The following is a 140,253-nucleotide window of genomic DNA, read 5'->3' on the forward strand; positions in this document are numbered from 1 at the left end:
TTTGGGTTTTCTTGAGCTTAAGCTACTTTAAAATCTTTGTACATAATTGATATTTTGAAGCTACAAATGGTGGGAGAACAAAAAGAAAGGGTGCCATATTGTGTAGCGTAGTCTCCTAGTGATGTTTTTTTTTTTTCTGATTTGCTTTTTTTCTGAGCATGTTGGTGATTATCTTTTGTGACTATTAACTCCAAGCCCACAAGTCTGTGGATGACCTTGGATAACAGATCTGAAATTTCACAGTTTGATTATATGCTTAACATATAAAAAAACAATGATTTTATCAAAGCCTTAACTTCTCCCTGATACTAAATACAGAAAACAGTTAATTGATGGCTGTGATTTAGGACAGATTGATTTGCTCTATTTTCCAGTAGCTAGACGTTACAGATAATTACAATCATTAAAGTCTTTATGTGGGTGCAAGCAGCTGGCTGAGGGGCAGACATCTGCAGTCCATAACAAGGGAACCTACTCTCAGGGGACCAAAAAAAAAAAAAAAAAAAATCCAAGACCACGCTCAGTGTCTCATTTAGTTCCTGCTCACACTATAAATTCTGCCACTTCATTGTATGTTGGATGAATGGTTTTTTTTGTATAACATTGGTCTTTTGAATGAGATGGTCGTGATTTCCCAAAAGTGAACAGCCAGCAGTCATGTGAACAGAAAATCACAGGATACATGATTTTTTTAAAAATGTTTTTATTTATACAGGTTAAAATGAAATAAATTACATACAGATGAAACTGTACATTTGTGTGACGGGAGAGAAAACTGCAGCTAACTGCTTATTGAATACCGCTGCCTAAATAATAGTACGTTTTTATTGCTTTTCTGCCCTGAGCCCTCTGCAGTAGGGTCCTAATTACAGTGTTACATATTCTCTAACATGTAGTAACGGCACAAGTGCTTCTAAAAAATATGAATAATAGGTAAACTTGCTGTCAGTAGTTTATGTCAGAAATGAGTCAGGATTGTTCTGTAGAAGTGCATGTCCCTTCTACTCCCTCATCTCCCTCCCCTCCTGACAGTGTGTGATGGGAGGAGCTCCAGTGTGTTGAGTGGTTAGAGGCAGGCTGTAGTACGACACGGTGTCAGGGAGAGGGAGAGTGTGGACCTGCGGACTCAGCTGTCAACCGCTAGAGCTTTAAACTCTGTTCTTTCTGTGGATTTTCTTCTGACACTTCCTGGACGGGGAATCAATCTGTCTGTGTCACCTAAAGGAAAAACCTTTTTCAGATCTGAAAGAAGTTTTTGTTTCACAGCTGAGTGGGGACAGAGCGTAAGTACTGCTGTTACAGAGACTAACCCTGTGTTCATTAACTGTGCGGCGCCGTGCCTTCATGAATCATTGATGTGAGTACGCCGCAGTTCTGGTTACCTATTGAAAAGATGTCAGGGTAACCTGTCATTTTCCTGTTGGAGAATTATAAACTTTTTATGGCTAAGTCTGTGTGGGGTTTGTTGTTAGTTTCTCTCTTTAAAGGGATAAGTGGGTGTGAGCTGACACGCAACAGCCCCCCGCCCTCTCCAGTAGGTCTTTAACGCAAGGTGATAGCAGGGCAAGGGGGTCATTAAAGACCCAGTGCAAGCTTATGTGTGTGTTTTGTGCTTGTATTTGTGGGTGGTTGTGTATGTGTAGAAGCTACCCTTGCATTAAGAGATGTTGGTCTTTGACTCATTTTCTTTGGAAACACAGCTATTTACCTGGGTGTGTTTGTTTTTTAAGGCTCACTGGCTTGTGTGTGAGCGTCTCTTGTAATGCAGAAAAAAAACGGAGGATGGCTCTGACTCTTTCAGCTGAGGCACAACTCATCAGGAGAGAGCCTGTGACTGGGAGTGGGGCCTCTTTCCACAGATGGGAGTTAGTGAATACAGCAGCCAGTGCACACACATCCTCTCCCAGCCTGGAAAGTTTGTGTGAACCCAGAGGAGTGTGGAAAAGCTGATTAATATCAACACAAAGTCATAATTGTCTTCATGTGTCTGGTTGTGATAGCTGAGAGTGAACAGAGTTTTGTGCTGTGATACTGGTTAGGGGTTTATCTTGCGATGCTGACAGCCTCAAGACAGAAGCATCAGGTGTTATTGTGTGAAATTCAAATGTCTCACCCACACGCTGCTGGCAGCACAATTGAGACGAATGCCAAATTGTTAGGCGCGTGGGTGGAAGTTAATGGATAGAAACCAGAAATGGAAAAGTTTGTCAAAAGTCAATGAGGAGGTCAACCTAAGATTTTTATTTCCTCTTTATGCTTATTTTGAGTGTGCACTGCCAAGTGCCTTTTTACTTGAAAAGCTCTTAAGTTCCTTCTCCTGTGTCATAAGAGTTTGATAAAGCAAAATATTTCATTAAGTAACAAGAGAATATGTGTAATTTTCCACCGTTGGAATGGGCTTTGGTTTTATTTGCTTATTTTCCATATAAAGATCCCAGATACATTTTAACTCGCACAATATGCATTTGTGTCTGATACGGTTTTTACACAGTCTTAGGTTACATTTGGTCCTTCTCCCTTCTCCCTTCTCCCTTCGGAAGGAAAACAAGAATCTATGAATATGTGAATGCTGTTCATTTTAAAAGATTAACTACTAGACATGAGATGTCTCCAGCTTCACAGAGAAGTCCATTCTCTGTGTGTGTGCTGGAGGTTTCATGTTTCCACATCACTGCAAGCTGAATATTGGACCATGATTGTTGAACACATCTTAAAATCAGATTTAAGGTTGGCAAAGAGATGCTTTCCCACTTCAGCAGATGAGTTCGAAAACAGCCTTTTTGTGTTAAACACATACATAACTTACACATGCGCATACATAACCCTCCACATTAAAGTTCATAAGCACAATGCTATGTTTTTACTTTTCAAGGACTAGAGGGGGGTCCTCTCAGTTTCCCAAGAGGAAAATCAGCATCACTGTCACGTTAGAGTATATGACCACAGGAAAGCCAGTCCATCTTAGTCTGCGTTTCCATCCGCTACCGATATGCAAATATTAAGGATTTTTTGGTTGAGATCAGCTGGTGGAGCTAATTTTCCAGTCAGGGGCTATTAATCCATTGCAGAAGACGCATGCAACAAGATGACATTAAATGAGAGCCAGGCAACGTTTCCACCTCAGGCAAACTTTTTTGCAATATTTCAAGATTTTTACAAAATTTTGGCTTTTTATGTCACAGGCTGCTCAATGGCTGTATATTTACTGTATTATTTATATCATTGAGCAAAAATAAAAAGATTTTATTCAAAAAAAATTGTCTTTTCCACTCAAATTAAAAATGTGCATAAAAACGGGTGGATGGAAACCCACCTACAGACAGAGATCCCCAAACAATGAACAAAACGAACACCCAACAGAGCTGGAAAAAGTAGGAGCTTTCGTGAATTTTTGAGAATGGTTGGTTGACAATTCCACAAGAGGGTGGAATATAATCAACAGTGCCATCTCATTTGTGACAGAGGGAGCTTTTGTTTTACAGCCTCGTATATGGAGATTCATCTGTCTGCTGTAGGAGAAAAGCCTGTCTGTGCTGACCTTGGCCTGCTGTTTTCTTTTGGGTTGATCCGCAAAGAAAACAGCTGGCAGTTGCATTCTGGATAGCGGCGGCCTTCACAATGAGCTGCCTGTATGATGCTGTCAGAAAAGCTTTGGCTTGTTGGTAAAGCATGGTGCCCGTAATATCAATACCTCAAATCCAGACTTCTTCACAAAAATATAGTTCATTGTGACACGGTGATAGTTACTTGCATAGAGAGCCTGAATATAAGTGTTTCGGAGTTTAACTGGAACACTGGAATATCCTTTGCAGAGTGAACATTTATTTGATGCATTGCCGTTCTACATGAAGTCTGCTGAAGGGAAAATAAGCAAAAGGATAAAATTATGCTTCTGTGTTATGACGCTGCTCAAAGCAGTGAGCAACCTGTTGCAGATTACTAAATCTGTTCAGAGGAGAAAAGACAAAGAAGAAATAAATCATACTGCATCACACTGTTTTATCACAGCTTAATCCCCCATGCTGGCCCCATATGCACATGTTTCCGTTTTGTCAGCATATCCCAAGGGCCTTTTCTCAGCATTAGGCTACTCTGATCCTTCTCCTTCATCTGTTTATATAGTCAGGTTGACTCTCTCCCTGTCATTGTGTGCGTGTGTGTGAGTGACAGAGAGAGAGAGAGAGAGAGAGAGAGAGAGAGAAAAACAAATTTTGATTATCTTTTTTGTGCCGTTTTCCTCTCCATATGGTTTGGTGTCGCAAATGTTACTTTAGGTTTCACGCCAGTAATACAAGTTTAAACAAAGAATGTGTGCATTCACAGGCTAAAGTTGATGTGACAAATGCACAGCTCAGAATTGGATCGCAGTTTCGATTGTACTGGAAATTCAAGGTAATGTTTTTAAACTTCACTCAAAATATTACATACTACCTTCCAAGAGGAGAGCTACGCTTGATGCAGTATTACAGCAGTAAAACAGCTAGTCCTAAAACACAGTATAATATGCTAATGACTCTGCAGAACAGAGAAATGACATATAGGTTTTGTGTGTGTGAGACTTGCGCACCGTATTCAGTTCTATCAAATTAGTTCATTTGTAGACTGTCGAAAAGAGAATATTTCTGTTTTAACTACTATGATCCATTAATACACATCCTGTTTATTGGTTGGACTGAGTTGATCTGGTCCTGGAGCTTTTCATCGTACCACATGATCACAGCAGTTTTCATGTTTCATGTTCTGAGCACTGTAAGGGCGTCTCTTCCATGTTGGCCTGAAAGTTTATTTTTGACCTTCGAAACAGGAGTTGACCAAATAATCTCAACGCTAAGTCGATTTAGTAGCTTTTCTGGACCTTTCAATCATATCACGTGATCTTTAGAGTTTGCGATTTTCTTTCTTGTGACTTTATTTCTGTTTCTGTGCTGGCTAAAACGAATGAGAATATAGGGTTAATACCAAGGAAGAGGAGGAGTGGGCTGTGGAGTGGCCAGCCACTTGTAACCTAAAGGTTAAATACAGGCCTTCAGGGAGTCCTATTACTGTGTACTCACTGATGGGAACTCTGCAAACATGCATTCTGGGAGCACAGCGGGCTCCTCTGTTTATTCCCAGTCCAGCACTGTGCCACGATGTGGGAAATGACTGTGGACATGGAACGTGGCCAAATCTCTGTGTTTGCTGAAGTGTCTCAGAGACCCTCAGATCAGCCTTCTCACCCGTATGAGACATGCACCAAAACACGTCACACATGTATGAAGGGCTTAGCAGGCCTTGCCTTCTTCTCGCGGTGTCTTATTTTAACTGTACACAAACCTGTGAAACAGCCATGTGGTGCATGTTTACTTGTATGTCAGCATTTCTTCTGTGCTGGTAGAATCGCAAAATTGTCTCTTCAGGGTGTGTTTCCATCACCCTTCACCTCACACCTGTTCCCCTTGCGTGTTATGTGATTAATAATAAAGTTCTATTTTAACCCTCGTAGCTATGTGAACGTCTACGCTGCTGACACTGGACCTGAGGGGCGAATATAAGGTGTCGCATACATACAGCAAACGTGCATTAAGTTGTTGTTAGCGATCGGATACGTCCGTGTGCCTCTTGACATGAGTACTAGTGTAGGCCTGATTAATGGAATCAGCCTCTAAACGAGCCTTGTTTAGCAGCATGTCCCTCCCCCACCGCTGTGATTTGATATCTTTGAGCATTCCAGGTTGTGCCCTTTACTCTGCTAATGGTGCTACTGACCCCCTCATACATTCCTGCCGCAGCTCTCTAATCACATGCCTCAGTGTAAACAAGCTGTACTTTATTTTAACATTAATGCACAATACTAAGTTTTACTTAGAAGTAGGTTACAGACATATGCTTGATGAACAAACACTTTTAACTCTTCTGACTGATGGACAAAGTTGTTCTTCTGTAGCCTTGGACAAAAATAGCACTGGCTGGGTCACATATTTTTCAGTCAGATATCCTTGCTGAAACTTATGAATGAGAAATGTGCAAAAGAAGATGACAGGGAGGAGGAGGAGGGATGCTGGTATTTAGTCATTTCATGCTCTGCTAAGATCCATAAACAGTGCAGAGGAAGGTGAGTGTGCACCTTTTATCCCCCAAGAACACTCCTCACTTTAATGGTCTGGAAGTGTGTTACACAGCCTGCTCTGCTCTGTGTTTTCCTCCTGTTGTCCCCCCTTGTTGTATCCATGAGTGGGAATGTTACACACCACCTCACTACAACGTCAGATATACTCTGACTTTGTCAAGTAGCCGAAAAGCATCTGAAGCTCCATCTACCCAACAGCTTTCTATTGTTGGAATAAGGGAAGTGTGTTTTTGTTCCTTTCTCAATCAAACCAACTTCATGCAGAGACTGGCCAGTTGTGGTGAGGTGATAAAGTAAGCAGAAGTTGAACCCCTTTCACCTAGGCTCTTATTTATTATTCACCTAGCTGTCAATTTTAACGTGTACAAACCAGTGTAACATCATGAATGGCGATGAGGAACGACTGCTGTAAAGTGCGTGGCTTCTAGAGCAGCTATAAACACTTTTGTCTTCAGATATGGTCGAACAACACATCAGACTTTGTTTTGGGCACGCTCAAGCCATGACAATCCAGATATTTGCAGGGTAGCAGCAAAAAAGATGCTGTTTTCTTTCAAAATATTGTACAGACGCATTCTTGACACAGTAACATAATCTCTTTCCCTCAATGCTTTATGCCTCCAGTCCAAGAGATGGGAATAGAGATAGAGGAAGGGGGTTAATCGTAACAGAGACCACAGGACAGCAGCACACTAAAAGCTTCCTGTGGCAGGACAGAGTGTGAGCCAGACCTGGCAGACAGGCTGGCAGGGCAGATGTTTTAGGTGAGAGGCACAGTAGATAGCACCGTCTGAATAATTCATCAGATTGGATTGAAGATGTGATATATTAAGACACAGCACACAAGCCATCTTATGGCCTCTTTCAGCACTTTTTGTGCAGCATGAGTGGCTGCAGGGCTCAGATCCCCCTGCATCTCTGCTTTCTTTCTGGCAGTTATCCACCAGAGTCTGGGCAGACGAGGAGACAGTTATAGATGTGCTGGCTCTGGGTCTAGTGAGGCCTCCAGACATCTGGAGGGGATGAAGCTGTTCAGCATGCAGGTGCAGTTTAAGCTCACAGGAACTAACACTGTTGATGCTTTATTTCCCCAATATGACTTCTGCTGTGGTCAGTGGGTCTTAGTGATTTTGGGAACTGAGAAGGGATACATGCTTTTCAATTACAAAGAATGGATCTCCTCATCAGTAGTCTGCCTCCACTTTGACAGGAAATGTGTTTCCTATATGACATAACTTTTTTGGAGGGTCATTTTATGGCATTTCTGTAGAAATACCCAGAAAATTCCTTTCCCTGTTAAAATGGTCCTGTTCAGAAAAAAATACTTTGAGCAATCTTAACATCTTGTGTTAACTAAACAAAACTGCAATAAACTTACTTTGTGAAATAGCAATGGAGTAAAATTAGCTGTAGCTATGTAGAAATATGTTCCCAGTGTGAGATCTGGCCTCTGTATTTTTCCACTATTCCTTATGTTTAGTTCCTGATATAAGCAAAACAAGCCTATCTACACTGTCCCTGCTCATGTGCATCTTATAGTTTATAAATAATGTGATGAATCACTTGCTTTTGCCCCGTGGTAACGTCAGAGCACAGCGTGAGCCAGAGAACAACCTTTTGGGTTTGCAGGAATTGAGTGATTTTGGGATCCTTATGCAAGTAGATGTTTGCTAACATGACTTGAATGTTTTCTTTAACCAGTTTTTTTATACAGATGTCAGTAAACCTAAATGGGAGTTTTTCCTTTCTGGTTTACAAGGAATGTGTGTGATCCCTTTGGATGTTTTTCCTAATGTTAATCTGAAAGTAAAAAATATGGTCAATTGTTAAATGTAAACTTTTATAAATGTAGTACTTTCTGTCTGTGTGGTTGCAGCATGATTGACCTGTTCTTACCTCTAAGTTGTGAAAGTAGGTGAAGACGTCTGAGGACATATTATGTGCTCTGATATCACAGTGAAGAGGCTCAGCTTTCTAGTAACAGATCATTTCACCTCCATCTCTCCATGACATCAGCTCCCACCTACACACATCCAGCTGTGGGGGCCTGGATGCTGTGCGGACGTGTCAGGACTGCGATTGCAATTCAAAGGCGCACTAGTGTGGGCCTTTCACTGCAAACAAAGAGGTACACGAACTTCAAGGGTCCTTTTGAAGTCCTGAACACCATTCTACCATAACTAACATCTTAGAGCAATTTGGCAGAAAAAATGTCACGAGCTGAAGTGCGTCTTCTCTTGATTATTAGTGTTAGTTATTATTTTTTTCCAAACATTTTACTTCCCTAGAATGAACTCTTTCATACCATCTGCACAGTGATTAACAAATCATGTGATATAGGATATCTGCCTGTATACCTGCAGCCAAGCACACTGAACTCTGTCATCTGATAGGTTGCTAATCCCCTTATTATGCTTGTCTGGTTAAATAGAACAGTCAGTCAGCCATTAAATCATGTAGCCTAGGGATCAATGTGGGCCCCATAATTTTTCTGTGTACTAGGCCGTGTACAGTGTGATTGAAAGGGAAAAGTGGAAAAGGGCACAGGCAAAAATGTGAAATATAAACACGTACAATTAGATCTAAACTGAGCAATGCTGGCTTGACAAATTTGCCCTTGAGTGACTGCATTAGCATGGTCTATAGGGTGATGTCTTGAGTGACAGGAGTTCATCTCCTCTGTATGGTTTGCCACATACGCTGCCCTCGGAGGTCAAATCTGGTTGTCTTGGATGTTGGATGTCAATGACTGGAATTTACCCGAAATATCGTCTTGCGAAAGAATTCACAAGATGGCTTGGATGACTGAGATACCAAGGCCTAAGTGACTCCTGAGGACTTGGAGTGAGGAATGTGCAGCTCACTATTGATCTTTACTAAGTGAGGTCACTGCATGTGGGGGGCAGCTGCCCTACTCTTAGACCCCACATAAAGGGGCCAGACTACCCCCACAAAGATATTTTAATGTGGTCTATCTGCCAAGCGAAGAGGTCAAATCAAGAGGATTCGAATTGTGCTTCATATCAACTTTTAAGACTTGTTGAGGATTGTTGCCAGATATTAGAAACAGATGAACCAGAACAACCACAGGCATGAGAAAGCTAACTCTCTGAACTATATATATATGTTTGCCTGAGGATCAGATTCTTCATGGTTTGTATCTATCTCATGAACTAGATTTAGAGAGCATCAGACAGTCAGTCTTTATATTGTTGTCAGACTTTCTAGTTCCCTGAATGTGTTCAAAGAGCACTACATACCATCTGCATCCCTCAAAAGATGTATTTTATCTTACTGTTATGTGAGCATAAAGAAAAAGAAGTCTACATGTAACGGCATGTTAGATGTGAAGATGAAATTTCTGCAGTATGCAAATAATCAAACCAAGTTATAGGCATATCCAAACATTTGTTAATACTTTTAAGAAACACAAATAAGGAGCACATGGTTCACTTGTTGTCTGGCAAGGCTTGCTAGGTATTTGCTTAAGCTTGGGGCATTGTCAATCAAAATTACTTTACTCATAACTGGATTAGACTTTCAGCAGTTCTCACATGTGTCATTTTAAATAGGCTGCACTGTACTGTACGGTAGAAGATGGAGGACTGAGCATGAACCTGATTACACCTGCTTGGACACACCGCTCTCTAGGCTATTCCTGATATTCGCTTGTGAGTTTCAAAAGGGTAATAAACTTGACAGCTGCTTTGGAAATGTTGTAATCTCTTTTTGAATATGTTATCCAAAGTAACTGCGGTTTAAACCAACAGCAATTCACACGGTTTGTGGTGTCAAGAAAACAGCATCATCATCTAAACCACTCACTATAGTTCTCAGCTGCCCAGCTTAATGGGACTTTTCAAGATTTTAGGCTGAATTTATTACTTTGTTAATATATCACTCGTTGGACGTGATTTTATGTTTCATTCACCAGCTCAGAATGGCATTATTCCTCTTTATATTATATGTTATGTGGAGACTTTAACCTCTAGAAGCTCAATGGAGCCGTTTTTCTGAGTGGGTCCCTGTTTTGTTTTTGGGGGCACATGTGGGATGATCCTGCTAATAGTGTCACACTATTTCACCGATCTCTACATGAAGGAAATGCATCTAAATACACAGCAATGCACCAACAAAAGCAGGGAAGCGTGCAAGTAAACATGGGTGTAAACAATGCAAATACAAATCATTGAAAAAAAGTTTCAAATGCATTCATCTCATTTGTTAGATCTCAAGGATATATACAATATACTTTTAGTATTTGCTTATAAGAAAACTTCTCAGTGCACATTTAAGCACTGAAGGAGCTGTGAGACTTGTGAAACCTCTGCAGCAAGTCGCCAACTGGTTCGATCTTGAGGGTTACGGCGTGCTTCATAGACTTGGAAAAACTCTTCAGTCGTCTTTAAGGCGGGTCTGTGGTTCGTATCGTTGATGGGCATGTGGAGAAGTGGACACTCTGAGCCTTTTATCGGTCTCACACAGTGATGGATGTGTGCAGCTCTTTGCCCAATGGCCTATAGCCTGAGCTGCTGTCTAAGCCTCTAAGCTACTGGAATGCGTGCAGCGTCTTGCTGCGGACATCAAGGGAGAGCAGCCACATCGCTTTGTTTACAGCCTTTCATGGATGCCACACCAGCCTAATCAATTACAAAGAGGATAAATATTTCAATGCATTGCTGGTGATTGAATAGTCCATGAATTTACATGGACGGCAAATATTAATGCCGCACATTATTTCTTTTATCAGTTGAATTGCCACAAGATAAAGTTACATTGGATTTGTGATTAAAGACCCCACATATTTATAGCAAAAGCACATTTTGAAGTATTTCTAACAAAGTGTTTTTTAAATCTGTGCATATGTCCACTTTACACTGATTTTATATTCTTATTTTTCCTAGTTTAAAGCCTCTGTTCATATGCTGAATGCTGTTAGTAGATGTTGGTTTGCTACACTAAAATGTCAGGTATTATTCGTTTAAGCACGTTCTAATTATATATTAATGTAGTGTTGGAGTAATTACACATCATTCTCTTAATATTTGTATTTAAATTCCTACCTCAGCATATTGTTGTGTATCATGGACGTATCTATTGTAACAAATCAGGTAACTGAAGGTAAACAAGAACAAGCAAGATAAGCACCTCAGGCCACGCTATCAGCCTTCGCTCTATCAGGGTCAATATTTCACTCCAGTAAATGCAGAAAGAATTATGTAGCAAACAAGTGGAGACATTTAGAATGGGAGTGAGTGTTTCAACAGGCCTGACCTATTTACAGCCGCCAGGACTGAAACAGCTCCTCACCTGTGTCTGGCAGACGCCAGGATCCCTCATAAAAATGCAGGCCCTGAATATCTTAAACAGTACACTGAACCACATTATTCTGTATTTTTATTTCTCTCATAAAATAGTCCTTGATTCGTGTTGCTTTTGCTGGACTGGCCTGCATACGGTCACACTTTGCTTGGCTGATCCAAACTGTTACACAACTTACTATTAAGTGACTACTGTACTTGTGATACTAAAACCTTTGCTGACAGTAGTAGTCTATGACGCACAGTATGTTTACAACGTGCAACAGTTGACCTGAACCTAGTTAAAGTGTTGTTAGTGCCAGGACTGAGGTTATGCTGGGTTCAGTGTGCATTACCAGAGTTTATGAAATATTATTTGTTAAAAAACAACTTGCTGACACCTGATAATTGAGTGACATCATTAGAGGGTCCACACAAAATGTGACCTTGTGTACATGATAAATGTTATTTCTCCTCACAGAAGAGTGTGAAGTTGGCAACCTTACCATTACCCATTCTGGAAGCGTTTGCTCCATGAGCGTAATGGAAAAGAGAAATGGAAAATTGGCTACATACTGTAATTTCATTGCAAGAGATTCATATGTATATCTCATCATTGCCCATTGAAAATGTAGTATTAGTTTTCAGCAGAAGACTTTGACATGTGACAGCCCACAAAAATACCACCCTGATCTTAATACTGAAGCATAAACACATGCAAGATGATTATTTTTCTTATACGTGTACTTGGAAGGGGATTAGCAAAATAAAATGCCCAAACTATGCCACCACTAGAAGACGGAGTAACAACTTTAGAGCACTTGTGTTCATGTTTTTATAAGCAATAGTTATTACAGTACAAATATTTATTGAAATATAAACAACAGTATAAACAATTGTGGCAACAGTGTCCTGTTGTTGCAGGATATATTTCGAAGCCCAGTAAAGAGAAAAGTATTTATATTGGGGATACAGATCAGTTTTAGATACAGTTATTAAATGTTATTTCAACTTCTTGACCACTTAATTTGTAGAATATCTGGATATAGATGAAGAAGAGGAGACAGATTGAAGAGGGATATTTGATAATACCAGTAATTTACTAATGGTTTGAGGACGTGTTGTGACTGCAGTATTAGTGTCTAGGAGGTGTATCAAGTGATAAACCTTGGTTACTCTTAAAGATGTAGGTGTTCTTTTCTTCAGCAAAGGGTGTGACAGCAGTAAAACAGACTGTAGAAAAGAAATAGGCCGTTTCAGCAAGATCAGCAGGGCAGGCTGCTTCCTAAAAGTGGATCAGCTTACACTGGATTGTTGAAAAACTGAAAAGAGTGCAGAGAGGGAGAGAGAGAAAAGTACAATTTTCTGCCAATTTCCCCTCAATCCCTTAGATTTACAATGTTTAAGAGTTTATTAATGACAACACATGAATAGTTTTAATCCAGGTTTATGCCCTGTCTGATGTGTTTTGACAGTGGATTTGGCCTGAGTGCCAGGAATAAAAGGGCGCAAAGCCAAGAGAGGCAAATGACTCTCACGCAGGAGTAAAGATCTCATTGAATCTAGTGTTCGTCTGGTGAGATTAGTTACTCTCAGGTGATTTCTATCTCCATACGCGTTTGATAAGGTTACTAGAAATACTATCACCTTCAGAAAGGAAAAAGGTGCCTTTTCCCTATCATTTGTTCGTTTTTTTGTCCTTTCCTCTGAGTATTAATGCACTCTTCTGTCTGTCACAGAGCCCCTGCTGCTCTTTTTTCACCCACTTTGGCCTTGATAGTGATAGCAGGCCCGGTGACAGACCCTGCTCTGCTACTTTACATTTCATCAGCAAGCTGCTTCTGCTGGCTCCACATCTGTTATGGAAATTTGCACAGAGGGGGAAATGGAATGAAATGGAATATCATTTCGAATATTTTCACTTCTGAAACCGGGTTGATTTAGGCACTTGTATGGGTTTCAAAGACAGAGGTGATGAAATATGCTCATCCACTTTCACAGTCATATATTACCGTAATCTATCAATACATTCTTAGTGCCTGATAGCTTAAAATTTGGCATGTTTTAAAAAGTCAGTACTTGTGATAAAATTCCTAACTTCTGACCGCATGTCACAAACCCCACAGGAGAAGCAAGCTTGATGAATTTAACTCCCTTGAACCTTAAGTTCAAAATGTTGCCTATCTCTGTTCAATAGTTTAATAAGATTTTAATTAGGCAATTAAAAGTCTTCGGAATAGCATATGGTCATAATTACTGCTGTATGGTTCACTCAGGGATGAATGAGCCATTAATTACTCTTAGCTGGGTCTGGGGATTGGACTTAAACTGGGGCGAGCAGGAAAGAGAGGGTATTTCTTCAGACTCCACAGTCGCATAATCAGAACTACCGACTTCTGAATTTCTATTAAGGAGGGAACCAGATTGGGTTGCACCAGCTAATCGCGAATCCATTACCAAGTTTCTGCTTAAAGTCCTTCCTAAGTTGTTAGTAGCTACAAGCTAGTGTTAAACTACTAATTTACTGGTCCACAGTTAAGATGGAGTAAAGACTTTAGTGATGTGTATATCGGTAGCTACGAAAGATTTGTTGCACATCCAATTGCGACTAGTTGTTTTATTATTCATTTGCAAAAAATGAGAAAATCTGAATAATTAATATTCATGGAGTTTAGAATGTGAAAGAAATGTCTGATTTTTCTCATTTTATTGGTTTCACCTTTTGACAACTTAAGTTTATAATGTTTTGTTTTGGTGAAATGCAGTTTAAAATCCTCTGTTTTATAACATTACTAAAGTGAATTTGTCATACTGTATGTGTTTACAATAGACGACCTCTTTTAACAGATCATATATCAGCATGGTAACGTTAGTTTTGTCAGTAACCCAGTTTAGCCATGTAACAGTTACACCTTAAAGTAACTGGTTGTAAATATTTATCTCTGGGGAAGAACTGTGTGTTTTTGATTTAGTGATGAGTAAATCTCCACTGAGTAAAGACTTAATATTTTAAATCCCAAGAGCTGATGCAACGGCCTCTTTGAGATTCACTCTTAACAGGAATGACTAAATTAGTTATTGTAATTGGAGTACGTAAGAGCATGTTGAAATTTCTGTGATGGTGATTTGTCACAAAGTCCATTTTACACGATACTTGAACTCTGTGACATAAGTGCTGTAATGTCTGACTCATAAATGCGTGTCATTAGATATTTATGCAACCTTTATTCATACTCAAGAGATCTAATGACATCAAGTCAATTACAAAAGTACAAAGAAAAGGAAAACAACAGCAAAGAGATACAGACCATACCACAGTTAACTATTTAATAATAAAGATAATTTGACTGACAGGTTGAGATAAGTAAAATGTAAAATAAAAAATACAGTTATGTAAAACAGTCGCAACAGTATATGGATGAGGAGTTGTGAAATAACCTGAAAGGCAGTAAAACCACTGCAGAGCTGTGTCAACACTGTACTCCCACACCACACGCCCGGTGAATCAGCCACTCTGTCCATATGTGCAGGCGTGTACTTCCATTAAAGCCTCTCCTGACAGATGATGTCCTCCACATCTCACATCTGCTCCTTCACACATCTGAAAGTCCTTCGGCAGCGTGGAGGTGTCAAGGGGCCAAGATGGGAAGCTCTGAACAGGTTGAAGGCCACATCTGGGAGCATATGACCTGGGTTGTCCGAGGACTTTGACGTAGGTGGCCAGTGTATGTGTGTGTGTGTGTGTGCGTACAGGTGGCTTCCTGAGATGACAGGCATGCCAAGAGGTCGTATTTATCAGTCAACACTTTTCCAGTCAACAGGCCGCGTGTGGAATCCAGGGAGCCTTGACCCCCTCCTACTCCACTCGGATGGCAAATGCTAATGTTGGTGCCACCTGTTTCTGCAGTATACACAGAGCTGCTATTTATAATAGTGGTCTTATAAGTAGTGTTGTCATTTGACAGCCTTTGCCATTCAGTGATATATCGTGATGCTTTTACTGCATAAGAGGTACTGTATTACAGGAAATGACTGGTAGAGAGTGCTGGGAATTTCCCTGTTTGGTTAAATATGAAACTTACTTCCTCTTTTTTGGCATACACTCTAATGTGAAGAGTTTTCACAGTGTTGAAAATATAAAGGCAGTTTATTCTAGTATATAAAATGCTCATAACTTTAGAGCAGATTGAACTTTTTGTGTAAGCTTTCAGTTTCAGGTTGACAGAGAAGTTTTCTTTTTATTACAGCCACATGTGTTAATGAATCAGTTTCATTTTGTTGTGTGGCTGTCTCTCCTTACTCCCAGCAGAGCTTCTTACTTCTTCATTTAATGGTCCCTTTCCCTCCACAGATAATTACTTTGACTTCATGGACCGTCAAAACTGTTGCTATTCTTATATGGATGATGGGCTAGTGAGCAAGTGCCTATGTACCATCAGTCAAATGGTGACAAGTCTGTGCACCACTTATTTCCCATCCAGAAGTATATAAGATATTTCAATTTCCTCTACGGATGTCCCCCCATTTCTCAGAATCCGAATTTGTTTCCCGCACTTACAGTTACTGGTGAGTGAAGCTCTTGAGTTGATAAAAATACTGATGCATTCTTCTTGGTCGCCTGCGATTATTACCCTGCACTGGCAGCAATAAATAGCTTTGTGAGAAGTGGTGAGTACCTGTCGGACTTTTTTGGCCCGGATTCTTCCTGTTAGGCCACATGAAGGCTAATCCTCTGACTGATCAAGACTGTTGGGTTTAGTCACAGCCAGACAAGAAACTACTCACCTTAGACTGCATGATTTGGTAACAAATCCACAAAATATACTGTATCCATCTTGATTTAAGGGTGACATCATTTAAAGTTATTTATCCCACTATTGAACATCTACTGTAGCTAAGGCAACAATGAACTGTACCTGAGAGAAAATATATTTTAAGAGCATTTAACTGTATTTCAGTCTTAAAGTATCAGGCTTTTAATTAATGAATATGTATTTTCATTATCACGTTACATGGATCAATAATAAAGAATTTCAGGCTGCATCTCTATGCCTTTTATTGGACTCATGGAATGCACACATCAATTTTATTCTATATTGTTCGCAAGGTTAATGTAAATGTATGTCGATAAATTGCATAAATTGTCACTAGTCTTGTTGAAGAAACTCACTTGATACCGCACTTGATGGTGTCCTCCCACTAATAAACCCCAAACTATGCCCTTGATGAGACCCTCAGTGTTTTATAATCTGTGGTAAAAGTTTGACATGTGCAATGCTTGTGTCAAACTGAGCTGATAAGGCTGGTTCGATGCTGGAGGGGATGTAGAAAGAAGCTCTAGACAGATTTAAGAGGAGATCATAGACAGAGAGATGGGAGAGTATCATCCACAGCCAGAGCACACTATCACGTCTGTGTAGGGAGTGAAAGGGATGATTCAGTTTATGCATCATGCAGGAGAGAGCAGTGAAGTGCAGAGTTGCATATAGATTTCTGTGCCGTCAGAGGGGCCCTTGTTCTCTGTCAAGCTCTCTCTGCGCACCTCAGTCGTATTCAGCTTGATGCATGCGGGTCTGTTTTTCTGACTGTCACACGAATCCAGAATTAATGTTAGCTTCACTGTTTCTTGGTCAAGTGGTGTCTCACTTTGAATAGCTCCACACAAAGGACACTAATGATGCTCATGGCTGCCCTCCTTGTCCATTACACGTTACAGTCCACTGACATCCCGTTGGCTGCCGGCGCAGGGCATTGTCCAAAAAAATTCAGGCAGTGACCTAGCCCGGAGTTTAAAAAGCAGAAGCCTCTCACCGTCTCGTCTGCTTTTGTCATCATGATCATTAAGTCCCGCTGCTGTAGGCTGAAATTTCTCTATATCCAGACATCGATTATATTTCCTTTGATAGCTTTTACAAATCTGGACAGTGCACCAGTGGTGAAGGAAGTGACAGACTTTGATCTATTAGCTCTCCTGCTGACATACTTTTTCAATTTTAAAAGACTTGAAACAGACAAATGAAACAGCCTCATTTCAGACAACTTAACAAAAATGCCTCACTAAGTGTTATTCCTCCTTTTGGAGACTAAATTGACAGAATAGTGTATATCCATGTGTGTTTCTCCTATTCAAATCCCAAGTGTGTCTCCTGCTGTAGAAATAACCCTCTTTGTGTCTTGTTCTCTGGCCGTTATCATGGCCTTCCTGCTCCTCTAAATGTCATCTTCCCAGCTCAGATTTGGAGATGTCTGTGTTTGCAGAAAGTGTCAGACTGCTTATTGACTAAGAGTCAGGAGCCCCTTGACAGAAAACAGGAATAGCTTCACTTGCTACCTTTTGCTATTGATTGCCATACCTCACATGAAACTGAATCTCCCGCTGGTTGCATTTAATGAAGAGCTCCCTGTGGCAACTGTAATGGAGCGTTTGCAGTTGTAACTGGGATGTCTGTATTGAATTTCTCTTCACGTCTCACTACGTTCAGTTAATCAGCATCACTGAATTGCTCCATAAATCCATGACTGGTATAATAGTTATCTTGTGGCTTTGCTCTGGTGTTTTCTTAAGAATTGTTGTAGCTGTGGATAAAGGAGTTAGCCAGTGTCAACTCTTAAATAGTAAAAAAACTTCAAGTTAAATTGCATGTTGTGATGTATATTGATTTGAGGAGAACTGAACAGCAGGCCTATGTAAATATTTAACCAATTTCCTTTGGCTTTGGACACTTTTATCTCCATAAATTCCTCATCGCAACTGAGAGCATGCAGAACTAAAGCCCTCTGTGACCTGAGGGACTGAAAACATTTTACATTTTTACAGTATCAGTGGTTGTAGTGTATACACAGCATTTCTCACCACTTACTGATTTAACTAAAGTTCAACCAAGGAAAACTGTGAGCAGAAACTCCTGTAATTCCTGTAATGTGAGGCATTATCTGGGTGCCTCAGCTTTTCATTGTCTTCAAGCTTAAACAAAGATTTCCAAGAAATGTCTGCTTTCTTTTTCTTTTCAGTGCACAATAGAGCAGGTACGTGCAGTTCAGATATGGAGATTACGGCTTTGGGAGCGTGAGGTTGTTTGTCAGCAGCTGACACTATCAAATTAACCCGACCTGAGCGTCGTGCTCCAAGGTGCAGCCGAGCTCATTTATGTAGTATTCTGTTAATGATCACTACGGTGATATCACTTGCTCGCCTGTCCGAACAGAAACTGAAAGCAGTACCATACAACCACAGATCTGTAGTGTAGAGTGAAATGGTCAACTCGAGAGAAAGTCGACTTTGGTTTTGTTCTGTGGCACTTTACACTTAACATTTTAGATGTAATATTGGGTGTTTGTTGACTTTTGTTTTGTTAAGACGAAGCACACTGTCAGTGACATGGAACGACATTGTTTTAACTAACAATAATTTTCATTGTTGACTCGCCATTATTTTTTTCAAAAATGTTGAAAAAAAGTTTTCCAAGGTGACATTCTCAAAATGTTTGTTTTGTCTGTTTGTTTTGACAGGTTCAAAGATAATTTATCTACTTTATTGCATATGACAAAGAAAAGCAGCAAATCCACAAACATTTTGCATCCTTAGACAATTAATCATGATTCTGATTCATTTTCTCATCGCCAATTAATCAATTCTTACACTTAGTCTTGAGATCAAAGAAGAACCCCACACACTTGCTTGTCCAAGCCATTAATTTGAATGTTCCCTTTGTCTTTGTAGACCTCAGCTGAGACCCCGGGGTGCTGTGTATGCATGGAGGCTGACTGGTGGAGCCTTTCTGCCTTGTTCTGAAGTCACCATACCAGCAGCATCTTCTGCAGGCCCAAAGGAGCGCATAGGCCTTTCTTTCACAGAGCCTGGAGCTGCAGGAAGAGCGAAAGAGAGAGAGAGAAAATAAACACTGCTTAAAAAGAGACGCTCTTCATGAATTCCCCAAAAACCTGAAAGGCAAATACTGCAAGTTGGCTGGCGGTCCTGGGGAGGCATGCGGACAATGAGCATGGCTTGGCTCTGTCTCCCAGCCTACACTCTCCTCCTTGTTGGTTGCTTTCATACGGCAGTCACGGAAAACGATGTCACTCCACGCCTCACCTTCTCATACAGTAAGTTTTATCAACTTCTTGACTATAGAATTACCAGGACATTGTAGTAACGTACTACTACTGTATGGGTTGTTTCTTTCAGATAAGGTTACAGGGAGCTTTTAGTCTCGAGCTTTTATGGCATCAAATGCATACACTACTGAATCACTAGAGCGCAAGGTAGCAGACTCATCGGGCTGTTGTCAGTGAAGAAAGGATGTGGTGAGCTTTGGGGATGCCTGGGGCTCCAGTTGGGGCTTTGTGAGATCTTTTTGCATGAACAGCAGCACTTGGCAAACTGTTAATAAACAGTCAAACAGAGCTGGATTGTTGCTTTCTCTTTCTTTTTTTTCCCTTTTTTTTTGTAAAGTTGCTATAAACTCACAGCTGGTTGGAGGTAAAAAATACAACTTCACAAAACAGCTGTTTTCTATTGACTGTATTCTCTCTATTTACAATTTAGTAGTTCTGATTACAAGAAAGTATATTTTATACTCTCATTCTGTCTAGAGGACTGGTTATGTAATTCCCAGTAGTGTCCCTGTTCATTAACTCTTCCTTGAAAAAAAAAATCAATACACTTCATGTGTCCTTTGTAAGACCTAAAAGGATTTAGGTGGGTGAAATGGTGTTTGTCTACACCATAACACCACATAATGCTTTAAAATCCATGTAAATCCACACTGTGAATGGCAGCTCCATCAGGGTGGCTCTGTCGAGTACCTACAGGTCAGACATAATTACAAAATGAACAGGCCTATTGTGCTGCAACTTACTGAGGGCAGTCTGACATAGTCTCACAAGCATTGAGTTATTGCTCTTATATAAGCTGTATTTTTTGTTCACTTGCAGAATGCCATCGTCCAGCCAGCTTAGAGACACAACATATACTGTTGTCATATGTCACCCTTAAAATATGTCGGGATGTTGTTAAATTAGCCTTTTTGTGCTTTGTTTCCTGGCAGAATGATTTGCAATGCTCCATTTGTAGATGGTGCCATGGCCACCAGTGCCAAGTAGTGAGTTTATCATCACTTCTGGAATTATTCAAATGCACTTCAGATGACAAGTTTGATTTAAACAGTTATTGTGCCCTAGTATCTCCTTGGAAAATTAAACAAAATAATGGATTCTGAGATCAATGCAGGCTTTTAATGATTGATTTGTGGTTAGTGACTCATGTTCAGGCTTCATTAGAGTCTTAATGTCAGGGAAGATTGCGGTGATAGATCTCTCTTAGTAATCTATTACAGACACGAATAAATGTCTATAATCATGAGCCAAGCAAGCTTCCAAATAGGTCATCTTGCCTGTCTGAGCCTGCACAGCCCCTCATGTAGGACCTCTATACCAACAGGTAATCTCTCTCACCTGCCAGCCTCAACAAAGCCCACAGCTCGGCCCTGGCGGAGCGTTTCACAACAACACACACCATCAATCACTCACTGAAAAGACACTTCACGTTCACACTTCTCCCTGTTTTGATGGAAAGATTTGCTTTTAGGGCGTGCAGCCAATGTTAAACACCACCATAAAACATGCAAAATCCACATGGCGATGAAGCCTAGAAGGACAGACTGCATATATGTGCAATGGATTCAGTATGGCTGAGATTAAGCAAGGAAGGTTGTCTTTTCTATTTTAGCAATATTATTTCAACTGACCAGACTTATCCCGAGTCATCAGCTTGTTTTGTAATAGCATTTATGTTGCTGTAACTTTAATCACATTGATAATCTTTGACCTTCCTTGAGGGGTCGTGCAGGAAATAACACAGCGTTAACAACAGAGGTCCATGAAACTCAACAAGGAGCTATTTTATCAGATCATTTTGACCTATTTTGACAAGGGCTCGCAGTGACTTTAACCTACTTTATTTCTTTATTTACTAGCTGGATCACGTAGTGAGTCTGACAAAGGATGTCTGAAAAGGTTGACAGACCTTAGCATGATGTTGGTGTTCAAAAGGCCAGTTTTTAGGTTTTAGATTGTGATGTAAGGCAAAAAAAACAAGCTCCATCCAGCTGATGAAGTTTAGCAGGGCCTGGTGATAGAATTTGTCTTGCTGTGGTAACGTCGGTTCTGCTACACTGACATTTACCAGCCTCCTGCAGAAGGGCTTTGTCACATTGTGTTTACAGTATCAAAGCAGAATGCAGAGCTGCAGACCTCGGGGATCTAAACTTTACACAGCAGAAACTGTCTGGTCTCGTCATGGTTTCTGGTCCTCTCTGTCCTATCTGGATGCCAGTTAGCTTGACAGTTTGCATGCCTTTAACCTCGGTAGTGTAGGCAGGATAGAGCTGCTTGGCTGCTTCTCATCCGGTATCGTTTTCATACACCGACTTCCCCTCCTCTTCTCTCTTGCCCTCTCTGTCCCCTGGTCCCCGCCTCTGCCTTAATGAAGAGGGTAATCTGCCATGAATAATGAATGGGGATTTGTATGTGTTATGGTGTGAACACTTGTCTGGTTCTCATTATGCATCTATCAGGACGGATCACGGGTTCAGGGAGTAGAGCCTGCATCTGCTTTTCTCTCTGCTTTTGTTCCAGGCTTTAATGCAGACCATGCTGAATGGCTTAGAGTGTTGGAACACTATTTAAAGACACACCTATAAGCTGTTTATGTTCCCTGTCTTTGCCTGTTGATCTGTTCAGCCGTCTGTTAGACATCATGCGTGTGGACAGTCGTGCTTTAATTTTATTTAGGGGCCATGCTCACAGCCACACTGGGAGTTAAGCATATTTAATTATTCAAAAGCTGCCATGTCTTTACCAGTCGAATCAACCAGTCACAAGTAACTCAAAATGACAGCAGTGTCAAGTGAGATAACAGCTTTTCAATACTGTATTGGTGCCACATAGCTGAACAGCAGTTCTTAATGGCATGAGTGCTACACAATCTGCTTGCTAGCCAACAGCTAATAAAACCAAAGTATCCAAATTATAATGTTACGCAAAAAATGCTACAACTGCTCACTTAAGCCATAAGCAGCAATTTTTTAATATAAATTCTTACTTGATATTCTTGAATTCTTACTTAGATAAATTGTAATTGTTCTGTTGATGGACTCAATTGATCAAAGAGTCATTTCAGTGCTGGTCTGTTACATAGATGGCACTAAAATGAGCAAGACATGTACATTAGCTTTTTTAGCTATTGTCCTCTCTTATGTATTAAACCTGTATCATAATATTATTAGATGATTAATTTGGATTTAAATGTACAGCAGTAAATATATCATGCGGTGATTTTATGATGCTGTGACCATCATGAAAAGACACATCATTGATCCTGATATTACAGATGTTTATGACACCCACTGTGTCCAAGCCACCAGGAAGGGAGATATTAATCAAACCCAGCAGAGCCTGTAAAAACACTTTCACTGCTTCGCACATTCATTTTCAAGGTGTCACGAGGGCACCCTAACTGTGTCTCTGCTCCCACTGTAAATACACAGCATGGGGTCAGGCTAGTCAGGTCAGAGCGTGGCTGTATGGTTAGAAACATGTCATAACCTCATGTACAGTCTCTTTGTTCTTAATGCCCCAGCCCTGTTCAGAGGAAGGGGTCATGGTGAGTTCCTGATGAACAAGCAGCTGGTTTACATTATTGTGGTTAATCTGGGGTCAGCTTTTGTTGCCCCTCGACCACAAAATCGCCCTGTCAACCTCTTTCATGGGAACAGCATCCTTTAGAGTGGAGGTGCAGGTTCTTTTACCAACTACAGGTTTAATAGATTTGGATGAAAGTGTTTTATTTAAATGTTAACAGATTCATTAGCTTCTATCCCACAATAAATTTCATTACCAGAGCCTGTTGTTGCTTATCCCTGCTGTGTGAATACGTAATTCACATACTTTATCTCTACACTTTACAATTTCCTCAGCATTTACAGAATTTGCAGCATTTTCAAAATGACTTTCCAGTCTCTTTTTCCTGAAGCTGTGTTCAAAATTGCCACCAATCTCTAGATCAGCATGATCCAGCGGAGACAATATCATGCTAACAAGATTCAGCCCCACATGTTACCAATGCAAACAGCAGGCTCACAGCTTGCCTAATGAATCTCCTGGTGAACTGACCCTCTTGGCCTGTTGTCTTAATGCACCCCAGATGCTTCAGTCTCTGTCCTTCAGCTTCCCAGGTCTACTCTCCCACACAATTACCCATTCAGCAGCAGCTCTTAATGGCTAGTTTAAAAATACTTGGGATAATTTAGTTAGTGCTCAAGTGTGGCCTGTTTTCTGTCTTGATGTCACCAGACAATGCGACAGTAATGGGAGTTCTGGTGTTGCTCTGACACTGACCCAGTGGGACTCCTGTTGCCACTGTGGTTTCCTGTCACAGTCGTCATTGCTTCACTCTCAGAAGAGGGTTGTAATCACTTCTTCTCAAAGAAATTGGATTTACGAGGGTTCATCTGCTCTATCCAGAGCAAAGTCCATCAACAAGTACAGGGTACCAGATGAAGACAAAGAAAAGAGAGAAAAGATTTGTCCAATTGCTCTGCCTGATTCCTTACTTCTAAGAATAATTTCTCTCTTATTTCTTTATTTTCATGAGCTTATTCTAACGTTGAGGTACTCCAGCTCAACTGTCAATCCTTGCTCCTTTTTGCAAATAGGTAAAAAGTTTTCCAGCCTTTCTCTGTCATTTCAGTCTATAAGATGGGTAAAGTTATATTTTTGTATGCTGGCACCACAGAATGGAATAAGCTTGTTTCTTGATTAAGGAAGAATCAAACAAACATACTACGTTGAAGCCAAAGGCTAAACAATGACTGCTGTCAACAGGATGAGGTTTTTGTTTTGCCTTTTTTTTCTAGTTTTTAGTTCGTAATATTTCTTAATGTCTGCCTCTTGACACACTTACCAAACTCAAAACAAATAATTTTAATGTTGTACCAGATTTCTGCTTTGAGTCTGGTGTCGTGTGTGTGATTTATTTCAGAACATTAATGATGAAGATGTAGAAAGTATCTCAGATTTTTCTACATGACAAACTGATGTTTTGGTGTGACATAGTGGTTAAAGGTTTATTGGTTTAGAAAAAAGATGAAGATGCTCTTTATTCACCTGTTCATGTTCTTGTAAATATTTTGCTTGCCAGAATTCTTCTCATAATCCTTTAGAAGATGAGAATACAGGCCATGTTTATAGTCAGAAGACTGGAAATGGGGCATCTGATGTCACTTAAAGATGACCCATTGGGAGTCAATTGCTCTTAATAAAAAAGAAGCGGCCATTTTTCCGGGTCAGCTACTGGTGAACTGTGACCAGCACTATTCTTTAAGAAATTACAAACTACTGAGGCATCATCTTGGCACTAAAATCAGGAGCTGTTCCTTATTTTTAATGTTGACAATAATTGATTCTCAGTCTAACTTGCTTTTCAGTGTCAGGGCAGGAATTATACCATGGCCAAACGGTCAGGTATAATTCATGTGGCTGTAATGCCCCGTCTAAAATTAACCACCCACACAGCCAGTTTGGCATGCCCTGCTCAGAAGTGACAGATATAAATAAACATAAACAGCGTTTCCCAGTGTGACAGTAGACACTAGACAGTAGCACGACATTTCTCCCACTCCCGCAAATATATGTGTAATGTTAACATAACTATTAAAAGCTAACCCGCTAGCTAACAACAATTGATCTTATGAGATGAGCACAAGCAGCTAAGCGCTGTAGAGTGGAAGCATTCATACACGTGTTTTAAAGTTTACCAGGATATTTCTTAGGGCAGGGCGATGCATGATGTGTAGCCTCACCCCCAACATGACAAATAAACTACTCTTAAGATAAGACACACCAAGCAAAAAGCAACAGGAGAGCGCGAGAGAAGCCATCGCCAACTGCAAAGCTAAAGTAAATACCAGCAGATCCAAATAGCTTGTAAACAACCGTGGGATTAGCGAGAAAGTAGCTAACAGGAGAGAGCTGAGGTACTTGAGCAGAAGTAGTGTAGGTTTAAATGTACACCGGATAATTAACCTCTGTAATGAAGGATATAGCTAAAGTAACAGGGTTGAGAGCAGCAAAAATGCTAACAGTAACAAAGACGCTGGAAACTGGAAATGAAACAATATGCTCACTACAGTACATCAAACCACAGCGTCATTTGGGAAAACTGCTGTATTACATTATCTTTAGCCCCTGAATAACATTTATTGAATTTCATTGATGTTATTGTTTATTATATTTAAATACTTTAGTTCTTTGTATGTTTTTGTATTTCGCTGATTGAAATTGACCTTTTTTCACACTTTCTAGTCTCAAAAAATGAAAAATGTTTTCATATTCAGCTGAGTACTGTTTTGTCCTCACACAATGTAATTTCGCTCATTGTTATTGCACTATTGATTTTGGCCTTGGGGCCCCACATTTTGACTGTGATGCCCCAATAAATTTGTATTTATCAAAGGCCAAAGTGGCCTTGCCCTAAAAATGACTTAATTCCAGGACTGCAGTCTGGCTTACTAATGAATAGACTTTGATCCAGTTGTATGGAGAGTTTGTTGCAGACTAATTTGCCACTTGTACAGTACATTTGTTTGAGACAATGTTTTCTTATAATCCTTCACAAAGTAAACAAGAATGGGTGCTTTAAATGAGGTATGCAACCGTCTGATCTCCTGAACATACAGCTGTAAGAGCTGATAAAGGCAGCCCCTTCATGAGGGAGGGCACTGATTGAATCAGGCTGTTATAGTTGCCCTACAAAAGGAGGCACTTAGATCTCTGTCACCAAAGGACAAATTATTCTACAATTCCCCTTTGGAGGGGATGTTCCACGCTTTTAATTACCCTTCTACTTCTTCTGGACACAGACCCATCAGGAAATCGGCTGCAAAAATGTTGAAGGATTCCTTTAAGCCCAATATAATTAATTGCCCCTCTAAATAGATTAGCAAGACAATCTAGGCGAGTATTTCAATCCATTAAGCAGTGTCATTTGTAAAAATTACTTTTAATTACATAATAATGGTAATGATCCCATATTGCTTACAGCTGCCAGAGGTTGAACCACTGACTGTGCTGCTTGTGCACTTCTACAAGGGGTCATGAAGGTGCTCTGAACCAGACAAAGCTGCTCTCTCTGCATCAGAGGTCTGGTAAAAGCAATACTTTGAGGTGTAAAGCTCTGCCTGCTGTTCCCTTCTTTGTGTAGTGTTTTCATTTTGCGGTTGAATAGAGGATCATATATCTGACTACCTTGTGACCTGTGTTTCCATCATCAATCAAGCAGAGACAACAAAGTGGAGAGGAGTTAAGTTTTGCTTGTTGTTGGTACCTATGTCTTAAGTGAAAAATGTGAAAATGAATCATTTGTTACTTGCCTTTTAAAAGATGAGTTCATTTAAAATGCAAAAACAATAAACAGATTTTAAAAAAGCTATGTTGATGAAATACACTGAGATTTTTAGATATCAGACTCTGAAAGTTGTATCACCTTCCAAATACAACTGAAGTGAATAATTGTTTTTTCTGCTGTGTTCAAAGAATATACAAATGGAAATAATTACAATTGGAAAACCGACAATAATATGTCTTACCAGAAACAATGTCCCAGATACTCAGGACAATCCACAGATCTCCATTATAATAGGGACTCTTTTATCTGTACTCTGTGGAAAATGTTGGCAGCGAGGTCTGTGGATTGTCCAACATACAGTGAAGGGCCATTGTTCCTGGAAAGTCAGAGTCCTGCGCTGGGAGCACTGAAGAATAAAGTTCACTCCATTATGTCAGGGTGAAGGGGGATGTCTTAAAACCTCAGCAAAAAAATAAATCTATCTGCATGACTAAATACCAGTAAGGGTAGGCGAAAAAACAACAAATTAGAGAAAAAAACCAACACAAAGTGTCTCCGTAAGATTTTAGGCCACCAACAGCATCAATGTTCCTATGCATACATTCCTTAAGGCTCCACTAGAGAGATGAATATCTTTCTTCCAAAAGACATGCCCTCATTTTGTTGGGTGTTGTGGTGATGGTGATTGAGGTGCCATCTTAAAACAAAATCTACCATACTGTAGGTGTTCAGCTGGGTTGAGTTCAGGTGACTGTGAAGGCCACAACATAAGTCTGTTTAGTCCTGTATTGAAGCATCTTAATAAAACTTGATTCAGTCAGCAAAATCCTAATTTATCTTCAGTAATCATTTGAAGAACCACCTCTTCTGAGAGTACTTACTAACCCAATATGTCCTTTATCTCTACTTTTGATTATTTGTTGTAACCTTTATTCTTGAAAACTTCCTCTTGATCTACTGTGGATAGATTGTACCTTATTTGCACGTTGCCAAGGACAAAAGCATCTGTCAAATGAATGAATGTAAACATAAATCTGTTATGTTTTGTTATGTTTTTCTACTCAGTTTATCAGGGTTTTCCTTTAATGTGTCACCTGTCTGTGTTTTTTTCCCGTTTTTTTTGTAAGTTAGTTACAGTGACTCTTTCAGTATTATTATATCAAAGGGCTGCTTGTGAAAAGGGTCAATTGGCATCGTGATCACAACCTTTCCCATATATACACCTAAGAATAAATACAGTGAAGCACTTCAAATTAGTGACCATCTGTTCTTTATAACAAAACTAAGCAAAATGGACAAGATGTCTAACAAAGTGAAGATGCATTATGGTGCCATGCAATTGTACGTCACACCTCTGCATTGGTGACATGATGATGATTTGGCTGCTCTTTCTGACACCCTGTCTCAGTGGTTGCAGCACATACAAGTTTCTCTTTCACTCTTAAGTGCATCCTCTGAACCGTCTTGTCTGTCTCCTCCTCCCTGATGTACACCACAACATTTCTGGGGCTGCATTGTCATGCAATGGCCCCTCAGGATTCACCCTCAGATGGTCAAGCAACAAAAGAGGGGATTCTTTAAGACTGTGGTCAATGCGGAGGGAAAGGTAGGACAAGTTCAAGTAGGGTACACTCATTTAAAAAGAAATGTTTGGCATAATCACTTGATAAGGGACTAAATGTAAGCGGTTAGTTGATGTAAACAAAGAAATTCATGTTAGTCGTCAGGGCAAAAACACATTAAACTAAAGGTTACAGTCGTAACCATGGTTCTCTGATAACATGAGCTGTTCTTCACTCCTTTTCTTTGTTGTTTCTCTACATCTGTTATTTGTATGTTCCAAGTCCACATACGATGCTGTATGAATCTCAAATTACAATAAAATTTCTGGTAAAGTCAAATTTTGTTACAGTTGAGGAAGCCAGTTGGCATATTTGAAACTTTCCATAATGAACTGTGGTGTCCCATCAGCAAGTTTAATAACATTAAACTGAGGCTGAGGGCCATCTGTCCACAGACTTCAATCCATTTGTACCGATTTGTGATGCTGTCCCAATAAGCAGACAGACAGGCAGGAGTGAACTTTTTGGATGTTAATTATTTTTAAAGCTGCATTAAGTGACTTGCTGGCCACTCTGGGACAGAGCATTTAAATATTATCACTGTTTGAAGTGGCCATGTCCTGTGTGTTAACAAACTGTCTGCTTGATGTGTAAACAGGCATTCATTTGGAGATGTTTGTGGCCACCTAATCAATGTCCAATATTCACTCTCCTTTTAGCTCTCCACCAACTCCCAATTTAAATATCTGGCACTTTTATCTTTTCAGCGAGTGCTACAGGCTGTAAAATCGAAACACTCAGTTGAAAGATGCTAAAAAGCTTTTCACATATTAATTGTTTGTATTAAATGTGGACTACAGCAGCATTGACACCTTGCTGCTATTTGAACCTGTAACTTCAAGACCAACCCGTCAGTTCCTTTTACCTTTTAGTAACAGAAAACGTGGACAAAAACGTGATGGTAAAATACATCATTTAACAATTACCTACCCCTTTGAGGAATCAAGCATTGTAAACCAATAGGTCTGTACTGAAAGATGATTAATGTTTTCCTGAAATTGTAAATGGAAAGCTTAGTGCGGTTGCAAACCCTCCTGGATCTCTTTAATGATACTCAATTAAGGGCACTATTGTTTTTCGTAGTCAGCTCAGCTGTGGTCGGTCCGTGACAGTGGTGATCTGACTCTAGAGAATAATCGTGTAGATACTCTCCTCTGTGAAAATCCCTCAAAGCTTTTGTTTTGGTTCAGGTTTTGGCCTTTGTCTCTCCCTCTCTGTAAATCACAGTTAAACTTGCCCAAGGCGCTGTGGGGAGGAGAAAAAGGGGGGAACCGTACCGGCACAGAGCAGCACTCCATTTATCCTGTAATGATAGTGAAAGGGGAGAGAGAACGGCCCCAATGGGTCCATGTACAGTACGTAAAGGAGAGTCTCTTGTGGTTTTACGGATAGATTTAACTACAATATGGCTCTCTGTTGCCGCAGTGATGGACTGCTATTAACATGTTGTTTTCCCGAAGGAGAGGAAGTCTCTCAACCTCCTGTACCCACTGAGGTGAGGTTATACCAGGTCACGCATGCTGCAGGGTGCGTACCACATAGTGAGCTTATTATCAGTACAATTTAATGACACCTTACTCAATCTGGACTGGATTAGTTTTATGCTAGGAAGTGCCATAATTGTAATTATTACCACCAGCATCTGTGGTTTTAATCCAGCATGCATCTGCCATGCCTGTGGTTCTTTATAAGTCTGGAAAGTGAAAATACAGTGCACTGCATGAGATCAACTGACAAGACTAAGACTGACTTTGGTTCAATATAACAATGCATTATGTTTTTTTTTTTTTCTTTTTGACTCACTTGACCCTCAAATTATTGTAAACAAAGATAGAATCAGAGGGAAGAAACAGAGAGAGGGTTATGTATTCTTTCTGTTTGCTGAAGGGAAGGTGTGTTTTTTTATACAATATAAATTAATTCCTCATTTTGTTGGCAGCAATAACAAATCCTCAATAGAAAGTAAATTAATTGCAAGATTTACTATTTTGAGATGTTTTTTTATTTTTTAATTTGGCAATCACTAATCCAGTTTTTATGGCTTGATTAGTGGCTTTGTGAAATGTATTGATCTGTTAAGATGTAATGGTTGAAGCTTTTGTACACCGTTTTAAATTCTGTTAAATTTTTGTTATTAATGATGAAATTAGGTAAACCAAAGGGGTCCAAAGAAAATATTATTAAGAGGGCTTTGCTTTTTTTTTTTTAAAGTGTAAGCGCATAATGTTCAGTGCCCCTCCCTATCCACAGTCCCTTAGAACAGTCATTTATATATAAATCACAGAACAACATTCCTCTAAAAACATGAAATCACATCATTGAGAAAAACAATATTAGCCTCCCTCAATAAAATAAATGGAGTTCTTGGGTACTGTTATTTTGTGCTTGTTCGTCACATTACGGGGGCAAAGGTCCTGCATCAGAGCTTCTGTCACATCGAGTTTCCATCAGGTCCCTGCCTCTGTTTATACTGGCATTCAATTAAGGCAAGTTGTTCAAGCTGGGCCAGCAGTGAAAACCTCCAGGCTGCTGCAAGTCTGAGATACACATGGGTCTTTTAAAGCAGTGTTTAGGAGAGTTAATGATTTAACCCTTGGCTTCAGTCAGGGCGTGTTAATGTGGTTGGAGCAAGTCAATGACTTACTGTAGGAGAGATGTGAGGAATTTTCTCTTCCTGCTCATTTCTTATTTGTCTGTTCCTGATGAGGAGCTCATGGGATGTAGGAGTTGGCAGATCCTTAGTTTGGCTGTAGATTGGCTGTGGTAGGAACATTACCCTACAAAATCAAAGTCCAACAACAGCGTGAGTACTGAAACTGAACTGAACTGTACTGAGACTGAAATGACCTGTGTGCATATCCAATAAATATTATGTTCCTTGAGCATGCTGGTGGCCTTGAGGTCTAAAGGCTGACCATCTAGTTGCACCATCCTCAATTCGAGTCTAACCGGGGCTTTGTAGAAAGTACAGAAAAAATGATTTAAAATACTTCTGCATAGGCTGATGATATGTAATTTAAGACAATTCATGGGTGCATTTTTGTTTTATATTAAGAAAATGTTTGTCAGCATTGAAACGCACAGCGTTTCTCGGCTGTGTAGTTGTCATGAGAAACAAGCCAACTCAGTGAGGCTTGTCTGGTCTAATGCCTTGTGCCAGTGTGTCTAATCAAGACAGAAAGTCTACAGTGTATCTGTGGTGTGCATCAAATTTTATGACCACACATAAAAACATCATCAAAATGCTTTGATTTGCATATTCAAGTGCCTTTTTACATTTTTTGTTATCTTCAATAGCTTACATTTGCTTTCATAATGTACTGGATGACATCCTCTTCATATTCACCATGGGCAGATTAATTCATGATTTACAATTTATGTCTCCTCGTCTGTCCGTGTCTGTCTGTTTCTGTCCAGATGCGAGGGAGAGGACAACCAGAAGTTTCTCCGTCAGCGGGGTGGTCAACTACACCTCTCTCCTCCTCAGTAAAGAAGACAACATGTTGTACATCGGAGCGCGGGAGATTCTTTTTGCCCTCAACCTCACTGATATCAGTGCAGCCAAGCTACAAAGAAATGTAAGAGCCGAGTGTCTATAAACTGCAGTATCATACACAGTATAATGCATCAATATAAATGTAGTTCGAGGCACAATATGAATATAGTTGATATTGTAGGATTCCAAAAGTTCATTATTCCTACAGTATGAGTCTGACAGTGTTTCTCTCCTTCAGCTCACATGGAAAACCCCAGAGAAGAAGAGAGATGAGTGCAGTTTTAAAGGCAAAGACCTGCAGGCAAGTGAACTGCTGGTGTGAAAAATGAAGCAGCTAAACTCAGCTGGCTCAGACTGTATTTACATGACTGCAGGTTTGCCTCTTTGGTCAAGTTAACCATTGTTTGCTTGGCACTTTTGGAAACAGACCCAGGGCAGAACTCTGGAAATTTCCTGTCAAGTTGTAACTTTCCACGCTAACAATGGATTTTTCCCTTCCTTTTAAACAAACTTTTCCTCTATTACACTCTATCGTTTGTAAGCTTGCCTCACTACCACTCTTATATGTAAACATATTGACCTAGAACCTTGCAAATTTCTGATTATTTATTTGGTTGGAAGGCAGCAGGAGGAATTGTGTTTCAATAACACAGTTTGCAGTAAAAACTGTTTGTAAACTGCTTTGCTGAACTGTCTACAATTAATTTGTGTCTTCTATTCAGTTTTTATATTCACTTCATCAGTGTAAAATCAGCGTATAGTTTGGTGACAATAGTTAAAAAAAATCTGAACAAAATCAGCCTTGTTTATCTTTGTAACTGCAACCTTATTACCTATATTCTTTTACAGTATGTTAGTAGCTGTGAAGGATTTCATTCATTTTCTACCATTTTCTAATACAGACGGATTGCTTCAACTACATCAAGATTTTACTACGTATGAACAGCACTCATCTGTACGTGTGTGGAACATATGCCTTCAGCCCCACCTGTGCTTACATAGTAAGTGTTTATATGAAAGAGTCCATCTGTTACAATGTCCTGCTGTATGCAGCTCCTCTCTACCTGCGCATGTTTTGTTTTGCGAGGATCTAAAAATCTGTGTTATTGATTGTTTTATTTAGAAAAGTTGATTACCCCTGGTGCAGGACTTTATATGTGGTGTTTATTTATTAGATTCTAGAGGAAGAGCATCTAAAATCTGATGCTGCTTCCTGGCTCTCAGCTCACTTATCTGTCTGGCCAAGGCCCATGCCCAGCTAGATACAATATACTGCATGTGCATTATTTTATTATCTCCTGTGCCAAAGGGAAATGGATGAAAATATTTAATGCATGTAATCAGATTATATAAGAATCGACCCAGTTTACAATCCTTTTCTACAAATCTTTTTAAGCCTTTTAGAAGAATCCATAACAAACATACAAGGGATGACCTGTGCTTCAACTTTACCCAAAGACTGACTGACCACCTTTTCACTGTGGGACTCACAGACAGCGGTCACTGTGTTTTTCCAATAAGCATTTCAAATGTTACGTGTGTCTGTGTTCTCCAGAACACTGCAGACTTCTCCCTCGTCAAGAGTGATACTGGTGAGGTTGTTACAGAGGATGGACGAAGCCGTTGCCCATTCAACCCTGAATACAAGTCCACTGCCATCATGGCAGGTAGGTCCCAGTATGGCCATCAGCTGTCGATAAAAATCAAACTCTGTTTATTTTTTTTATTCATGAAGCCGCTGTGGGAATCGGTAAAGTAACTAGATGCAGGTGGTTGATATGGAGACAAGTGGGGTTATAACCTCTGGATTTCATTATTGCGTATGACGCAGAAGCCCATTCCGTTGTGGAAAACACCGTGATTATGCTGGTCTTCTTTGCTGTGTTGCAGATGGAGAGCTGTATGCTGGTACAGTCAGTAATTTCCAAGGAAACGAACCCATCATTTACAAGAGTTTAAGCCAAGGAACTGCTCTAAAAACGGAAAACTCACTCAACTGGCTTCAAGGTACAGTGCTTTGGCTGGAAGCCAACACTCTTTATTATATCTTAATATAATAAAAAAATTATATATATTACTTAGTATCATGTCTTAAATGAGATGAATGACATTCTAAACAGTTTGCATCAGATATTCTGTATGAGAAGTCACCATTAGATATTATGTAGATGAAAAGTGTTTATCTGCAACGAGTCTCTGCTGCAATTGAGTTTTCCATTTGGTGTGTCGATGTAAGCGGGAAAAGGGACGTCTGCCCCTGATGCCTGAATTTCACATACTGTAGGTTGACAGTATTGTTCACGTTTTTCTTTCAGACCCGGCCTTTGTTGGCTCTGCCTATATACAGGAGAGCCTGCCCAAGGGCAACCTAGTGGGCGATGATGATAAGATTTACTTCTTCTTCAGTGAAGCAGGAAAGGAGTTTGATTTCTTTGACAACACCATTGTGTCACGCATTGCTCGCGTGTGTAAGGTGAGTGATGCTTGAAGGCAGATAGTCCATCTAAAGGGGCCTTTTCCTCCTTGAGCAGCATCTCCTTACTGCCCCTCCCATCACTATAGTAATCAATCAGACCGGCAAAGGGGTTTATTTGTGTGTTTGTGCATTTCATGTGTGTCAGAATATGCTCCTATATATGTATATGCTTCTTGCAGACTAAATATGACGAGTATAGCTCAGCCTTTCTGGGCAGTGACGCAGATTCTCTTGTTACAGAAAAACATTCCTCTTGCATGTTTCCCTCTGTTTGATTCTTTTCTCCAGATCCTCTCCTCCCTCAATTCTTATCGTGTTTCACCAAATATTTGTGTTCAGACAGGACTCAGTAGCCAACTGAAAATGGCTTAGGATTACTGTAGCACAAGATCCATGCACAGAAATGGATTATCACCTGCTGAAATACTTAAACCCAGGGCTTCTCAACTAAAACGCAGACCTCACACAGTCTTTGTTAATATTTTTTAGGTTCTTCTTAGCTCTGCAAACATCACAACATCACAAACCAGTTCTCCAGATCAGATGACTGCTTGTTTCTGTGAAAACACTCAGTTTTATCACGGTCCAAGAAGAAGATAAAATACTAGCTGACAGTCTGACATTCACGTCAGAGAAATGAACTCAGGTTAGAGCTGTTGTCTGAGGACAGCCAAGATGTTTCGTCATTATTATTGATCACAACTATTTTTTAGGAATTTACGTGGAGAGCTAGTATATTTTCTTATTTTCATTCCTCTCCAGTTGTGTGTCTGACAGTCATCCTGCTGTCAAGAACTGGCAAGACGCCTCATACAGTGTGTGCTTCAGATATAAACCCCAAGGTGGTACCATAGCATGTCCGGCTGTGAATTGCAGGCCTGTTTCAGTCAGACACTGCCCACGGGGTTGAATTTTCTTCACCTCAATGCAATTATCCACTCCGTTTTTTCATACATCCAATTTAAAAAAATCATTCCAGTCGACAGGGTAATAGAAATACTGACTCGTGTAGCATGTTGATGATGGGTTTTCTCACATGATGGTTTAAATATGTGCTGAATATGAATTGTCCTGGTAAAGATTATCCATAAAGAAGTGAGTAATGATGTGTCCTTCTGGCAGTGTGCCTCCCAAACAAATATGAAACAAACAAAAAAACAGGATTTAAACATGTAGAACATAACAAAGCTTTAAAATGATCTGAATGCTCAGAAGACAGGCGGTGTCAGTTCTTTTTAAGCAGCACAGTACACTGATCCCTGTTAAAATAAATAGTTACTTTAAATGCCATCCTATCCCTATCTCTCTATGCTTATTTGACATATTACGTTGGCTGCAGTCCCACTCTTTGTTGTTTATTCAGGTGTTTAGTACACAGGTTCCACTTCATTGAGGCTAACTATGGAATGATAAACAATGTTTGCTTGAAACAAACAAAACAAAGCATGTTCTCATTTGCAGGATTGTTCCGTTTCCCAGAAAGAAGCCATTACTGCCTGCCACGCTCATGGCTTTTTGAACAGTCTTTTGAACGAGGGATGCTTTTACAAGGGATTAATGAACGGGATGCATTTGCTTCAATTATTCAGTCAGTTTACGCATAGAGTGGCATTAAATTATAAAACTAGGTTCAGCCAGCAGGCCTAGAATATACTGTATGTTGCTCATTATCTGCCAGGGTTACTACGATAAGTAATTGCTTCTGAAGCTCAGCATTGGTCATGTGTCATTTCCCTTCCCATCTTGTGCTGCCATTTCCCCCTGATTAATGTAATACTAAAGCAGAGTCAATTGAAGCTTCACGTTAAAGGGTTTTATGTAGTTTAGATCATTTAGTTTTTCTCTTTGGTCCTGTGCTCTGTACATTTTTAAAACTACTTATTTCAGCCAACTACTTATTTCATCTTTTTAGATCTTGTTAGATGCCTGTTGGGAAAATTGGAATAACTTTTGCCTTTAAATGAACGTAAACAGACAGAGTGGGCAGTCTTAAATCCCAGGTCTCAGTGTTTTTTGGGTACAACATCTGTGGTCACCGTCCTGAGGCCTTTAGCTCCCCCTGGTCTGTTTTACAGACATAAATCATATTCTGTGAATTATGCTGATGTAGATGTAGCTGCTCTCCACTTTGCAGAGATATCTTTCTGTACAATCTGTGTAGCCAAATTAGTCTGCACGTCAAGGAGGTCTCGTGCCACACATCACCAAGTGCCAAAGGCGGAGAATCACAGCGGTAGTGTCAGTGAAGAGGTACTGTCGGGGAGCAGTGCCTCTTTTTCTTTTTCATTTAAAAGCATTTGCCCTCCTCAAAGCCCCAAGTGTTTTATTTTATCTAAGCCAGTTGAGATGATGTATTATTGTTTCCATGACCTAGAAGTCTGCTGCCTCGGGGTGTATCTGTGTTACGGACACAATTGATTTAGCTCATTATGGTTTTCATATACGAGGTTAACGTTTTTCGATTACGTCAATTCAAACAGCTTCACCTTTGAACACAGCGCTTCTTTTCTGTTTCTGTTGTTAGTCATGATAAATACAGATGGCAGATTTATTTTCCTAATATAGTGTTACAAAATGCACTGTATGTTACGGTATGTAAGATATGCCATGGCAACATACCATATGGTGCACATTAGTATTTCATGCCTTTTACAAGCCTGTCAGATCCCATCAGATCAAACTGTTTTTCAAAGGCACTTGCAACAGTCACCACCTCAGACAAATGTCAGTCTTATATTCTTGCACCATCTACTGACCACATGTTAAACAGCTCCAAACCATCAATATTTGTGCTGCAGGGTGACATGGGAGGCGAGAGGGTCCTGCAGAAGAAATGGACGACCTTCCTGAAGGCTCAGCTCTTGTGCTCTCTGCCTGATGACGGTTTCCCCTTCAACATAATCCAAGACATGTTTGTGCTGACACCCAGCCCCGAGGACTGGAAGAACACTGTGTTTTATGGAGTCTTCACGTCTCAGTGGTGAGGACCAACTTTCACTGCTTTGACTCACCAGACTGCTGTAGCGACACCTTCAGATATGTTTGTCTGAATTTTCTGATTGACACCAAAGTGCAGCAGGGGCTGTAGCTACCTTTGAGGACGTTTTAATGACTGAATGTTACAGAGTACAATTACACATTCTTTTTTCAATTTTTTTTGGACTGATTCTGATATTATTTAGACTGGATATCTTTACAATTTTTGAGCAGATAAAATAAAAGAGATTTAGTATTCTCCACTACAATAACATATCTGGCAGTATTAGTAAACGCTTTGTTATGACATATAGACCACAAGGTAGGGTTGGTGATTTTTTTTTTTTTTTCAAAACTATTAATAACTAATGTTATTTTATTAGATTTATTTTAACAGGGACTATGTTCACACATTCATTTAAACAAGACAGGAGTTGTTTTTTACCGAATTTAGTTAAAAGCACAGTTAAATGTTAACACAGTATTTCTATAATCAGTTAGTGTCGATACAGATTCATGTAGACTTTAACTGTAAGACATCCTCCCTATAGCTCTCTCAGAAGTTATCTGACATCAGAATGACATAAATGATAGATCAGTATTGTTGAGATGCTTGTTTTTGTCTTATAAGGTACAAAGGTGCATCAGGGAGCTCTGCAGTGTGCTCCTTCACTATGGACCAGGTGGAAAAGGCGTTCAATGGGCGATACCGTGAGGTCAACCGAGAGACCCAACAGTGGTACACCTACAACCATCCAGTCCCAGAGCCTCGGCCTGGAGTGGTGAGTACCTGCCTGCTGCCCTCTGCTGGAGAACCTGTAGACATATCAGCAGCAAGTCATGTCAGCTAGTCTCATACATTCCTGTCTGCTCATCAGTCACATCCTTGATCTTGACTGGTGTTCAGTGGCTAAACAAATATCCATGGAGCTGACATTGCTCCCCACCTCTCCTCCTAAACACAATTACTGTAGCTTTCATTTCCTGGCAGGCTTATTGCAGGTGAATCGCTCATAAAAATCTCAGCTAAAGAAACATGGAGGTGCTGCACAGCTGCTGTCGGAGTCATAATTCAATGTGAGTGAATATATGTAAATGACTCGATATGTTGCCTCCACAGTGTATCACAAACACAGCCAGGGAACAGGGCATCTCCTCCTCGCTGCACATGCCGGACAAGGTGCTGAATTTTGTCAAAGACCACTTCCTGATGGACTCCGTAATCCGCAGCCAGCCTCTCCTGCTAAAGCGTAACGTTCGCTACACTCAGATTGCTGTCCATCGAGTCCAGGCAGCAAAGAAGGCGTATAATGTTCTCTTCATTGGCACAGGTAAAGGACTCCACACCCACAATCACACTTATCCCCCCCTTTGTAGCATCATGTGTTTTTGTCTTGTAGCATTTTTCAACATTCACAAAGAGTTTAACCTAATTTCAATTTGTACTGTATCTTTTAGATGACGGGAGACTTCACAAAGCCATTAATGTCAACAACAAGATGCACATCATTGAGGAGATGGTGCTCTTCCGTGATTCCCAACCAGTGCAACACATTGAGCTGGACACTGACAAGGTACAGTGGAGTGCTGAGAGTGAAATCCAGCCCAGCTTGTTTTACAGAGCTTTCCCATGGTGTGAACTAATAACATGCTCAGTAAATGCTTTTATTGGCAGTTTAGAGATTCCATGAGCCATGAAGAGTCACAGCCTAAAGCAGACCTCGTGTTCATTGAGCTAATTACATGCAACTTTCTCTCAGGGGATCTGCAAACAGCTGGGGTGTTAACAGCTGGAATTGTGGCACTTCCTGAATCCCAACTCTGTCTTTGATAGTCCACTTAGATGAATACATACAAGCAAAGAAATCTCTATTAAACTGGTGTTTAGAGAAGCTAAGTGTGCTGTATTATATATTTAGATCAGGGTCAGACAAGGAAGATTTTGGATTAAATTAGTAACCCAGTAACTGTATTTGGGGCACTTCCTTCCTGTCCCCTGCTTTGTCATCTCCTCCACAGGGTCAGCTTTATGTTTCCTCTTTCTCTGAACTGGTGGAGGTCCCAGTAGCTAACTGCACTAATTATCAGAGCTGCGGGGAGTGCATCCTCTCCAGAGATCCTTACTGTGCCTGGAACGGAAAGCAGTGTGTGGATGTGAGACAGGATCCGCCAAACAAGTATGTAACCCTCTGCACAATAATCTACAAAAGGTTTTTCGGCTAAAACTTTTGGACAAATACTTCTATAATATGTAAATATGAGATGCCTGCATTTCTGATTTAAATAAACATGTTTCAGTGCCTGGCAACAAGATGTAGATGAAGCAGACACATCAGCTATTTGCAATAAGACAGTGCCAAGCCCACGGTTTGCTAAACCTCCACCTACACGTAAGTGAACTCCTCTTCAGTGGACTGTCACAGATTCACTGAGCACCACTCTGCGCTGGATTTTTCCATGCTTTGCCTTCCAATTAGAGCCTTGATTACAAATGCGTTCATTGTGTGAAGCCATTATTATTCTGAATACTGCACTCGATAACGCTCTACATGTTATTTCATGCATTATCTGACTCAATCTATGTCTCCGCTTTGCCTTTTCCACAGGAATCTCTTCATGCCAGGTGATTATTATCCCAGCCAACACATTCAAAGTGCTGCCTTGCAAGCTGCGCTCTAATTTGGCTGAAAGGAGATGGGAGTTCAGTGAGAGCGCAGGTCACTTCCATTACCCAAGCCCAGAGGGGGGACTAGTAGTGGTAGCTCAGGCTGACAGGCAGGAAACCTACGAGTGCTGGTCTGTGGAAGAAGGCTTCAGACAGCTGCTGGCAAACTACTGCGTGAGGGGCGAGGCCAAGCAGGAGAGCACCACCCTGACAGGCCGTTCACGTACGCCACAGATCTCCCAGGAGGAGTTTATCATCCTGCCGGGAGAGGCCCGCTCACCGCAGATCAACACCAAGACCTACTGGAACGAGCTGATAGTGGTGTGTGCCCTCCTGGCGTTTTCCCTGGTGGTCTTCTCTCTATTTGTGGTCTACAGGAACCGCAGCCACATGAAGTCCATGCTCAAGGAGGGAGAGTGCCCCAACATGCAGCAGAAGAAGCCCAGAATAGTGGGGAAACCGGCTGAGAACTTGCCGCTAAACGGCAACACAGTGACAGCGTCAGTGTCAGATCACAAGGGCTACCAGACCCTTAACGACAACTACATCTGCAGCACTCCACCACACGAGTGCTCATCGCCCGACAACAGCAAGAGCTTCTCAGAGTCGGAGAAGAGGCCTCTGAACTTAAGAGAGAGCCACGTAGAGATTTCTCCGACATGCCCACGGCCACGAGTCAGACTGGGCTCTGAGATTAAAGACTCTATAGTGTGAGGCTGGCTCCATGTTGTGTCGGTGACTCACTTTAAGCTAAAAGGAAAGAGTGCACTTGCTGGGAGAGACAAAACCCTAAAAGAGGGAAAACTGTGGAACATCAGACTCTTCATGGAGCGACATTACATTACACAGATTTTGCACTTTGTCTTTTTTTTTTTTTTTTTTGTTCTGTCCCTGTGGTCCATGTACATTTAATTTTATTTTCCTCTCACTCCCCCTTATTCAAGTGCATTTGAAGCACACTGAAGAAGTTCCAGTTTGCCTTCGGACTTTTGACGCTTTCACAGACGGCTCACAGGAATGTAACGAGCGTAGAGGTGGTATCAGAACTATGATTCGGTGATTGAATTTCATAGCATTGCCACTCAGTCCGTCCATGAGATCTACCGGTAATGCTTTGAAAGGCAAAGTGATATTCAAACACGTTCCCACTAACTGCTGACACAGTGTTTGCCATTTTATTTTCCCTCTGTCACCCGGTAAGAGCCTACCCTTCGCTGAGGCTATGCACTATGTACTGTTCTGTAGCAAAGTAAACACTCACACCAGAATATACACTAACAAGCCAGTGGTGGGCAAGAAAGAAAAGAGAGAAAAAAAAAGCCCTGTCAGATTCTTTAGATAGCCAGTTTGCATTCACACGTGTATACTCGTTCTTTAAGCTTGAATATAACACAGCAACAAAGACAGAATTCAGAGAAGAGCTGATCAAAAAGAAATGATTATTTAGAAAGTGAAAGAAAACACAAACAAGGAGTCACCTCAGTGGATATGTTGTAGAAACTCTCACCACCTCAATGACTACACACCAAAAAAAAATTATATACCTAGAATATAAATGAAGACACATCATGCTTTTTTAAAAATTAAGTATTGGTATTAGTCGACACAGATATTCCTCTGTGGAGGCCTGACTTCAACAGGGTTTCTGTCACCAAATGTGATAAAGGGAAAAAGCTCATTCCAGGTATTATTGTTCGTGAGATAGGCAGTCTATGCAAAGCAAATAATGTGAAGTGGGGTAAACACCAAGAAAACCTCACCTCGAGACTGAGTAAGCACAAAGGTGTTGGCGCTGTTAATTACCTTAGGATCAGTGGCACTGCAAACACACACCCACACACACACACACACAACACACACATGCTCGGTCTCACTACACTAACTATAAGTATGCAAGAGATTTTAGCCATTTGGGTGTATGTAGGATGGGTCAGAGAGACATTTTTCATAGTCATGCTTTAATGTTTTAAATATCTATCACTATTCTCAAAGTGAAATAATACATATTCAAATACTACACTTTATCATAATCTTATTTAAATAAAACACAACACTGTATAGCCTCAACTTTGATATTAACTGATGAGAGTTAATGAATGGAAGAAAATGCCCTCTGTTTGCTTAAATGGTTTTAAAGGCAACCATAAAAGCAATAATTTTCATTCTTATACAGTGATAAACATTGGAACTGTGCGTTTTAATCATCTTGATCAGCCATCTCCTTATTCAGAAAATGCCAAATTCCACCAAATGTCAGTCAGATGTTGTAGTGACTTGAAGGCATCTTTAATGTCATAAATATTATTTAAGTCTTACTTGAGTTTGGCTCTAGTGTTGTAATACGGCAAAATTGAAACTTCACAAAAATGCAGGAAGGCATACTGCTTGACCCAGAATGCATAGGATTTGCACATGATGTTGAAAAGCCTTAGTACATTGCAGGTCATTGATTTGGTAACAAATCTGCCTTGGGGAAAACGGATAATGCCTTCTGAAACAATAATCAAGAGACGTGCCTCTTGGGAAAATAAACAAACCAGGTAGTAGTGCTGTAGAGTCAAACACTACACAGTAGGTGTGACGGGCCGTGCTCAGAAACAAGAGTGAAAATGTGGAATACATGTAATTTAATACTGTTGACGGTGTACAGTATGTGCTCATGAGGTGTATTTTTATTTTATCCTTTGTTACGGTGGCTTCAACCTCAGTCAGGGACAAAATTTTATTCTAAGACTGTAGCACATAAATAACCACTGGCTGATTTTAAAATATTGAATTATAGATAAGCATTACTATTAAATTACATTTCTTGTTAATGGCACTGCAGACATGACTGTGTGAATTTCAAAGACTGGTCAACTATAATCAATCATGCAGTATGAAAGATTCACGCTTTGACTGTTATTAAAAACACAAATGGCAGCTTTTGGTGAAGTGGCTGTCATCAAATAACAATATTAAATTTGCTCAGCGCAGAACAAAAACAAACGTGGCAGTGATTTAGTTAAATATGTGCAGGTACTGAACATGCTTACAAGCCCAAACTAATAATGCCACAGTGAAAGTATCGTCGTCTGCTCTCTCTTAATAAACCACTATAGTCTGGCCTTCTATTTGTGACAGTACAAGTTGCTCAGACTCTTGTCAACATGTATTGTAAGTAAAAGGAGTTTTTATGTAAAATTGTTTTGTAAATTCAGCTGCCAATGTAAAAAATATTGTGAATTGTATTTTTTTGTATCATGCATCACTCCTGTTTGTGTTTTTTTTTTTTTCTTTTTTGTATTGTATATAAAAAGCACTTTATTTTAATTTTTCAAATAAAGATCAAATGGATACTTTTTTATTTGGAATTGCTCATGATTTTCTTGAGTGAAACACTTTCTTTGATCATATTCAGATTAATGTAATTGCTCGGCTACAGCCCTAATATTTTGAGGGTTTTAAAGATATTTTGCACAGTTTTAATCTCCAAGGGTGGAGTCAGAAATACACTGTAAACCCAGTGGAACAAAGAGGAGTGTCTCTGATAAAAACTCTCACATGCACCACACACACCTTAAAGACAAACAGAGGCAAGAACTTACGTATCTGTCATATTTCTTTTGTATTACAGCTCCACTGCACACACGGATGACATGATCTAACTGAGGATGAAACAAAATAAATATGAACCTCTGTTGCTGCAGCAGCAGCAGCGACTGTTTTAATCCAGGTGGGAAGAGTCACATTGGATCTATTGATTCAAATGATACCCGCCTACACTGAGATGTGGACCAATCAGTGGCTCTTAAACACCTTCGTGATACTTTCATTCAGAATTTGGAGGCTTTTATTTTGTCTGACGCTCAGCCGAAGTCAGTGAATGAGAGACGCAGGGGTTTGAATTTTAACCTCGCATATTTTTTGTTTTAAATATTCTTCCTATGTGTTTTAAATTAATTTAACTATGGACCGACCCAGCCTTCGGAGACTGTTCTCTTCCTGTGATGTGAATAGGTCCGGTAAGATTGAGTACGAGGACTTCACGGTGGTCTGCCGGGAGCTCAGCGTCCCTGAGGCTCAGATCAAATCCCTCTTCGACAAGTTCGACCCGGACCGGGACGGATACATCGACTACAGCAACTTCTCCTCCAGGTTTCAGGAGGTCTCAGAGACTCTGGACCTGGCGTCCTTTGGCGCCGGCTCGTCCCAAAACCAGGCCTGCTCGTGGGAAGAGTTTGTGGGCAGGATAGATGCGGAGTCTGTCCTCTCTGACAGGTAATCTCACATCCGGCTCCCTGCACCCTGTTAACCAGGATTCAGCTAGCCTAGCCTAGCCTAGCCTAAGCTATTTTAGTTTAGTTTAGCCTAGCTAGCAGCCACTAGCTAACATTAACTCTGCGCTGGGAACCTTTTCCTGGTCGTTTTTCTTCACTTCTCTAACCAAAAGCTGGCTTTATTACTTAGGATAACTCATAACCCAAACAGAAAAGATTCACACCAAGGTTTATAATTTAGCTGTAAACAGGTTTGACTTACAGGTGTGAGATTTATCCGTAACTTAAAACTAATTAGCGTTTTTAGCACTTGTTTTTTGTTGGTAAATTACAACTACAGTCGCTTTGTTATTAATGTTGTTGTCTTCAACACTGCTTTCGACAACAGACTTTGTTGATGTATGTGAAACATGCTTCAAATGTAAAAAATCAATTAACTCAATGTCCACCTACTGGCTTTTTATCACGAGCTTCAGTGGAATTAGCTCTGTTGTCATGGAGATGGCGCAGCTGTTGTCAGGCGGTCCACCTGTATGTGTGCCATAGTCATGACAACCGTATTGCTTGGTGAAGATCGTGAAATGCGAATGAAATCTCCGGTAAAAAGCTCAAAGTTGACATTGAGTAAAGATTTTTATATTCTAAACCACTGTAAAGCAGTTTTAGAGACATGTTTATTTAACTACATTTTATTTATATAGATAAAGTGGATAATTATAGAAACACTTAGTAGCCATAATGTTACAGCTATAATTCAACAGCACCACAAACTGTAGCACCTAAAATGACTGTAAAGCTGAATCAACACCTCTCTTTATTAGCTACACTAGTCAGCATTAGTTTCAGCTTGGTATAGCTGGCCATAATGTGTAGGTGTCATTTATCTTATGTGTTATCTTATTATATTTTGAAAGTGATTACAAGTGGCCACTGATGGAGGAGGGAAAGCTACAGACAAAAGAGACCACCTCTATGGAAGCCATCATTCTCAAGTTTTGACCATAAACAGTTGAAATTAAAAAACGTCAAGCTGTTATAGATATGCAAGTTCAAATTTTGAGAGTGACGGACAAATTTGTGATTTTTTTTTCTTTATTACATAAAAATTAGATTTCTACAATTCTACATTTTTGCAAAATATGCCAGCAAATACTGCTTCTCTTTGTTTGGTCTAAACCAAACCTTTTAGTGCCGGTGGCTACTTTTGCAACTAGTGTAAGTAGATGTGTAAAATATGAATGTTTCACACACAGGCACTGAGCACAGAGATGGTCAGTGGATAACACAGCATGACTGGTGTGAGAGGTTTACAGTTTATTGATGTTTTGATTGTTTTTACTCACTATGAAACCTTTGAAGCCCCCAGAAGGTGGGTGAGTATTTGATACCGAAGAGATGGATATTGGGTTCACCGTGACATTGAGAAAATGGCACTGACCTGCTCATAGCTGGTAGTGAGTATTTTTTTCTCCTCCCACAGTCTCAGGGAGCAGCTGGCTGATCTTTATCGGGCCATTCACTCCTCTGCAAACATGACTCTGCTGCCGCAGTATGAGGAAATCATCCACTCTCTGATCAGTCAAATCCTGGACAACAGACTTGAGTGTGAACAGCTGGAGACCAGTTTGAAGCGGTGAGGACAAACGTCAGCGTTTTCCTCTGTTGGGTCAGTGCAGTTCAGAACATCTGACCTGTGAAATAAAAAGAAACAGAACAATTATTTAAACAATAAGTCACAGTAGTTTGGTGTCAATGATGATGGACACTTACCTTATGTGTGTATGAGCAGTGACACTCAGTATTAGCATTTAAAAGTATTTTTTGTTGTCAAATAGTCATAATTGTCCTGCCTGTAGATTTGTTTTGACTACAGAGCAGTGGTGAACTGCTGCCCTCTTGTGGCTCTAAACCACAGAAACGGTGGACAAACGCAGGCACTCACTCCACTGTATCAGCAAGGATTTACTGCTTGATTTAAAGCTTCATTCATTGATTTTAACCCACTAGACTCAAGGGCAGGAAAACACCAGAGCAAGCAGACTAACACAGGACTGACATTATCAACTCATGGTTAACACAGAGCAACAGTAGGATTCATTTGCAGCCAAGTTTCTGGCTACCAGACAAATGTGAATCCAATGTTAGCCCCCCTTTTATCTCTGTTTTGGACTCCACAAACTGTGTCTTCAGCTACCAGAGACTGAGATAACTAAAAGCCAACTGTGTCTAATTTGACACTTTGTCTGAATACATTTATAATGCTTGTTTTTAGTTGTATTCATTTTCCAGATCTAGATACTGGACAGGTTGTTTTCAGGATTCATATGAACACGTTCAGACACAGTGTAGTTTTCTCGCCTGTGAAGTCAGCAGCAGAGAAAAGATGTTCGACTATTAGGTGACTTAAAGATTTTTCACTGTGGTTACTGAAGTTCAAGCTGATCAATGATTGTAAATATTGTAGATTGTATTGTAAAGGCTTAAGGAAGGTGTTGGTCAAGTCTTTTAATGATTCCCTTTAAACCTGTGAAGTGGTCCCTCACATAGTGCCGTGACTCGACTATTGAATTTCAGTCCTACACATTGGAAGGATTGTATGTCTGAGCTGAGCTGCTTTGTGTCAGAGCTCTTTTTGTGGTTCAGTAACTTCGCGGCACGACATGAGAAAGGTGACATTCCTTATTCAAGGAAGTAGGAAGACTTTAATGTGTGTGTGTTTTTTTTTTTTTTACCCCTTTTACAAACTGGATATATCCATCTGCTGAAATAGATAGACTTTTAAAATCTTGACATAAAACTTGCACTAAACTAAAATAAATCACATGTAAGGTCTTAGTGAGAAAGCTCACTGACAAAGTTTAATACATGTGTGGAATCTGCTCTGCAAAGGCTGTCCCTCCCTTGACTCTGGTTGGTTCATGTGCTGTCTGACGAGACCAGAGCACTCACAACCGCAACACATTTGATGCATGGATAGTAGGTGAATGGATTTGTATTTCTATGCCTGCAGTGTTGATCTTTTGTACCACTGTTGGAGAATCTGCTCAGATTCAGCATCAGCGAATCTGCCGGCACAAACTTGAATGTACTTTTCTGTTCAAACAGAGCCGAGGAGATGAACAACAGTCAGCTGACAGAGCTGGAGGACGATATACAGCAGCAGCTTGCCGGAACAGAGGAGAAAGTGAGAGACGAGGTAGGTGTGATACCTGCAGCATTCATAGTGGTTAAATGTATCAAACCAGATGAATTTACTGCACAGGGAAGTGGACTTTATTTCACAGTAAAGTGAACACATTCCTCATTGGTTCCTGCGAGCTACCTGCATATTTGTGGTGCAACACATAGCAGCAGGTTCCACGTCTCCTCACAAAGAGCCTCTGTAAAGTCAGATGAAAGCCCCTCTTCAAGGCTTGAGCCGGTCTGCTCCTCCTAACTGCTTTGGTTTCATGTTTGCAGGAGCGGAAAAAAATGGAGGGAATTATGGCGACCGTGCAGAGGAAGCATGAGAATGAGGTCACAGACCTTCAAGCAACTGTGGACAGACTGTTAAAGGTAGGTTTTGACTTTCTTCTTCCGTAGTAAACAGCCAGTGTGAAGATGGCATCATGTTTTCTTACACTGTGAAAAAGAGAGAACCCGAAAGACGACACATGCAGCTTGATTTCTGGGAAACCCCCCGCTGCACCAGACAGACATACAGACATTTTTTTAGGTCACTTTTCAAAGATGACCTATTATCTTGCATCCAGTGTGTTGAGATCCAGCTGAGAGAGAAGACCGTTCACTCATAGGAACAGAACACACCTGAAATGTGTCTCCAATGGCCCCTTGTGATCAGATTTTGAAGGACTGCAGCATACTTGCATACAGGATAACAGTAGACCAGAACATTCAAAATGACAAAGAAAACAGTGGAAACAAAGGAGAGAGAGATATAACAACGTGGAGCAAGAATAAGCGAGATGAACATGAGGTTTATGTTAACTAGACATTCAGGGAAACTGCAGAGCAACTTTGATCCAATGCCCAGCCAGTATAACAGAGGGTAGCATCCCTAATTTCTCCCTGGGCCGCAATTAGTGCCATGGACACGCGTAGAAGGTAATTTTTGAGAAGACGCTGTATGTATACAACATGTAGAATGCTGTATTGCCCACAAGCCATGTCGGCTCCAATATTTTAAGCTCACAATCCAGCTATGTGCTATTTCTTGTTCTGCTTGCTTTTCCGCCACACACACTCAAAATCTGGACTGCAACATCAGTGGTGCTTTTCATCATTTTAGAGCCTGTTAAAAAGCAACAGAGGAGGAAAGTCCTGTTAGAGTAGCAGCATTTTAAGACGGTGTGTTTAGTGTGTGTGAGTGAGAGGTACCCATGGTTTTTCTTTTTCTGTGTTGTAGCAGCTCTTTTGTGTGTGAGTTTGATGTTTAAAGTCAAACATTTATATTTTTGGAATTTTTTTTCTTTTCTTTTATGATCAGCTACAAATTACTGAACATATTTTGTAGCATCTCAATATCGGACAAATAAGCCTTAATGTTAAATGTCTGTTTGTCTGCACCCGACTACCCACCAATTGAACAGAACATTGTAAGTATAAGAAATTTAGGTTCAATTTACCCTTCTCACTCTAATTTTTTTCCCCTGTAAACTCAACAAAAGCACCTCTTACCATGCAGAGTTGAAATAAAAGAAAATCTTGGAGAAAATATCTTAAATAACTGTAATCTCTCCCCGTTACAATCATAGGGCCACTAAATCAAGAGACAATTTTATGAAATCAAGAGAATATCTATCTCTTATACCAAGTTTCTGCCTTAGTTATTCCCTGAGGCCAAGTAAACCAGCATTTTGACTAAGTTTCAAACGTGCACTGTGACATGTAACCAAACTGTGGAGGGCACCGCTACAGGAAACATGGGGGAACAGACTGCGACACAACAGCTGTTGACACCGGTTCATTTAGAGTCAAGGTGGCAGCAAAGACGCCAGAAGCAAGGATTTATTTATGTTGTGTTGTGCATAACTTTAGTGGATCATAACATATTAGGTGTGGAGTTAGTCTTCAGATGTTATCAACAGGTGAAGCCTGGTGCTGTTCCATATCTAGCTGCTGTACACCACAACACACAAACACAATGTCATTTTGAGCATTTCTGACAACAGAAAAATAATGTTTATAGTCGAATATGCACCAAAGACAGGACTTTTCTTTAACATGTACTTTAAATGTACAAAACACACAAATACCATTAATAGCAGCTGTGAAAGAGAAACCTGCTGTGTTCACTGTCTCCATTTGGCACAAATGACGTGGAACTAACTTGTCTAGATCTGCAGGTCTGTTACTGCTGTTACTTTGTTTGTGGGTCTTATCAACATGTAAAGCTGTTTAACAAAATGTCTGTTCTCCAGAGCAAAGAGGACTCTGAGCTCAATCATTCCAAGGAGGAGGTGGTCAGACTGAACCGACAAATCAGCGATCTCTCACAGGTACGTCATTTTGAAGTTACTGTTTTGGGTGAACAAGTCACATGTATGCTGGATAGAACTGTCCCAGTGATTCACTAAATCTCCTCACAGGAAAATGAGCATCTGCGAGCCTCTTTACTCCAAGCCCAGACAAACATCGCCATCCTGCACTCGGAGCTGGACAAGCTGAAGAACATGTACGCAGACCAGAAAGCTCAACACGAGAGGTGAGGAGCTCATCTCGGCTCATGTGCCGTTGACACAAAATCTGATCCAGCACTCAGCAAAACGTGCGGCTTGTATTTCTTTCTAGGGAAAGCGATGATTTGAGGAGGATGATTATGGAATACCAGTCATATTCCAGTCAGATTGAGACTCTCCAGTAAGTCTTTACAAGGTCTAAGTCTTTTTTGTGATGAAGCCAGGCAGATAGTTTTGGTTTTATGTGCTCAGATTTTGAGTTTTTTTCTCTTACCAGCAAAATGCAATGAATGTGAGTAAAATTTTGTTTGTTGGGCCCATAAAACATCAAAAATAGACACTAAAAGTCCCAATTAAACTTAATTCACCAACATTTTCAGAAGCAATGTCCCAATTACTAATCAAGTTTTACTTTTATTATTTTTACATAGTTATTCTTTTCTTTAGATGCCCCCTATTTAAGTGATACGTAAACATGTAATTGATGGGTTATAACACACTATAATCGGTCATAAGCAGATATAAATGTTAATGCATTTTTCAGAAACTACAACTCTTGTGCAATAAAAACACTTAATGTTCTTATCTCTTTGTATAATTACATTATAGCGTGCTGGGAACCATTTATTAAATGTTTGAATGGTAATTATAAAGGTTCAATATGGGGCTTCGTAGTCCCTATGTTGGTAATATTTGAACTAAGGCTTTAACATAGTCGCATTACCAGAAGAACAGGGTTTAATGTATTTAGTGGACATTGCAGACTATACGAGGTACATGATAAAGCAATGGAGATATTCTAATTTGACTCTGAGCTCTTTTTGTGTAATTCTCTTCTTACTCATTGTCCAATCTGGAAAATGTCATCAAACCACTTACAAAGCAGCCCTTGAGATGTTTTAAACCACACAACTGTTGTATGAAAGTAAATCTGACTTTGATTGATCCTGTATTTCCTTAAATAAATCATTAGGAACATGAACAAAAAGCTGTATGACAGCAATGATGGGCTGCGCTCTGCGTTGGCCAGTGAAGTGGTTGCAGCTAAAAGGAGGGTAAGTCCCTTGTTTTCTGATGACGTACTTTCTCATACCCACTGGCTCTACAGCAGATAGACTCTGACAGTAAATTATTTTCACTACTTCAAGTGTAAAGTTTCCTCCCTGACATTCCTAATCTGCTCAACAGCTTTCTCCCCAAAATGAAATCCCCGCCCGAAGGATGAAACCCCTCCGTCAGAGCACACTCAACCACGGCAGGTATGCGGAGTTTTTTTTACACACCCCTGTGAATCTGCTGATTGATCTCAGTGAATGAAATTGTTACAACTGAAGTTGGTGTGTGTGTGTGTGTGTATGTGTCGGTGCAGATCGGAGCTGGATGCCAGCAAAATGTCCTACTCTCATGTGGCCACCTGGGCTGATAGATACCTGGACAGTGGAGTCTCTCTGCCGATGGACACAGCTGAGAACGCAGGCAGCGATTATGACAGCGATGACAGCGGGCGATCGCTGGAAACTGTGCACCACAGTTACTCCTATGTCCCATCTGATGTGGAGGTCAGAACGCACGCCAGGCTCACATAGAGGGTCAGACAATGCCAAATATGCCAATATAGCTGTGGGGGACTTAAAATGAGTATTGTCCTTGTCTGTTACAGATATCAGAAGTGAAATCTGAAGCTGCAGGTTCAGTGACTCCCAGCAGGTCGAGCTCCATTGCATCGTCCCTACGAAGACGTTTGTCTGCATTTTCCTCAAAGGTAAAATGGCATTTTAGGTTTTTATTGCATAAGACCTCCCTAGTGAGGACTACTTTTGGTGATTTGTATGTCAAGACTGCTGGACGTCCAGGTTAGACCACATTTGTTTGAAAAAATGCGGCAGCGGCAGTGACCCTCAAAACAAAACAATTTCCACTTGCAAGTTTATGTGATTTATGTGCTTTCCCCTCCTGTTTGTCACCTCACGACCATTTCAATTTGCATTATGAGCTCTTGTTGGGGTCCCGACCCTCTAGGTTGAGAACCACTGATGTAATTTGCAAATGTTACCATGCTAACATGCTAAGCTATGTTGCTCGACATAGTATAAACATTACATTTGCTAACCGACAGCTTTATCCATGTTACCATACTGACATTAGCTTTAAGCTCAAAGCACTGCTGTTTGAACAACATTTAAGTGGCAGCGTTTCATTGTACTGCAATGTTATGTAAAATCTTGACATCTGAAAAACTTTTCAAACAAAAAAAGAATTTCCAGCCACATTTTTCCTCGTTAAGACATTCTTTGACCTGCACATAACTAAAAAAAAATTCAAGTCAAGGTCCTCTTGCCACATTTTTCTGTAGCTTTCAGCCACATCTCATGAATTTCATTAGCAGACGAAGTTTGTTTAGTTGTCATCACAAGTATGAAACGTCAGTCATGTGATAACAGTTGACTGTATAAGAGCAAAGACTGAGATTCGATCGAAGGCTCTGGAAAAACAATTTAGTGTCTTTGAGTTTAGGTGAAGAAAAAAAGATTCACACTCAACTAAATAAATGTTTACTGTGCTTTATAATAAATACCACAAACTGCAAGAGTTTCCACATAAACACGAGTAAGCTTGTTACCTTTTTGTCCCCATTCACTAAGCCTTTAGAAGCAGATGCACACGAAATGGAGGAACCCGCTCCGATGTACCGTCTGGTTTTAGCCGGAGACGCAGGAGCTGGAAAGTCCAGCTTCCTGCTGAGACTGACACTCAACGAGTTCAGAGGAGACATTCAGACAACGCTCGGTGGGTGCCACAGCAACCACATCACATTTAATCAAACAAACACACAAACAATCTCAATAATTACAATAATCTTGTAATTCAGACTTTTTAATCTGCTTTTTGGTCCTCAGGAGTGGATTTCCAAATTAAGAGGATGCTAGTGGATGGAGAGAAGACGAGCCTGCAGATATGGGACACAGCCGGGCAGGAGAGGTACCACACTGACACTTATGGTGATATAAACATGGCGTCATCAATCACAACAGTGTCAACATGTTCTTTTTGTCATGACTCAAGAGTGGAAACACACTAGACTAAAAATAGCGTTGCATTTCTGTGTGCTGTAGGTTCCGTAGTATTGCCAGGTCCTATTTCCGTAAAGCTCACGGAGTCCTGCTCCTCTACGACGTTACCTCAGAAAGCAGCTTCCTTAACGTCAGAGCGTGGGTGGATCAGATTCAGGTAATTGAGGAAATGGTGACTGACAAACGTTGAATGAAAGACAAAGAAAGCAGGAGTGTATTTTACAATTGTTTTTATGTAGGAATCAACGGATGAGAAAATCCCCATGTGTGTTATTGGAAACAAGGTGGACCTCCGAGAGCAGCTTCCACAGGGAGGCTGCGTGAGCAGTTTGCACGGAGAGAAGTTGGCCAAGGTGTGTAACTTTTCATTCCACCTGATTGAAAACCGTTTATACAGACGCTCAGCCTCCCGGGTGTCTAAATAAACTGACTACAGTCAGGTATGTCGATGATGATGTGCTTGCAGGCATATGGCGCCCTGTTCTGCGAAACGAGTGCCAAAGAGGGAACGAACGTCGTCGAGGCTGTGCTTCATCTAGCGAGGTAGGAGGCAGAGAGACAGTTTGAGTTTTAAAGTGTTTTTCCTTCACAAACCATGGCAACACCTGGACTTGTTCTTTTCCACAGAGAAGTAAAGAAAAATGTCAAACTGAGGCGGCAGTCAGAGTCTCAGGTCAAACTGAGTCAATCCAACCCAAAGAAGACGCTTAACGCCTGCTGTGGACTGTAGGTGTTTGACATCAGTAGATCTAGCACAACAATGAAGGACACCAAGGGATTTTTATTTTGTCAAGAACAACGTGATGTTTCTTACATTTTTTAACCTTCTAAATATTTGACTCTCAAGCTTTAAATATATTTTCATAAATGTTAATTCTCTGGTTGAAATGAAGCTTTCTATTGTTGGAAAATTGTACACGCACAAATACAAATGCACGTAATGTAATCATATATTTTGTCTTTAGGTTTTGTATTTATTTGGTAGTGAAGTTATGAAGTAAATAAATAAGGAACATTAATGCTTAATTAAGTGTTTTTTAACGGTTTTGACATACAAAAGAATTTAGCATATCTTTTTAAATGAATGCACTTTTTTTGTCTTTGAGACCAAACGTCTGTGACGGAGGTGCTGGTTCTTGAAAAATGAAGAGAAAAAGACAAAGTACTTACAACATTTTTATTAAGCATCAGTTTAGGCGATATTACATTTCAGGTGCAACATGCTTAATTATTGGAGCACTGATCAAATATTTCTTAATTGTGATGTCAAAAGTGTTGTTTTTTAAAATTACTTTTATTGGTTGGGTTTGGTTACAGTCTTTACAAAAGATCCAGGGCCTTTTTTTTTGAGAGTATCTCTGTTACGAGCATATTTTCCAGGATCCATTTTTTATGACAAATTGAAATGTAATCCCTTTTCCAAATAAAACAGACGTAACTGGAAAGAAGAAACTTCTGTCTGGTTGATCAGCAGAAATCTTTGCTGGTATTATGAATTCACCAGGTGCTTTTCTATCCTCATTATCATAAATACTGTACACCTTTCAGTCAAACATTTTCTAGCTTTTGAAACTCACATAAATACACACTCAGGCTGTGGTGCTGCAGCTTTGCATAGCTCCTCATGTCTTCGTAGTAAAACTATTTTCAAATGAGCTTGACTGAAAAAGACGAGAGACAAAACTCTGCACCTGATGATGATGATGGTGGTGGTGGTGATGATAAGGATGAGGATGAGGATGAGCGCTTCTTGCAGAGGAATTCAGTTTCTAGCGGTCAGAATCACTGATGTCACTAAGCTGCCGAGGGCCACAACCAGAGCTCCGAGTATAAACTTCCAGGAAATTCCCTAAAACGCAGCAACAAAGATGGTGAAACCCCAGTGTGTTGGTAATCAAAATAATACACATAGCAGATATCTCTGATACGACTTACAGATGGTTTCTTCTTAGAAGGGATCAGAAAAGGTGCGATATTATCTCCAAACATCTCCGCTGGTTTAGCTTTCCATTCGTGAGTGTCTTTGCCTCCTGATTGCCTTTTGACAAGTTTAGATAACTCGACGTGGATCGCCTAAGAGAGAAGAGAGAAAACACATCTTAACCTGCAAAGAAAGCTTTTTTTTCTGTAGAGCTGATGATGGAAGGGAGACATGACAGCTTTTATTTTGAGGGAAAAAAATGTGACGTTGCAGTTTAAACGATGTCCAGCAGGTGATAGCAGAGGTCTGAAACACAAAGCCTCACAAAGCAGACGTTAATGACTGAGGTCAACAAATAATAATCATTTTTAATGTTTCTTTTAAAATCCACTAAACTGTACGCCAGATGTCCAAGTCCAAGATGCAAATGACTTAATATATTTTGTAAATGTATCATCAGATTCGTCTTGAAGAATAATGTGCTAAAATAAAAGTGAGTGATGCATGCATTCTTGTTTATGCTTCATAACTGCATGTGCTTCATCTTTTTTGTGCTTCTTCTACAGACTGCAGTGCAATAACTTTCTCACAGAGCAGCTAAATCAGTTTTTTTCACCAAAGTATTTAATCCAGCGTTGAGACAAGGCTGTAATTACCAAAGCAGCAGATATTTTCGTTTTGTCTAGACAAGACCAGACATATTTGTGACGGTGGCAGTGTGCCTTACAGGTCAGGTCACTGTAATACTGGCAACAGTGTGCTGTAAACACTTGGTAAACCCAGCCTGCAGTGAGAGTGAGTTTGAATAAAATATTGCTCAAATACTCAGATTATTGTTCATTTTTGCTGTGATCAACAGTGCGCCGCAGTAATTATCTTGATTACACAGTGTGGAGTCTATTGTAGCTGCAAGGGTGACTCTTTCTTACTTCTTACTTCTTTTCTTCCTTTTGGAGCGCCGGAGCTTCAGAGTGACAATATTTAGCTCATATATGTTATTTTTACAATTCTGTGGTCACATCTGTAGACTGCCAGATGTGCAGTTTATAGGATCCTCTGTGGAGGATTTGGCAGATTAGACAAACCATTCAAACAAGACAGAACAGGCCTTCAGCAGAGGCAGCTCTTGTTAGTCTAGTAAGTCTAGGCATCTATTTTTCACAGACCAATGTGTGAACAACACTTTCCTATTGAAAATTTATGTTTGTTTAGACATAAGGCTTTATGGATGAAAATGTTGCTGTCAGTCTACCACTTCTGTCCAGATTGAAACATCTCAAAAGCTACCAGATGGCTTGCCATGAAATATGGTATAAACATTCATATTCCCCTGAGGGTGAAACCTACTGACTTTGGCGATTGACTGACTTTTCATCTAGCGCCACCATGAGGTTGACATTCATCTGAGTGAACTCTCCTTAACCCTAATGATTATTTGATGGCTATGAAATGTGATTCACACATTCATGCTCCCCATGGCTGTAGAGTCTTGTTAAAACAAGTTTATGTTACATATACATAGTGTTTATGTGAGGCTGTGTGCATGCATTTATTTAAACTCCTGGGACATATATAAAGAAGTGTTTGGTTTGTTTGTCTCTGAATAATTGCATGAGGGATGTGCAAATGACCACATTATTTTGGAATTACAGCCCAAGTCGGCCACCATTCATCAGTATTGATTGGTAGACTCGGTGCCTCTAATAATATCAGTGGCCTAATTTTAGAAAGCTTTCCTCTGGTGTGAGGGATGGATGGGATTCACAGGCAGAGTTGGAGAAAAATGTAGCGAAGGGATGGACCAGCTCACCCACAATATCTCACCTTGGTGGCTGGCTCCAGTTTCAAGGCCTTTTTTAGCACCTCCATCGCCTCTTTGTATTCACCCTGGTCAGACAGGAGCTGAAAGAGATTAGAGAACCTACAGTGTGAGCAGAGATGTAGGACCCATAAATCAAAACAAGCAGAGCACAGACAGCAATAATGTAGTAGCTATTTTTCTCTCAAAAATAATTAAATCCAATCCCACATTAAACAAATTCTTCCTTCCAGGAACTCTCCCTGCAATAATCATTTATGGGTTGATAAGGATCAAATGAGATGCTCCTTGCAGTTGATGTGATGCTGTCTCTCAGTAATAACTCGACAGGATGTGCCTTCACCTTTCCCGTCCTGAAAAGAGCCTTGACGTTGTTTGGCTCCAGGGTCAGAACGTCCCGGCTGGTGTGCAGGGCCTCGTCGTACTGCTCCAGTTTGAGCTGAGAGGCGCCCAGGTTGTTCAAACACTTCACCCGGTAGTCCTGCACCTCCTCCTCCTCTGCTTTCATGTCGCCATCGCTACCATCTGTACCGAGACAGAGCCACACAATCTCCGGCAATCTGCTGAGGGCATTTCATATGAACCTGAATCTCTCTATTGGCTGCACAAAGAAGCTAAGCAGAGCAGTTTGACAGAGATTAGGTATCTAATCTTGGAGAGAACTTGTTGAAAAATCTTAAAGAATATAGAAAACAGTTGGACTTTCAGGAGAAACTCCCATCGGGTGTCATTATAAGGATAGTTCATGTCCAGTTTTTTATCCAGTTGGATATCGTATCACTGCTGTAACAGCTGCATGGTTTCATCATTAGAGCCACTCGTGTCCAGCCAAATGCAATACTTAGGAGCGCTTGTTAGTGCAAAGGAATTTTTATACTTGGCCCTGAATATGATGGGCGATAAATGTTGGCAACTCAGGCGCCACATCTGTGTGGACGCACGTCTTTTATCACATTTTATATACACTTTACATTTACGATTGAATTTAGTCTATTTTTTTAAGGATGCATTTCCAACTTAGATTCTTTAAAGCAGCGTCAACTAATTTTTTGCCTCATTCAGTGGCACCGGAACAAGCTGTAATCACAACAGTGACACATCATCAACTTTTCAGTGGATATGGCTAATTTGTTAGTATACAGTTGCCTTTTTACACATTCAGCAGATACAGAGCAACGTTAGCACTTGCACTAGCATTTGGAGTCATGTTTCTGGCAATTTAATGAATTCAAGTCCAATATTCACTTTTAGCTCCATCAGCTTTTCTTACTATCATTTGTTGAAAGCTAAACCTAAATACTGAGCAGTTAAATTTCAACTCCACATACTTTGGAATGTTTCAATCGCATCTTGTGGTGAAGCGGCGAGTGGAAATGAAGTATTTCTTCAGATGTTTTAAACATAATCCCTACTCACATTGATTCATTTACTTCCATTAAGACAGCTACCAGTAAAATTCTGCAGAAAATTGAGTGTGATCATTTCTAATGTTTGTGTGAGTGGTTGCACACGATCACTGTTTAATCAATTAAAGTGGTTTATGATCTCCACGTGTCATGAATCTTATTTGTAGTCTGTCTGTTGGGTGCCTAAACGGCCCACAAAGAGTTAAAATGTGGGTGTCTTTGCTTCAGTATTGTCTTTTTTTCTGGCCGTCTTCTCATCCACTAATTACATGATCCCGATGCCCTGATAAACTCCTCTCTTCAGTGCCACAGTGAGTTCACTCACAGGTCCGCCATCATTGGTGCATTATGAAGCAGTTCATGTTTTTCTCTTCACTGACTTGTTCAGTTACATTTCCCTCACGGGCCCACCCTGCCTCATAAATGATTGAAGTGATTAAGAAGGTAGAAATAATATGAAAGTTGATTAGCTTTGATTATGCAGAAGATGTAAGAGAAAACATTTACTGTGGCACTCGGCTCAGACACATGTGGCTCTGCATGGGGATAGTGTGATTAGTGTGATGGCAGGCTGGAGGAGAGTACTGAACTCTTATGTCATTCTGGGCTGAGATTGATGTGGAAATGTGTCTGAGGGCTCTATCAAATGTTGTGTTTCCATTATATTTGCGTGTATGTGCATGCTTGTACACTCTGTTTTCTATTTCCCATTTCCATCTTTTCCCAAGAAGATAATGCTCACATCAACTAATACAAGACATTCCTGGTACACGCGACAGTGTGGAAATATTTTCTATGAATAAATTCAGGTTTTGATGCTGGGTTACCGGTGCTGCGTGTTGTTAGCACCTCCAGAGCCATACAATAGGCTCTGGTAGCCATGCTGTACTCCTCCCTCTGAAAATGAAAGTTTCCTCGTTCTCGTTTCTGGTTGCCGATGCGGATGCGGTCTGAGATGGGCAGAGTGAGCGGGTCTGGTTTCTCTCTGATGTTCAGTAGCTGGAGCTGGTAGAGTAAAGGAGCCCAGGCTGGAATATCAGGCTCTCTGCATGTAAACAAAGACAAAAGGACAAAAGACAAAAAGCACACAATCAATATCATCACAGGGGAAGGAGTAAAAGAGCCAAGCAGACGTTAACTTTGGGTCTGATGTCTTTAAAATCCTTCAGAAACCACTCTGATATCTTATAGATTATCTAAATCAATCAAAAAAAGTCAGCATTCTGCACATCAAAGCTTGGTAACTTTGGTTAAGCTCAACTACAGCAAAGTGTTTTGGGCTGACAGTTTACTGAATTTTTACTGTTACAAGAGTATCATTTATTTTCCCCTCAAAGAGCATCAGGAGCTGCAGAGGACACCAGACGCACTCCTGTCCGTTTTCTTTTTGTTAGTATATCAATCCTGACTAGTTGTTACTTATAAAGTAAATGAAACAACTTTTTTATATTTTATAACTCAAATATTATTTTTGTGCTTTTGTGTACATAGTTCAACGCAGTATCTTGGTTTCACACTGGACGACAAGCTGCTTTGATCAGCACACAACTGATATAATCAATCACTACAAGCAAACATGCTGTCATCCACTAACTCAAAGTGCTCCTCAGTCTTCACCCTCTGCTGCTGCTCTGCAAACCGATTTCATTTTACGGCTCCTCTTGCTTCTTTACCATCTTAACCGTCTCCAATAAAAACAAACTCACTCACATTTTACACAGAGCTATTACACACATGCATGCACAAACACACATGCACACACACCATCCAGACGCAGATACACGGCTGAGGTTTTCTTTTCCTCTGTCACACCAACTCTAAAGACAGCACGCTGCTGTTCACATGTATATATGTATTCATTTGATCTGTGCTTACATTGCTCTTTGTGTGAATGTATTTGCATGTATTTATGTTCTAAGATGTGTGTTGTGTAGTTTATACATCATGCCTACAAGCAAATTTCCCCTCATACGATGCTGGGAAGTTGGAAAATGTAAATTAGCCTCAGAGAAAAACACAACAGTGAAACACCACTTCAGTTTGGAATTGCAGGGTGGAAACTGAACAACATCTGAGTCTTGTCAGGATTGAACTAAATATCTAACTCGTTAAAACACTTCAAAAACTGTCAAACACATTTTGAATGTCAAGTTAAATTTACATTCACCATTATTTGATGCTAGCATAACTGGCATATCCTAACATCTGCAATTTAGCATTAATCTCAGCCACGTTCTTTCTGAGCTGGAATCAATAGAGATGAATTTCATTGGAGATTTTGAATTTGGATATAAAACAGCAATAGGCCCGTTTCACATGGTGACCATCTGCAGCGGTTTTACCAAAAACTAACACAGCCTTGAGGAGATAAATTCACAGAACGCACGACTACATTGAGCAGAGGATTTTCCAATTTGATCTGAAGTTTTAAACTTGAGAGACCAATAGAGACATTTTTATCCCACAGCGCCACTGAATTCTTGAGGCTTTGGTGTCAGTGTTTTGTGTCTTGGGTGCACACAGGCGAACACAGTGTCCGGGGGAAGCCTTGTTATCAGTACGAGGATACAAAGTGCAAACTGAAGATACATAGTGTTTTTGAGAGCAGCTGCTGACTGCATAGATTAAATTTCACTGTATCCAACAGCTCACACACCTTATGAGCAACACCTTTAAAGACGTCTGAGTGACTCTGGTTCATTTAGGCAGACAAGAATTTGAAACTGGTATGAACCTGCGAGCCGTCGACGGCTTCAGCTTACTCAAGAGTCACTCAGAAGGAAAGTTAATTTGGTTTTCAATCACCTGGCTCCTGTGACCACATGGCGCACAATGGCCCATTATCAGTTACTCTGCAGAGGCTCTGATTCCAAAGGGGTGTGTGTGTGTGTGTGTGTGTGAGAGAGAGAGAGAGAGAGAGAGAGAGAGACAAAGACTGAAAGGGAACAAACGCAATGACAGTCTGAGTGCATTTTGAAAAGCTGATTTTGAGGTTTCCTACATTATTGACTACAACATGACAAGATAAAGTCTTTTTGTGTGTTTCATGTTCAAACACACAAACACAATTAGTTGTTTTTTCACTTAAACGAAACACAGCAGTCCTGATACAAGAGTACTTTAAACTTTAAAGGGAATGCTGCCAGTTTAATGAACTCAACAAAACAAAGATCTGTCAGACAGAAGGAAGCACAATTTCCCACAGACCCCACCCTGTGACTGTTTTCTGCAAAGTGATAGTACTGGGAGTTGTGTCAGGTCATGAATTATTCAAAGTGGTTGTGTCAATGACACAATTTATGTCTGTCTAACAGAATTACTTGTATCCCCAGTCACTGGGAGGCTGTGTCAGCAGGTGGGATCAGATTACCCTTTCACCTCTCCTCTCTGGAGACCTCGTCCACTGTCACAGGACGCACAGGAGTGTGAAACCAGCAGCTGATCCGAGGCCTCGGAAACCTGAGCCGGATCCCTGCACTCAGGACGGGAGGAAGTGGCGCTCAGAGACGTTATCGTTTAAGGCCTTGAATAAGTAGATGCCAGGCTTTTAGAAGCCGGTCTGAACTATTTTTGACAGCAGCGTTTAGTCCTGTCAACTTGTTCTTTCATACCACTGCATGTTTATGAGGATCAGAGACGAGTTGCGTAATAGCAGTTCGAGAGCAGCAGAGAAGAAGACAGTTGATTCATTTATGAAGAACATACAGCACATGGTTTGAGTTGCACTGGGTAGCGCTGGACTTTCTAAAGCAAGCCTCGTGCGTCAGAGCATTGGAGACGGGTCCTTCTTCCCTGTAAATGTCATGTGTTTCGCTGCCGTACTAAGACACCATCACCAAGTGATTCACTCCACAGTTTGTGCAGAGCATAAACATACTGTTGCTTTTTGTTGTCCTTGCATACTTTTCTCTACCCTTATCTGTAAAATATTACACAATATTCTGAAGGCTGTGTGTTATGTAAGAGTGTGCGGCATGTAACAATAACACACACAGTGTCCTGGCTACTGTGCCCTGCTAGTGCCTGGCCCCACATCACATGGATTAAATATGACTCCTCTGAACCCACTGCTAAGGAAACCGGTTGTTTTAAATGAAACAACCAAATAACCTGAAAGAATACTAGCGGGCACTAAACGTCCGTGCGAGCCAGTCTGTGTTCTCACTTTGGAAGAAGTTGATACCGAGCTCGGTGTCTTTATCGGAACAAACGCAGTAGAACGAGAAACCTGGTAAGTGACTGCTTAGGAGTCATTGTAGTATTTTATGTCAGAGTTCCCTAAGCTGCATTTGAAATCAGTCTCTCCTTCATTTATCTACTATTCCATACATTCTTGTACTATCATATATCACTGGATTATTTTACATCATCAACAATATGATGTAAAATAATCTAGAGTAGTTTAATCTACAACAATGCATCAAGGTTATTATAAATTTTGTGTGTAAAATGTTGATTCGTAAAATCATTAGTAATGGCACATAAATGCAGTAAAAAGTGTTTTCTGAAGCAGAGTAGTATGAAGCTAAAGAGTTTTAGATCAGTTTTAACTGATGATTGGAGGTTGAAGAGGTTAGTCGATGTATTCACTAATATTTTTGACCTGATAGCTTTTTATTGCTACAGTATCTGAGTAAATGTACTTATTTACATTTCATTACCATTGTCTTTATTTAACAGACAATCCATAATTTAACTGAAAATGAGCTGTAAAAATAGCTGAATTATCATCATTTTGCGTCACCACTGCAGTGATATAGTCACACGACTTCAGATTTTCAAATATATTTAATTTCCCCTCGGGGATTAATAAAGTATTTTGATTTGATTGATTGATTTCATTGTGGGACCGAAAGCAAAAAATAGTTTACATGCCATAGACATGACTCTTTATGTAGTTTGTGTACAAACTCCACACTTAACTTGAAAAATGACAGAAGGTAAACACAGTGCACTACAAAGCAAATAGGACATGATTTTGGACACAATCTATTCCCGTAATTCTTTTTAAACAATGTTTCAAAACAAGCCCTTCAAAAGCATATCACAGATTTTATATTGGATATAAAATCTATTTTTAATGTTATTTTCCTTATTTCACCAATAACAAAACAAAAAAAAACATCATTTCTAAACACCAGACACTGCTGGGTACCACTGAGGAACAGATTGAATAGATTTATTGGATGTATCATCAAAAGAAGAAACACATTGCAAACACATCGTAATTTGTAACTGGCCCAACAGATGTCAAATTGTGAGTGAAACACTGTTTGATTTGTGAGGAACGCAGCAACATTAGGTCATTAGCTATAGATTTTTTCATACAGAGGAAGCACACCCGCTTTGCTGCTCATGACTCACACAGATCGGGACACATTAGATGAGAAGTGATGAGTCATTTCTTATTAATCGATGCAGGTACAGCTGCTTCAGTGCTAACCATACAAACTAAATGTGCCACATCCGAACTTAATGAATCCCAAATGATGTGTTATTATCCTAAAAATGAAAACAGAAGACACACAGACACACACACACACACACACACACACACACAGACAGACTGCTCACTGCCTGACAAAAAGCCATTCTACACATGCAGGATTCAACAGGTGACCTTTGAAGCATTATGTTATTAAGCTCAGCAGCTAGAACGAACAAGCAGTAAGCAGAAAAACACAACACGATGCAGAACACCAAGTAAGGATTTATGTCGCAAACACCGTGGAATAATTGTGAATAACTGAGAGCTGCTGCCATCATGAGCATTAAACAAAATCGGCGTGACTGTCGAGGGTAATCTGAGAACGCAAGCGCGCTGACAGATCTATAAGGTTTACTGTGTCATGTGGGTCACTGGTGATTAGCACCACACCAGTGTGCTGCTGTACTGAGCTCAGCCAATGAGCCCCCCGGGTCATATTAGAGCAAACAGGAAGCAGAGGCTAGTCAGCAGGGCGAGATCCCTTCGCAAGATCCCAGTGAAACCTGAACCTGTAACTTTAGACCAGGTCCACGTCCTAAAACTGAGCCGTGGAGCCGACCTCCCTGCCTGCTGCTGCCAGCCTCTTTCTGCTGCTCTTAAAGAGACTCCAACACTCAACACACAATCCTGAGCTGTTGCCATTAGCTTGACACACTACATTTCTCTTTTTGCATTTCTAATTTTCAAACTTCTCATAGGTTTGAAAGAGTGTGTTCGCCTTTCTCTGTGGGTTTGAAAACACAGATGAACTACACTCAGATTTCCCATTAAAACTGTCTAATGAGATTTAACAAAAGCCTACTGTCATGCTGACGGTTCTGTGACGCTACACTCATGCTGTAGTCATGCAGCATTAGTAGAGTGGGAGGAACAGACAAACCTCCCTTTAAAGACCTTTTTCGTGGCATTTCATGACATTTTGACTTGTCAGAGCAAGAAAAGCACAGGTGAAACAAGAATGTGTAACGATTGCTCAGTTTCATCAAGTGTCCCAGTGAGCACAGCCAGTGTGGCAGCTTGTGTAATATCAGGACCCGGGAACTGGAATACATCCATTTCTAATGTTATCAATCACAACTGTGCTTTTTTCGGCTATGATGTGCCGAGATGTCTGCTGTGAAAAAGGTTTATTCTGACTTGGGAGTGTTCACACTGGTAGCTTAATGTTAATTACTTCTGCCAAAGAGACTATGCTGTAACTATTGGCCCAGTTTTCATGAAATGAATTTGGTGGAGGTGTAACATGGATCGGATACAATTTTGGAGCTGATATAGATATGGCTGATGAACAAGCAAAAATGTTCACCAAACACCAGTGTCTATGGCAAAGTGAATGGTGTCGTGCTACTTAACATACAACAAAACTTTTATTGATCTAATTGTTATAGTTTTGGAAATATATCCAGACGTCCAGATATATATCCAGATATATCCAAACACAACCACCACTTGGTTGTGTTTGCATAGAAGATTTGCATAGAAGACTTTTGTATTTTGTTGAGATGTAGCTACCAGTGATTGTTGCCAGTTAACTCTTTTAACCAAATTTAACCAAAGATGTTGCAGCCATTATAAATTCCTGATGTCTCTGACCCAAAATTATGAGTTGAAAGATGTTGAGAGCCACGTTAATATTTATTTTACATGGCAGCTCATAAGTGGCGCATGAACAGAATGACGTTATCTCGGCTTTAGGCACAGCAGTGCTTTGAGCTAAATACTTCAGCATGCTGATCCCAATTAGAATACTAACATGCTAAAGTTTAGCAGGTATAATGTTTACCACGTTCACCATCTTAGTTTCAGCGTGTTATCAAGCTTAATATTCACTCAACATTTGCTGATTGACATAACAAAGTACAGATAACTGTGGTGTTTTTTCCTGATTTTCAAACCCTCTTGCAACAGAAATGACGCTATGAGTCACCTGACCCAAACACTCAAACCAGAGAGAAGGTCAGTGAGAAGAGGCACAGAGAGGTTTTGTGGGCCCTCAGCAGCAGGACAGAGCCTGAGGGCTGAAGACATCTGGGCTGAGCTGAGGCTAAGATATGAGACATTTGCTGAGGCAGCAGCTCACACAGCACAGACAGAGACAGGTTCAGGTGTCTGCCCACATCCACGGTCATGTTTACTGCAGGTCACCATGGAAACCACGGCTAACAATATACTGACAGGTGTATGTTTAGACACCAGTTGTTATATATTGTGATAAAAATTAACTGTAATTAAAATATAAGTATGTGTCAAAATGTAACTTCGGAACATCGCTCTGCATCACTATGCTTGGTTAGATTCAAATGTTTCGAGGCAACTTCGTTTCGCAACACCTTCCTTTATCACTCATTAATTTCCTCAGATTTATTAATTCATATATGCATTCATTCATTTTTTTCACTCAAGAATAGAAGTAGGATTATTTTCACTGTCAATTAATGTCTTGATCATTTTTTCCAAAGATTGATTAATCATTTTGGCCCAAAAAAGTGTTGGTCACTACTATAAGACCAAGATGACGTCCTCAAATGCCTTGTTTTGTCCACAACACAAATATATTCAGTTAACTGTCACAGAAGAGTAAATAGTAAACTAATTTAATAGTTGACAACTGATCGAGTAATCAATGAATCGTAGCAACTATGCTCAAGACATACTCATGTATTCACTGAGTTCATGTTCATTATTATGTTGGTTGAAGAAATACGCCCATTAAAAGGATAAGTTTGACATTTTAGGAAATACAATGATTCACTTTCTTGCTGAGAGGTAAATAAGAAGCTACTGCTAGGAGACAGTTAGCTTAGCTTAGCTTAGCATAAAGACTGGAAATAGGGGGAAAGAACTAGCTTAATACCATACAAAGGTAAAAAGAATTAGCCTAGCAGCAACACTACAGCTCACTTACATCTCATTTGTTTATTATGTACAAAAGTTGGGGCCTTACATGGGGTTATGTGCCAGACTATTTTTTAGCCGAGCACAGTGTCTTCCTGTAGTCCTTTTCATCACCATGAGAGTCGCCAGGCAACCAGCATGAACTCTTTACAAACATGAGAGTGGTTTTAATCTCTTCGCCTACCGCTCAGCAAGACAGCGAACACTTGTACATCACTTCTGTAAGTCAAGGTGCAGCAACCTGTGCAGCTGTGTCAATCTCATCTACGTTTCTCGTCATTTTTGGGGCAGTTTTTCGGTCTCTGTTGATCTGGCTAATGCACAGGAAGATCACGACCCCTCTCTTAATCCTTTCTTAAAACCTCTGACTGAATCGGTGTTTCGTCAGCTGTGGGAAACATCAATGTGCACAACACCAGACCTGTTTAGTTTGCTGGAAAGATATGAGAGCAGTCTAGAATCAGGCTACTAGTAACTATAATATATAACAACATTATTCTGTATACCCCATCAGTACTCATATCATCACAAATGTCACTGTGACCATCTAACATAACAAATAGCAAACTGCACAAAACAAATTAAACAAATGTCAAATCTGCAGCTATGAAGCCACTTACTGTTTCTCAACCAGCAGTGTCTTATTATCTGATATTTGAGTGACGTGGTTTTATTTCTCTCATTGTGACTATAAACAGATGGGACTAAAAGAGGAATGTTTCCACTACTCTTTTCTTTGTATGAATGATGCGATAAGGCCGACAGTGTTTTCCCTCGTGTCATGGGAAGTTATGCATTCATTGTAGATCAATTTGATTCGTGTGTCGTGGCTTAGCAAACTTCCTCATTAAGGTGTATGATAGCACCGCTGACTCACCCTGTTATCTGTCAAGCAGGCCCCTCGCTGCTCTGAATGAAAGGAAAAACTCCCTCAGAGGGAAAACAGTGGTCACTTTGACGTCATGCTCTCCGTATTAAAAGATGGAAAGGCCAGCCATGTACCTCATACTGGTTTCTATGGTTACAACCTCACATAGTGCGTTGATATACCGTAATAAATGTGGTGTGCAGCTTGTGTGATAATACATGGTCCAAGAGGATTTATGGGGTTGTTTATTTTTTATGGCAATGAAAACAGGTCTACTGTTGCTGTCTGTTAGTGTCGTGTCTGTTTTGACTCTTGGATGGACACGCGGCACCAATACAGTCGTGCAAAGGAGCTTAGCTTTAATCCGGCCATTGGTGAGACGTCACAGCTGTTTTTCCTCGCCTGCTGCCTTACTAGTTAATTTGCAGCAAAACAACCTCCTATTATAGACAGAGATCTAGAAACTAACTCATTGGCTGAACTCAGCACACTGGTGTGGTGCTAATCAACTGTGGCCCACATGGCACCTTTCAGCTGCAGCTTTGGCATCTGCTTTCCTCTCCATTTTGTTTGTGTTTCCTCCTCCAGCAGTGAGCAGTGAAGCTGTGCTCACAGGGATCAAGGGCAGCTACTGCCTACATCCTGGCTGCTGAGCTCCTCAAAAGTCCCCATATAATCTACAGCAGATTTCCTTAGCCTGTTAAATGAGTCCAATCTCAGCCCTGAACTACCTGCAGGGCATACAGTGGCTGTGTAATAGCAGGGATGTGTAGCTGCCCGGTCATTTCACAGAGACTCTTTAGGGAGACAACTTTGTTATTCCGGCTTAAAGTAGAGAGAAGAGTGCATACAGTAGTTAACTGCAGTAGGAAGGGTAAATACCAGTATAAGTGGCTTGTCTGAATCTGAGAATTTGAGTCATGAAGGTGAGAAAAAATGTTAATAAAAGGTACATTGGGGAGTTTTAGTGTAAACAGTTACGTTTGCGTTCAGTCTTTTCCAAAAACATGCATTATGGGCATCACTGAGGCCTGATAAATCCTTTCTCATAAAACACTGGTAAAGCTGATATTCTAAAACTAAAACATTCTAAAAATATTCTGAAACTTAACACACATCCATGTTTGCTAGGCAGAAAACAGTGATGTGTTTTACATGATCTATGTGCTCCTATAAACAGTAAGGTGATGTGGTACTCTATCTAGATTTCTTAATTCAAAATAAAAGTTCATACACATATCAATTTGAATGTGACTTTGAATGATTTGATCAAAACAAAGATATTACAGCCACAGTTTTTCAGCCGAGTCAAAGTCGAGTTGAACGTGGCTTTATGCTGATTTATGTGCCTAACTACAGTGATTACATGCTGCATCTAAACACTGTCAAAACGCAGCTGACTTACACTAATGTTTGTAAACGCAGGCGCAGATTGTTACACATGTTTGTTTTCCAACTCCTCAGAAAAATATCATCGTCTGCAGCTTATCAAATGTTCGACTTTCTTCATCAACCATTTGTTCGCCTCATACCTGTGCTTTTTCATACTCCTGATACGGCAACAGAAATCTACGTGGAAACCGTCTTAATGAGAGCTGTGAGACTCAACCATACAGCCCATGTACAAAACAATGAGCTAAAGTAGGCTAAGTGGCTAAAATATTCTTATAGTTAGCTGTTCATTTTCTGTAATCTCAGCACAAGTGAGACTTTTTATATTATGTACTCATTTGTATTGGGAAAAAATGTCATTTGATGGAGCTGAAAATAATAAACCTCAAAGCTCTGTGCACTTCCATTAATAAATGGCATACAAAGTTTGATGGAAAATAAAAATGTTTATCCATCACATTAAACTCATTTTTATCTAAATGTTCAAGTCTCATGTGAAGCTAATTTATCAATTTAATCAGACTGGAGTCAGCTGTGAGCTCCACCTCTCTGCTGTGAAATTCAAAGCTTTCAAAACAAAACAGCAGCTATACTCTGACTCACAGGTGAGCGGGACAAGTTTCAGATTCCACCTTATGCAATAATCTGAAATCTCTCACAGGTTTGGGCTCTGGCATGTGGGAGCATCTAGATGAATAATTCCTCAAAAAAGTTCAAAGGTTTTGGTCTGGGTTGGGGTGGATGACAACAATCTGCCTTACAGAGATATAACACCAGAGGTCATTATCCAGAACATCAGTGTTGCTGTTGTCTGTAGAAGATATCTTATCCCAGGATTGAGTCTAAATCCATAATCAATCAATATGAACAAGCAGACGTCTCCGAGTTGTGCACGGTGTAGTCAAGTGGCAATTTCTCATGCAGCCTCAGGGAGTAAGGTTTAGTTTCAGCGGATTCTCAGCAAAGTAAATGTGAAGCCATAGTTAACACCAATGACAGCTCAGTTCTTTCTTTGCACAGACGTTATGTCTACTGATTATATAAACCGAATCCCTGCCAGTTTTGGATTTCACTTCTGAACTTCAAAGCTTTCTTAGTTACGACAAATTCTGAGCGAGGAGCCAAAAATCCCTCTCTTTGAAAGATGAAAGTCCTCCTCTTCCATTACCGTTATACTTCATATGAATGTCTGCCTATTTCAGTGGACATACGAATCCTTGAATGTTGGTATCTTACACTGTGTTTAGACAAGGAATTTAATTTGCATTCAGATCAAAGATTTCTTTTTCTCTAGAAAGTGTGATTTGGGTGTAAAATATGTTTGAAACATTTATTATCATTCAACAGGGACTGTTGTTTGCCTCCCACTGTGGTTACAGGGTTGTGAACATTTACGTTTGTGACCACAAGCTGCTCATTGCTTTATGTGTGACATTCTGGAAGAGGAATAAATGTCATAAAGAGATATTGATCAGAAATTAATTTCCCTTCTAAGTCCGAGCTGTCACACACGCATGTGCTGAAACCAGATAACTCACACTGAGAAAATGTCACCTTTCTTGAATATCATTTTGCAAATTGAGCGCACAACAAACAGACAGCAGCTATCGCTTCTCCCTGACTGATGATTAAATGAGATGTAACTTTAAGGCAGCAGTTGTTCCTCATGTGCACCTGTAGAACTGCACCTTCATGTCTTTACTCTTGGACATATCTGAAGAGTAATTTACAAGCACACACTGTACATTATGTATACATGGTGACTTTTCTCAAGTTGTTCAGTGTTTGTGCATCAAACAAAAACATCATCATTATCATTCACTGTCATCCTCCTGTCATATCGCTGTCCACAAGAAATACGACTGGCTCAGTGAGTGTGTGTCTGTTATCTCCCCAATAAAGATCCTGCTTCTTTTCAGCAACAACCAGCTCTCCCTGTGCAGCCTGCGAATCAATAGCAGCACACTGAACTCCTGACTTATTAGTCAGGCTGTCACAGAGGAGCAGCCTGCATCTGCTGGCTGAGTAAAGCAAATGTAGCGGGGCTATTAGCACGATCCTTTAGTCTCTCTCCAATGGCTGTGCAGAGCTATGAGACCTGAGAGCATCAATCATGGGTCAAAGAGCCACATTTCTCAGAAGGGGGGGCTTGACTTTACTTGACCAGAGCCAGTGGCGTCGGCATAGGTCACTCTCATCACAGAGAGCTTAAAAGCAAGCACAGGCAACCCATTCATAATGAATTTCAGGCCGTTTTTCTTATTATAATTACAAACTGATTTGTTTTATGTTGTTTTGCTATACATGAGCTCACTTGTATTGTCCTTCACCATCTGGAAAGACAATATGAAACATTACCAGAGTGCAACTAATCCCATCAGTGCCATAAAACAAGTGAGACTGTTTCATTTATAATGAGATCTACTCAGTTAATCCCTAAAGCTTAATCGCTGCACATCAGATTTTGATTTTGCAGCAAGGATGTTAGTGAGAGTCTGCTGGTCATTAACTTTGAGAGGCATATTTTGAGACTGTGTGTGTGTGTGTGTGTGTGTGCGCATGTGATAGACCGCTGCAGACGACTGATGACGGAGCAATGACGTCTCTGCAAGATGAGTCACACTCCACGTCCCCACTGACAGTACCTCTTCATCCACCTAACACACGCACACAAAAACACACACACACACACACACACACACACACCAGAGCCACTTTTCATTCTGCTACCCGCTGCCTCACATACGTAAACAGCAGCAGCCCCACACAGCTCCACAGACACGTGTACGCTTTTTTGCTCAGATACAATGCTGTTTCTACTTCTGCCACCATACATGTCACATGCGACATGTCAGCCTGTCAATACAGACCTGTTGCATACTGTATTGAGTGTGTATGTGTGTCCTCAGTGTGTCATTGTAAGTAAGTAACAGCTTGCCCCTCCATTATCCCATCTGCTTTCATTCTACTGGAGTCACAAAGGGCCAAAATGTATAAAGTGGGTTCATGAGTTGCCCAGCAACTGCGTGTCTGTTATCACCACAAAGTCTGTCTGGGCTCACCTTACAGACATGGTACAGTATTTTGTTGTTCTGAATGTGTATCTAGAATTGTAAAATCATAATGAGAAGTGACTGTTCTGAGCCACAAATTACAAAGTGGGACTGGGTGGTCCTGGAAGTCAAAGAATCCCAGAATCAGCGTCTGTGTTTGAGCAACGACGAGTGAGATTGAAAGCAGCTATGAATACAAAGCCACGGGAACACAGTACTGGGGAGTAAAGGCCGGTCTTTGCTTGAAACACAGCAGTGTGTCACAGACAAGTGTTCATAGCTGTTCTGAGCAACCCCACTCGAATGTGTGCTGGTCGAGACGCAATAATTGGTCATATGAGATAACGGCATACTTCAGTATTTATCAATTATCAGTTTGTCGGTTTCAGAAAGATACAAAAGTTTTCATCTGTACCCCCCGCCCCCAAAATGTGACTTCTGTGAGGTGTCAGGGAGTGGGGGGGTTTCAGATGCTGTGCAGCGACACAAAAAGCAAAATAATCAATTTTGTGTTCATGGTGTGGCTTCATATTTCAATTTAGACATCATACATCATACAAGTGAGGCACAGCCAGCCAATATCACACAGGACAGTACATGCTTGCCTGTTGCCAAGAGCACATTATGTTACTTTTAAAACCACTTCTCCAGTTCAGCCATCTATTTTTTGTCATGCTCCACTAATCTCCCTCTCTGGCTGTGTATATTGTGCACAGCAGGCATGGATGATTTAAAAAGAGTGCCTAGCACGGGTAACAAGGTGCTGTGTGGCGCTAAAGTGCCGTCTCACGTGTGTTTCTCCCGTGTGTTCCACACTCTGCAAAACAGACTCTGTCGCAACATTGTGGTTATACAACACTGCACAGTTGGTGGCACAGTGGACGAGAGGAGAAGTCAGAGAAGCATGACAGTGTTGCCAGTGTTCCAGCTCAGACAGCATGTTTTGACACCACTGTGTGAGAGTTACATACTGTATCAGAGGTGAGGGTAGGACAGCAGGGACAGCTATCAACCTTTCTGATGTGGAGCCTAACAAGATAGCAACTCATCTGTTTTTGTAGTTGTTGTCTTTTTTAATAGTTTGTAAGATCTCTCATCACATTTTTGGGCACCAACAAATATTTTAACAGAAGCTGAAATGATGAGGATTAAGGAAGTCTGATAAGAAAAAGAATGAGCTAAAAAAACATCTGAAAGGGAAGAAAAAGTAAGGACAAATATGTGGTTGAGGGGTCTCCATTTAGCACAGCTGAGATTTTAGCCATTGGTGGAATATTAAGCCATGATATGACAATATAATATAACTCTAATGGGTACTTTTTCTTTTGATAGTTTAAGTGCATTTTGCTGATAACATTTCTGTGTTTGCTTCTAAAATCTTGACTGTAAGACTGGAGTATTTTTACATTGTGGTATTGAAACATTTACACATACAGTGCTGTGAAAAAGTATTTGCCCCCTTACAGATTTCTTCTGTTTTTGCTTTATTGTCACACTTACATGTTTCAGATCATCAAACAAATATTATTATAATATTTAATATCAGACATAGATAACCTGAGTAAACACAAAAAGCAGTTTTTGAATGATGATTTCATTCATTAAGGAAAAAAAGCTATCCAAACCAACCTGGCCCTATGTGAAAAAGTAATTGCCCCCTAAACCTAATAACTGATTGTGCCACCCTTGGCGGCAACAACTGCAATCAAGCGTTTGCAATAACTGGCAATGAGTCTTTCACATCGCTGTGGGGGAATTTTGGCCCACTCTTCTTTGCAGAATTGTCTTAATTCAGCCACATTGGAGGGTTTTCGAGCATGAACGGTCTGTTTAAGGTCATACCACAGCATCTCAATCTGATTTAAGTCCGGACTTGGACTAGGTCACTCCAAAACCTTCATTTTGTTTTTTTGGAGCTATTCGGAGGTGGACTTGCTGGTGTGCTTCAGATCATTGTCCTGCTGCATAACCCAAGTGCGCTTGTGCTTAAGGTCACGAACTGATGGCCGGACATTCTCCTTCAGGATTTTCCTGAAGCGAAGCGTGTGTAAGTTTTACACACTTCAATAACTGTAATACCCGGACAAAATATAAAGACAGGCTTAATGACAAAATAAATTGATAAATAAATAAAACTACAGCAATAGGACAGTATTGTAATCATCCATCATCCCACCCTGTCAACACTTCAGAGCAATAGAGTCAGCAGGGACAAGCACTGCGGCGCAAAATGGAATTTAACATTCCAAAGTGGAAGAAAATGGGAGTAAAAATAAATAAATAAGTTTAAACAAAACAATGTACAACTAAAGCTAAACACAATAAATCCAAACACTAACAAAGCTCTAATCAATGTGGTGGTCAAAAAATGCAAAGCAAACTTTACTTTCCCCAAGTGATATCAGCTCTAAAAATATGCTATCCATCTGAAATTCAATAAAAGCACATTTCAGTTGAGGAGATTTACCGTCCCACTAAACATCCCATGGCCACAGAAAGCAGAAGTAGATATAACTGAGGGCAGTGCTATATTATAACCTAGGCTGTGTCGATGAGAGAGATAAGCCTGCTAGCAGTAGGGAAAAAGGTAAACATCCAGGGAGATTAGATGAGGGACATGCACAGTTCAAATGCTGGTCTGAGTGGCAAAATACTGCTGAAACAACCTACCATCTAGTTTCCAGGGGCAAAACAAAGAGACTATTCTGCTCTGGTTTAATGCATACATTTCTTTTAAGCTTCAGTTCAACACATGAAGTTTCAAACTAATGTGGCAGTGGTTGTGGCAAACAGAGGGCCGCATGCTGACTGAGGGGTAAGCCTGATCTTATCTGGAGCGTGATACAGCTGTCGGTGCTTGCTGGCCTGCTCCTGGAGCGTGAGGTCTGGGTGTGGTTTCTTGTCAGCCTGCTTGTGAGTGTGTGTGCTGGGAAAGAGACGCACACAGAGCCCAAAAACTACAGTCAAACTTGTTTGGATCATGTGACAGTGCAGCCAAGAGTTCAGCTGTTGCTGCAATACTTCAGTGATGACAAACAGTGCAACAAAGAAACGTGTTCTTCATACTGGTGTCAGTTTCTCCATACAGCAGAGAAGAAACACCAATATGGAGAAGAGTTGTTTGGATTCATCATTGTGTTTTCCAGCAGAGGAGCGTCTCAAAGGTCACATTATTCATTTGACCCAGGTGGTTCTGCAGAATGAGTCACACTACCTTCACCACAGAGCAGAGCTCAACCTCACAGATTTTTTGAGTGGACAACATGCTTACATGTCTGGGGAAAGAGAGGAGGGTTTGTGTGCATAAAAATGACAGACATCAGTACAACTCAAAACTCGGCACTCAACTCAAAAGTGGTGAGTGAGTCGTGATACACTGAAAAGCAGAAGTGCCAGTTCTTTGCCTCGTGTTGCATCAGGTTACATGGGTGATAAGAATGCAAGAAGAGGAACAACACAAACACACACAATGATCACAAAAACACCTAACCCATTTTAATTAGCATTAGCGTTCACATGCTAAGCAGTTTTATTCTGTCAAACACATTCAAGAACACACTTGGTCTCTGTGTGTTGAACTGCTCGGTCTTAAGTCACTGACATTCCTCATGTCTGTCAAAGGTGGCTACACCCACAAGTATCCTCACTCATCAGAACCCATCAATCACATTTCTGACTTGACACTTTTTTCATGTTGCCTTTCTGCTCTGAGAAATGTCACTGTTGCCTTTTTCAGCTGCATTCCCCACTGGATGTGGGTGTGTCTCAAAGGCCAAGGGGGAAAAACTTCCACACATGCCAACTTCCTCAAGAGTGTCAACAAAGATTCCTCTTGAGCACATTTCCAAGAAGACATTTAACTTTTCAATGCATGTTATCTATTAGTTCTGGGTAAATATTTGATATTGTATATCAAACATAATGCTTGCACACCGGCTTGAATTAAACATTTTATCGAACAATTAGTTTCGTTGCAGGTTGGCTATTTCACAGGTCAAAACTGTGACCTGGTCCACATAATTTTGACCTGACCTGACATTCCAGTCTTGATGAAAACATTGTCTGATCTAATGGTTTCATAAAAACAAGATAGTGTGCCGGCATGTTGATTTTATATAGCCCAACAAATGACCCTTCTCTATGTCCTGCCTCGCAAACAAAAAGTAGCCAATCATAGCGTGGCACCGACCAGCTCCCACCAGGGTCCGACTACTATGCGACTGCACGTTGGTGAGTTTTCTTCATTTTAAAGCTGGTTTTGTAGATTTCAAGGTTAACGTTGTGTCTGTGGAATGTGGAATGTGATACTTGTTACCCGGAGAAGTTAGCTTGAAAACCTGTGGGCACAAAAAACTGTGGAACTAACATTAGCAGAGTACAGCACATCTTTCATTAACTAGCACTTCTATGCTATGATAGTTGCTGAGGGTTTACTGAATGTATAAACATGGTGTAATAAAAACCTGCTTCTTTATAGGAACTGTGTTGTTCCTTTAAGGGATTCTTTTTCGATTTTCAACTGGTTTTGCATCACTACAATGTCGGTAGTATAAGCAAATAAATAATCACCTCTTGCTGCCTGCACTCAGAGCTCCCTGCTTGTCATCCCAATTTGCCGGTTCTAGCACTGTTGTTTGATTGAATAGCTGACTTAACAGTTAAATAGCAGTAATAATTTTATTGTTATAAGAGCTGGAAAACTCTGCCAGGTGTCACGTTTAATGAACAGGATGACGAGCTGAGAGCTCTGGGTGCTGGGTTTTATCATGTGAGTCAATTCTGGTGGTCAGTCCACCTCTTTGGGCAAGACAGAAATGTGTTGACAACTATTGGATATATGTCTATTAAATTTAGTACAGACATTCATAGCGCTAGTGAGGATAAAGTCTTCTGACCTTGGTGATCTTCTGACTTCTCCTGTATTTTTCATTTGGTTTATGACTAAATACCTGAATAACTCATGACATTAACATCAGCTGTAATTTGTGTTTAGTCGTAAGCAGTGCATGCTAGCATGCTAACACACTAAACTAAGATGATAAACAAAATTGTTTGTCCACATAATTCAGTTGTGTAGTTTTTTTAGTCTCTCTCTTGCTAAACATTTGGTGAACAACAATGGAAACAAATTATTCTTGTCAAAGTCTGATACGCTGTAATTGATTCATCTGTTAGTTTGTCGTCAATCAATCAGGTGCATTTACGCCTACTTGGTTCTAAATATCAGATACTGAACCCCAACTTGCTCCTGAAGCATAGCTTCAGTGTGTAAATGTATGTGAAAGAATAGTCTCCTGCAACTTAGATTCCTCCTGTCTGAATGATGTGTGAAAGGGTGAATGAGGATGTAATGTAAAACTGCTTTGAGTAGTTGAAATGACTAGAAAGGCGCTATACAAATACCGACCATTTACCATTTCCTCAAACACTGTGATGGCATGGCAGTCTGACAGAACAAGAAAACACAAACCCAGCTAGATCAAAGTAAACTTCCCAGCTTGTAACAGATGCTGAATATTATGCAGTAACCATCAATCATCAAGGTTAGTGCCGCCATACTTCCCCACAAACAAAAGCTTTACTCAGCTCGCTCTTCCCTGCCACTGTACTGCCAGATGAGTGAGCCTGGTGTGATCAAGGCTCCAACAGCCATCAGAGCCACCTCCCCCAGGGTCAACGAGAGGGAGATTCCTCTCTCTCCTCCCACGGCAGGACTTGTTTGTTTTTCTCCCCTCAGAAACATTGATAACCATCTGGTGTGTCTTCACAGTGTCTCTACTGTTCCATTACAGGGTATTTGTTTAGTACGTGATGATCTACTACACTTGCATGTTGTGCTTAAAAGTGTCTGCAGGTAATCTGTTGACTCACACAGTCACTGTAATGTATATATAATATAATATATATAATTAGTATATATATATATTATATATCTATAGTATTCCATGTGGGATACACCAGGGCTCAGTTCAGGGCCCTTTACAGTTCTTTCTGTAAATGCCTCCACTACTACACAGCTAACCACTGACACAATAACGACATTTCTGACACAACTTTAGTCTACCTTGTGTTTTATTATTCAGTTTTCCAGTGATGTTGCAGTTGAGAACCTGGATCACATGCTATACTGTGATATTTCAGCCTAATTTAGGCATGTCCTTCCCATATCTGAACTGGAAAAAAGTTGTTCATGCATTAGTGTACTAGCGTACTGTAATGTACTAAGTTCAGCATCAATCGAGGATACCGGTTATCTATTGGCTAGGGCATATACTGAATAAATAAAACATCCACAGCTGGGGACCCTGCATGCCATACCTCTCTTTCTCCACATGTTTTGTCTCTTTATTGTCTACACACAAATTAGACAAAAATGCTAAAACAAAGTGTATCGATACACTTTCTTTCTATATAAAGCATTTTGAAGGGAGCCTGTGTATTTTATAAATCACTATGTAAATAAACTTGAACTACAGTACAAATCACAACTGGCACACAGTTCCCTTGTGACACATTAATGCAACAGAATGATTAACTGGCTGACATTGTCCACCTGGACTTGAATTAAACTATTAATTTAACTACGACACATCTCTGTGGTCTAATTAACTCCATTTTAAAATGTACTGAGGTAGCTCTCATTCATGTCAGGAGTTAAAGTGCGACAACACCTCTGCTGCCAGCACTGGGGTTTAAGCTTCTGTTTGTTGAAAGTCGGCCAACATAACCTCACAACGCACCATTTCACTCTGAAAAAGTCCTAAAATGTGTTGTGTAGACTTTCATATATGGCTACAAACACTGTATACTGCACGGTGGAAGTATCGCATGCTCGTTTAACTATGGTTTCTTGTTTGGCAAGTCATGGCAAGTTTTATTCAAATGAAAATAAAGCAACTGCCAGTGACACTTAATGTTGTTGACTTTGGGGTTGGTGCAGTGCTGATGAGGCACTCCCTCTTGCCCCTGGAGGGTTTATGAGTGCTGGAGTTGTGCCTGTCCAGATCTCAACAGATGTTAGCTACCACTGCTCTCTGATAATAACCTGCTGACTGGGGGGATGCAGTCAGTGTCTCTGGCTAAGTAGTAAGTGTCAGTGGGGAATAGTTTTGATGCATGCTGCCGTTCCTTGAAAAGGCGAGCATGTCCTTAGCCACATCTCAACTTTCAAAGGCTCAAGGTTTTAATGTCTCACAGGAAAAACGTCTCACGGTTTCTTACAGTCGATTTAGTCCTGACTAGCTTCTCTTTTGTAATCAGTCAGGTAAATGCTCCAGACCTTTCCAGGGGTTTCATTATCCTCACGTTCACCTTTTTCAGGAGTTGCAGCTCTGATCGCATTAGACGCTACAGCTAGCCCATTGCCGACCCACAGAGCCACAGACCACCTCGCTGTGCCGCGTTGAATCACACTGTGTGACCAGCTTTGTACACTGTTCTAATAAATAACCGTGAAGTGCTCTTAGCTGCACTGTTTGCAACAGGCGACTGACAGAGTTCAATCAATGTATCTGCTAGAAAACAGAGAGGGGCTAATGAGATTTTCCCACACTGTCTCTCTGTCATTTTACAGCACAGACATGCTATGCCTGTCAAATCTACTCTGCAACATGATGTCTGTCACTACATTTGATTCTTATTTTTGCCAGCTTATTTCCTCAAATCTTATTTAAAAGACCATAATGGGCTGGCTTTTCTCCAGAGCAACATGCCATAAATGATGAGGTTAAAGTTCTGCATCTTGCCTGAAGGAAAAGTTTCACATTTTGAGGTAAACGCTTATTATCTTTCTTTCCAAGAGCAGCTGATTGGATACAGCTAGCCTAGCTCTGTCTAAAGGTGACAAAATCTGCAGTTCTAACGCACACTTACTGCCCCAGTTAAAAATGATAATTCGCTGTTTTATTGGGGGATATGTGTCTGACTATTTCTGCTCCATGACCAGTAACTTCTTCAGCTAGTTGTGGGCCTAAGAGCTAAGAAATGGCCTGTTTTACAATAACATATCATAAATTGGCAAATTTTCAGTTTTTGTATTGATCTAACCAACAGCACGCATTATGTTAGCGAATGAGTTTTAGATGTACTTGAAACTGTTTGCCTGTTTTAATCTTTATGCTAATCTAAGCTAGCTTCATATTTACCGTACTGACATAAACTTAGTATTATGTGTATTAATAATCACATTTCCCAAAATGTCTAACAGTTCCTTTGAGGGCCCATCCACAGATATCTTTTAGAGACTGAGGAGGTTTCCATTATTGGATGAGCTGTTTCATCTTTTCACCTTGGAATTTGAGTTGAGTTTGTAAAATGCTGGTTCATTGTATGTTCTTGATTCTCCCACTCATCATACCAAATAATTAACAAATGTATTTAACTCCAAGGAGTGGAGTAAATCACACTCTGAGCCACGAGCAACCTCAGTAACTGAATGATGTTTAAAGAGCTGGCATGAGGCTCTGCTTGTCTTGGCCTACCTTATGTTACGGCTAAATTTGACTCCACAGCACACAGCCCTAATCAGCTGCATCAAAACAATCATTAACTAACCTCCCGCTGCCTCCCCCTTTTTCTCTGCCTCCTTCTCCACACAGAGGACGAGACCCTAGACAACACCTCAGAAACTCCTCACTCTCACGTCACACGGCCTGAACATCTCCTTCACAGAGCTCCGTACAAAAACAGGACCTCACATAGCACACAGAGTAGTAAACGCATTGAAAAAAAAAAACACACAATGTTCAGTTTTCACATTTGAACATTATGTTGTCAGCAATGTTCAGACATGTTCTACTTTCACCCTGTAAAAATGGATTTGAACCATAAATTTAGCTCTGTGTCCTGCACCTTTTTAAGGCTTTCACTGCTACATGATAATTCTCGGTGGATGGGTGGATGTTACTTTTTATGCATTACTCCTCTGTAGAGCTACTCTGTTAATGGTACATTATGTCCTGCGTGTGGCACAGCACGTATCCTCAAAAATGCAGGTAAACTAAGTATTTCAGGATTTTATCAAGCTTCTATATTACCAACCTTTTGTGCTTCAGTTGACAGTAACTGACTGGAGAACTGCTGTCCACTCATAGAGCACACATTGGCTGAGTGTTTGAAACTATGTAATGATGTTTAATTTAACCTATTTACTCTAATGGGTGTGAGCTTACATAGCACTGGCATGGGGTTAGATCATTGCTTTCACAATTAAAGTCACAATTTTGATGTTTATGAAATAGCTTCATGTACATTACTGCTTGCTTAAATGGCTGAGAAGTGAATTACAGAAAATAGTTTGCAACAACATCATCAACCAGCAGACAAATTTAACACATTTGCTATTACGTTTTTCCTTTAGTCACAACTCCAAAGAAATTTGTTCCACATTTATTATTATTGATAGGTGACAATACACATTCACATCAAATCACTGTGGGACATCAATGTCTCGTTCTCACGTGCTCAGGTTATCTAAAGTAAACATGAAAACTACAAACAATGGGTTTTCGTCAGCCACACCAATCTTCTCTGTGTTTGTCCTGGCTCTTTAATGGTGTAAAGGTTATAAACCTAAGCCAGGGGCAGTAATATGAGTAGTGTCCTCCCATAGGCTGGGAGGTTACACACACACACCATTGGTAGGCTGCCTCTGAATGGTGTTAGGAGGAAGCCATCTGCTCCTGTTTATGGTTCATTAACCCCTCTACCCCTGGATAACCAGGCTGCCCCCACAGCAACAGGTACAAGAGGCTTGGGCCTCTTGGTGAGATGACACAATTATAACTGGCCACGTCTTGTTGAACAGTTTACCATTAAACAACGGTAGGTACAAAATCCTTACCTCCCTAGAAGTCCATAAGCATACTGTGAGTCTGCCAGCAGTAATGTGATCTCGCCCTTCTGCATGGACATGACACACTCCTCCAGCGCCTACAGGTGTCAAAAGTTTTAGGGGTGATTTCCATCATCATAATTGGCTAAAACATCTGATGATTAATTCTAAATTTGATGAAACTTGGTGCACACATTCATGTTCCAATCCTTTGGTTTACAACCTGCAAAACTAATGACATCCCCATCAGCCTTTCCGCATTTTCTGTTTTGTGCTAATTAGCTTATATTGGCATTCTACATCAAATCAAATCAAGTTTTATTGTTACATTCACAATCATACACAGTATGATAATGTATGATGAAATCCTTAGGAGCCCAGATTTCAAACAGAGAAATGAAATACAGTAAAGATGACTCTTATTGTGATGTTAGCATTTAGCTCAAAGTACCCATTTTCACAGGCTCTATTAGTCACTAATGAAGTGTCATGTAATATCAGCGCTGGAGAAAACTACCCTGTCCAAGAAAAAGGTTAAAAGCTTTTTACCTGGTTCACATCTCCCTCTCCAATGACAAAGACAAGCTTGCTGTCCTTCTCCACAACAGTGCGGTCCTCCAGGACACACTGCATCTTCACTGCAACCTCCTGGCCCCAGGTCGGCTGGGGAGCGTCTGGGTCACTGGAGTCCAGCACCTTCTTCCTCAACAGCCGGTCCTCTGCGTGAGAAAAGAAGAGGAGGTCATGCAGGAGTTAATCTGCTAGTTTGTGTGCTCCGAAACAGCCACAAACACACAAAGCTTGAACTCAGTGACGTTTCGCTTACTTTTAACTAAATTAAATTTGTGAAATTTTTGCCTACCAACACCAAGTCTTAAATGTGTCTCTACACATAATGCGCAGTTCACTGATGTGTCCTCACCTGTGATGTCCTGCCAGTTGTCTGCATTGAACAGCTCCTCAAAGGCCAATGACGTCCACTCCACCATCATATATTCTGGAAAGAGACTCTCCGATGAGCTGTCCCTCTCCAACACATCATCCTCTGTTGACGGGTCCTGGAATCGTACCATCTTCCAGCTGTTTGTTTTTCTCAGTTTTCTCTGCTCCTGGCATTCTGTGTCTCCGCTTTCTCCCCCAGGATCAACGGGGCTTTTTATCTCAGTGCTTTTATTCTCTCCCGCGCAGCTCTCTGTTTGAGCCTGCTCTTTGCCACTCAGCCCCTCGTCTTCCTCTGAAGGCCCACAGGGCAGCTCGGTGTGACTGTCTCTGTCAGCAAGCTCAGAAATGGCCTCTCTTACTTCAGGCTCTGTAGCATCCACTGCAGGGTCTTGATGCTCTTCGCAACATGCCTCTGTCTCCATTTCACTACAGACAGCGATGGACACCATCTGCACTAGTCTCCAAAAGAGATGATCCTCCTTATCCAGCCAGTGTTCCAGTTAGGTGCAGGTTAGTTGTTCTGCTGTGAGCCAACTTCTGCCAATAACACTCTGTCAAAACAAAAACAGTATCTCCATGACGTAATAGTTAAAAAAAAAATCCACGTTGTGTTACATTACGTAAATTTTTGAAAAGCTTTGTCCCGCCTGCAGCTGTGTAGTTTCTACACTTGTGTTGCACTTTGACCTCCTCTGTCCCGTCTGTGTCCGTCTAAGTCTACGTGCAGCAGCCGAGTGATATGGCAGCAGCAAAAAATGATCAATGTAAAGAAACTGTGCAGCGCAACGAAACACACCCAGCCAGCAGGCTTGTGCAGTGGTAATCTGCAGGATTAGAAGAGAAAAACCTAATCTGCCAGAACGTCTGTAAGCTTCTTAATGACTTCACCGTCGTGCCCCATAACGCAGTTTCCATGAATGCAATCTACCAATAAGATCTCAAGAGACACAAACTATAACTTCATTTGCTTTGAGTTACGTTGGGAGATTTATTATTTTCACTTTTTAAGAGGTGCCACAACAGTCATGGAAGAGCAGTTTTAGCCTGCAGACTGTAAAACTGACAGCACATCACAGATTAAATACACAATTTTTATGGCGTAAGACTGCTCGAGGACACACCTTTTCCACCATGTGTAGAATTTATTTGTGTATATTGTTTTTATTTCTTATTAAAAACTGATGATGATGTTTTCAATCCATGAAGGTAATGAAATGTTTGCTCTCGACAGGTTCACTGATAAAACAAATTATACATTTTCAGTAGGCAATGACTAAAATGTGCAAACATTCACGGCATGTTGGGATTTTTTAACTAAACGGGTTTCCAGGAAAATGGCATTCATATTTGCTCTAAATTTTTACTCGCATACTGAAGCACTATGTCTGGCTCCAAAAAACTTCCACTTGTTCACAGTGGATGATATAATAAAAAGAGGATTGCGATAACATTGACTAAAATGTCACAAGACTGTTATTAAGGCTTTAGTAGTCGTTATGAATCTGTTCATTTTCAGCAAAATGAATGGGACAGAGAAAATTATCCAGTCGTTATACTGATGCACCACCACAATGTTTTTCATGGCTTTATGTTTTACCAGAGGAAAATGACAACAATAACTAGATGTACAGACATTATGTATCAAGTGTTTGGCTGTTAGAATCATATTTGACATCCTGACATCAGCACTGCAGGAGCAGAACTAGAACAACATAACAATGAAAACATGTTGTAAATAAACACTTAACCCTTTAACCTCCTCACCAAGAAAAAAGCAATGAAAAAATGGATTCTTTATACATTTTATTTCCTTGGGGCACTAATTACAAAAATCAATGTTTTTTTATGAACAGACCCCACATTTTTTGAAATATTGGCCTCTATCAAACGGTTGAGATGTCGTAAGTAAAACATGTTTTCAATAAGATATAGTGAGTCAAAATGTGCTCTACCATATGGTTGAGCAGAAGGTTAAAGGTCACTGACTGTAAGGCTTTAATCTATAGCCAAACATTGTTGTCCATCAGTGGTTAAATTAATCTGAATTGCTAGATTGATCAATGATTAAAATCACTAAACTTTCATCACTTTTTGCAGTGGGAAAAGGGGCCGTACTTTTACTTTTGATATATAAAATACATTTTGCTAATAATACCTCTTTCACTCCACTAAGTTAAATGTGTGACCCTCAGACTGTCTGAGGGTCAGAGCGAAAAATAAGGTCACCAGCTGAATTCTGGGGCACAAGCACACACAAAACCATGATGCATTTATGGTCGAGCATTTCCAAACCCTGGTTAAGACTAAAAGTGCTTTATTATGTTACTCAGTATTACAATTAAATATCTAATAATAATGATAATAATATATATTAAGTATAACAATTCAATACCACAAATTTCTTGCATGAAGGACACCCTGGAGGAAACTTTATTGCATTTTGTCCACTGCAAAGACACCCTAGGAAGAAGTTTATCATGTTTTCTACACACCCCACAGCCCTGTCAGACAAACTAAAGTAACCTGTCAGTGACACCACTTGTCATGTTCCAGATCTGCTCATTTGAAATCATTTTAAACTGCATGTTAGTTAACACTGTTTCATCATAAAAAAGTGGATATTGTTACGATGACATCAGCCTTTAAGTCAGTTCGGTAAAGTTTGTATTCATACTATTACCACACGGAGTCATGGAGCCGTTCATTATTCATCACTTTTAGCTATTTCAACCACGCGTCCACTATTTTTAGCTTTTTTACCATTTTACTGATTCTTTCAAACATCTATTTCAACCATTAATCTTGTGTTTATTTGTCTGAAGTTATTTACTACAGGATAACATGTTACAGTGGTTATATATTTATGTGGTTATATATATTTTTAAATATTTTTAACCAAATTATAATTCTGGTTTCCCAGGTTTTCTTCCCAAACAGCCCCTGATGTACAAGGACCCTTGGCTGGGAATCACTACACTTTATCGTGTTTTCTCCACTGGAGGGGCACCCTCGATGACACTTATCATTTTCTCCATTAGAAGAGCATCCTAGAGGGAACTTTATCATGTTTTCTCTACTGGAAGGGCACCCTAGAGGACACATTATCATTATCATTGTCCACTGAGGGGGCATCCGAGTGGATACTCTATTACATTTCCCCAGTGGAAGGGCACCCTAGAGGGCACTTCATCGTGTTTTCTTGCACAATGGGCCACCGTAGGGGGCACTTTATCATGTTATCATGTCATATCTACCACAGGAGCATCCAAGAGGGGATTTCACTGTGATTTTCATGTCAGTTTTTATACAGTGTTTCTTTGTAACTGAGTACGATTGTCGTTTCAAAATTCCTTCTATTTTCCACTTACAGATTTGTCTGCAGGTGCATTTATTCCTCCTCATGTGTGCTGCAACAATAGCCTCCACAGAGAGTTTTAACCAACACTTAGTTGCAACTTGGACCTAATCCAGAGCACAAATGGATCAAAGACAAGATAAATACATGCTGGTGGCCAAAGAGGGTGACCTGGAAAACGAAAGTAAAATAGTTCCTTACTTCATACTTCCTCTCTCTCTCAGTGTGTGTGTGTGTGTGTGTGTGTGTGTGTGTGTGTGTACGTGTGTGTGTATGTGTGTGTATGTGTGTGTTAGCCCCGCCCACACCCTCTCCCCTCCGTGACGTCGCAGGCAGGATGTCTCCTACAGTCCTCAGTTGTAGAAATGGCAGCGCTGAGACAGGAGCATCGGTATGGGCTCTCCTGTGGCAAAATCAACAAAAACACCCCGAATCAAACTCTGTATCACGTCAAACTCACTGACACTGCCATCCGGACCCTCGAAGCCTACCAGAACCTGAAGGTAAGGACAATTACCGGGTTCAACTTTGGAGCTTGTGTGTATTTTTCCAGCTATATTGTCATTTTCTTAATCGCCTCCCAACTCCGGGAACTGTAAAATCCCAACTGGAAACGCAGCTCGTTCTTCCTTTTTGGTTAAAAAAAAAAAAAAAAGGGGGGGGTGGTGTAGTTTAAATAGTTCAGTCGCTCAAATCTCATCGCCAAAAGCGTTGTTGGCAGATAAATGAGGTCTGTGTTGGTTTTTATTCAGGCTGTGATACAGTAGAAGGCAACTTGATTTATTGTGATCATAACAGGCAATTCAGTAGACTTTGATGAATGAAGGGATTTCATTTAATTCTCATGTAAGCTCTGACTTCAATTTGTTTTGAGCAGAAAGGGAGAGGCTCGGGATTTTTTTTTTTTCTTTTTTTTTTTTTTTTTAAATTGTGCACGTCTGCTTGTTTACCAAAAGCGTAATCTCCCGAAAAACCAAAAGGTATTAAAGTTGCCATATGACAGACGTCTGTTATTATGCCCAGGGCTTTAAAAACCTGCTGTTTTCTCTGCTTTTCTACACATACATTACATCTAAAATTCATTATTTGGACTATGGGCGAACAGAAATGAATGTCAGTCATTAAATGTTTTGTTTTTTTAATGGCTCTTTTTTTTCTGATCATTTCGCTCTCGGGAATGAATTCATGAACATCACGCAAATTATTCAGCTGCTGTGAATCAGAAGACTGTTTTATGTCCTTTATGGTCCACTAGGTTAGACCTAGATAATTTATTCTATCCAAATGGTCTTTCCCAAAGCAATGCTTGATAAGACACTGTGGCCTCACAGTTGTGACTGTACTTAGAGGCTCATTTAGTTGAGTTTTTTTCCTCCCTGGATGTGGGAATCATTGGTTCAGCTGTGAAGTCTGCACTGGGCACGGCAAGTTGTTGCTGGGCTCTTGTGTATTATTGTTTTTTTTGCCTTTTACACGCCTGGAAGCCCGCCCAGCTCCAGAGCTCATTGGTTTGTGAAGCAGAGTTAACTCCAGAGCTCACACAGCCTGACAGCTTCCTCTAAGCCAGAGCAGGCAGGCAGGAAAGGTTACTGCAAAAGTTTTCCAAGTCAAAGACCACCCCAGAAAATACTGTTTCTGGACGCCCAGTGAGTCCTGGAGGATTTTGTCCTCAGGAACCCCAACCTGAAAGAGTTTCTGTCGGTAGATGTGATTTGTTTATGATCTTCATGTTTGTGTTGGAGAGGAGCTTGTGGAAGAGCTCTAATACATGACATTGAATTACCTTCATATTTTCACATAATCAAGTTGTCAACTTTATTGACTGGTCCACAAAATGTTAGAAAATACTCAAAAATGCCACAAAGTCAAAAAGATGTTCAATTTATTGTCATAAAAGACTAAACCAGAGGGGAACATGGAATACAAAACCAGCAAATGTTCTCTTTTGAGACCCCAGAACCAGTCAAACTTTGACAATTTTGTTTAATAAATGACTTAAATGATTAATAAATTATCAAAATAGTTGCTGATTCATGTCTGCTGTTCCTCTTATTCATTAATCTGTACCACTTCGTAAAATGGCACCGTTTATAAAAAAGGGTTTACTATTAAAAGCAATGTTTTGGGTTGCCTGGTTGTAAAAAAATCACTTTAGCTGGTGTTTATCATTTCTGTGTTGTATTAATGCAGTTATAAATGTTGGCAATCCATTAAGAAACTCTCATGGGTCCCTCATAATCATCTGCAGTTTAAATAAGTTGTTCATAAGGAGATTGTGCTCCAAATGGTGCAGCTGGAGGACAAACACAAGGCAAAGGCTTTTTTTTTTTATAATCTGTTAACCTCAAAATTGAAATTCATATTAGTGGCTAATGTAAAAAGATTTTTTTGCATTATTTATAAACATTTATACAGCTATTAGCTACAGCTAATACAGCCTTCATAAAAGGTGCCTTATTAAAAAGAGGTGCCAATAAAACTACTAATTTGAATACCACAAGATAGTAATGGTTATTCTCATGTTTGAAATGATCATATATATAAAAAGCAAGCTGCTTTATTTTTCCTCTTATGATAAACCCAGGATAAAACCAAATTCAGACCTTCAAATAACTTATTCCGATATAGCCATATGGCTGTGTTTGTAATGTGTAACAAACATTATGTGCTCTAATATTTACCATTCCATTCAATATTAAAAGCTACGGTGTGATGAAGAAAATCACAACAATGCTCCTCGATAGGGAAGACATTTCCCAAAACCATTAATAATAAATTAAGAATGCTGTCAATCACGGGCACATCTGTACCTCACAGATAATAGTCTCCATCTATTAACCATGTATCATGTCGCCTCAGAGCCAGACGTTTTTATGATTTTAATATATCTTTATCAGTAGGGAGGAAAGGAACAGTATGCTGTTCGGGAGCTTAAGCCAGGTACACTGTGGACTTGGAGAGCAGCGCAGAAACAAACCTCAGCACGAGGGCTTATAAAAAAGTACCTTTTTAAAAGAAATATAATTGGTTTCAGAAGGAGCTTTGTCTTTCCTCTGGGATCTGTTGTAGCCTTTATTCATTTAATCATTTAGAGGGGAAATCAGCTGAAACACACACACACCAACATGCACAGCAAACTAATTGACATGAGCAAAGTTTTCTGTGAGCCATAGATCAATTGATCGCACGCATTCCTCAGAAGATTAGGGTCAGAAACCCATGAACTGTAGAGAAAAGTTTACCACGCCCTGACTCATCAAGCCAGCCTGCTGTTAAGCAGAGAAATCCACAGTGCAGAGTTGGTGCAAGGGTAATATTTTTTCACTCATAATGCATGAGCTGTCCGTTAGATTAAACATGAACATGATTCCTGATTCAGTGACCAGTTTCTTCATTTTCTCTCTCTCTCTCTCTCTCTCTCTCTCTCTCTCTCCTCAGGCATCACTATCAAATCAGCCAGCGATTTGCTTCAAGGGGAACCAGGGGGTAAGATGTTTTGCATACTCTCTCTAATGCCTCAGAAATTGAATGCTCTAATTAGTTCTGATTTGCTGTGGAGCGCTCTTGTGACAGTTCCCCTGCACATCTTATTTGATTCTTAAGCATTCAATAAGCACATGGGTGCTTCCACAAAGCAGACGGCCCTGTGACTTTCCAAATGTTGGGATGATTTCAGTCTCTGGATGTGTTACCTTTATTTCTTACAACATCAAAACTGACAGGCTGCTCTCATTGCTCCAGAGCCCAAAGCATGAGGGAAAGGTGTCATTAATCTGCTTAGTTATACTATGTTCTGTCAAATATCCTGGACTACACGTGTATACACACAGATGAGGTACATGATCCACAAAAACAAAAGGCCCTTCCTTGGAAGTGTCTGTACAGAAAGATACCTGTATCCAGCCAGATTAGCCCGGCCACCGTTACACCTTCCCTAGCTCTGCCTGCTAGGCTACTACACATTTACCACACAATCGGCCCTGTCTAAAAGGAGCTGTTCTAATCCCTGCAAGAGCCGATTGCATTGACGAAAGTGACTTTGCTCGGTACACAAATGCTGGCCCTGTGTGCTCACATGGGCCCTGGAAGCCCTAAGACAGGGTGCACTATACCCCCAGGCTGCTAGCCAGGTTACTGGGTCAGGCTTGCAACTGGGGAGGCTTTGTTCAGGGAGGGGGAGGAGGTAGGGGAGTTGGCGAACCCCAGGGAGCCCCCATGTCTCTGTGCCTGTTGTGTCTGTAAAGACATGAAAAATTTGAAATATAGGAATGATACATGAATGGCGGAATTTTTATGCAGGCAGCATGCAGAACATGTTCAAAGCACAAATAATAGATGTAAACATGTAATGAAACATCTGTAAAAAGCGCAGCAGATTAACCTGCTTATAAGAGTTTTTCTGTGAAGCAATGTTAAGTGAGTGCAATTTGAGTGTTCTTTAATCATTGAATAGGATTTGGTGATTATATCTTGGCTGGCACATTACATATTCAAATTGCTTTGCGGAATTCAAGCACGGGCTCCCTCCCCCTCTGACAATAGTCCCCGAGCTGGACGATTGGGCATTAATGAGGTAGCTGCAACCATTGGTGGTGGGGGAGGCCATATTAAGCCGTTAGTGGGGGGAGGATGTTGGTGAACATGGCAGTCTGGCATACAACAGACAGAGAGGATAACCCATATCTGTGTCTCCAGGTTGGAGGTTTGTAGCATCACAGATGTAGGTCTGCCCCTGCTTTTTATTTGTTGGATATGTGTTTGCTGGAGCTCAGCTCTCCCTCAAAAGCAGCGTGAAGTCCAACATGTCATGTGTAGTGCATGAGGAGGTTTGTGTCCACTGACAGTTACCAGCTGTAGAGCTCGATCACAGAAGCCACGACTGCTTCTTTCTGATCTTTGTCTACGCTGGCTCATGTCACATTTCCTGTAAAGGGGCACTTCCAGGGCCACAAAAACCAGAGGAATTCTTCAAATCACTGTCCTGGCATCACTCCAGGGCTCAGCGGTATCAGGGGCCAGGGCTTCTATCAAGAAATAGCACGCTGAGGTTTTCGGCTGCCTTTCTCTCTGACCCTGCGGCATTTAGCCCTACTATTGTAAATTGTCTGCCAAGCTTGTAATCATGCGATGAAAGACACAAGCCCTTAGATGCCCCTGAAAGTGGTTTTCGAGGCAGCTGTGAAACTTACAAATTACAATAAAAAAAAATCTGCTTTCGAATCTAGCCACGCTCATCTTTAACTCTAAAGAGGGTATGAAGTGGATGGCATTGAAGAGAAAGCGAACTGAACTGTTTTTTGATTGATAATACAATAATACGTGTTTGAAAAGAAGTGGAGACTGACACAGCTGTAAAGAAATAAAAGAAGTAGAGAGGTTTTTTTTTTCATAAAGATGGAAGTTGAAAAGAAAATAGATTCTGGATTACTTTGAAATAATCACAAGGGATTAAGGAATATATTCAGAGCTGGTCAGGGTTCCCATGGCCTGGAATTTCACATCCTAGTGCTTATTTTCCTTTGGGGCTGGCAACGGCTCCTGCTCGTTGGCATGATCTATATCCAGTTAGTAAGAAATAAAACTTCTGTTAGTTCTTATTTATTAGAGCTATGCTGCATGAGGCACATTGATTAGGAAATGTGTTTTATTCATTGCTACAGTGCTTGTTATTTAGAAGCACATACTTCACATACTTCTGTTTCTTGATGTTTCCACCTACACTTGTATGTGGGTTAGAGAGCACTGTATCTCACCTAGCACATTGAAAAGTTGTAGCACACCACCGAGTGGTTCGGTATAATGGTTAAGTATTATTTTGAACCACTCAATATAAATTTTATGAGCATGATATTGTCGCCATAAACATGAACATAACATTTGAATACCATATGTTGTGCTGTGTCAGGTGTGGCATCAGTTTAATTTCCTCCTCTGTTCATAAATGTTGAATTGCAGTTGTCAGAGTAATTGTTTTTGTTTATGGCCCTGTCTGTATTTATGTGTACAGCTGTCACGTAAAGGCAGTGGTGTTGGGATGAGGGGAATGTGGAGGTGCTCTTAAAGATATTCTCATGACGACTGTGTGTGAAGGCTGAGCTTCCCCTAGGCTCCCTCCCGCCTGCCCTCTTGATTATTTTGCCATTTCACCCCATGCCTTGGCTGAATCCTTGGGAGACATCAGGGCCTCTATCTCACACACGGCTGCTCTGACTCTACCCCCCGCCACCCCGCTTTGCCTCGCCTCCCGCTCGCACTGCAAATAAGCTTTTGCAGTGTGCAAGTGTGTATGTGTGCATGCACGCATCATTTTTTTTCCTCTTTTTTTCTGGAAGCTAATTAGAATAACAATAACAGGAATGTGGTTTGAGAGCCGTCCTCTCCCAGTGGCATAGCAGTGAGAGGGAGAGTTGTCCCACGTGTTTCTGAAAGGGCACACGCCGCTCTATTCATCCAGATGTGTTAAGCGAGGCAAAAGTCTCTGTGTTCTCTGCTCGTTTGAGGCCCGCTCTGTTTATGCAGAGGCAGTTGGCCTTAGGATCGTTAGATCATACAGTATATTTTAGGAACAAGCCTCACGAGCTCCAACAGTTAAACTTTTCTTTGGTTAGCTGCTCTGTCATTATTGTGTTCTTTAGCTTCAAACAAGGGATTTCGAAGGATGCCATGGTGACTGTGGCAGTGTTTTAAGAGGATTTTTATGGTTAGAAGAGAGCTGTAAAAGATCAGAAATCAATGGCACAAACTGGGCAGGCTGTGTAACGAAGGGTGGTAATATGTAAGTGTATTAAAAAAAACTTGAACTGGGCATGATTAGAAATACATACAGTCGTGTGTTCACGTTGTGGCTTTGTGTTGTTTATTTACATTCCAAGTTAAACATGAACGATTGGGACTAAAGATGTAGTCGTCACCCTGGGAAACTGGAAATAGCAGTGAGAAAAAAAAACTCACTATAACAACACTTGAAAAAGTGAGTCAGGGAATATGCAAATGTAAATACTGTTTTATTGGTTGCTAAGCTATAGACTTAGTTATAGACTCTCTATCTCCAAACTTAGCAAGCACTCAGCAAGCCTTGAAAAATTTCAATTTTAACAACCACAAGATATTAGCATTGAGGACTGGAAAGGTAAATGAAAATGCAACAGATTACAGTATGTGGTATTTTAGTCTGCTCATAAACGTTTGGCCGCTGGAAGCGTCTGTGTGCTCATTTACCTCACAGGCTGAGTATCTGCATCAGAAGTGATTAAAAAGGCCGAAGGCTTAGAAATGACAAAATATAATGCTAATCATGCTGTGTATAATTGATGGAAGAATAGTGACCTTATTTAGACTTTTTCTTTATTTGATCCCCCATAGGGGGAAATTTTCATTTACTAATAAAAAGGAAGAGCCCCTTGGCAGTATGTGACATGACTGTGTCTTAACTACATTTTAGTTTCAGTTTTCTTGTTTATCGTGTTCTCAGAGAGTCTGTAGCTGTATAATATAAACACATTTTCCCAATTATTCTTTTTAGCAAAACACTCACTCAATTTCAGTAACATCCTATTCATCTCTGAAGAGAATTTAGCCTCATTTTGCAATCAGACTATGTTCAGGCAATCAGGAAATGTTAAGCTGTTTAAATAATCAGATGATTGTAATAAGGAAGTTTTCATTCAAAATATATAATAATAGTAATATAAATATTATAATCTTACAGTATCAATCAGCCAATAAATCATTTGGTACTGTAAAAATAGAGCAAAGTTGTTGATAAGGATCACACAGTGTCTGCACTGGCCTCTAAGGAGCCTTATCGTGGACTTCTTTTTTCTTTCTTGGATTTAAAAATGCAGCACAACAGGATATGAGCAACACAAACACTGCAAGTAAGCATGAGCACAGTTATGTGTAGAGTAGTGAGAAGTATTTAAAGCTTAACCCAACGAGCTTGAAACGAACACCAGAGAGTTATTGTTTAACCTAAACAGAGAGCTTTAACAGCCTTATGTAATTCTTATTAGCTTTGTGTTGGGGAGATACATACTGCGTAAAAAGGACTGTTTTCACTAGAGGCATCTCACTGTGATCTCTAGAGTTATAATTCTCAAATCCAACACATAAAGCACAGTGAGCCTAGATATCAACAGGGGGAATTTCAAAAGTGTTCTATGACATATAATATTTTCATAAGGAATGGGGCTCATAAAGCTAATCACCTGCATTTACAAGAAAAATCCCTGCCTTTATTATACCTGTGTGCTGTCTGTGTGTGTTATTGGCTTCCCTCTTCAATTCATACAGTCTGATTTTACACATCACATCTGCATGTTTTGGATTTTCCCCTCTTTCTCCAACTTCCCCTGCAAGTTAATCAGGGTTGGACATACTTTCCAATGCACAATCTGTGAATTGTTAAAGGATTACAGGCGGCCTGCTCACTTGGGGAGAAAAGTCCAGTAATGGGAGTATAGTGCAATGCTCCCAAGTGTTTTGTGGGACTGGTCCAGTGAAACAGCTAGGAATCAGCAAGGGTTACACATTACTGGTGTCAGTGCATCTGAGGTCTGATAGCCAGTGTGTAATGGGAATTTCCTAACTTCCAAACCATCACAGTCTAATGCAAATTAGGCATTTAATCCATTTTTATTTGGTTTTTTTTTTATGCAGTGTTAGTTTACATATAATGAATACAGGAAGCAGTGTCCTATCACTTAACATAGGCTCTATTCCTCTGTGTATTAAGGGGAAGGCACCTACAGTAAGGAGGGGTGAGGGTGTGGGGTGTGGGGGAACGGAGAGTGTTTGTTGAGGTTGACAGATTAGCCCCAGCTTCTTGGAAAAAGACTGATTCTGCTTGGCATAACAGGCAGTACCTTGGGGGATGCTCGACAGTTGCCCATCCCCATACCCCCACACTAACTCCCGTCAGTCCCCACCCCCCTTCCTCTGCTTTCCTGTCTCTACCAACCCCCCTCAATGAATAGATCCTCAAGCACAGGAACCACCACATCCACCCAGGCTCACTGAAAGCATGATTTAGATCATAAGAGGCGATGTCACGCATTTTGTTTTTAACAAATGAGGTACTGTGGATTTGTAGATCATACTGTACAAAGCTTGATGTCAGTGAATGAGATAATTGATCTGACCCATGCATTTCTGAAAGACACCGTTTGTCAGCATCCCTGCATTTGCTTGACTGCATGTGACACTAAAACATGGCTGACAGTTCAATATTTTCAACCGTCAGGCTAATGCTTCAACTTGTGGAGTCCATTATAGGATGCGTGATAATAGCACTAACATATAAAGCTAAATAAAGAAGGAATCAGGAACAAATACACTTGCTCTAGCCACGATCCATCCCCCTCCTCTCTGCTGAGTTGCCTAACACATTCCTAAAGGAAGACTATTTAGGGCCATCCCTCATGCACTGGGTCTACTGGGAGCCACCGCCGCCACCGCCACCACCACCCCCCTCCCTCCCTCCATACACACCCAAACCCCAATCACTCCCTTTACCCTCCAACAACACACAGCCACACGTCCCCGCTGTTCATGAATAATCCAGGCGGGCCGACAGCCCATTGCACTCAGCTTTGTGGGGGAAGACGCTAGAACAAAAGACGGGCAGCTCACAGAGCAGCTATGGCTGAGTAGGCTCAGATGAGAAAACAATGGTAACTAGTGTCAGTACAGACAGGGGCAGGAGGCAAAGACTTCAGAGTAAATCACATATCCATGCGCCTGCTCCCATCTCAGAGTTGCCATGCCAAATACCAGAGCTGGGAACCTTGGCTTCTTGCTTTCATCTGCAGAGCAAAGAAAAGAAAGACAGAGACAGAAACTATCCCCTCATCTTTCCCTGCAGATGTTTGGCTTTTTCAAGCGTATGACTGGAGGGAAGGTAGCTCTCTTTGGTGAAGATATTTTTTCATTACTCACCAAATAGCAAGGTTAAGAACTCTGTTTAACCCCATCAAAGATGAGCAGTTTAAACATGATCGGGGAGTAAAAGATAAAGTCTTACAAGGACATCACCAATGGTGTCTTTTGTCCTTGCTCAACTGCTGAACCCCCTGCCAAGATTTTCTGTTCCAGTCCAGTTCACACCTTACAACAGCTTGAAAGTATTTGACATCTCCAAACACACGGGCCCTGGAGTAGCAGATGTGGCTGGGCTGTGGCCACAGAGGCAGTTATTGTATCAGCCTGGACACTCCACGGGGGGCTGTACTGACAAGGTGCGAAGGATTGTCGTTCTGGTGCCATTTGGTTGCTCCAAATGTAACTGTCCCGACGGCTAGTCTTTACTTATATTGTGACAATGGGCGGCATTACTGCACACAGCTCTCACTGCTGAAGCTGTTTATTAAATTGACCCATGTTAATAGTACACAGTGATGATAATAATACCCCATTAAGTTTTCCTCTGATTAATTAATCATCAGATTAAGGGACCCACATAATTATAATTAGGATACAATAGAGCATAAGCAGTTTAATAAATGCTTTCCCTCATTCCCAGCTGGACAAATATTGCTGATTTAATAGTTATCTCCATAATTATTAATAGCTGTCACAGCAAGAGTAGCAAATTCCAATTATACATAGGAAAAAAATGTATGTAATTGGAAATATAAATATCTTAAATTGATTTTAATAATTATTGTGATATATATTTTTGATTCAATAGAACTTCAGTAAAACTAATGTTTTGGGGATATTTGCGACTCTTTGTCTAAGTTAAGGGTCATTAGCAGCATTTAGCTTATTCATCATTAGCTTAGCCTCATTTCGTGCCCCAGTGTACCAGAAGATTATCTCTATCTCTATGTGTGCCATACAGTAAAAGTATTGGTATGGATGTGAATATTATGGAATGTAAACACTTTGCTGTCATAATGCTTATAGAAATGTGTGCAGGTTGGTGGAGTCATGTAAACAGAGGCTCTGTCTGTACACATGACTCATCAGCCCTTGACATGGCAGAAGTGATGCTACATACCTGATGCTTGCTCATGTGGGGATGCTTGAATCCTCAATTTTGAATTCTTGAATTGTTGGGTCTCGAGATAATACTTGAATTGGTGCTTTATAAATAAAGATTGATTGATGGAACTGGAGCTATATTTTTCTATGAGCTGTTATTTGCTGTGTGGGAACTCTGTTTGCCAAAGTAAGAACTTTGAAAATATCCTCTGGTGTGTATTCAGTGTGACTCATTAACCATTTTGCTCACATTTAAAGTGAGAATTGTGTGTTCAGTGTCTTTGTTTTTATTTTTGTTTGTTCACTGATGATTGCACATGATGACTCCATTTAATTTGATAATAATCACTCTCTCTGCTGACCCGGGGGCCCAAACAGTCAGCTTGATATTGACCTAACTCAGTGCATATGCCCCGTGGGACAGTGGGGCTTCCTCTACCTAAAAAAGACAAAATGACACACAGACACACGCACAAACCAAAAGACCAAAGCTCCATATGGAGATGCCTATGACTCAGCGTCTCTATGTAAATCTACACCTACTGCTTGACTGACAGTAGCTTCAGGATCACAAACCTGTCGGCACATGTGGTGTCACTGACTAAACACATCAAAAGTCAGAGTTAATTTCGTCAGGCCGGGTGGGACGATGATGAAATAGGCCACTTTGCATAAATTAGCTGTGATGATTAGTGTATTCTACAGTCACTACTTAAAACTGTATTCTGTAAAACTCTGGTTGTTCAGACTACAGTAAAGTTGTTGAGTTGGTTCTTCTTGTTTTTGCTGTGCAGCAAAAATGTCATTGACCAACCAGGTAACGTGATCGTGGATATGTCATTTCCGGAAGTGATAAAGGAAGAAAGTCCTGACATTATTAGCAGTACACTGTACTTTACACAGTACCACTCCAAACACACTTTTTAAACAAAGAAAGCAAGCTAAACAGTTTTAATGGGAAACACAAAGGTAAAATGAAAAGTAGTAAAAAACTGCCATTTTACCCCAAGACTCTGGAGGGTTAATGGACTTGAACTTATTTTAACAATTAAAACTAAACTATATAACCTTTGAAACAAGAAATTATACAGTCTTTCTCTTATCAAATGAAAAGTTGAACTTATAAGCAATAAAGCACTTCACTTTTGTCAGCTACAGCCTCACTTGTTCTGGTGTGACCAGTAGCCATAAAGTCCCTACTATTGCCCGACTCATACTGGATTTTTGATGCCAGTGGTGGTATTTGACATACACGATACCAAAATATCTAGAATTAATTTATGTCAGCCAATATATTGGCCAAGCCAATATATCAGTCCAGCTCTTGATGCTACTGTTAAGCTTGATGCTAGCACACTTTAGATAGATATTGCAAAGTAACTCACATTACTGACTTTTTGTTGACTCAGCTTTTATTACTACTGTTACACTTGCTGTACACTTGCCAATGTTCAGCAGATGTTTCACAGGATTAACTGTAATCAGACATTTTTTCTTACATGAATATTTAAATTAAATGTTATACTAAAAGATGGATAGTAATTTGAGACACTCGGCTTTTCTACAGATTAAATAAATAAGATATAACATGGTAATTACATAGTTTTAGAGGTGCTGCTAGTCCGATTTTGTTACAGTCATACAGAGCCAGGCTAGCTGCTTCATATTTATTGTACAGACATGAGAGTGGCATCCATCCTCCCAACTGACTTTCAATAAAGAAGCAAATAAGCAGATATCTTAATATGTCATAGAAGTTTCAAGTTTAGTATCTCGTTTAGGGTTAAGCTGGTGGTCCCATTGCTAGATGGACTGGCTCTCCTTTAGGAATCAGGAACTGGGAACTAATGGGTTAAATGACATATGGTTATGGAGCTTGAGAAGGAAGCTGTGAATAAAACGGTGGCGACCTCTGAACAGTCTGACCTGAGTGACATTGATTAGAATTAGAATGTGAAGTGTGCACAGTGGCATGGATGGGGGTGACAGGCAAATCTAATGCATGGCTGGAGGGGGCTCATACTGCTGCCATCGACTGAAAGAGGGGACGTGGTGGCACTATTGCAATGCTAAATGTGTAAATATGTGCTCGCATCTTAGCACAAGCTGCCTTTTGTTTAGCAGCACTGTCATTTTAAAACACATTCAAACGCAGTTCTTCTGCATGCCTTTCTCTACATCAATACCCCATTTTAGTGACTTGTTGCTTCTAATTATGGTCAAGGCGGCTACTACTTTTCTCTCTTAAAGTAATAGGTACCGCGGACATAGCTCTCATGTTGTCCCTTTTGATGCTTTGATACTTTTTTGGTTGACCATCCTTAATTAGCATAAAATCCCAAACAGACATATGCACATGGACTCTGCTTTACCACTTAATGTGAACGGTCAGACATAAATAGGTCAGAATTAATGGTCAGCTGTGGGTCTCAAGTGTCCATGGCCTTGTGAGCTGCTTTGCGTTTTGTGTTGACATGGGTGGGCTTGTGCACATGAAGGAAAGCTGGAGGCTGATGGGGGTAGGGTGAATGGCATGCGTTTTAGAAGAGGAGGAGGGGTGTCGAGGAGAGGAGCTGCTCATTGGCTCCATGCTGCAAAAAAACTGCTTATGGCTTTGCTGCATGACTGGGCATTTGTGACAGCTATGGTCCTGCCTGACACATCTGCCAGGGACACTGTGCTCTCAGCCAGTCAGCTTATAATCAATCACTTACGACTGATAACTAAAGAGGCAGCTTCAAGTCCATCTGACTGACGTTTGTTTTTCTTGAGACCTGCAGTTAAAAAGCTCCTGTGTGCTTTGGCCTGAGGTGGTACCACGAGGGCTGCTACAAAAAGAAGTGAAAGAGAGGAAAAATGTGAGCTGTTGCAGCCATCTCACATTAAGTACTGCTCATCAGTAAGAAGGTATTTGTGCTTGTAGAGGATGAGCGACAACCATCCAGCTTCTGTTGAATCTAGGGCATTCTAGCAACAAAAGTACTAAACTGTCCATTTTCAGGCTGAAACACAGCTGCAGGCGGTGTAGAAGAGATCCGCTGCCAAATGTGTTTTAAAGGACATATTACCTGTTGGTTAATGACTTTCTATGTTGAACTGTCCTTTTAGCGGAAGTGGGTTTTTGGGTCATTTTATGTAACAGGTTTCTGACAGAGATAGACTTCACCCTGCTGGCTTGTTTGTTGCTAGGGAGCCGTGGGCAGTCTGTGACAGGAGAGGTTATCGCCCAAATGAAAAAGCTGTCCGCTATACTATTGTTATGTTTTGCCTTTCAGACAGGCTCCTCCCATGGCTGGCAACGGGTCATATTCCCTGACCTGGGAGGTGCCATGTAGCCTCTGTGATAGGCCCAAGCGGGAGATTATTTAGGTCACATTTATTGCATGAAAAAAAATAACAGCCGGTCAAAATTGCTCGGATCAATTTAAATAAAAGAAGCTCCTTTGTTGTTTTACTTCAGCCAGTGATTTTCCACTTTTGAGATTACATTGAAACAGCTCAGGTTACATCTGGGAGAAATAAAACTTGCTTATTGCGTAACACACCACTCAAATTAGCACATTCATCAAGCAGGTCAGAGAGTAAAAACGCGTATATTACAAAGAAATTGTACTCTTGTAAACAGGTTTTACTCGTACTCATTGTTTGTCCTTCCTTTATGTCTTCACAGTACGTAAAGATTCCAGCGCCGACCCCCGAATCCCCGGATGGCTTCAGAGTCTTCTCATTCTACCTATCCAGTGACAGCAAAGACAAGCCTCAGTCCAGCTTCGACTGCATTCACCAGTATGTCTCAGGGTAAGCAGCACACATAACTCTTTCCACAGTCCACCACAAATGGAATTCGTAGTAAATTTAGTGTCAGACTGAGACCGCAGGGCATAACCAAACAGTGGCCTCTCTCTTCAATACTACACCAACAGACAGTACCGCTGTCAGGCTTTTTATTTAAACAAGACGACAATAACACCCAAAGGCCGTCATGCCACAACTGACCTCAAAGGTGTGACCAGTAATAAGAACAGAGAAGTAGTGTTTGCAGGGTCAAAGGGTTGGTTAGAGCAGCTTTATTTGTACTTAAGTCTTTCAGCTAGTCTTTATAACTGATCCTTTGCATGCAGGCACAAGTCACAGAATGAGTTGTGTGTGTTAGACAACAAAATTAGTGTATGACAGCAAGAATCTCTAATGCATGTGTTTGACAAACAGCCAGTTAATTGAGCCTAGTGAGAGAATTTGTGAGCTTGAACTCTGAGGTCTTCTCTTTCTCTCTCCTCTCCTTCACACAGGGAGGGCAGGGATCACCTGGAGGGCCAAGGCAGCATTCAGGACAAGATCACAGTTTGTGCCACAGACGACTCCTACCAGACGACCCGCGAGCGCATGTCTCAGGTGGAGAAGGACATCTGGAGCCGCTCAGCAATTGAGATCAAGCCAGGGCCAAGTAAGCTTTTGTCTAATAGCTGTATCTATGTTCTGTTATATCTTCCAGGCTCAGTTTTATGTGGCAGCCTCTAAGCACACATTGATCAAGGACAGATAACTGGAAAGTTTTCATGTTCCCAGAAAGCTTTTAAACCATTGCTTCTCACCATTTCATCCTGCTGGTAATTGCCATATGGTGTGGAAGTTATCACATAATTGATCAAAGTGCTGCGTTGCAATTATTCATGCAAGAGGGATGCCTCTCTTTCTTGTAATTTTCCTTTCATTTTGACCAGATTGCTCAGGCACTGTGCCAGCTTGCCTGCCAGCACCATTAATGTGATTGAGTTTGCCAGAAGTATGTGCTAACAAGTCTCATGCTGATGAAGTTTTGCCTAAAATGTAATTACACTGACTGGAATTGAATTCATTTTCATTTGATAAAATATATCATCTAAAGAAGAGGGCACACTTAACCTAGAGTGATCTGGGCATAATATGCAACATGCATGATCTCATTCTTGCAATTAATTTTCTTTAATGACTGCCTTCTCCATGTTTGAGTCATGGTCTTAAAGTCATTGTTGATTAAATTGACCATGCTGCAACTTTATAAATGATCCAACCACAAAGCTTCGTTGCGTTTAAAGGGTCTCCTGTGAATTTAAATGCTTGTGTAGGTAATATTCTATGAATGGAAACACCCTGTGTAGACTAGCACTACAACATGATGTTTAAGGTGATTGCTGTAGAAGCCAGCCGTTGGAACTGGTTCTTATACATTACATTCTGTGTTGCATAAATTTAACATATCTGTCACATGCATGCAAGGAATAAATGTTCCTGGGGAGAAACATTTAGTTCTATACCATATAACAAATCTTTTAAGGTACATAACTGTCATTTCCTTCTGTGTGTGTGGAGAGCACACAGTTGTTTTGTGGTGGCAGTCTTTTTAAGGTGCAGTAATGATAGACTGGATGTCCATACATCAACTCACAATTACAGGTTGCAGAGTCAAAAAATGTGCATGATTTAGATAATAATGAATGATTTGAAGTTCAGTCTCATTCAGGGTAAAATAGGCTCTGACAAGTAGGCAACTGAAAGCTTTATACACCTGCTTGGTGTAGTTGGAAGCATTTTTTAAAGTTATCCTAAGTGAGATGTTACTGTCACTATGGGAAGTATCATTCTGCAAAAGCTGCCTAGTGAGTCTTAAAACTTCCCTCAAGCTGCTTTAATTTATTTCCTTTAAACAATAGTTCTAGTTTGTTCTTGTCTGAAATGTGGCAGTACAGGTTTTTTGCACTGCAGGGAGGATATCTGCTTAAAATCCTTGTGGTCAATGGTAGATGTTGAAACAAGCTCCTGCAAGACTGTTGCATTTTGCAGGGAATTGACTTCATTCTAATCATACAAGGAACACTACATATTCCTTAAAATGTAAATCTAAATTACTTTAAGAAAGTCTCAACAGTATAAGTGTACTGTAAAATATCTTGTACATGTAGGCCTTCTGATACTTCTACCATGTTGTCCCATGTTTAACCTATAGAAACCTCCAAAGTATGGCTTAAAGTTGTAATGAGATTACAGTCTGCAGGTATCTATAAGCACTTCTTGTCCGGGTCCAACTGAATTAGTACTGCGACAGGAAGAAAGGGCTTCTCTGTGTTAGTCGCTTTAGTTTCCATGCTCCTCTGTTTACTCAGCAGTAGGCTAACCTTACTGTCAACCCCTTTCACTGTTTTCCACTTGCAGCAACACTGCCTCTGCTCACCGACACAGAAAGGTGCATGGGCACAGTACCATGTTCACAGTGTTTATGTATGGAAATTGCTTTTTCAGATTGGGCTGAAAGTGTTGCACTTGCTGTATCTGTTGCGTGTACAACAGCAGCTTCCGTGACAATAGAGAGATATAATGAAGATAAACTGTATTCAGCTTTGTCTCATGTGTAGGCCCGTCTTTCAAAATCAGGGTGTAATTTGTATAACTGGCCTGAGGACTGGATTAGGAATAATATGTTGGCCGTGCTATTACAAGATACTGTCAATGTATGTGAATCCTGTTATCAGATCAGTTATAATCTCCTCGCTCTTCTCTAGTTTTGCGTAGGGTAGCAACTGTATGGACATTCAAAAACAGCTTTAGATTACTACCATGATAACTTTTTGATTGACTGCCATTGTCGGAAGAAACTGGCTCTTATCTTCCACAAATGTCACACTGAAACTCTGCTATGTGCGCCTTTGTTTTGATTTCAGGTAAGTGCGTGAAGGTTCAGAGGAAGCAGGGTCTGGTGTCAGGCTCAGATAGCAGCCACAAGCACTCCCCCAGCAACAAGAGGAGCCTGGTTCCCAGCCCTGTGGCACACCGGCCCTTGAGAGATCGCATCATTCATCTCCTGGCTTTAAAGCCCTACAAGAAACCTGAGCTGCTACTGTGGTTGGAGAGGGAGCGGGCCAGTCCAAAGGACAAGGCTGATCTGACCTCAGTTCTGGATGAGGTGAGACATCTGGCAGATTGCTCTGTAAACACAGTGTCGACTAATGATGAAATATAATCAGATGCAAAAGTGAAGCAAATGTTAAGTGTGATATATTCAAATTTAGCTACTTTTAGCGTCGGTTGATATCAGGTCAAGGATTAAAGTAACCAACATCAATTAGTCCCTTACTGGCAGTTTTGCTAATGATACTAATGAACAGACTGCCGCTGTATAGCTCTAAAACTCTGCTCTACAAAGGTGATGTGAGTAAGTTTATTTCAGGCACATTTCCTGTGTTCACAATGTTTGAGTGTCCCACTGCAATCATCAAGTGGAGACTGTGCCGCCGCTGGTAGCTGTAATTAGGGCTGCGCTTTAATTATCTTTGGAGGAGAAGATTGTGTTTTGACAGGGGAGAGGTGGGGTGTTTCCAGCTGGGATGTGACTACTTTCAGAATTGAAAGTGGTTGGTTTGGCTAGATTTGTATCAGCAGGATTAAGTTGTATAAAGGCAGGGTTAAACTGTTTACCGTGGAAACAATGTAAACCCACGAAGAAAGGTCTTGTTTCATTTAACTATAAGGTGGAGTTACGGCATTGCAGGGTAACCCAGTTTGTTGTTTTCGTGACCTCAGCTGGCCTCTTTTCCTGTTGTATTCTGTCCTCTTTCTGTTGATTTATTAACAGTGGGAACTGTCTGTTTTTCAGGTTGGTAAACTGAACCCTAAAGACCACAGCTACTCTCTGAAGGATGAGCTCTACAGACATGTCCAGAGGGACTGGCCTGGATATCTAGAGGAGGAGAAGCAACTCATCCATAGACTCCTGATCAGGTGGGTTTTAAGTCAGCTGTAATACACTACACTTTTTGGGCTTTATTCCATTGAGACAATTGGAAATGTAAAACAAAAGCAATTGTTCAACATTTTTGGACAAATCCTTATTTGCTGTCTTGCTGTGAGATAGACAGGAAGCTTGATACTCTCTCCTGTATGCTAAATATAAGGCCGCCACCAGCAGCCAATTAGCCTACCTTAGCATTAAGACTAGAAAATGCTGGCCTGACTCTGCCTGATGGTAAGAAAATCCCTCCACCATTACCACTACCAAGTTCACTAATTGATATGTTGTTTGAATCCATACAAAAAACAAGGTTTAGAGGTGCTAGTTGGAGTTTCTGTCATCTTTGCAGGGAGCCAGGCCAGCTGCTTCCCAATGTTCACAATCTTTTTGCTAAGCTAAGCTAATCACCTACTAGCTTTATCCCTATATTTACCCTACATACGTAAAAGTGTAGTAGCCATCTTTTTGTCAAGCTCTCAGCAAGAAAGCAAATAAGCAAATTGTCAACTTAAACTATCGCTTAAAAATTCTTTTCAACTTTTAGAGACTCCTTTGGGCAGATAATGCAGAAAAAGACTAAGGGATGGATGCGCTTTGACAGTGCTGGCGTTAACACAGAGAGGCCACTGAATTAATGTAGAAGTCTACTGTGATCACGTTGAAAAGGGGAGCTTCTAAATGACTACTTCTCACTGCACTGATGAATCTCTTAATGGACACATCAAAGCAGGGGAAAATATTCCCTGCACTGTATTGCCAAATGGCATTAAAGTGAAAGGTTCAGGGTAGCAAGAGTTTTCAGGGTGGGTTTCCTCCTTCGTACGTTTCCTGTCCCTGCCAGTAAACATGCAGGCCATGTGCTACATGAGCTTTTTGGAGAATGTGCAAGTCCTGTTCGCTGATTGCACAACCCCCTCTGCTCAAACCCCCCGCTAAGTGCAAAAAGCTTACAATTGTAGTCATCATACTGTTTGCCAAATGTGATAAAACTGCGATATCCTGTCAATACTGTAAACTCCAGTTTTCTTTCCTCTAGCTTAATTATTTGCTGTAAGTTCATCTTATTCAGGCTTTCCTAACAACTGTCACTTCATTGACATTAATGTCCATTAAAGTCCCCTCACACTGACCATATGATTAACAGAGTCATGAAACCACTTGGGGGAATGACTTCTTGTAGCAGCTGTTGGAGGAAGGAGCTGTAGGAAGCAGATTAACAGAGAAGAGGGTTTGGTCCTACTGAGGTTATATCTGCTGCTATTGTTCTGCTCACTGGCCTGTGTTTAGTCTTTGTGGTAGCCTCCTGTAGATTGTATCACCAGAGACACAAAACAAAACACACCACATAAACTTGCAAAATGTTTTGATAAATAAAACAAAACTGACAGTTTTGTAATGTCAGTGATTTAGTATGTGGAAGCTACTGCAAAGCTGTCTTTTCTCTCTGCGTCATAACAAATAATAATCTCATCTACTTGCTTATAAGTCTGTCGAAGCAAGCTTTTTTATGGCCTACACACTGCCTCCTCCTGTTTAGCCTTACAGGCCAATTACCTCACACTTACTGTCTGACTGAAGGTGCTGTGCTCTTACTTTTTCTTCAGGAAACTTCAGCCACTCCACAGTAGCCAGTTGAAGAGTCCCCAGTCCAACCATTCATTCCACAAAACTCCCGGGGACTCTCCTTCACAACTCAGTCCTGCCAAGAATCTCTCTGCGGTAATTCTTCACCTTGAATGAATTGCGTTTTCCCTTACTTCTTTCTAAATAAGTCTGAAAATAGATAGGCTATGTCCTCTTTTTGCAGATAAAAATAACTAGAATTATGATATTTCTGCTATATCTGTGTATAAATAAAATCAATAGCCTCAGACTAAATATAACTCAGACTGAAGCTAAAGGATTAGTAACACAATTTGGGAATATGATTATTCACATTCGTATTGACAGTGAGATCAGAAATGGATACCACTTGTTCAGTAAATATGTACTGTATTTGTTTCCAGCTGGTTAGCTTTGCTTAATCAGTTACACGCCACATTATTTTTTTTTTTACACTTCTGTTGTCGCACAGATTATATAAACAAGATATAACATGTTGATATGTGAGCTGTTGTTACTTGTGGACAGAGCAAGGCTAGCTGTTTCCTCTGGTTTCCAGTCTTTATGCGAAAGCTAAGGGCCTCATATTTACCATCTAGATTTGACAGTGTTGTCAATCTTCTCATTTAACACTCAGTAAAAATAAAGCGAATAAACATATTTCTTAAAGAGATGAACTGGTCCTTTAAAGTAAATATCTATTTAGGCTGGTGATACAGGCACTTTGGCACACTCTAATATCAATATTTGATATTAATATCAAAAGGTAAATCAATCACTGTGTTCTCTTTTTTCCCCTCCAGAAACGCCCATTACCCTCAGAGGCATCCAACTGTCAGACCCCCAAAAAACAAAGACTATTAGACCATTGTTTGCCTCAGCAGTCACCTTCTTATGGAGACTGCAGCACCAATGGTACTCGTAGCTCCTCCAGTCATGGAAACTCTAGCGTACAGATCAAACTGGAGTTTGACAAAACCAGCAATCATCTCCAGGGGAGCCCAAATCGTCTGTACTCACCACACAAACTCAGCGGGTCATCTACTATTCCCAAACGGGAGAGGACAGAGCCAGCTCCTATTGCACCCAGCCCTAAGCACCCGCACACTGACACCCCCATTTGCACTGACCAACAGTTCATCAATGGCCAACATAAAAAGAAGAGGTCCAAAAAGCACAAAGACAGGGAGCGAGAGCGCTTAAAACCAGACTGGATTGAGACCAGTCCAGACCTGAAGCAGAATCAAGAAAAGCTCAAAGGTAAATAAAACCATAAAACTATAAAAATGTCCTTTTGTCACACTTTATGTATCCTAATGTGCTGTCATGAATCTGTTTTATATTATTTCTTCAGGCCTATGAACTTATCAGCTTTCGTTTAGCAAAAAGGAACAAATGCTCAGGGTTGAGTTGTACTTGCTGCTGGAAGCCCACAAGGAGCAATTCATATATTTTCATTTGCGAGAGCAGTGACTGTTGTTAGGAGTGTAACACTTTCTCCACCCTCCGGCCCTCGCTCCTCGCTCTAGTCTGTTGATGATTGACTGTGAAACATCTGGGTGACCTACGGTCGAGCGAGTCAGCAGGCAGCATTGCCTCCTACTCTGGCCTGCTGACGTCACTGCTTGCCTTGGATCAGGTCTCTTATCGGAGACAGTGATAAATGATTCCATCAGCCTTGATATGATGGGCACATTATTGCATTTGCATTGGCTTTAACCATTTTAAATGATTGTGTGTGTGTGTGTGTGTTTTTCCTATCTACAGACCATGAGGGAGAGAAAACAACTGTCAGTCGAACCTCAGAAGAGGAACTGCCCGACTATTTAATGTAAGATAAATACACACTTTGTCCCTGACTGTGCTATATGTTATAATCCCTGATTCAGAGGGGAGTTATGATTCAGGAATGAAATCCAAATAATTGTCAGAACATCAGTGAATCGTTGCAGATATCATTGGTCACTAAGGTTTTAAGGTTTCAGTGAAATCCTCTGTTGTTGAGTGAAGAAACCAACTTGTCCCACAAGGGTTAGGTTCAGCTTCAAAACACTCAGATAAATAGAGGGAAGTAAAACACATGTCTAAATGAGCTGTCACAAAGCTTTCACTGAGAATGACTTTGCAAACAAATGATCTTATGGCTGACATTTATACATCTGGTCAACACATCATGCTGTTTAACCAATGACGTGTCAGGCCCCTAACTCCACCATTCTGCAGTGCCATCTAGTGGAAGCAGTGGGAAACAACTTGGCCTCAAGAGATCACTTCTACTTTTAAATAACAGCTTTCAGTAAGTGCATGTTTGCTTTTTTCCCCCAGAAAATACAGCACCATAACAGCACTGGAGCAGCGTCAACAGTACAAGGACGACTTCTGTGCCGAGTACGATGAATACAGAGCTCTTCATGACCGAATTGGGGCCATCACCGAGATGTTTGTTCAGTTGGGCTCAAAGATCAACACTCTCTCGCCGGGAACACAAGAGTACAAGGTACTGTCTGCACCAGGAGCCTTTAATTGCTGTATTTCTAATAAAACACCAGAGTGAACAGTTCAGATACTCAGCACACTAACACTCCTTCTGTTGTAATCTTTTCAGCTTATGGAGGACCAAATACTACAAAAGTACCGAAAGTATAAGAAAGTAAGAATTATTTACCTTTCATTTCATCTCATTTCATACAACACTTGTTGCATTATAAACTGGGCCTCATACAAGAACCATTCAACTATCCTACATACAGTATGAGAAAACTTGTGTTTTCTTACTGAAGTCAAGTAAAATAAAAAATTCCATTAATATTAATATTCTGTTCACCATATCTGTGTATTGGGCGTTCTGACTTGCCAATTCAGTGAGAGAGACTTTCCCTTTTAGATTTTACTGGCATGAAAATTTTGACACAAGTTGGTCGGAAAATTCTGCCTCAGTCAAGATTTTCATGCAGGTTGCTGTCTGGGGAAACATCCTCTGTTAAACCAATTTATAGTTTAACCTGTAATCATATTTATTATCATACATCGTGTCATGTCCCCTGTCGAGTTGTTACTAGAGCCCCTATATAGCTATACTATAGCTGTAATACCTTTGTATGATCCCCTGATATCACAACCCTAATGACACAATTTGTTATGTTTTTGTCACATTTTTGTGAGTGAAGTCTGCCCACAAATGGATCAGAAAAATTACCTTTATATTGCCTTACTCTTGTATAGTAATGTGTTTAACATGATTATGTTAATGACCATATCTCACAAATGAGCAGATACTCATGAACAGGTGGCATTCATCATGTTGAAACAAGTCGATTTGATTTGAATCACGCAGCAGATGCTCTAGCATGAGGCCCACTGTGTTGAATCTTAATGTGCATTACAGAAAACTCACTGGCGTCCCTTTTTTCTTTTCAGAAGTTTCCTGGGTATCGGGAAGAGAAAAAGCGATGCGAGTACCTCCATCAGAAACTGTCGCATATCAAAGGCCTGATCACAGATTATGACCAAACACAGGAACTCTCCTAGTAACAGGCCTGTACCCTCAGCAGGGTGTAATATGACTGGACCAAAAGACTCCTGATGGACCCAAAGACTGCTCAGATGGGTCCTGGAGTCGCTGAGACACTATTCACTTTACTCTGAGTGTTAATGGAAATCGAGAAGCGAGGTTATTTTTCAGAAGTGGGCCAAGACCACCGACTCGTGATCAAATGCTGCCCTTTAACGTAATGGTTTTAAACGATCGCTGTAACAGCTGGATTTTGTTCTGCTGTAAAATGGTCCGATGACACAGTGAAAGCCAAATCCATTTTTCTGAAACGCAAAACAGATTCCTGCATAATTGCATTTTTATTCTATCCTATCATTTATCTTGTCAGAACTAAAAAAAAGTTTTGATTTCTAGAAAGTATTAAATTGATGGTACAATCAGTTCTAGGGCAAAGCAAATGCGACTAAAGTTTTTATATTTAACATACAGAGGAATTTGTTTATTTGCCATTTGCTGTTAGACAGTTCAATCACATCAACTGTTTATGAGTTTTAGTAATAAGATCACATAACATCATTAATATGGTCATCCCATAAACATTGCATCTCTTTAGACCACATACAAACATAATTTATCAAAGACTAAGACCCCTACAAGGTTTCATTATCACTAAAATGATCCCAAAGTGAAGTGAAAGCATAACGCGGTTTCACAGTGTGCTACTGTGTGTTTTCACCCAGAATCTGTGGTTTGGATCAGTTTCTTTGAGCTTTGATCGTAAAGAACTTCACCTGTAGCTTTCTGCCAACGTCCCGTTTCATTTCTAAGAAATGTTGGAATGCCACAAAACCACTCCTTCCTGTACCGTAATGCCGGTTTCCAGATAGTGCTTGTGCACATATAATGTCAATTTCACCCACATGTAGCCTACCATGAACTGCCTTTTCATTATCAACTCACTCTTCTGTCAAGGTTATAGGTTTGTTTAGTGATACACGGAAGTCGATTTATCTGAATAACAATATTTCACTACAGCCAGTGTTACATTTTGATGTTATTCTGCTGGATGTGACAGAGATGCCTTCAACAAAGTGGACTGTGTAATCTTTAGCCACATGTGCAAAGCATGGGAAGTATAGCACTGTGGGCCGGTACTCAGTTCAAACCACTTTGGATCGATTGGCTGTGAGGAGCAGGCAGACCTCTAGGGGCTGCTAGCAGGACTTAAAGACTCATTTTAGACTTTCTGGACTTATTTGTACCCAGGCAGGTACACCTGAATACAACCACAAGCTGTCATTTTATTTCACCTTAATTAACTGTGGCCTGAAGTAGAAAATAGTGATCAGATTTCAGTGTTCTCTGGCCGTTTGCATCAATGTAGCTGTACTCACAAACTGTTGTCTTAATAGTGGCTTAAAAATGGGGGAGAATGAAGCTAATATTTGCCTTAACACATATGTCAGACATATGCTATGCCTGTTCTGAAATGTTCATGGTTTAACCTGCACAGTTCGTATCGACTGTGCCTATAGATGTCTTTCAGTTTTAAGGAAAGTTCAGTTTCCTGGATAATTCTTGTGCAACAGTTGTCTGATCTGTGTTGTTTCTTTTCCCTCCAATGTACGTCTTAATCATTTTCTGTTTAGCTTCATTTGTTGTCTCATAATATGTCAGATAATCATTAACTGTAAAGGAATTTAATTCACTATCCGATCCTATCAAGCACCACTATCAAAAGAAAGAATCACTGCAGAAATCTACACACAACAATGTGCTTTGCTTCTCCTGATTTGTCAATGCAAGTACTCAGCAGGCTTATTGTCACATATTTAGCAGCTCTTTTGTATAATTTAAATGTCCTTTTTTTTTTTTTTACGTTCGGTATTTTGGGATCTTTGAAGGATTTGAGACTGGCAACAGTTGCTCTGTCTTGGCACATATGACCATTTCCAAGAAAGGAATATTTATTAGCACTGACCATTGGAAACATGAAAATAGTAAGCCCAGACGGTGTCTCAAGCATTAAATATCATCAAAGCAAAAAAATGGATTCCCAAAGCTCCGGTACACCTACTGAAATGTTTTTATTGTTCTGGCTGTTTGGATCTGCTCTCAGGACCAGACCTCAAACTCTTTCACGATTATTTTGTATAGATAGATAGAGTATAGATTTTTGATGAGCGTAGCAAATGTGCTACATAGCTCCACCCAACATGATAAAATGTCTGATGAGTCAAAATGACTGAAAACAACTGTGTTTTGTTTTGGCACTGGATCTGGAAATCAACGAGGCGTGGTTCAATTGTATTTAGAGACAAGAGCACAAGGCCTTGATCAGGTATACAAAATAATTTATTTGTGTTTCACAGAATTTGTTATTCAAAACTAAAAGGTACTGAGACATTTTTTGTAATAATGGAAACATCTACAGAACACCATTTAAACCATGAGATCTTATAGATAACAATTTACAGAACTAATTTAAGGTAGGGGCTTCCCATTTAACACTAAAGTAGCATTGGTCAATTGTATTATACATATGTAATCAAACAAATGGCAACCTGGGCGACACTCCGTGGGAAAAATATCAGTCTAATCGCAGTATGAATGAGGATAATCATAACCCTCATGTCAACATGTTTTTCGTAAACCAGACCCTTAGTGAAAGGGGCTTCTCTGTGATAACTGTGATGGTTTTATGTTGTTGGAGCTAACTACTGAAGGTGCCTTTTTCACTCAAAGAGCAGAGCCACTCTGCATGCAACTATCATTGGTGTTTGGGAAAAACAAAAACATTTGGGCCAGCAGTATTTACACATGTGTAGTTTCACACTGTTGCCACTTTTCAGTGCTTTGTTAATAATTTTGAATTGAATTGATATCAGATGGTTTGTTAAATGTCAGAAGTGCATTAGCGCTGACATGATATCACATTTAACATTTTTCCAGACATGAAAAGTTGCCATTTTAAAAATACACAAGGTTTCTAGGACACCAACTAAACTGAATCTAATGTTAGAAGTTTCATCATAAGTGTATTTGAAAGAATGGCCTGGATTTTGTTTTAATTTCTTTTTCCAGCCCAGCAAACTTATTTCCACACATTTCATTGCATTTTATTGGCTTGTTGGTACAACGCCTATATGGAAATGTGAAATCATTTTTAAAATCACTGCAATTGATCTACCTAGGAGAACAAATTTCTTTATTTATTGCTTTGTACGTGTTTGTCCTTTTATGAGATTCATCTTTGCATAGTTAGTTGATGTTTTTTTGTTTCACAGCAAAACTCAAAGGACGGTGAAAGGGAAATGGAATATATTTTTGCAATTTTTAATGGTGGATGCTTTATCAAAATGTCATCCTCTCAAGAAAAGCTTTCAGAAAAAAGTGTAATGTTGTCTCAGTATAATTGAAAAATAAAGCTCTTTTCCAATTCAACAAGGTGTGGTGTTTCCCCAAGAGGGCAGTGTTACTCTGTTTCTAAACTCACCCACAAGTGTTTCCCATTGATCACCACTCACACAGTTATTATTAATACCATTAAAATACAAATATGTAGTTATTCTATTACATATTTTATCAACCCTTTAATCAAACCTGACAGTGAAAACATTTCATCATCTGAACTGGATGACACTACTGCATGTGTTTATGTTAAACCTGCAGCTTTGCGGACTCAAGCTCTCATATTATTTATTAGAGGTTAGAGTTAGAGTTAAAGGTTTCTAGTTTATCCCTGTACACTCATTTTGTAAAAAAGAAACAAAAAAAGACATATATGCACAAGCATACAATTCCAAAAACAATATATTAAGAATTAATCTGTACACATTATCTAGGGTGTCCAGGCTCATTAAAATAGTGACACGATTTGCTTAAGGTTTTTCTGTATTCGACCACTTCTTTCCACTCTTCTTTAAGTCAACATACAATTTAACCTGTTGACATTTAAAGTCTGGTCATGCCTCGGCAGAATGAAGAATAAATAACAGGTTGGATAATCCCATAAAATGTCTCAGCTGCTGTTTCCCCTCTAGAAGCACTTTAGAGCTGAGAAGCAGCATGTTTGTCACTTGAGTCATAGAGGAGAAATTTGTAGCAGCATTTCATCAGAAAACAGACATCAGAGAAAGACAGCAGACTTCAAGTGGCAACGATATTCAGACTAAGGTCTTATAACTTCTAAAAGATGCAATAGCCCTTTTACAGTAGTTACAAAACTGATGGTGTTGTTGGTGCTGTTAGAGAACACAGGAATGAATACAGGTTTATCCATGGCTCTATAAAAGTACAAAAAATGTACATGGCTAAACTTTAACTGGTCCCCATTCAAACTGAAAAAGTTTGACGTAATTCGTCCAAATCGATCAGTTCATTAAAAATCTGTTACAAAACAATCAAATCCAGTCATTTCAGAAACTTGAAAAGCCTTTCAGTTATTGCTGGTTTGAGTTTGGTGTAAAACAAACGTGCTACTCGAACATAAATGTGACGTAAATATGTGCCTGTGATGTGTTGCCTAATCTCACTGTGCATGATGAGCTCGAGCTAGACGGCACTAAATCCTTTTAAAATCCTGTCATGATAAGTCACTCACTTATCTCCACCCTTATTATCATGGTTTAACTTTTAACTTGGGCTGTGTGAGGGTTACAATCCCAATCACTGAGGATATCAGACCACAAAATCCCACCACTCCTGCATTGGATTGGTATATACCCAGCCTGTCTAAGGGAATGAAGAGATCACATGCGTTTTTCAGCGTGTCCAAGGCAACAGCCGGATCTGATTTCAGGCTCTCCAACAGCAGAAAGAGAAAAGCATCCAGCTGAGGAACGACAACTTCAGCTACTTCAGGATTCTCACTGAGATGCTGATCCATTTTCTGCCTGCAGTGTTTGTCTCTTGCCTTCTGTAACATTAACTGGAGGATTACATAAACATCTCTGGTCAGATTCATAACTAGTGAGAGGAAGTACCAGCGAGAGGCGTTAAGGCTCCACCGTTCCTTGTCGATATTGTGGATAAGGCCGACACTTCTGGCCCAAAGTACATTGTCACAGATAAAGTAGAGGGCGCGGTTGATGTTGGCCGCAGTAAGGCACAGGCACAGCACTCGGTCAGAGAGTCGCATGGTTCGCTTAGCAGCATCAATGGAATTTACAGTGTTTCCCAGCCTGAACACTGACAAAGGAGGAAGAAGAAAAGGGTATTAGAGCAGTAATCAATTTAATATGTAATGTCAGGTCAACATTTCATAGTAGCGGGCCACTATGGACAGTAGAATACAATTAAAGCTACATTTCAATTTATTTCATTTGCCCCTCTGTAGGAAACAGGTCACGGTCTCCATTTACTAGGCTGTTTACATATTGTGACGGCACTGATTATAGCTGAGGTTCAGTGGTGGAATGTAACAAATCCATTTTCTAAAGTACTGTAGTTAGGTATGACTGTGAGGTATTTGTAATTTACTTGAGGTTCTTCTTTTAATGCCAGCTGAAACAATTATTTAATCAGTCAATAGTCAATTGGCAGAAAATGTGTTGGCAACTATTTTAATAGTCACTCAATTCTTCATTTCATTTCATGGTTCCAGCTTCACAAATATAAAGATTTTCAGTTTTTCCTTTTTCATTATATTCTTTTGGATAGTTTTGAGATTTGTACTGTTAACCGGACAAAAAAAAGCATTGTGAAAGTTTCACTTTGGTCGCTGTGTAGTTGTGACGCTTATTATTTTCATAATTTCTACAAATCAAATGAGAACATAATAAGCAGGTGAACCCATAATCAAAATTATCTGTCCAAAATAGTACAAAATAAGCTCAGCCTACTATAAAACCCTGCTTTTACATTAATGCATGAGTTTTCTGCATTGAGTACTTTTACTCTAAATAAGTCCTGATTATAAGTACATTTACTTTAAAAATTTACTTGTAAAAAGAGTATTTTTACAGTGTGGTATTAGTACTTTTACTTAAGTATTTCCTCCAACACTGCTGAGGTTCCTGTTCCTGTGTCATTGCTTCCTGAACCCTTCAGATTGCATGTTATTAGCATCATCCACAAGCCACTTTCACATGTAATTCACTCACAAACTCTGCTTTTGAGATCTTAAAAAGCCAGGCATAGAGGCAGGAAAGCCCTGTGGCAGCAGCTCTGTTGCAGAGAAGAGATAATTATGTGGTGCACCTACAGAGCCCAGACCTGGCCCCATTACAGCTCTACTGCAACAGCACCAAGAGGGAAAAGGTCTTTATTGAATGACCCTGCTCTAAGGCAGCACCTCATCCTTCATTTCCATGCAGAGCTCATGCCAAGTCAGTCTTGGAAAAAACATTTTATTCATGCTAAAACCACAAAGTGTCAAAAGTTCAAAAAGTTTCAAAAAGAAACTATATTTTAACTTTTGTAAACACACCGACTGGAATTGTTCGGTTGGAGGGTGTGCCAATGTGCAAGCACTGAACAAAACAGTTTGTGTGTGAATACATGTTCACGTACCAGCTTCCACTTAGCTAATAAGACATGAAGGTAGCTACATGGTTAGCTAGTTAGCAAGCAAGCATGAAAAACTTGTCAGGGAGAGTGAAAGTTGGGCAAGTTGTATATTCGCTTTCCAGCAAGAAGGTAACAAGGCAGTTTGAAATCAACACTCAGACTCAGTTCACCACTGAACCTTCCTCTGCGGAGCTAAGACGCTCTGATGCTTACCTCTCTATCTGCTATGTCACAGACTGTACTGACCAACTATAGCTGACTAACACAGCAGACAGATGTGATAAGTGTGAGTGACATGGCTGTTGTTAGGGTAATGTGATATTAGTTATATTAAAAAGGAAAAACGATGGGTGGGGACATTGTTTATTTACTTTGCAGTGTGTATTTCATAAAGCAGCTACAAAGTTATATAAAGGCACTGTTAGACTCTTGGAGTTTGAGGATGCTCAGCTGGACAAACTACACAATGACACCATTTCTAAATATCCCAAGCATAATTTTCTGCATTGTATACTTATAAGTTGTCATATCATATCGGAACAAAAGACATGCCGATGCCGATATATCTGTGTTAGCCCCAATTCAGTGCATGCTGGCTGATAAATCAGCCTCTTGTTACAGCCACAGTTGGTGCAGGTCGATGTGTCAGCACACAGTGCAGTCACCCACACAGTGTAATATGTCAGCTCACAGACGGGAAGAAGCTACAGAATTTAACAGAGCCAGAGACAGCCAATAGTCTGGTTGAAGCCCATGGGCTGAGGGCACATACTTGGCAAAGAGAATACAATATTGTCTTTGTACTCCACTAGTAAAAATTTCAGTGCAATTAGTAATGCACTTTTTTCACAGCACAAGAACATTTGACAGTTTTTGCTGATTGTTCATGTGCTGGAAAAACAGAAGAGAATAAAGATTTATCTCCTAAAAACATGGACATGAGTAGTGTATGAAATGTCAGTAAATGCTCAGACTGAGCATCTTGGCAACTTCACAATGTGTTGGCAAAATGGTTGCATGTATTAGTGTTTTCAGAGACAGTATTTAGGCAGTTGCTGTTAAATTAAGTGGAGATTTTCTGCTTAAAAAAACAAACAAAATAGTGTTGACCCCTATTTGACTGTGGCATAATGTATGCAGGTTTTCTTGCAGTGTTTTATGGCAGAGATGAGCATTTCCCCCTCCCCACAGCACCTTCTTTAACACTATAAAAATGAAAACAATTTTACAAATTAAAATATTTACCTTCAGGGAAAAAAAACGGTGGAGGTGCAATTTCACAGAGAAATGCCATAAATCTAATTAGTGTGGCTTGTATTCGGGCCATCATCTGTGAATTAAACTGAACAGATGTGTAGAATCTGGGTAGTTTATCAGTTTCTTGGGGTGAACACTGATTTAGCAGTGATAGGGTGTGAAGTTATGCAGCATAATCTTTCATTTTGCTGCATAACTGTTTATGTAGTTATTAGTTGACAATTAAAAATACACATATGTCTTTGGTGTCATTAACTAAAAATTTTTACTATTTTTAAAAAAAAACCCAGCAGATAACATTTTATGTGTATCTGTAAAGAAACTGCATTTGCTAGTATAAAAGGTGGCCGTTCCGACAGTTTTCTGTAAACAGAGGAGATGACTGAAATGATGATGGATTGGGCTTGATGGAGCGTGCAGACACATAGGTTGTTCTTTCCTTTGACTGGGTTCCTGTCGTGCGCCTTATCTTAAAGAGTGGGCTGTCAAGAGCTCATGCTGACCTTGCTGTTGAGATATTATGTTAATAAGCAGCGATAATAGCAGCATAGTTTTTGAACAGTGGCTGAATAAGCCAACTATCTCTGGGAGGAGACAATTGATTTCAAATTATTATGGAGCAGACCACAGCGCAATTATATGGTCAACAAATGAGAGATGGAATAACGAAAAGGAAGGCATTATTTCACTCCATTTGTGCATGCAAGTCTATACAGCTAAAGGTCAATATGTAGAAGGATTAGTTAACAGACTTCTTTCACAGAGACTCTGCATATGGTGGCTTAGAACAATATTTGCAAATAGAAAGAAAACAGAGAAAACAGGGAAAACTAGTAGAGGAAGTTATAAATGCAGAGAGCTGGTGGTGAAAAGATCTTCTTGTCAACATTTTTAATGGTTGATTGTTTACTTTACCTCATTTATCACAAAAATAGTTGCCGAATTCCATCTTCTCAGCTTTGCTCCGTTTTATATGATTGTAAATTATTTTTGCACCATCGCAAACAAAGCAAGGTATTTGGGCTCTGGGAGATTTTAAGAGGCATTTTTACAATTAACAATTAATCAGCATAATAGTCATGGGATTTAAATCTCATAAAAGTAATGATTATTTACAGCCCCACAGTGAGTTATTTAAAAGGTACATTTTCAATTAGTCTTTTATTATTGTTATTAGTTACGTTGCTTTATTTCTCATTTTGTTTGGGACCTCCTTCACCTTCTCAGGTATACTCACATTTTCGTCCAGAGCTCATGACGGCTTCCAGGCTTTTTAGTTTTGCCACAAGGTCCTTTCTTTCAGAGTTGTTCCGAAGTAAATATATCGACAGTGCACATGCATATTGGGTTGCCCTGACACAGAGAAAGTAGAGAAAGAAAGTTCAATTCAGAGCTCCCAGCACGCTCTGCCTCATGCTTATCTACTATCTTCACCAATAAAATACAACGTCGACAGCTTAAAAAGAGGCCACAAACACTCAAAACAACTCACCTGAATATACGGTCCCTTCCTTGACTTTGGTTTGTGAATTTTACAACGGCGTCCATGTTTAAATGAGGCAAGAACAGGTTGTTCTCGTTAGCCGGTGCAGAGTCGTACCCTCGGTGCAGGACGGACCCGGATATATGCTAACGTGAATCTCTCGGTACCTTTGGTAAAAATGTCAGTTAGCTGTCCTCAGTTTACACTAAGTCACTAATGGTTGTTCATCTAATGTAAAAGATTAAAACAAATGCAGTTAATCTGAAAAGTGAAACTTCTTCCACGGCCACACTAAGCTAATTTACCTAGTTGATTCAGCGTTAGTTGATGAGTGACAGACAGCGAGTAAACGAGCTTGTTTCACTACGGACAACTTTTTCAAACGGACCAAAGGCCGGACGGGTTTTGTTGACGGACCACCGCGTTACTATAGGTTACTGTGGTAAACATAGTAAATTAGATAGATAGATAGATAGATAGATAGATAGATAGATAGATAGATAGATAGATAGATAGATAGATAGATAGATAGATAGATAGATAGATAGATAGATAGATAGATAGATAGATAGATTCAGTGAATCTCTGGTGTCTTCGAGAAGAGAAGAATTATCATTTATAAAGTGTTATATGTACCAATATGCTACATCTTTTAAAAGACAGGGGGCAGTGCAGCAGTTGTTGGACAGTTGCATAGATGTGATAAAGTAAAATTATGCCACGTTTTAAAAAGCAATCAAGCAATTTAAAGTTAATGCATCCCACTGCTCCACTGCCAAATCAGCCGCAGCCCCATGAACCTTGTTTCATTACAAAGGCATAGATTAATTGCTCTTTGTGACAGTAATAGATAACAAGGGAGTAGCAGCAACAGTTCATATTTTATGTATAATCTAACATCTGAACAGATATTAGCGACAGTTCGCATGAATTGAATGAATATTATGGTGCCACTGTTAACTAGAGGTTCACAGCTCACCTGTCCTAAAGGTTGAAAGATATATTCAACTTGGATGTGTTTTCAGTGATGTCTCCAATGTTCCTATTTTTTTAGTGGAATAAGGTTCAAGCAGTACACAAATTTTAAATGTCCATAAATTTATCTCAGTGTTCATACAACATGCACTACGTCAGTATACTTGTATGTTATAGTAGGTTATGTGCATATTTTTGTAACACAGACATTCATCCTGCTGTTCTGACCTGACCTCTTTTTCATACACTGCAAAGTCCAGCCAAAATCCAGCTTCCAATCCTGAAAATAAACCGAGTTTGGAAATGTTTTGGCAGTGTCAGCACAAGAGGGATTTTGGAGACCTTACCCTATAAAAACAGCATGTGGAACATCAATAAAACACATTTGGATAAGTAATAATCAGCAACAAATACATAGTCTTTGCTGGATGTGGGGTGGATGTGTGGTCTTCTTTCGAAGACAGAGGATCAGGAGGACAACAAGGCCCAGACAGTGTGTCACACTCTTGTTTGAATGCCAGTGCTGACCAGCTGGGCCCCATCTTCAAACAGAACTTCAACAGATCACTGACGCTGTGTGAAGTCCCCTCCTGCTTCAAATGTGCAGTAATCATTCTGGACCCATTGAAACCCTCTAGGACTCAGTGGCTCCAGACCTATGGCCCTGACATCTGTGGTCATGGCATCATTTGAGAGACTAATGTTGGCTCTGAAGGACATCACAGGCCCCCTGTTGAAGCATGGGATTGCACTATATCCTGTGGATAAGCAAAGATAGTGTTTTTGGACTTTCAACACCATCATAGCATATAATTTCTTCGTCAGCCTCCACATGTCAAACAGAGGGCAGCAAGTGAGGCTGGGTAACATCACATCCATCACCCAGACAATCAGTGATGGCAATCCACAGAGATGTCTACTATCTTCTCTGCTGTTCTGCTTTTACACGGACGACTGCACCTCAGGAGCTCCTCATGTTAAACTCCAGGGTAGGTCATGATCACGTTTTTTTCCCATCAAATTGCAGCATCTCTAAATGCAACAATATCCATAATTCTTAGCCACCACTGTTATGAAGAATGAAGACACAAATCAGATACTGGACCATCTGAAATAATGGCTAGTCAAATAACTGTTATATTACATTAGCTAACTAACATTAAAAATATACTTTTCAAACTTCACACAGGAAGAAGGGAGGCGAAATGCTGCAACACACAAAGAAGTGTGGTGTAAAAGTAGACATCAATCAGAGATTAACTCTTCAGAGGCTAACTTAACCTTGTTCACTTCCACAACCTGCTTCAGCTGCTCTCCTGTGTGTGCTTGTTCTTAAGATTGGCAAACCAAAGCACGTCTATCTATAGCCAGTCAAGACATCAACATGGGAGGGCATGGTATAAGGTTTAAAAAATAATATTCTGCATAATGTTTTTCCTGTTGTTGTTATAGTACAGCCCTGTGAGCCTTTATCTGTATTAAAACATGCCCTTACTTTCAAAGCCTCCAGCCACTTAAAAAAAAGTCTTTTATACTATCAACATTCTCACTTGCAACTTAAGTGATGCTTCATACATTGAGGGGACTGATAATGACAGTGAACAGTTGGCTGTCAAGAGCAATCTTCAATAACTGCAGTAAAGACAGGAAGAATATAACCCTGAGATGGTTCAAAACTGACATTATTTTAAATTGCACAGGGTAAACATCTTCATATGGTTGCTTTCATTTTTTCTGACCCAATGTGTATGTAGTGATGACACTGTTCGTGGAGTATTTGTGCTCAGTTTCATTGTGTATTAAGTATGTTAGCTCTGATTTGGTCATTTGGGTTGATTGCTTGCAGTCTAGTTGTTCCTCCTTTTTCCCAACCACTACATTAATTGTACTGTTTGTGGACGCTGATTGTTGGATTGTATGGCTAACAGGTAAGATCCAGGGAATTCATCAATATTTCTATAAAAGCTACTCCATTGCTGGCACAGTGGGCTAAATAGTTAATCTCTTATTTAATATCAAAGATGCAGCTGTTATTTGACAACAATAAGATTTCTGTCTCTCTTGTTGTCAGCTTTGGGAGACAGTTAAGTTTGTATTGTGAATTATAATTCTTTAGAGTTTCTTTATGATTATATTCACATGTTTGTCTCCTCTCTTGCATGTCACTTACATGTTTTTGTACCATTTACTTTTCTGTGTCTCTGTTGTTTGTTGCCATAATGACTAAAGTCAATCCAAACCTTGAATATCATAAGGTTGTTGGTGTGGTTGAACTTAAACATAATTTTCTTCTTCCACAACTGCTGCAGTAACAAAAAAATAATAATAACATGGAAGACTTTAAATTTGGGGATTTGAAGCTCTACAAAGTGTCTATTGATGCTGCTAATAGCTGGTGTACAGTATATTGTGAAATACTGTGATTACCAATTTCTGTGATTTTTCGACAGCAAAGTTTACCACTGTAATAAGTTGTGTAAATTGGTCTTCTGCTATGGGAAAACTACACATAGCTTAAACTTTTAGATAACTGCCTAATTAAATGCCTCATTCAAAATAAATAAACTATCACTGAAATGTTAAATTACCTTATTTTATCTGCTGTTTACTGCCTTCTGGGGGCCAGAGCTTCCAAAGTAGTTTTATACTCTTTTATGTAGACCTGGGGGAGGAGTCATGGTGAAAAACAGTTTCATTGTCTAACTTTACCGTTCAGAACTACACAGTTCAGTCTGTGTAGTTCTGTCATTTTTGAACATGTATAATGTGTTTAGACATAAATCACAGAATTTGCTTTACATAGACTTTAAAGAAAAATTTCAACACTTTTTTGGATGTTCAAACAGTGTTGTTGTTAAATGTAGTCAACTAAAGTAACAAGCTTGTTCTCAGCCACAACCTCAGCTTGTTCTATTTCCACGAGAAAGCTTCTCCTGCTGAGAAATCTGTTGTTCTCCCAAGTCATCAGAGCCATCACTTGGCATAGTTGGTGTCCCATAGGAAATACAGGCTATTTTGGCTTGTATTTATGTTCTGGGTAACCAGAAGCACAACTTCATGCTGTCTCTGCTTGTGTTGCAAAATAACTATGTTTCCAACAGTGAAAATGGCATCCCAAAATATAAGTGCAATATGAGTATAATAATTTGGCCGCCTCAGACATTCGAGCAGAGTAAACAGGTAAAATAAATGCAGTGGAGATCAATACAAGAGGACATGGCCAGCAGGGACTGTCCAGAACCTGAACAGGTGAGACCAAACAGCAACTGGTGGTCACTGTGGTAAAATTGCCCTCCCAATAGAAACTAAATAATTACTGATAATGTTGTGTGTGCCTCAAAAGACAGCAATGAGTGAGACATCCAAATGATGGTAAGACCTTACCTAATGTTACCATGGACCATGGTGACGTCTGGTGAACGTTTCTTTTAGCGTGTGTTAATGTGAATTCAATATTTTCATGTTAGTGTTACACACTGTTAATGTTTATATTTTAAGAATCAGTGAGAGTAAAGCTATTGTGTTTAGAATTAAAACATGAGACCAAAGACCAGGGCAAAATAAACTATTTGTTATATTGAAATAAGAAGTAATAACCCAGTGATAAACAACAGCTTTCCTGGTTGTAGGCATTGAAATAAAGATCAACCTGTTCCAGAGTGAGAGAAATGTGGCAAGACAAAATAATTGTTAATTTATGTAGGGGTTGTGAACCTTTATAAAATAAAGCTCATTTTAATCTTCAGTCTATCACCTTTCAGCAACGAGGGAGTAGCCTATCTTTTGGAAAATTAATGACTTTATTGGTTAAATTTCTTTCTTTTTCTCTCACATACACGAACACACACACTAAATACTGTCAACTTGTGCATCTGGAGACTGGTTCGGCATAGCCGACTATCACACAAGGACTATGAACACAGAACAATGATCTTATAACACCAGTGCAGTTCTGGAGTATCATGAATAAGCGATTCCACTCTGTGTCCTCTGCACTTGTGCTGCTCAGACATGCTTAAGCGAGTCGCCTGCTGAATGTCGCTTCAGATACAGGTCTGCTATGTCGGCCACTCAGATCTGTATTTCACTCCTCATACCTAAGCCTAACCAATCTAAACAACAAAGGCAACGAGTACCACTCAATCAGAGGCAGAGTTTTTCCTCCCTTCAATTATAAAGATATTATCTCAAGAAAAGCAGACTTGCATAAAACACTTGCATATCTGGGGTTTAAGCATCAGAAGCTTGTGTTTGCATTGCATCCTAGTACATGTAGACGCTGCTGGCACAGCTCTGCAAGCAGAGCTCAGTTTTCTTAAAACTTCAATAGCACTTGCTGAGCTATTAACCATCAACAATGATTGGACATCGACATAAAATGTGTTGAAATTACCCTTTAATTGGCAACAACCCTGCTAGCCTTATCAAAATACGTTTTGCCATCACAAATCATTGAGAGCTTAATGATGAGTAGTTATTTCAAAATTACTGCTACAAGTCAACGAGTCAAATTAATTGAAATAATAAAGAGATACAGAATATTATCAAATGACTATAATGAGAATGTTATATAAAAAATGTATACTCCCATCATGTCTGTTACCATACTACTCCATGTGATTTGAGCCTTTTTCTTTTCATTAAGAAATGAGAGTATGTGTGAAAAACTTGGTGAAGTGATCATGATTTGATGCAACACCTGAGAAATATTGCAGGTCTGTAATCTACTGTATAGTCTATACTATCGATCGTTTGTCCACAGCCAGTGCATCAACTGCTATATACTCTGTCCATAGTTCCTCATATTGATTCCAGTATTATGAATGTGTTTGATCGCCAGGCTCAAATGTAGGGTTTCCAAATCCTCTGGGCTCTTTGTAGATAAGGTTCCTCTGTACTGCAATATCAGCTGGACTCATTTCCATAGAAGCAAAGAAGCAAATTGTACTGGTGGTCTAGGGTGGAATAAGTGACCTTGAATTAATTTCTTCTGCCTGACCCCTTTTGATGAACATTTTCATACAGAATATCTTCAGTTATATTATAGTTACAGACAAATGGCTAACTTATTTGAAGCAAACTTCAGAGTATGGCTTTGAATGACATTTAGAGGTAACCTGCTAGGTTTGGGTGGTATCACGGTATTATGGTATATCAGGGAATTTAGAAATTCTGACAGTCTTCTGTACTGTCAAAAATACAAATATTGTTCTTTCTATTAAACTGATATGGAGATATTTTATTGAGGTGATACATTGTAGCGTACAGCACAAGGTAAGTCTCTATCAATGGAACAGGCAGCTGAGCTGGGAAAGATGGCGACAAGAGGGGAATGTCTAATCGGAGGGTGTGCGCAAAAGATCTGCATGGATATCGCAATACATCCATGGGATATCCACATGCCTCCAATTATTTGTGACCACTATGTGGAATCCTTGGCCATTATGTAGACACCAGTCTGTGCATGTGTGGACTGTGTCCTCCAGAGAGTAGTAATAACAGAACTATCCAATTAAAAAGGTGAACCAACTTTGTTAGCCACATGATTTTATTCAACTGCCTTAAACTTTGACAGACACAACAAAAATTCTGTTTTATTTACTAAGAAGAGGATGCAAAATTTATGAGGGTCATCAAATTTGGCAGATGAGAACAGCGTCATTGTTCCTAAACTAAAATACAGTGACTACTTGAATTAGCAGCACTGCAATAAGTGTAGTAATGTAGTAGACATTTTACATAACCTTGTCTTTAATCAGCAATGCTGCCACAGGCCTTCTTTGTGCCAGTCTATGTATGTTTTTCTATCTGTTTAGATGCAAATTCTGCAGTATGGTTATTATAAGGTTATCTGCTTTTCATCTTGGGGTGGCAGTGTGTTTTTGTCCGAGAATGAAAACATGAAAAACCTAGTATTACAACAGCTGTCAGCAACGTTGTATCTAGCTTTTCATTCAAACAATACATTTCAATCACAGTATGTTTCATAAATGTTTTATATACTGTTTGCATTATTTAGACATTCTACACTGAATGTAGCAGCAGCTACTGTACCATTATGTCTCAATCATTACACGTAATCCTGTAAGACCTCAGTGTTATTATATTACAATAAGTGACATTTCACAATTTCAATATCAACACATACCAACAACCAATACCTATTCAACTCAGTATTCTCCAAAGAGGAAAACTTCATTTCTTCTATAAGACAGTCTCATGGTTGTCTTATGGGGAGAAGAATTTCAAACATTTCAAACTTTAAATGTTCAAATTTAAATATTCTCTTGATTGTGACATACAAATATAACTGTGAGGCAGTCTGTAATTCTTCAATTTCCAAAAGCAGTTAAGTACATACAGCCCTGTGCAAAGGTCTTATGCAAGTATGAAGAAATGTTGTGAAGTAAGAATGCTTTCAAAAATACAGGAACCAGTGGCCAGAACCGGTCTTCATGGAGGAATTGTGGCCAAAAAGCCAAACCTCCGACGTGGAAACATGGCCAAACAACTCAATTATGCACGAAAACAAAGGTACTGGGGTGCAAAATGGCATCAGATGCTCTGGATTGATGAGTCAAAATTTTAGATATTTGGCTTTGCAAGAAGAGAAGCAGTTTGTTGGCTGAAGGGCTGGAGAGCTGAACAATAATGAGTGTCTGCAGGCAACAGTGAAGCATGGTGGAGGTTCCTTCCAGGTTTTGGACTGCATTTCTGCAAATGGAATTGGAGATCAGGAGGTCAGAATTAATGGTATCCTCAATGCTGAGAAATACAGACAGATACTTCTCCATCATGTAAAACCATCAGGGAGGTGCCTGATTGGCTCCAAATTGATTCTGCAGCAGAGCAACGACCCCAATCATACAGGCAATGTCATTAGGAACTATCTTCAGCGTAACGTAGAACAGGGAGTCCTGTCTGGGATCACATGAAGAGACAGAAGGATCTGAGGCAGCCGACATCCATCCAGAAGATCTGTGGTTAGTTCTCCAACATGTTTGGAACAACCAACCTGCTGAGTTCCTTCAAAAACTGTGCAAGTGTACCTGAAAGAACTGATGCTATTTTGAAGACAAAGAGTGGTCTCACCAAATATTGATTTGATTTTCATTTTTGCTTCTGTTCGCTGACTCTGCATTTTGTAAATAGACAAAAATAATTATTTAAATTGCATATTTTTGAAAGCATTCTCACTTTACAGCATTTCTTCACACCTGCCAAAAACTTTTGCTGATTACTGATTCTAGAATGTACGGAAAAGTTCATGCAAAGTTCAATACAAAAATCATTGTATTCCTATGTAGTCAGTTGGCTTGTGTGGGTTTAGCAATGAAAAAATATGAACAAAAGTAACTAGTGCTGTCCATATCACAAAGAATCATTTTAGAATGCAGCATTAGATATTGCAGTAGCTATTTCGGTTATGTTTATATGTGAGGCTGGGTTTATTATTTCTGAGGTACATTTTAAAACACCGGAAGTCGATTAATGTGCAAGACCGAAAGCAAAAATAGCTGTACACAGATATAAAACAATCGATAGACCACATAAGTGCAATAACAAAACCACACACACACACACACACACACACACACAAATAATGCATTTACAGGCATGTCATACATACATACAGGCCAGAGGGAGAGAAGGAGACCCATTTTTAGTGTCAGTGATAGGACGAGATCTGATATAGTGTGGGAGGCAGTTTCATACTCTGGGGGCAACAACGTCAAACACCCCATCTCCCTCAGCCTCAATCATAGAACAGCAAAGAGGTCTCTTTCACGGCCCCATGGGGCTTTGGGGTCGAGTATGAGCGTAGGAGTTCAGAATTGTTAGAAGAAACTAGCTCATTCCAAGCATTGCACAGAGGCAAAAGAAACTTGAGTCAATACAGAACAAATACTTTAGTGCACACTGGGCTGAAATGCTCTGTAGCTGGCCAGTGGTTCCAGTTCTATTTGAATGGTTCCTATGGGAACCACTTACATTGCTGATATTAAGTCTGCGCATGCACTAATACCACTGTGTAAGTGTTGTCATGCACATTTTTCCAAAAAGGCAATTGCAACAGAATGTCCTTCACTACTGAGGAGCATGATAAGGGGCAATACACTGTATTACATTATTTCTAATTAAACAAATGTCTCGAAACTGTGTCCAGGTCCATGCAGAATCACTTTCATCAAATTATATATCAGTTTGTGGTTCATTGTGCATGGCATATATGCTGAAGTGTAGCATAAACATGACTGTGACATTACATTCATTACATTAACGCACCTCATATGCATAATTTTCAATAAGCCGAAGCTACAGATGAAGAAAAAATGCATTTTTCATGATAAATGACATTGAGCTCAATGATATCCATTGTGATTCAGCTCATGAAAGCTGATAATGCTGTAAGGCCATACGTGGGGTTAATTATGCACATCACCACACCTGGGGTGCTGAGGCACAGGACAGAGGAGCATTGTTAGCTATATTCACTGAAAAATGCCTAGACTCTGTAATGTAGCTTTATTCATGTATTACAAATACAGTCCAATGATTAAAACTGCCTTCATCAGGGTGAACAACATCATTCAGGGGTTCCCCCAGAAAAGTTGTTATGCCGGGTAACGAGCATCTTTTCACAAAAATCAGTCTTTCTATAGCCTTTAAATGAATCTGACACTAATGCACTCCTGAAATGATGCCTTTTCAACAACATCAAATGAAATTTAGATTGTAATGTGTAATAAATAATAAAATAATGTTCAAGTTTTTGCACTCTACAAAAAACTAAAATCCTTATTGGCTACTGATTCTTATGGCCTTGAAATGCTGGGCACATTTCAACAAGACAAAAAATTGAAATAAATAATATCACAGTTTTTGTACTCCAAAAAATTGTGTTCAAGTCCTGATTGGCTATTGTGTTACATCAACCAAGAGATCCAAACTGAGCACTGATCACTCAGGTAAAAGAGAAGAAATGGGCAATTAGTATCTTCAGTTTGTGTCCTCTCCCTCATGAGCACTGGACTCAAAAAAAGACTGGGTAGGTGAAAGCAAGCAGTGATAAAAGTAGTATTACTATTCCCATCAGCTATGTTTCACATTGACCATCCATTCAGAATTCCCTCTTCATCTGTGTTTATTTCTGCTTCAAGTGACATAAATCTTACTGATACTTGGCTGCTCTTGTTCTAATGGCATTGCCGAGGTACTCGGCTGTACCGAGGACAAGGTGCTCGCTGGCTGCACTTTGTTGACTTGTGGCTGGGATTACGTTGTTGACTCAGTGGAGTCACCAGTATAAGCAATCTGTTCCTCATCACTATCACCTCCAGTATTTGGTCATCTGATAAAATCTACTGAGGATTTTTTGGCTTTTACCTTTCCTCCTTGAGTTGATTATACCTAAATGTCAGTAAGACCCAATTGCCACCTGGTATTAAAATTAGAATGCGATCTGTATCCAGATACAGTATCCAGATAAGAAAAAACACGTGTCTTTGCAAGGTGAATAAGTGCTATCGTCGGAATGTGATTGGCTCTGCCTGACCACACATGCACATAATATGCAGCAATTTTCCTAAAGAAATGATAAAGTGATTTGGAAGAGCTGGGTTTTTGTATTCAGAGAGAGGAGCGCTCCTCTTGGCATGAAGCCAATGGATGTGCCCTTGTGCTGAGCATCTGCTGGTACCCTGCACTTGCACCCCCAATCCTCTTTACAAATCAGCACCATAGTTTCAATATTAGCAGCTGTAAGACTAGTTGTTATTCATCCTCAAATTACTCACATGCAGATCGAATCATGTATCATCCAGACAACGTGTACAGATCGCATTTTGAACGAAGTGTAAATGAGTTGAAGGAAAGTATCTGTATTACTGTGTGACTGTTTGGCCAGTTGGCTAATGTTGCCCTAATGTTAACTCCCAATAGTTGAACATGTCAAGTGTTGAGCATCACTCTATGCACAAAGAGGGTAAAGAACCATGATCTTAGACAAGCTGATCTGCTTTCTTTTTTATAATGTGTTGATGTTTTAACCAATGGACATTTTTAAAGAGAAGAGAGAACAAGACACATTTATAGATAATAAATCCTTAAAGTCACAAAGGGAAATGAAGGAATGCTTCTGCTTGAAATAAACATAGAGCTGCAAATGTTATCTTGTGAGATACATGGACACCGTAGTTATTAGTGATACTTAGATAAGTTTTCCTCAGTGTTCCCCTCAGAGATTTTTGTTTGATTGAAGATGCTTAATCATGTCCCTGGGACTTGTCAGACGAATTACTGCACGTAATCTGTCACAATACCTTCTTAGGTCCCTCAAACCCCACTCCTTGCATTCCATTAGTATTTTTTTGCTCAAAATACATACATTAATCCACTGTAAAAATATTTGGTGCTTTAAATGATCTAGCTAAAGATTATTTTTTGCAATGCAGCATATATTTTCACATGTTGAACATATAAACATTTAAACCACAGCAGACATGTCTTAACTGAGTCAGTGGGAAAAACAACAAGGGGCTGGTGCAGGACTTTAACGACTAAGACAACTGGCTTTTGGCTCGTCAAGAAATCCATAGACTGCTATGTTTCCCTAAAAATTTGAGATATATTTTTTCCTTGAGTTGCAGCTCAATGGCTATTCTATCTCTGCGAGATTGCTAAAATTTGCTTTTTTCATTGTTTCTAATAATAAACAAGTCAATGAAGGCCAATGTGATGGTGTTAAGTGATGTTTTTATATTCTAAACAAAATGATAAAGTAATTAATTTTACCATGAGTAGCTCCCCATTAAAATGAAAGAAACAAAGAATTGGCTGTGCTTACATGGAGAGCATTAAACAGTAAGTTAAGGGTTGGAACAAAAAATGCTGTTGCTATGGCGTGCACAGTTGGCTAGACAATTAAGTCGAACTGGAGAATGTAATTTCATAAAGGGGGCTGCTGAACCAATTACCAAGCTAAAGTTAATATCAGCAAAAACCACATTAGCCTAAAATTATACATTTTAAAACCAATCATATTTTTTACTGTATACGCAGGGAAATGATTTAGAAGGACATAGCCTAATTGCATGCAATTTATATAAAATCAGGCAGATATTTTTCATCACCACTTCATCATTTACTTGTTCATCTGATTGCCAATAGATTCAGCCGCGGTGTTCATCTGACTGATGAAACGTCTGCCACGTGCAAACATTTTCATACAGAGCAAATACTGAGGGCCATTATGAGCAACTGTCTTGTCAACAGCAATTCTCCACCAAAGATATTTATAGAGATTACGTGTAAACGATTTGTCACCACAGTCAATGACACTATTAGATGCTACTGAGGAAATCCATGTCTTCATGACCTATTATAACGGACTGTCAAATTCATGGGAAATGTTTTTCTGTTCTGTTTCCTTTGTGATACATTTCTGACCTGCAGCAACAATAGCTCTTATTAAGAGGAGATCTTTATTGTCATCTCAAAGTGTATGTAGCTTATTATGATCATAATCCAGGTAGATACTCAGACTGTATTGAGGCTTTACAGATTTATGAGGTCAGAAACCAGAGAACTAGCAGTTTGGGATCATGTTTGAATTCTGGATTTGACTTACTGCTTTAACATTTTTGAAAAAGACCACAATGTGTAACGTGGAGCTTTGTGGAAAAGAATACAATGAACAATACAGTTAACATAATGTATGCGTATGAATGCAGACCTACATGGGAATCATAAAGCAGCATAGCAGTCATGACAATGGACACAGAAGAGATGGCAAAAAAAAGAAAAACTTAATCATTGACCTGGAATTTGAGAGGAGCCAAGTTATTTGTGGACAGGGCACAAGATCACCTCTAAGATATCATATCTAGACTGTGTGTGGATCTCACTGAGACGGACAGCCTTAACTCAGCGGTCACTGTCTCAAGTGTATCTTCAATCACCACTGATGATCAAATTTTACCTTCCATCTTACATTTGCTTTTATCCATGGAGAAAGTGTAACTTCTGCTAGATAAACAAATGAAAACCAAAGAGCCAAACAAACAACGCAATAAATGACCAAATCAATTGAAATACACATTTGTGCTTAGTCATACAGCTGGATAGTATCACAAATGCGATTTGCATATCAAATAGCATGGGAAAGAAATTAAAATGCCAGGACAAGACCTGGACTGGTAGTGAGGAGTTGCAGGAGCTACAATTAGGAACAAAATCTGGAGCTAAAAGCCACTTTCTCCTGTTTCCACTTCCACCACATATCTCAAGAAGCTTGAATATTAGGCAAAATAGACTGATGACAGATTGATTGAGACAAATCTCACACACTGTTGTGATGTTTGAATGAATGTTGCAAAGCAGATATGAGTTGGAAAGGCAGACAATGTGACAATCCCTGCAGTGCAGGTAATTATGGTACAAAGTAAAGGTGGGGTTAAGCATGCATGGAGGCCCCCACAAAATTGTGAGAAAAATGTAGAGAAGACCGTGAATGTTAATGAGTTACTTTACTGTTCTGTTTACTTCAAGATTAAATTGCAATGCCAGTCTGTTATACTGTAAATATGTTATATTGTCATATTGTGAACAATCCATAAAATCAACCGAGGTATGGGTGGGGTTTTCCCATGATGATGGCTGAGTTTAAACACCGAGTTATCAACTACATGTCAAATGCTCATTGCAAATTGGTTTTATGTTCTAATTGCTAGAAACAAACAAGGTGCGTAACTCTAAATGATGTCCGTTCAGCCCAAGCCCTTAAACTAATTGTATTGGTTCCACTTCACACAGTAAATTCTTCAAAGAGTCTGGCCTATTCTCTACAAGCCCCCAAATAATACCAGGTCATATTCTCACCAATACAGACTACTACTACACTACACTGGTGTTTCCAACACATGCAATCTGATCCATATTTCATCCAGTTACAGCGAAACCAATCAGCTCTCCAGGAGGCACCTCTCTCAAAAATGGCAGATTTAAATGTCAGATCACTCTTCAACAAGTCAATTCCAGTACTTTGTGTATTTATATACAAACAACCTAAATTCAACAAGGTTTTTGTTGATGAATTGCCTGACTTTTTGTCCGTCATGGTTTCTAGGGTTCACCCAGTTAGTCATGGATCCTACCCACACACATAGTCATACTCTTGACCTTCTTTTTACTGCTGCAATTCCTGTCCCCAGTGTCCAGATAAACTATGTCAGTTCATCTAATCATTGGCAGAATAGTTTTATGTCAACTGTACAGTCTTACAGTTGACCACTTGATTCCTTACCTCAGTAAACACTTTCCTAATGAGTTTATGGTCTAAATCACCAGTTTCAAGTCTGCTTCAATACAGCATGATGTTCAATTTGTAAGAGATGGTCCCATTTAGAGTAAAACAGATCAAGAAGCACTGCACTTTAGGGCAGGACTAACTTTTGACTAACCAATCAGAGGAGGTCTTAGTGGAACAAACATCATTTATGGCTCCAAAAAAAACAAGATTGTGATGGCCATAAAGCCAAACTCGAGGCTTCAAAATGGAAGTCCACAAACCAGTGGGTGACATCATGGTGGTTACGTCCACTTCTTATACACAGTCTATGTATGTCAGAGCTCAGTTTGCTCCCTCAGCCCTCCAACGGTCGATTTCACAAAGCTCACTTCAGTTTTTCAGACAAATGGAACGACACCTATGACGGCGGTGGGAAGTGAGAGAACAAACAGGGAACCATCAAGAAACATATGGTAAAAACAGCAGCAACACTTGGAATGAGAGAGAGGCATAGCCAGAACCACGACAGTGTGAATGTCATAATGCTTTGTAAGCCACTCTGCCTTTTCTTTTTTTTTTACCCGAAGTTCACTGTAAATCCCATAGTAAATCAGTCATGGAGGGACAAAAGAAATGGAGAGTCATGGATAAAAAGTAAAAAGATGAAAAGAACAAAGTCAAGGACATAGTAATGCAATATATATTATATATATATGCACACATAGGCTGGAAAAACCCTTTTTCCATTTCAAAGCCTTTAGCCATAATGATGTTTGTAATAAAAAGCTATGCAACAAAGAAAATTGAATGCATTGTGGAGACTTTGTGGATTTGCGTTATTTGGGCCTATAAATGTAGGTAATGCAGAGTGCTGCGACTGATAAAGTAATTTATTATGTTTGGCTCTCTCACTTAATGTTTCAGACACCACAGATTGGATTTCAAAGACAAAGGAATATTATGTTACATTGGTAAGGTGTGATGGAAGTCTCAGTGTTTTGTATTCTCTATCTAAACCTTTCGATTTATTTTCTCATGATGCTCACTGCTGTTAAGCTTAGTTTCATATTTGGGATTTCTACTATATTTTATTGGCTTTTTTTAACCAATCTAGTCTCACAGATGTTTCTTAAAGTTCATGAAATGTAATCTATTAATTTGTGTCTGTATTTCAATTACATTATCTTTTCGTGTCCACAGTACATCTTTTTTCTGTCAATAAGAATTCTGTAGGAGCTGGGAGCACAGAAGCCGTGCTGCTATTTTTCATTTCATAATCATTTTCTAACTATAACTGCTACATTACTCAACATTTAATCACAAGGTTTTATCCTTGTTTTCCTCCCTTTACTCTACTAGTCCACATCAGTCCACGGTAGCTCAAAGGGTAAAAAATTTGTACTTGAGAAGTCACTATGCTATGACACTTGCTTTGACCATTCATTTTAATTCATTTGTTATTAGATCCTGAAAAATCATGTTTTTTGTTAGTTTTTAAATAGCGGCTCAACCATTTCTATATAAAGACAGTCCCCTTTTCCTTACTGTCATGAAAGTATTATTTCTTCATCAATTCTAAAGAATATCAATTTTGTCTGTTTGTCATAGCAGAAACGGCTTCATTACCCATGAGCCTCATCGACTGTTGCTATGGTGACCGTTGCTATTGTTAACTAGATAGTTGATATGTTTGAAAGATATTTTATTCAATATTTAATGCATTAATTTATATTTAATTAAATTCTTCTTAACATAGATCCTCTAAATGCGGTGTTATCACTAATTCAACTGTGCTAGACATTTGATATATTCAATAGATATATCTTTTTAAATGTCTGACATGAACACAGATCATCCAAAAACAGTATAATTACTAGTTCAGGTGTACTAGATGTGCAATTAGGGTAATCTTTTTATGACCCTATGTGCAACTCTAAACTGTGGTGCTGATTTGCATCAAATTGCATGGTGCAAGTCTAGGAAATTCAGTTTTTAGAATTAGCGTTTGTTTTAGCCATGTTTTACCCATAATTGACAACCCACCCAGTTGTTGACTTTACTCACATGATACCTGGGGTCAAGAGCTCTCTATAAAAGTTGGTCACATGTGTGTAGCCCCTTATAATACTGAATCATAAGCCTTCAAATATGCTCTGAGGTCAAGGTTCAAATATATGTATTGCACAGCAGGTGCCATGTACAATCTTCATACTGATATATGTTACTCACCAGGTTGAGACCAATGATGTATTTGGTTTAATTCTATAAAAATTTTTTAACTTTCTCATTCCATGGACACAAGGCATCCCAAGTATAGTTTCAGGGAGCACTTTAGAGGCCCACACTATAAAATGAAATAAATAAAGTAGCCCCATGTTAAAATTGAACTGAAAATTTCAAATTTATTTGCAGAGTGGAAAAGTAGGCTAATAGTTATGAAATTGTGAAACTTGAAATGAAATACTGACCGTACAAAGGAAAGATGGACTGTACTATGGATAAACAAATTAAGTGTAGGCCTATGAAACATATGAATGTGACTATAGCAAAAATCAAATGTGACATATGGATAAATAACTGAAAAGTCTAAATACCAGTTGCGCGGAACGGAATGGCTGAACCCACAATGCGGACAGGACACGATGGTAGGAGGCAATAGATTTTAATGAAAACACAAACAAAGGGAGCCGGAACAGGGAGGGGACCAGGGGAAGCAGGCTGGTGTAGAGGGGACCAGGACTGGAGTGGAGATCCAGGGGAGCAGGCAGGCGTAGTGTAGTGGGTAACAGGGCCAGAGAGGAGACCAGGGGGAAACAGGCTGGTGTCGCGGGAACCAGGACTGATGTGGAGATCCGGGGGGAGCAGGCAGGCATAGAGTGGAGGAGAGAGAGCCGGAGTGCAGACCTGGGGAAGCAGACTGGAGGTGCAGGTAGCAGGACTGGGACGGAGACCAGGGTAGACAGACTGGTGAGGAGGACAAAAACCGAGACAGAGACAAGGAACAAATACTAGCGATCGGTAATCTAGACACAAGGAACCTGAAGTGACCGTACGGATACTGGACAATCTGGCAGTGAGGGAGAGAGTGAACCAGGCTTATAAAGACAGGGCAGGAGTTGGTGGCTGATTACTGAATGAGGAACAGGTGTGTGATTATTGCAGGTGTGTGGGTGGATGACTGGGAGTAACCCTCCTGACTCCGCTCCGGCAACAGACAGGGGGAGACAAAAACACACAAGAGGGAGAGAGACAGCAGGATCATGACAAAGTGACACGTGCAAGGATTCACTGAGAGATGTAAAATCCAGTTTGATAACCCAATCTACATCCTGTTTATATGGCCATTGTACAAAATGTGATACACACACACAAAACTTTTTGAGTTCTTTATTGTTTTAAGAAAGCTTATCTGATGTTAAAAATCCTCAGTCACATATTCTTCTAAATGTGAAAGCAACTTCTCATTTTACAATCATAGGCTATTAAAAGCCTTTTCTCAAAAGAGACAGTCTGACTGGCAGCAATTTGAAATGGAATAAAGCCCACTAACAGAAGAAAACCTCTTTATACTCTTTCAAAATAGGCATTATGTTGGAGGTAGATTAATCTGGGTTTGTGACATACAGAAGCAGGTCATCTGCATACAAAGACACTATATTTTGCTCCCCTCCTCTATGAAGTTCCTCATAGCCCTTGAAAGAATGCAGAGCAATAGCCAAATGCTAAACAACAAGAAATGAAAAAATGAAAAAATGAAATTGGCCATTTGAATACAGGGAGATGTAAAGGAGTTGGTCAACAAAGAAGCGAGAGGGAACTGATACAGCAGCTTGACCCAAGCTATAAAAGTATCACCAAGGCTAAACCTTCCAAGAACAGCAAAAAGAAGGTCCCATTCAACTCGATTAAAGTCCTTCTCAGCATCCAGAAAAACAAGTGCCTCTGCCTGCTGAGGGGCTGAATATCATAGATCCTATGGTGGTTAGAAAACAAAACAAACAAAAACCCAGTCTGATCTGTTGATATGATTTACTTTTTCCAGTTGAGTGGCAAGCATCTTGGTGAATAACATTTAAAGGACTAATGGATCAGGGTCTTAACCTTCTTTTAGTAAAACTGATATGGATGCCTGATAAAAGGTAGGAGGAAACATTTAAGCAGTAAAGGCTTGTTAAAGGCATCAAGTAATACAAGGGGGATTAATTTAGAGAGGGCTCAGAGATATATCCATCAGGGCCAAGGGTTTTAGAGCTTCACATACGTTTTTTTTTTCATGTGTTAGGTCTTCAAGCAAGGGAGGTTCATCAAGACTGGCCTTGTAGCTGCCGTAGCTTTTATTATTGGAAGTTGTAATACATTCACTTATTAATGAAGTGTCACCCTTTTCTTGTGTAAAAAGATTTAAAATTATTGCTAATATCCTGTTGGTCAGTGAGAATTTCACAAGAGGCTGTGCAAATATAAATCTGGATCTGAATCTCATGAGCTAACAGGCTCTCAGTGCCTTTTCAGCCTGCTTAATCTCAATCTATGCCTGGTTTTCAGGAGTAGCTCAGACAATTTATCAGTTAAAATGAGATCAAAAACTGATTGGAGAGGGATAAATGATAAAGAAATGACATATTGTTTCTGATTGGAACCTGGTGCCATCCTCAAATGCTTTTCTTTATTTGATTCCACTGTTGGCAACATTATAATCAGTGTTATCTCTTCTCTTCTCTTCTCTTCTCTTCTCTTCTCTTCTCTTCTCTTCTCTTCTCTTCTCTTCTCTTCTCTTCTTGACTGCATTCCCATCAGTGGTCATAAATCATGCAAGCAGGTAAGCAAACAACAGAAAAAAATAATAAGAATAAATTGCGATTAGTATAACTTATTCATGAGAGGTCAGAGCCTCATTGGTTTTATATTGTTTGTGGCACAACAGTACATGTTTGTTGCTTTTTCCATACATGTTTTGCTTGTTTTTACCTCCTCATTTATCAGTGGAAAAATAGAGGTAATGATTATGTCTACTTGCACAAATCATTATGTCCAGACATTCAATAAATGTATATTAAAACATGTATTGTGAAGTTTTTGAGGCAGTTAGTGTAATTCTGGAAATGTTGGAGCACACTGCTGAGATGCAATTCTTTCCCAAGTTTCATCAAAATCCAATCAGTGGTGTCTCTGTGTGACACACTGACAAATGAATGAACAAAGTTTCCTATAGGCTGACTATGGGTCGTTTACAGTCTAATTTTAAAATGACATCATGTTTAGTGAAAACGAGGCCAGCGATGTCTGAGATGTCAGCTCTGGTACACAGGCGATAAAGTCAGTGATATGCCGCTCCTTGAGGACCAATCAGTGTAATTTTAGGAAAAACAGTGTGAGAGGGCTTAAGAAGATAAAATCTAATCAGTGGTGCTGAGGATATCACACTTGACACACATTACATTGACTGAGATTCTGTGTACAACTAATAAAAATATATGGATGTAACTTGCAGCCTTTACATTGAATTGATTTAATCGATTAATGCAGAGGATTTGCATTAGGTTCCTTTAACTTTTAATTTATAGTGAATTAACATAGTTTATTTGCTATGTAGACAAACAAACAACAGAACGGCCATTTTTGGCTATTTTTGTGCCAGAAAGTAAAATTGAAACAGAGAGGAGTGGGGGATGTATCATGTGATGCCAAAGGTCAGGGGAGATTGGGTAGACTGATAGATCACTGCTCTGTAATAGGAACAGCGACAGAGCTGCTTTTGGTCCTCTTGCGTACCGCTTGAGTTCACACTCGACACTGCACTCCCTCGGGCCCTCAGCGATGTACCCACCAAGTGTGAAGGTGATTGGATGAGCGCATGCGTGCTGATGCGAAATTTTTTTTTTACTGAGGTCTTTTTTTTCTGCTGTTCAGGTTGTGCAGTGAAGTTTTAAAGCAAATTAACAACCTTCAGTTTTAACTGCTAATCAGTGACTGTTGATTAGTGAAGCTAGGTTAAAAAAGTCTAGGAGCCTATATTAAAGTGCACCATGATGAGGAAGATATTAAAACCTGGATTTTTTTCTGAGTCAGGAGCAAAAGAGAAAAGTTGGAAGGAGTTATTTTTAGAATAATTCCAATAGTAATGTGTGAAGTGTGAAAAGTGAGATGGAATATAAGGGTGATGAGAAATAGAGTGTTGAGGATCAGAGGGCAGATGTACATGAATCGATGGAAGCTGAGGTTGAAAGTGCAAATACGTGAATAGATGGGGGCTGTTTGAGTGAGAGTGTGTGTGTGTGTGTACAACAGTTGGCGAGATGTAATTCATACTTCAAAGCACTAAAACATGAACATTTGCCTCTTCCCACTGGACTACTTGGGAATATAAAAAGCTGGTTGAAAATAAGTTTCAACTGATCTGTTCTTTTGAAAAATCCAGATATTCTTTGATATCAATGTGTAAATCAACAAGTCTACTCAGCAGGGAAGAAAAAGATAAGACAGAAATAAATGAAAAGAAAATCAGGTACACAGCAGCTTTCATGCGACCCCAGTCACCCTCGCACATGTCCTCATCTTCATATAATCGAAAACTTTCAAAGCTCAGCAATCTGCAGAAGGGATCAGAGGGTCACTGTGGGTTAATAGTTTTAGGTGACCTGTTTCCTTTGCTGTCCTCTCACTTTGTTGTGTGTACACAACAAGGGCAACAAGAGATCTCAGTCAATAACAGTGATGAACAGATTCTGGATGATGAACAGCTTCACAATATGAGAGACAGATACATGATATCAGCCTTAATTTTAAATTGTTGTAAGGGTGAATTTATTCTGCTGCTCAGGATCTCTCTCATCCATTTATTTTTATTATTGATTATGTACCTACTTTAACTCTA

At 40.0% G+C, this 140,253-nt stretch overlaps 5 protein-coding genes across 6 annotated transcripts; 3 read left to right on the plus strand and 2 right to left on the minus strand.

Annotated features, from left to right (window-relative positions):
* The first annotated feature begins 1,104 nt into the window (after nucleotides 1-1,104).
* Nucleotides 1,105-43,374, plus strand: sema4ba (sema domain, immunoglobulin domain (Ig), transmembrane domain (TM) and short cytoplasmic domain, (semaphorin) 4Ba). The gene is made up of 15 exons (XM_070830791.1): nucleotides 1,105-1,283; nucleotides 19,130-19,512; nucleotides 31,852-32,012; nucleotides 32,169-32,231; nucleotides 32,833-32,931; nucleotides 33,486-33,597; nucleotides 33,821-33,937; nucleotides 34,246-34,403; nucleotides 37,205-37,386; nucleotides 38,014-38,164; nucleotides 38,503-38,713; nucleotides 38,841-38,956; nucleotides 39,402-39,559; nucleotides 39,681-39,772; nucleotides 39,989-43,374. The coding sequence occupies exons 2-15, from the start codon at nucleotides 19,395-19,397 to the stop codon at nucleotides 40,759-40,761; spliced, it is 2,511 nt and encodes an 836-aa protein (XP_070686892.1). The 5' UTR covers nucleotides 1,105-1,283; nucleotides 19,130-19,394; the 3' UTR covers nucleotides 40,762-43,374.
* A 622-nt stretch (nucleotides 43,375-43,996) lies between these two features.
* Nucleotides 43,997-54,767, plus strand: rasef2 (RAS and EF-hand domain containing 2). Its single transcript, XM_070830898.1, has 17 exons — nucleotides 43,997-44,307; nucleotides 45,787-45,939; nucleotides 47,412-47,502; nucleotides 47,766-47,861; nucleotides 49,727-49,804; nucleotides 49,895-50,010; nucleotides 50,097-50,165; nucleotides 50,958-51,039; nucleotides 51,173-51,243; nucleotides 51,354-51,543; nucleotides 51,645-51,746; nucleotides 52,627-52,771; nucleotides 52,882-52,963; nucleotides 53,098-53,212; nucleotides 53,295-53,408; nucleotides 53,522-53,598; nucleotides 53,683-54,767. The coding sequence occupies exons 1-17, from the start codon at nucleotides 43,997-43,999 to the stop codon at nucleotides 53,783-53,785; spliced, it is 1,995 nt and encodes a 664-aa protein (XP_070686999.1). The 3' UTR covers nucleotides 53,786-54,767.
* A 10-nt stretch (nucleotides 54,768-54,777) lies between these two features.
* Nucleotides 54,778-83,145, minus strand: fkbp16 (FKBP prolyl isomerase 16). Its single transcript, XM_070830899.1, has 8 exons — nucleotides 82,652-83,145; nucleotides 82,279-82,448; nucleotides 81,739-81,827; nucleotides 59,029-59,246; nucleotides 57,139-57,320; nucleotides 56,801-56,878; nucleotides 54,991-55,128; nucleotides 54,778-54,904 (listed from the first exon to the last, which is right to left on the minus strand). Exons 1-8 carry the CDS (start codon nucleotides 83,118-83,120, stop codon nucleotides 54,818-54,820), a joined length of 1,431 nt encoding a protein of 476 aa, XP_070687000.1. The 5' UTR covers nucleotides 83,121-83,145; the 3' UTR covers nucleotides 54,778-54,817.
* Nucleotides 83,146-86,391: 3,246 nt separating this feature from the next.
* LOC139201061 (RNA polymerase II elongation factor ELL) lies at nucleotides 86,392-110,541 on the plus strand. 2 transcript variants are annotated; one of them, XM_070830278.1, is made up of 12 exons: nucleotides 86,392-86,529; nucleotides 89,465-89,512; nucleotides 100,680-100,807; nucleotides 101,299-101,453; nucleotides 103,705-103,946; nucleotides 104,637-104,761; nucleotides 106,376-106,490; nucleotides 107,177-107,633; nucleotides 108,141-108,204; nucleotides 108,699-108,870; nucleotides 108,979-109,023; nucleotides 109,791-110,541. In XM_070830278.1, exons 1-12 carry the CDS (start codon nucleotides 86,392-86,394, stop codon nucleotides 109,899-109,901), a joined length of 1,800 nt encoding a protein of 599 aa, XP_070686379.1. In that variant the 3' UTR covers nucleotides 109,902-110,541. The 2 variants fall into 2 exon arrangements, with proteins under 2 accessions (XP_070686379.1, XP_070686380.1); XM_070830279.1 differs by having other exon boundaries at nucleotides 100,680-100,795.
* Nucleotides 110,542-113,175: 2,634 nt separating this feature from the next.
* On the minus strand, nucleotides 113,176-119,444 carry pex11a (peroxisomal biogenesis factor 11 alpha). The gene is made up of 3 exons (XM_070830280.1): nucleotides 119,126-119,444; nucleotides 118,871-118,986; nucleotides 113,176-115,056 (listed from the first exon to the last, which is right to left on the minus strand). The coding sequence occupies exons 1-3, from the start codon at nucleotides 119,179-119,181 to the stop codon at nucleotides 114,488-114,490; spliced, it is 741 nt and encodes a 246-aa protein (XP_070686381.1). The 5' UTR covers nucleotides 119,182-119,444; the 3' UTR covers nucleotides 113,176-114,487.
* Nucleotides 119,445-140,253: the final 20,809 nt, after the last annotated feature.

The sequence above is a fragment of the Pempheris klunzingeri genome, chromosome 5 (assembly GCF_042242105.1).
Source record: "Pempheris klunzingeri isolate RE-2024b chromosome 5, fPemKlu1.hap1, whole genome shotgun sequence".
In the NCBI taxonomy this organism is placed as follows: domain Eukaryota; kingdom Metazoa; phylum Chordata; class Actinopteri; order Acropomatiformes; family Pempheridae; genus Pempheris; species Pempheris klunzingeri.

Bases quoted from the DNA above. Each gene is read 5' to 3' on its own strand.
- sema4ba (XM_070830791.1), top strand. From the start codon at position 19,395: ATGCGGACAATGAGCATGGCTTGGCTCTGTCTCCCAGCCTACACTCTC. The intron at 38,714-38,840 runs GTAAAGGACTCC...TGTATCTTTTAG, and splicing joins TGTTCTCTTCATTGGCACAG to ATGACGGGAGACTTCACAAA. The intron at 39,773-39,988 runs GTAAGTGAACTC...CCTTTTCCACAG, and splicing joins TGCTAAACCTCCACCTACAC to GAATCTCTTCATGCCAGGTG.
- LOC139201061 (XM_070830278.1), top strand. From the start codon at position 86,392: ATGGCAGCGCTGAGACAGGAGCATCGGTATGGGCTCTCCTGTGGCAAA. The intron at 86,530-89,464 runs GTAAGGACAATT...CTCTCTCCTCAG, and splicing joins AAGCCTACCAGAACCTGAAG to GCATCACTATCAAATCAGCC. The intron at 109,024-109,790 runs GTAAGAATTATT...TTTTCTTTTCAG, and splicing joins AGTACCGAAAGTATAAGAAA to AAGTTTCCTGGGTATCGGGA.
- rasef2 (XM_070830898.1), top strand. From the start codon at position 43,997: ATGGACCGACCCAGCCTTCGGAGACTGTTCTCTTCCTGTGATGTGAAT. The intron at 51,244-51,353 runs GTATGCGGAGTT...GTGTCGGTGCAG, and splicing joins AGCACACTCAACCACGGCAG to ATCGGAGCTGGATGCCAGCA. The intron at 53,409-53,521 runs GTGTGTAACTTT...ATGTGCTTGCAG, and splicing joins ACGGAGAGAAGTTGGCCAAG to GCATATGGCGCCCTGTTCTG.
- fkbp16 (XM_070830899.1), bottom strand. From the start codon at position 83,120: ATGGTGTCCATCGCTGTCTGTAGTGAAATGGAGACAGAGGCATGTTGC. The intron at 56,879-57,138 runs GTGAAGGCACAT...AATCTCTTTCAG, and splicing joins CTCTTTTCAGGACGGGAAAG to CTCCTGTCTGACCAGGGTGA. The intron at 55,129-56,800 runs GTGAGATATTGT...CTTCTCTCTTAG, and splicing joins AACTGGAGCCAGCCACCAAG to GCGATCCACGTCGAGTTATC.
- pex11a (XM_070830280.1), bottom strand. From the start codon at position 119,181: ATGGACGCCGTTGTAAAATTCACAAACCAAAGTCAAGGAAGGGACCGT. The intron at 118,987-119,125 runs GTGAGTTGTTTT...TCTCTGTGTCAG, and splicing joins GGAAGGGACCGTATATTCAG to GGCAACCCAATATGCATGTG. The intron at 115,057-118,870 runs GTGAGTATACCT...CTCCTTTGTCAG, and splicing joins CATGAGCTCTGGACGAAAAT to TGTTCAGGCTGGGAAACACT.